General features: G+C 52.9%; 23 protein-coding genes across 23 annotated transcripts in view; 10 read left to right on the top strand and 13 right to left on the bottom strand.

The window, feature by feature from the left end:
• Positions 1-298: 298 nt before the first annotated feature.
• Positions 299-793, top strand: HRG_11283 (uncharacterized protein; the record flags this gene model as incomplete). Its single annotated transcript, XM_044869753.1, has 1 exon — positions 299-793. One exon carries the CDS (start codon positions 299-301, stop codon positions 791-793), a length of 495 nt encoding a protein of 164 aa, XP_044715306.1.
• A 10,484-nt stretch (positions 794-11,277) lies between these two features.
• On the top strand, positions 11,278-11,859 carry HRG_11282 (uncharacterized protein; the record flags this gene model as incomplete). The annotated part of the gene is made up of 1 exon (XM_044869752.1): positions 11,278-11,859. The coding sequence occupies one exon, from the start codon at positions 11,278-11,280 to the stop codon at positions 11,857-11,859; it is 582 nt and encodes a 193-aa protein (XP_044715305.1).
• Positions 11,860-21,459: 9,600 nt separating this feature from the next.
• Positions 21,460-22,026, top strand: HRG_11281 (uncharacterized protein; the record flags this gene model as incomplete). Its single annotated transcript, XM_044869751.1, has 2 exons — positions 21,460-21,529; positions 21,614-22,026. The coding sequence occupies 2 exons, from the start codon at positions 21,460-21,462 to the stop codon at positions 22,024-22,026; spliced, it is 483 nt and encodes a 160-aa protein (XP_044715304.1).
• Positions 22,027-23,170: 1,144 nt separating this feature from the next.
• On the bottom strand, positions 23,171-24,968 carry HRG_11280 (kinase; the record flags this gene model as incomplete). Its single annotated transcript, XM_044869750.1, has 7 exons — positions 23,171-23,276; positions 23,366-23,443; positions 23,500-23,915; positions 23,976-24,003; positions 24,070-24,112; positions 24,203-24,552; positions 24,625-24,968. 7 exons carry the CDS (start codon positions 24,966-24,968, stop codon positions 23,171-23,173), a joined length of 1,365 nt encoding a protein of 454 aa, XP_044715303.1.
• Positions 24,969-33,223: 8,255 nt separating this feature from the next.
• On the bottom strand, positions 33,224-34,436 carry HRG_11279 (uncharacterized protein; the record flags this gene model as incomplete). Its single annotated transcript, XM_044869749.1, has 3 exons — positions 33,224-33,621; positions 34,136-34,242; positions 34,288-34,436. The coding sequence occupies 3 exons, from the start codon at positions 34,434-34,436 to the stop codon at positions 33,224-33,226; spliced, it is 654 nt and encodes a 217-aa protein (XP_044715302.1).
• A 2,004-nt stretch (positions 34,437-36,440) lies between these two features.
• Positions 36,441-39,309, top strand: HRG_11278 (reverse transcriptase (RNA-dependent DNA polymerase) domain-containing protein; the record flags this gene model as incomplete). The annotated part of the gene is made up of 6 exons (XM_044869748.1): positions 36,441-36,616; positions 36,677-36,704; positions 36,771-38,177; positions 38,256-38,561; positions 38,610-39,153; positions 39,206-39,309. 6 exons carry the CDS (start codon positions 36,441-36,443, stop codon positions 39,307-39,309), a joined length of 2,565 nt encoding a protein of 854 aa, XP_044715301.1.
• Positions 39,310-47,864: 8,555 nt separating this feature from the next.
• On the bottom strand, positions 47,865-48,660 carry HRG_11277 (DDE superfamily endonuclease domain-containing protein; the record flags this gene model as incomplete). The annotated part of the gene is made up of 4 exons (XM_044869747.1): positions 47,865-47,906; positions 48,161-48,398; positions 48,474-48,565; positions 48,634-48,660. The coding sequence occupies 4 exons, from the start codon at positions 48,658-48,660 to the stop codon at positions 47,865-47,867; spliced, it is 399 nt and encodes a 132-aa protein (XP_044715300.1).
• A 2,472-nt stretch (positions 48,661-51,132) lies between these two features.
• HRG_11276 (tc5 transposase DNA-binding domain-containing protein) lies at positions 51,133-52,650 on the top strand (the record flags this gene model as incomplete). Its single annotated transcript, XM_044869746.1, has 1 exon — positions 51,133-52,650. The coding sequence occupies one exon, from the start codon at positions 51,133-51,135 to the stop codon at positions 52,648-52,650; it is 1,518 nt and encodes a 505-aa protein (XP_044715299.1).
• A 774-nt stretch (positions 52,651-53,424) lies between these two features.
• Positions 53,425-56,123, bottom strand: HRG_11275 (reverse transcriptase (RNA-dependent DNA polymerase) domain-containing protein; the record flags this gene model as incomplete). Its single annotated transcript, XM_044869745.1, has 8 exons — positions 53,425-53,693; positions 53,760-53,774; positions 53,841-54,251; positions 54,329-54,421; positions 54,466-54,777; positions 54,851-54,950; positions 55,635-55,778; positions 55,824-56,123. The coding sequence occupies 8 exons, from the start codon at positions 56,121-56,123 to the stop codon at positions 53,425-53,427; spliced, it is 1,644 nt and encodes a 547-aa protein (XP_044715298.1).
• A 785-nt stretch (positions 56,124-56,908) lies between these two features.
• HRG_11274 (uncharacterized protein) lies at positions 56,909-57,352 on the bottom strand (the record flags this gene model as incomplete). The annotated part of the gene is made up of 1 exon (XM_044869744.1): positions 56,909-57,352. The coding sequence occupies one exon, from the start codon at positions 57,350-57,352 to the stop codon at positions 56,909-56,911; it is 444 nt and encodes a 147-aa protein (XP_044715297.1).
• Positions 57,353-61,268: 3,916 nt separating this feature from the next.
• Positions 61,269-62,220, bottom strand: HRG_11273 (GAG-pre-integrase domain-containing protein; the record flags this gene model as incomplete). Its single annotated transcript, XM_044869743.1, has 2 exons — positions 61,269-61,343; positions 61,534-62,220. The coding sequence occupies 2 exons, from the start codon at positions 62,218-62,220 to the stop codon at positions 61,269-61,271; spliced, it is 762 nt and encodes a 253-aa protein (XP_044715296.1).
• Positions 62,221-62,602: 382 nt separating this feature from the next.
• On the top strand, positions 62,603-63,085 carry HRG_11272 (uncharacterized protein; the record flags this gene model as incomplete). The annotated part of the gene is made up of 1 exon (XM_044869742.1): positions 62,603-63,085. The coding sequence occupies one exon, from the start codon at positions 62,603-62,605 to the stop codon at positions 63,083-63,085; it is 483 nt and encodes a 160-aa protein (XP_044715295.1).
• A 434-nt stretch (positions 63,086-63,519) lies between these two features.
• On the bottom strand, positions 63,520-64,857 carry HRG_11271 (reverse transcriptase; the record flags this gene model as incomplete). Its single annotated transcript, XM_044869741.1, has 1 exon — positions 63,520-64,857. One exon carries the CDS (start codon positions 64,855-64,857, stop codon positions 63,520-63,522), a length of 1,338 nt encoding a protein of 445 aa, XP_044715294.1.
• A 2,168-nt stretch (positions 64,858-67,025) lies between these two features.
• On the bottom strand, positions 67,026-73,031 carry HRG_11270 (AMP-binding enzyme domain-containing protein; the record flags this gene model as incomplete). Its single annotated transcript, XM_044869740.1, has 7 exons — positions 67,026-67,092; positions 67,358-67,633; positions 67,931-68,297; positions 68,544-70,095; positions 70,159-72,244; positions 72,459-72,498; positions 72,917-73,031. 7 exons carry the CDS (start codon positions 73,029-73,031, stop codon positions 67,026-67,028), a joined length of 4,503 nt encoding a protein of 1,500 aa, XP_044715293.1.
• Positions 73,032-77,528: 4,497 nt separating this feature from the next.
• HRG_11269 (reverse transcriptase (RNA-dependent DNA polymerase) domain-containing protein) lies at positions 77,529-81,679 on the top strand (the record flags this gene model as incomplete). Its single annotated transcript, XM_044869739.1, has 10 exons — positions 77,529-77,565; positions 77,752-77,834; positions 78,001-78,506; positions 78,703-79,057; positions 79,168-79,397; positions 79,457-79,484; positions 79,551-80,925; positions 81,184-81,338; positions 81,387-81,450; positions 81,537-81,679. 10 exons carry the CDS (start codon positions 77,529-77,531, stop codon positions 81,677-81,679), a joined length of 2,976 nt encoding a protein of 991 aa, XP_044715292.1.
• Positions 81,680-87,404: 5,725 nt separating this feature from the next.
• HRG_11268 (tetratricopeptide repeat domain-containing protein) lies at positions 87,405-91,320 on the top strand (the record flags this gene model as incomplete). The annotated part of the gene is made up of 7 exons (XM_044869738.1): positions 87,405-87,814; positions 87,863-88,163; positions 88,213-88,497; positions 88,543-88,786; positions 88,832-88,976; positions 89,025-90,526; positions 90,668-91,320. The coding sequence occupies 7 exons, from the start codon at positions 87,405-87,407 to the stop codon at positions 91,318-91,320; spliced, it is 3,540 nt and encodes a 1,179-aa protein (XP_044715291.1).
• Positions 91,321-91,679: 359 nt separating this feature from the next.
• On the bottom strand, positions 91,680-91,952 carry HRG_11267 (uncharacterized protein; the record flags this gene model as incomplete). The annotated part of the gene is made up of 1 exon (XM_044869737.1): positions 91,680-91,952. One exon carries the CDS (start codon positions 91,950-91,952, stop codon positions 91,680-91,682), a length of 273 nt encoding a protein of 90 aa, XP_044715290.1.
• Positions 91,953-97,946: 5,994 nt separating this feature from the next.
• Positions 97,947-99,691, top strand: HRG_11266 (reverse transcriptase (RNA-dependent DNA polymerase) domain-containing protein; the record flags this gene model as incomplete). The annotated part of the gene is made up of 5 exons (XM_044869736.1): positions 97,947-98,015; positions 98,067-98,145; positions 98,206-98,510; positions 98,744-99,418; positions 99,485-99,691. 5 exons carry the CDS (start codon positions 97,947-97,949, stop codon positions 99,689-99,691), a joined length of 1,335 nt encoding a protein of 444 aa, XP_044715289.1.
• Positions 99,692-104,046: 4,355 nt separating this feature from the next.
• Positions 104,047-107,808, bottom strand: HRG_11265 (PIF1 protein; the record flags this gene model as incomplete). Its single annotated transcript, XM_044869735.1, has 4 exons — positions 104,047-104,878; positions 104,931-106,628; positions 106,983-107,182; positions 107,251-107,808. 4 exons carry the CDS (start codon positions 107,806-107,808, stop codon positions 104,047-104,049), a joined length of 3,288 nt encoding a protein of 1,095 aa, XP_044715288.1.
• Positions 107,809-108,545: 737 nt separating this feature from the next.
• On the bottom strand, positions 108,546-110,985 carry HRG_11264 (uncharacterized protein; the record flags this gene model as incomplete). Its single annotated transcript, XM_044869734.1, has 7 exons — positions 108,546-108,857; positions 108,927-109,308; positions 109,363-109,367; positions 109,557-109,920; positions 109,993-110,483; positions 110,553-110,794; positions 110,841-110,985. The coding sequence occupies 7 exons, from the start codon at positions 110,983-110,985 to the stop codon at positions 108,546-108,548; spliced, it is 1,941 nt and encodes a 646-aa protein (XP_044715287.1).
• A 12,257-nt stretch (positions 110,986-123,242) lies between these two features.
• Positions 123,243-124,943, bottom strand: HRG_11263 (fungal specific transcription factor domain-containing protein; the record flags this gene model as incomplete). Its single annotated transcript, XM_044869733.1, has 1 exon — positions 123,243-124,943. One exon carries the CDS (start codon positions 124,941-124,943, stop codon positions 123,243-123,245), a length of 1,701 nt encoding a protein of 566 aa, XP_044715286.1.
• Positions 124,944-125,720: 777 nt separating this feature from the next.
• On the bottom strand, positions 125,721-128,232 carry HRG_11262 (uncharacterized protein; the record flags this gene model as incomplete). Its single annotated transcript, XM_044869732.1, has 4 exons — positions 125,721-126,330; positions 127,010-127,236; positions 127,615-128,039; positions 128,070-128,232. The coding sequence occupies 4 exons, from the start codon at positions 128,230-128,232 to the stop codon at positions 125,721-125,723; spliced, it is 1,425 nt and encodes a 474-aa protein (XP_044715285.1).
• A 9,510-nt stretch (positions 128,233-137,742) lies between these two features.
• The window catches only part of HRG_11261 (tc5 transposase DNA-binding domain-containing protein), a gene marked incomplete at both ends in the record, with an annotated part of 950 nt that continues 162 nt past the window's right edge, over positions 137,743-138,530 (top strand). The window contains 2 exons of the mRNA XM_044869731.1: positions 137,743-138,285; positions 138,331-138,515. Coding sequence (XP_044715284.1) covers positions 137,743-138,285; positions 138,331-138,515 — 728 coding nt within the window. The remainder of the gene's footprint in view (positions 138,286-138,330; positions 138,516-138,530) is intronic.

Genomic DNA, 138,530 nt, shown 5'->3' with positions numbered 1-138,530 from the left:
CTTTTATGCCTGCTTGGAAACTGTATTGGTCATGCTCCATGTCCACAATGTGCGCACCGGTTGTAGAAAGCTGTAAAAGGGTGTCACAAGGGTCTGTGCACGCTTCGCGGTCAAATGATGCTCAATAGACTGTATTACGGGACAATATCACTTTTCATGAGAGAGCTGAATATGGCCTCGATATCGGCTCGTTTTCTTTCGCCAAAACAACGATTCCACATGCCTGCAGTTGCTTACGAGGTCGCTTATATGCTACGCGCACCTCGGTTCTAATGTTCCAGCTTTCTGAAACATCGATATGGCTTTCCTAGGAACGGTCATATTTGAAATTGGCCTGAATTTCTTTGCCTCGCCGCAGAGCTACGAAAACTTGAGCAGCGTGACAATCGTCGATATGGATACCCTACAGAACGCATTGTCTGTCTTAGGAATACAGGAGGAAGCCCTCCAGCATCTAATTGGGCGAATGGCTAAGGGCTCAGCCGAGCCTGTAGTTGAGGATATCAGAATTATAGAAAAGCTCGAGTCCCTCTTGCTCATAACAGAACTGGAGAAAGAGAAACGTCAAGCACTTGCGGACCTGGAGCTTAGTATCCGGAAGCTGTCGGCCTATGAGCAGTTCAGGAGACGCCATATCCAGTCTCTCGAACAGCAGGTGACTGAAGATCATCAGCCTCAAGAATGGAAGAACATGGCTCAATCGCAAAGCCAAATTGACCGGGAATGCGTTGAAAGAGCTGAGGCACAGCAGAGGATAGAAAGTGAGCAGCGGCTGTTCGAAGCAGAAGACTAGATACTCTTCGACGTTCATTGAGAAATTGTGGGATACATCGCTATCTAGCTTGCTCGCTCTCGGACCACTATTAATCTAGGCCGACTATATTTAACGAGGCGAGCAACAGGTGCGCAGGCCGAAGCTCCCCTAGCTTCTCCGTCTAATTATGGGAAGGTCTTGTAGACGGTGAATGAGGGTGTCATTAAGTGATTATCTCACGAAGAGAGCATGCAAGTGGGCATTGATTGTTTTAATAATAGGTGTGTTCTGTTGTATTCCGTTGCGTCTGTCCTCTTGCAATGCCCTCTTCTAGGCTCTCTATTTATATCCCTTGGTTCCCTATTGATATCCCTTTTCAGTTGTATAGGCACAATATCTAGGGGCTGGGATCCTTTCCCCAGCCTTCCCTTTGCATACTGACTTTCCCTAGTCGCCGAGGGCTCTTTCAGCTTCCCCCGTAAATGCAGTCTCTCTACAGCCTATGTGGCTGCCTAATGCGGTCTCCTAATAGTCTTCTGCAGCCTCAGAACTCTCTGCAGGCTGCCTTTCTGTCTAGCCTGTCGGGGCCCTTAGCTGTATACCTACCCCTTATGGTCACCCCGAGCTCAAGATCTCAGACGTGCTTCGCGACAGATTACGCACCTGATCATGGGGACCGACTTCGTACAAGCCGGTAGCTAGGTTCGCATGCAAAGGAAAAGGCCATATATAGATGGCTAGGAAGGTAAATTTAAAGGGCTGGTCCATTGCGCGGGTTTTATCATACATTAGGGCACATGCTTTGGTGATGAAATTGTCATGTCTTGTTGTCCCTTATTGAACAAACTTAACTTAAGTTGAACTGTTGTATAGGGTACAGCACGGTTGGATAGACAGAGGGAAAATAGGACCAGACGTAACAAATTATCGGGATAAGAAGACGAGTAAAGTAAAGTACAAGGCGGATACAGCCATCGCGGCCATGCCGCTTAGTATGAGATGGTTGATGCTTGTGCGCTTTAATGGAAGGATGGTTGTTAAAAGTAGAGATGGATCGTGTTCTAATCCCACCGTCCCTGCCTCAGCTTAGCAAGGGCTGCGTGATCTAAGGTTTCATATTGTCGTCCTTCACATTAACCTTGAGGACTAGAGGATTTGTGTTGGGTTTCGCAGCGTCGTCGCCGATAGATTGTCCCGAGTCAGTTTCTCTCAATCGGCATTAGCGGCAGTCTCGCTCGAGGGTTGAGGCTGACGAATGCCCCATAAAGATCGCTGTCTATTTCCTTTGTATCGTTATATTGATAGTTGTCAACCATCAGACGCTGTGCAGGAGACTGTCCTGAATGATTGCCCCACAAAGAGCACGGGCCTGGTTTAACGTGCTTTCCAACTCGTCATCTTTGTCTTGGAGCCTCGATTGTAGCTCGGCCAAGGTCTTTTGGCGGTCCCGACTTTGGTGGTTTGAAACTGCACAAAGCAAAACGTATCTGGTATCGCCCCATTCGCGCCGCAGATCACACACATTATCCCAAAAACGGCATTCCCTTTGTTTTGACTTCATTTCTTGCAAGCGCCGAGGGTTAAGTCGATAAAATCCGATCCGGTCTCCCATCTCCTGCTGCGTTTGGTCGCGCAATTCCCCCATCTTCTCACTGAATAACACTGCGTAGTATCTCTGGTAGAACGCGCTCTTGATCGAGCCTCTTTTTACGACTTGCCAAAGCGTGGCCAAGTCAATCGTCATTGTTGTTCGCACAGATCGATTCGTTAAGACAGCATCGCTCAGATGACGCAGTATCAGCCTGCGATCATCTAATGAAGCTAAGCCACGGAGCTCCTGCTGTTAAACCCTTGGGCAATTGGCTGGAAGAGCTTGGACCTGAACAGGCCGATGACTCGTGTGACTGTCGATTGGGCGAGACGGTGGGAGTTATCGACGCTCGCGTAGAATGACGAGACGCATATGTGGAAGGGCCAGCATCAGCCAAGACATCGGTTTCGTGTGAAGATTCATCGCGATTCTCAAGAGACCTCCTTCGCTCAAGAAGTTCTTCGAACTGTCCTTCGTCTGGGTCGATTCGCCGACAGCAAATCTCCACAAGCATTCGAACGCGAAACGTAGGCACTAGGGCATCGGCTTTTTCTTGGTCCACGTGGGGATACCCTTGCACAAGGCAACGGATACCGATTAACATAAAAACGCCCGAGTCTTCCGGGATAGATTGCTTTGGACCCGTCCAGCCTACGACGATGGGCCTGGAACTATTTAGTCGCGAGAGCGCGACCTCGCTATTCTCGCTGCTATCGTAGTAGTGAATGCAGTCGGCGTACACCGCAGCGAAAGCCCAATGATCTTCAAGATGCATCGGAATGACTGTAGGGAGATCCCCGCCCTCGTTGAGTATTATGCTGGTATCTTGTTGGAGTGCACGAGGATGATCGATATGTATAGAACCGTCCAAAGACCGCAGCATTTCTAAGTATTTAGAGATGATTGTCTCATCCAACTGCCCATCAAGCTCCGCGATCAAGGAGAAATTGGAAAGCGCACGATCCTCTGCGTAGCTCACCCAATAGGCTTGGACCGGCGTTATGGGACATCCAGGGCCCCATTTTGGATAACGTTTTGAATTGTTCTGAAGATTTGCTGCACCATAGCAAAGGTATTGCATGAAAGGGGCTGAAGGGAGATCTCCTCGAAATTGTTAAACTCGTTCATAGGACGGCTGGATATCCCAATATTCGTGCACAATATCCTCATGCAGAAAAGGGGGCATCCATTGACCTTTTGATATCGTCCGTGCGGAGAGCCATTTCTGGATTTAGCAACGCGTGGGTGCTGTTATGGCTTATTTCGCGTTTCATTGGTATGCACTGTACATTGCTTTATATATTCACGTCGATTACGTACCTTTGCCGACATTATACCACTGCATAGTCGTGTAGCAACGAGACTGCTTTCGTTAGCGTACGTTTCTTACTGCACCATTGCAGTACATTACAACAAGTCTTGCCGGAAAACCTCAACGGTATGGACTTTACGATCTGTACTCTCAAGTTACCGAGTTTTGTGTTCAATAACAGCTAGGAATGCTACGGGCTCACGACTCGTTGCGTGGTCTTCCACACCACAGCCAAAGCCATGTCGTCACCAATCAGAGACCTACATCAAGCTTTTATTCGCGATACACAGATTCGGGGCCCGTCTCGGAATCCTTCGAGCTAGAAAGCCTTCTTCGCCTAGTGTCTGACGAAGTCCGTAACCAACAGTCATCTACTGTCCAAGCATTAGAGGGTGAAAGGAGGCACTCAGACGAGAGCTTCGTGTCGTGCGTAGAATTTGGGGCACAATGTACGAGGCAATGTGTAAAATAAGCGAGGAGTCGATGCAGCTTGAAAAGATGGGAAGGTATGCTGAAGATCAAATCGAAGTGAGGCGAAGGGTATGGCTTGCCAATAGCACGGCAATATGATCTCAAAGAGCTTGTAAATACGAACTAGCATGATTTCTCTTAGTAGTCTTTGGCGTAGTTGAGGTCACAGTGGTATTAGGGTCTTAGGGTTTCGATCAACTCAGCCACACGGCCCCGTAACACGGCCTCCGTAGCAAAGTGGTTCGGCCCGCATGACTAGTCATTGCCTCAATATTAATATTAGATATATTACAAGTCGCTCGCCGACGCGAACAGGTTTAAGCCGTTGTCGGAGGTATTCTCGTCACTGTTCTTTTTGCCTGGTCGTGTGCCGAATGGACTACCTCATACCAACTGCACTTTTTAGCCCGGCGACACCTTTCCAATTGACCAAGCCTCGTGGGGCCGGCAATTTATTGACACTACCACGAAACAAGTACTCATGGCAAGTCAACTCAAGAACGTCAACATACATGTGTTACTATGCCTGAATACTTATTGCTTGTAGCGGAAACTGTCTCCGGAGCTATTGTTGGCGTCACAGAGCGGACAGTCCATTAAATAAGGGCTAGAATATCCAGGTTTGCATCACCCACTACATTATGGCAACATCCGTAACTGGCCCCTAGTCCTGTTCTGCTGCTGTTTATCGCATTCCGCGGTAGGATGAGGAACCCTTTCCCTGCTTAGAGAAATTGCTTAAATAGGCGCAACCTCCGCCATCCACCGACTTTTCAATCTTCAAACGAACCAGTATGACTGACAAGAATAATCCCGAAGCAGTGGATAGGACTACGCTTCCTACGCCAGAGTATACTCCCGAGCCTCAGGCGAATAAGAAGAACGGGGAGAGAGCAGGCGGGAAAAATAGGAGTTATCAGGCCCAACCAAAGCAATCTGAACAGAATGACGATAATGACGAGAACGACGAGAATCAAGGGCAAAACAAGACAAGTTCTGCAGAGGTTCAGATTAAGCGCATCATGAAATGCAAAGCCAGCGACCCTGAGAAAATCTTGGACGTAGGCACGAACTCTGACGAAATGGAAAGGACACGGGCCTGGCGCACTTTGGCTTGCTTGGTTCATCCCGTAGTGATGGGTGATGGCGCTGCTGAGCCTTACAAGAGTAAGTTATTTTACTCCTCGCAAATGATAGACACGTCTAACATGAAACAGAACTCCAAAAAGCAGCCGAGGACCTGGGAGTCGACAGTCGATGGATATGCGAAGTCGATCAATGGGATGGCCAAAAAAAGTTGGACGACCTGGACCATCTCAATGGTTCTGAGCGCGAGACAGACGAGGACGAGGACGTGGAAGATCCCCACTGGAAGAGTTCCGAGTTCCTCTGCCAACAGAACGTGTCCAAATTTTATACGACGAATCAACGCAATGGATTATGAAGCTGAAGAAAGATCCTCAAACGTCCAAGCAGTTGAGGAACTTCGAATTTGAACGCGAAGCTCGAGGAAGAGGCCGTGGTGAAGAACACAGAAGACATGATGGATGAAGGTGCGCCGACAGATTATTGGAATATTGAGGCTTCCTTCTTCTCGACACATTACCAAATGATCAACGAGGGATATCGACAATTGCTTGAGGACCGCCAAAACAGGACCTATTCTGAGGAGATTCTTGAACATAAGAGGCTCGTTGATTTGAAAATTGAAAGGAAGCATTTTCCGGCCAGCTGGACTATGGAGACACCCGAAGAGTTCCTCAGTCGAAGAGACATTGCCAGTAACATCGACTATCCATGGATCACGTTAAAGGCTTCTGGTGGGTTTACAATCATAGGTATTACCCGTCGGCCGGGGCACGCGGGCGCTCGTAGAGAGAGGAGGATGGCCGGCTCATTCGGAGCTACGAGACCGGTTCCGAGGCCGGCGTTACGGCCGATTTCAGGTCGAAAGGCTTAAATCTGTCCAAGGGGCAGTCTGGTTGGTCGAAGGAGCACCGAAAAGGGTTTAAAGAGGTTCTTTGGGTCCCGGAGACCGTCATTCTCAGGAAGAACATGGCGGCGGCCAGGCGTAGGAGCCCGGCCGCTCATTGCTGCGTGGCTTTCAAGGGTTCACTTGACGATGGAAAGCCAGATATTCACATGCTTACAGTGAGCAGCCTTAGAAAGGTTCTTGGAAGGGACCAGGCAAATCTGAAGATCAGAGAATGCTGCAGAAGAGACAGAATCCCAACTCCCTGGGAAGCTGGACCAGTCGCCGAGTTCAACGACCCAGCAGCTGTCGAGCCTGATCCGGATGTGAGGAGAAGGCTGAGACGAGATATGGCACGAAAGAATAGAGATGGAGGATATACTGACGGAGAACTGTCTACTGCAAGATCGCTGGGCAATGGCGGCAGCACCATCGGCCATGAATCGCTGGCAGACAAAGTTCAGAAGCTGGAAAGCCGACTCCAGTCGCAGGAAGAGAAGTTGGATAAACGTGTCGACTCAATTCTTAAGGAAGTCAGCCAGCATATGCAGAAACTGATGGTTCATTTTCAAGCGTCCCTGCAGACGACTATTGACGAAGGTCTAGCCAGGATCGCCGGGGGGAAACCTGGGGTGAAGGCTGAGGGAAATTATGATTCTGTTTAAAGGTGGCTTACACGAGTTCTGGAACGGGGTTGATACACTAAGTTAGATATTTGCTTCAGTTGCACCGTCAACAATTCCTTGTACTTAATAACAGTAACTTGGTAATACTAGAAATGTTCATGACCCCTTGAGCCAGTTCTAGCTTGCAGCTAGGTTCCTTGGTGTAACGGGGTAGCCTCGAGTATGCGCAGAGAGGGTCCGAAGGAGGGATATAATATTCTACGAAGGGGAGAAGGAAGAGTGTACGGGTGCCGCACCTGGAGGTGCGGACCCCGCCTAAGGGATTTTCCGATGATCTGCCGGATCTGGTGATCTGCCGGATTGCGGCGACTTCGCACGCTCAACATCAATCGACAATAGCTCAACAACAACGGTGCCAATTGACGTATCCTTTGATTTCCTGAATCATCAGAAGCAGTGAAAGTCTGGCATATATTTAGAACTTTTATCTAGGGGGCAATGCGCTGCGGTGCTGACATCAAACCAAGCAACGGCCAAAATAGGATGCCGACAGATTGTGTAAGTCATTTCAGCCAATACAGCAAAAACAGAACATTATTGGCTTTCATCGTAGGCTTTAATCATGTGGGATTCTCCCCATTCTATCCATAGTGCAGAACTTGGCTCAGGATACTGCAAAAAATGGGGGTTGGAAGGGCGAGCTGGATAACTTCATTCTACGCACCCGTAATGAGCCAGATTGAACGTGATTCGACGGTACAAGCATCTTCTGAAAAGAACCTATCTATGCATCTGAATGTAAGGTTTATTTTTAGCTTGAAATTCAGTGCGCGAGGCTCCGCTTTCACACCTGACAAGGAAAGACGTGCACGAAAATTGAGAAATTCGACACCCTACCCTAAAACACGTATAACATGGATGAAATGGGCTTTCTATTCCTTATGAGCATTTGAACGAACAGGGTATTCCTCTTATTATAAGAAAACAAGGCAAAATTGCTCGGCGTATTAAAAAATGGCAACCCATCCTCCCTTACGTTCAAGATGTGCGTCAGTCAAGAGATGGCATCGCTGCCCCATTTCTCATCCACCAAGACAAGCCAGCACAAACTCTGGACTTTTGGTTCGTGAAACGTGAATCAAGTCGTCAATAAATATTTTTAACACGTCAAAACGAGGTGGACGAATCACAATATTGGAAATGAGCAGCTCACCGGTACGTTCGACCGGTTTACCAGGGTGAAAGCTCGAAACGGTTGTGCTTATCGCCTTTTGGTTCCCGATGGCCACTTAACCATTTTAGTATCGAATTTATGGAGTGGTGTGACCGGCACCGAGTGATCGTTGTGGTGTTTCCCCCTCAATCCATTCATCGGCTGCAACCCTTGATGTATCGTTATTCAGCCTCTCTCAACAGCGTATACGCATGATCTTATCCAGTACACAGACAAATCAAAAGGTTCATTGGATTGCTGAAATCGAAGATCTAGACTGTGTTTTGGAACGCATTTCAGGAAGTAGTCGAGAAGTCCTCTGTTGATGCTGGCCGCAACAGCCGAAGGCTGAGCAGCACCCTCGGGAGCCCTCAATATGAGTTTTAAGTGCTTGATATGAGAGTTAAAGTATGCAGAGAACAAGTAGTCACAAGAACCAGCGCAGGCAGACCGGTAAGGCTTCAAAGATGATCTCTTCTGCTGTACAGATTCTAGTGCAGACGAGGTGTTTAGCTCTAAAATTGTGGCTCAAGCTCGCCAAAAAATGACAGTGAAAGGACTCCAAAAGAAAGAGGAGGCTCTGAAGAAGGAGGCCCGAAAGCTTCAGCGACAGCAGAAGGCAGCGGAGCAAAAGCTCTCGCTCTAGAGAAGAGGAAGCAATGAGAGGCGGAAATTGGGAGAAAACGACGGATGACGGAGGCCGTGAAGCAAAATAAGGAGATAAATTGGCATTATTAACAAGAGCTGAAGATTTTGAAAGTGGAAAAGCCACAGAAAATGCAGAATGAGCGACGGGTGGCTTCTGAGGGTCGCGAGAGGAGTCAGGATGTTCACGCTGCAAAAATTGTCACTCTTCCGTTCACACCAGAGCGGGCCATAGCATTGCAGGTACCAAACACACTATATAATAACGCAAATAATAAGGCAATGATAACTTCAAACGACATATCCTGTCCTCAAAGGCCCTCTTTAGCTGTTGATAGTGATCGGGAGGCAATGGGTGCATTTCGGGGACTTGCGCGATCGGAGAGTAACAGAAGACGACCTCGATGGCTGGATGACTTCAAAAAGATTGAGTGGCATCTTTGAGCATTATTAACTGCTCTTATAAGATTTTAGAACAATTCAAATAGTATTCGTGAAGTTATTCTCAGTTCTTTGCTGGAATGCAATGAGCCCAAAATCCGGCGAATCGCCAGATCCGGCAGATCACCGGAAAATCCCTTATATACAGGCCCTATTAGTCACGTAATCCACAGGTGACTAATACAATAAGGTGCCTAGCTCTGGTCAAAGGCCATTACACTTGGCTTCGGTTTACGACCTCGCCGCCCGGGGCTGGGGAAAATATTTGCCGCATGCTAGGCTTAGCCCCTTGTAAGATGCACAAGTACAACTAAACAGAGCGTGAAGACCGGGGGCGATTGATTCAATTGTTGATCTTTAAAGAGCCCCTCCAGCGGGCTGTGGTTATCCCCTCGTCCTTATATAGGTCGCGTCGCGATCCCCACTTCGGTTTCAGATGGGCCATGCCAGGTCTTTAAGCGCGTGACCCCTCTCTTGCTCTCTATAGAGATACTAGCTGTCGTTGTGCATATAGGCTTTCGCAATAGGAAACAAGGTCGTCAGTGATGCCCGAGCTAGTCATGGGCTTTACAAAAATGACACCAATCCCTGAGCGAAGCGCGCTCTCGAGGCATGATGTGGGCGTGATGAACTCCACTCTTGGCTGCCCGGAGGATGTATCGCACCCCATTAAGGTATAGCCGGCTGTCACCCTTTTCGTAGCCTCCTCCACGAGAAAGCATCCAACCGGATCCGCTTTCCACGTACCATCATCCATAAGCTGATGGAACTCCACCATCTCTGTCCGCATACGACTGCAATCTTGGGACTCTTCTTGGCGGCTTTTTCCCCCTTGACGCGGCTCTCCCCTCTGGTGAGGCGATGAGACGGCGACCTGAGTCTCACAAATAGACAAAGCCTCTGGGGTAGCACCTGTATGGATGAAGAACGCATATAACACCGATCTCAGAACGTGAAAAGTGTCCAGTTCTGGTCCTGCCTTATTAAGTCTCTCCAAGTTGAGGTGAGCTTTGTCGAACTTAAAGGAAGCTGTGTCTGGAAATCCACATCGGTGCAATGGCCGCTTAACAGATTCTTCTAAGCGATCGGAGCTCAACTCTTGCACGACATGCGAAGCTTGACCGGCAGTCCAGTGCCGAATCTTAGCAGACCAGAACCCTAGTTCTGCGGCATAATTGGCAAAATGAATAAGGTCTTCCCGTTTTGCTACCCGCGGTCGAATTTTCGCAAGCAGCTCCTTATCATTCCTTCGGGGTGCAAGAGGCATTTCAAGGTGTCTTTTCCTCGCGTACAGCCACATATTAACACGAGCGTCCTTGAACTGTGTTAAATCTCGCTTGAACGAAGCTCTTAGCTCTGTGGTGATCGACCCATTTTTTCTAGGTACGTCGATCAAGTGGCGCATACAATGCGCGCAATACTCGAGCACCTTCACATCGTTATGGAAGGTAAACAAGGAAGGGATTAAGAGCTCCATGTTGCAGAGTCTTAACAACAACTCCTGACGCCAATCTGGAGTCTTAGTGGCGAAGATTTTGCCCGATGTGAGCAGATTTTCAATCTCCTTCCTGTCTTCCGCGCCGTATCGTGGACACTTCTGCTCTAACGCCCGGACTGTAAACTCATCTAGGGATTGCAAGGCATCTATATCGCCTTGAGTTATTGTCTCGAAGAAGCAATGTTTAATCCAGGCGAAATAGCTAAGAATTTCCTGTGCTGCCCATCAGCCAACGCCTGCTTTGGGCTCTGGAGCTCGGATAAATACCTCTCTGCACTGCAAAGCGATAACTTTATGCATAGTCTTGAGTAGGAAGGCTGATCGGAGTCCTTCTACGTCGAGCAACTCGTCCAAGGCATCGGCCAGAGCTGGTTGATTCAGCAGCCTCTTTGCGCACCTCCGTGCGTGGTTAGAAGAGAGCTGTTCGAGACAAGCTGATACTCCTTCTTCGTCGTTTTCTGCCTGTAAAAGCGGATTTGACGATAAACTTCGTTGTCTCGCTTGCGGCATTCATCGACGTGTCTACCTGGATGAGGGACGATTTCGCGGCATGATGAAGCACCTTGGTGAATGCTGTTTCGGGTGGTGGGACAGCGCATAGATCTGGGCTATAAGCAGATTTTACGTTTTTTTTACTTATCTTGCCTCGAGTGGGCCTAAACGGAGCCAGAATTTGCTGCAACGCGAACACTTTTTAACACAGTCTTTGCTATCCCTCGACCCCGAACAAGGTGGTGCGAGCTTAGAAACAGCCATGAACTTGAATACGAACCGCCGTGGCCGATCTACTCACCTTTTCTCAAATCACGATACCCCCCAATCGCCTTCTATGACGGAAGGCGAGAGGGATAAGACCAAGGCCCCAAAACCTTCTCCATACTGGAATAGGCGCTCGCTGCTGAAGGGAGATGAGCCGAGCTCGACCGATAAGGAAGCTCCGACTGGGAGAAATATCCCTGGCGCCAAAACTGGGAAGCCATGGGATAGTTACAGAGAGATTTACAAGATCCTTGATTTTGAAGGGAATATCTCACTTGCCATCAGCGCTAAGTCACCTCGCCGAGTTGTTAACATTAGATCATTCCCATCGGTCGATACGGGGCAGCCCCCTCTTGCTTACTACCACTTCAATCACAAAAATATCGTGTCCATCTTAGAAGTCTTCAACGATTCCCCTAGTGGCTTCTACCTCGTGTTTGAGGAAATGGCCATCTCGCTACGTCAACTCGTCAACTGCCCAGCCTACCCGAGTGAGCTGCAAGCCGTTGCATTGCTTCGTCAGGTACGCCCGTTACGGACGAACCGTCGCGTAGCTTACTTCATCATCAGACACTAGATGGCCTGGCATATTTAGAGCGTCAAGGATTCGGCCATGGGCAGCTGAGCTACCAAAACGTTCTTCTCAACCAGAATGGCGTCGTCAAGCTAGGTGCGCAGGTCCGCTTCGTACCATGAACCTCAACCCGTTTTCTAACGGCGGCGCCCTGTGGCTAACGAGATCAATTAGCGAGCCCTGAGAAATTTGAGAAACTGAATAGAGACGTTGCCTCAAGGAACATGGAAGATCTTAGAACAGTCACGCTTTGGTTTCTGCAAAAAGATCCGGGACCGGGACTTAAGGATCGGCGCTGGCTCAGTCGCGACAAAGTGGCAGACTTCGTAGCTGCAACAACTTCGGTTAGCACTGCGTCGGAGCTTTGCCAGGTGCGTGTCTTCACTCATCCGGTAGAGCAAAACCTCAGGCTAAGTGATTAAGCATCCATTTCTTGGTGGGTTCAAAAATGACATCGCTTGCGAGGAGTCGCTTTTGGATCTGGTCAAGCTGGCCGAGGTCACGAATCAGAGACGTTTCGAGTTCAAGCTTATTTAAAAGATGTCTTCTCCATTCTGCCCAGCTTACCTGCCCCGTCCACGTAGAAAATGGACTTACCAGAAGCCTATGCCGCTTGCATCTCACTCATCCTTGTATTGCTCCTCGTCGTTTCTAACCGGCCGGCAGGAAAGCGTATCAGACGTCTCCGCGACTGTCGCGAACAAGGTTGCTTACAGTGTGATGGTGAAACGACATCGCATGCTGGGCCCATGGCTCTTGTCTTCAGCCTTGCTCAACACTACATATGTTGCTGTCAATGGTTTATGCGTTTTTGCAAGGTTTCGTTTGAGGCTACCACAAAGGGGTCAAGTATTATCACTCGCTTCACCGAGTGAAGCTGCATCTAGAGCGGGTCGTCTCTCAGTCGTCAACCTGATGCCGCTGTATCTTTCTTTGCACCACTCATTCATCGCAGATATGTTGGGTTTGTCACTCGCCAGTTACAAAAGGCTCACCGTGTCTCAGGTGCAGTTTCATTTGGCCTGTTCCTTTCCACGGCGTTACAATGGTGGGCAAAGGGACGCAATTCGACATCAACAGTTGGGTAGATATTAAGAAGCTTCTTGTCTGAACCCTAAACTCTCGTCGGGTCACTTCTCGCCTGAAAGAACAAGTGCTGATACTTTTTAGGCTGCATTTTCGTTCCTTCTGCTTGCTTTCGCGTCACTGCTTAAAGTCGCCCTTCCCTTCGAGCTCCATCTTCGACTTCACCAGTCTGTCGCTCTGATTCTTATAGTCGGCATCGTTGATCACACCTTTTCGGTTGCTAGGTTTGAACGTATGCCATTGTACGTTTACGGAGGAGCCATCTGCTCTATCAATATAGGCTATTATATTCGGATACTCTGGCGGAACACCAATCTACATATGCCCTCGCCGCGTGCGTTTCTGAAACGACTAGATGGCTCCATCTATATGGTAGTCCGTGTCTCACAGCCGCTAAGAGTTGCGGCAGGACAATACATCAACGTTTGGATCCCAAGTGTGCAGTTTTGGTCAAGTCATCCTTATACAGTATCACGATATTGGTGGAGCGAGGAACGTTCAAATCTCGAGATGCTCGTTGAGCCTCATCGTGGCCTAAGCCAGAAGCTCTGGCATAGTCTTGTGGCGAACGAGAGCGCATACGCTGAGCGACGAGTCTTTTTTACGGGGCCACATGGGGCCCGGATACCATGAGAAGTTCAACATAGTGGTTATGATTGCAGAAGGTTTCGGTGTTTTATCTATGTTTACCTGTCTCGAGGAAATGGCACGTGCCTTTGCAACAAGCCGCACTCGCCAGATACGGGTCGTTTGGATGAAACGAGCCTCAGGTATGCTTGAATCACTCCGGTTCGAACGAGACTGATTCTTTCAGATCCTTCTCACATACTGGATCTCTTCAACGAAGCCTTGGACAAAGACTTATCAGCAAAGGCAAGTAGTTATCACAGGACTGGGAGCAAAACTAACCATATCGCAGAGGATGAAGGTTCTAGTTCACGAAGATGGCCGGCGTTCGACAGAAAACGTCGGCCGCGTAGCCATTCTTCCAGGAGCTCCAGATTTTCAGAAAATATTGACGGATCCTGATGCTTTTCATGATCCTATGAAAAGCTATTTCACAGCCTCCGAGGACCATACTAGGAGCACGACGCTTGTCCTTGTCTCTTCTAGTAGACGGGTGAGAGACAAAGTAAAAGAGGTTGCAAGCGCTTCATCCCATCGAATTACTATTAGGGAAATGGATTTTCAACCACTACAAGGCAGAACGATCGGCTTGAATGCACTAGCAAGCGGGCGGCAGTTGAGAAGCCTCACAGTCGAGAGAGCAGCGACTTTAGATGAAAGAAGTCGATATTTTGGCTAGTATATTACTTGGCTACAATCGAATGCATTTTTGCCATCATCTCGTCCAATTCTGGAGGATATACGGGAGGGTATTGCCGGTTGGCAACAGATCTCTTTGGTCTAAGTGGGTCAAATCGCAAGAAACGAAGTAGAAAGTATACCTTCTCCTCACGAATCATACTGCCCTGCTTTGCAGACGTCCTCCTCCGTGGAATACCACGTAAGCGGTAAGCCTGGAGGCGTCATCACTCTTGCGTGTTACTCCGCTAAGCTACACCCGCAGCTACATCTGGCTCCCCGGTAGGAAAAAGCGGCTATAGAACCTGTGCTGCAACCTCCTCAACGGCCATTATGAGGCCTGCTACCCTATTCTCCTGGTCTCGTGCAGCTGGACTTGAAGCTTTAGTGTCAGGTGTTCAGTGCCGCGCAGAAGATCATGAGTTCTGTGCGCCATAGCAACGCTGAGCGCAGGCGGAAAGGGACCAGTGTCGAGAAAGACTGTCGGCACATATTCGTAAGCCCGCCAAGAAACCCTTTTCACAGAACGCTAACACTTTTTCAGTCGATAGGTTGGGCATCAGAACTGAGCCTTCAGAAGTTCGTCTTATCCCTAGAGAGAAGGATTTCTATTCTTGGAGCATCCTTCCCGATAAGCCGTATTTGTCCCGAATATTCTTGAAGAACTTGAGCGATCATTCTATAAGCACCTACCGCCTGCTCTCAAGGGAAGTCGGCCACACATTCGAAGCAATATTCTCGACCGCCCAAGGCTTCGAAGCTGAGTCCCAGGCTACAGTATGCTGCGTTTCCCTCCCGGTCTCCCCATACGTAACACTGGTATAGTCATCAAGTTCAGCTCCTAGCTTTCAGACGGCAATAGATCTACTGCAAGAGGAGAAAAATAGGCTTTGTCTTCAAACTCAAGTCCTCAGTCAAAAGGTCTCTGAAGAATGTCGGTGCAGAGAAATAGCGGAGGAGGAGAATCATCAACTAAGGGCAAGCCAGCGAACTCTTGAGATGCAGATTCAAGATCAAACGGATTTGATAGTTTCGCTCAAAACCGTCATCTCCACATATCTTTTGGAGCTGGATAAGTCCCTGCCGGCGTTGCAGGAGCTCAAACGCCACACACTAGAGTCTCCGTAGCACCACTGAGTGATCAAGACAATGAAGAGCTCAGCTGTGTTTGCAATGATAAGTGGACGCACAGAATTTCTCGACGCCCAATAAGGCATCTGTAACCCTTCTTTAAATCGCTCCTGCATGTAAACACTTTGTAGGCTTGTACCACCCTTACATACGGCGTCGACATGATAGCAACCCGTACGATTCAGACAATCTTCTCCGGGATCGACTTTGTTTTCGAAGGTTTATCGCAACCTCCCGACACGGAAATGCTGAGGGTATGGAAAGAAGGATACTGAGAGGGTTATATTACGTTGACAGTGACGATGATTAAGGAATATAGCACGTTTTCAGACGTATACTTTCCCGCAAAATAAGGTTACATGAAGAGTGGCGAAGTACCAGTCACATATCGCTCGCATTTTCCCCTTTTCTGTCGCTTAGGCATTTCCCTCGCCGCTTCCCAATCTCGTTTCCTTTTCGGACGATGATCGGCCGAGCCAAAGCAGGCATCAAGCCTTTGCGCCTGGTTGAGCCAGTCAATAGTAAAGGGGGAGCCGCTTATGTGATTGTCCCCCACATGCCCCTCCCTCAACATAATCTTAAAGGGAACCCGCCGCCCAGACACCCGAAACCTGATCTCTTGACGGAAATAGGCTCCTCGGTCAGTTAGATCGCGGCCCTGAGAACTGACGGCGAGGACCGCACCCGCAATTTTGAAAGTTGCTGAAGCGCGATCAAGTTGATCCAGAAAGGTGTTGAATGCTGGCGTTCCGGGGGGCAGGCGACAATGCAGATGACCCACGCATTCGTAGAACCCGTTCAGCAGCCGAGGCATATAGTCTAGCTCAAAGAAAAACAGCTCTGCACGAATGCAAAGGGACAGCCTCGTTAGCTCTGGCGACTTGCGGATAGATTCCTTCGCGCTTCGTCCAAGTTCCTCTAGCCCTGTGACGTTGTCCAATCTCGGCCCGCGACCTTCGAACTCAAGATTAAATCGAAATAGCTCTCCCTCATGATCCATATTTCGATGGCCAAGAAGCTCGCTTTGCTTCACAAATGCTCGGAAGAGTCTGGCGAAGCAGGAATCCTCCATCAAACGGCGAGATAGGACTTGAGGCCCCCTGTTGAGAACGAAGTCGAGCAATGAGCGCCGCGTAGTAGATGGTTGTGACTCCTTCGGCCTTGCAGAACCAGTCGAGAGGGAAACCACTATGCTGGTCCGAGAATCAGGAACAATCTTTTAGATTCTTCGTAAGCCATAGACGTGGGGTTGTTGTATGCCAACCCTCCATCTTGGACATTGCCAAAGCCTTCTATGAGCTGGGGCGAAAAATAGCTGGACCAATCAGCAGCAGAACATGGCTTCGCTGGAACTACTTACAAGGGAGCGGCTGTGCTGCCTCGAAGACTACTCAAAATGTTAGCATTCATCGTGCGGTAGAGGATGGCATTGTTTGTTACAATTTCCAAAGAGGAACGCCGCTGATACCGGCTGCCGGCTGAATATTCCGATACCCTATAGGCGATGAGATCAGCGCCAAGCGCGGATCGATCCGCGGCGCCGTACACTAGGAACGAACGTACCGGCCCTTTCATCACTGTTCCCAACACCGTTATAGTTGGTAACGATATATGTACTGGCATCGCCAGTTGCTGTTACTGGCATGCCAACAAACTGTCCCATCTCCGTTGCTGCTGATTGATCTAAAATGCCGCGCTTCGTGCCGAAAAGCTGTTGCAATGCTTTCTCTAGTCCTCGAGCAGGATACCTGCAGTCATATGCTAGGGATAGCAGAATCTGCCAAAAGACACGAATAGGAGGAAGCCATGCTAGAGGAAGTTGAGACACACCCGAGGCCTGAAGGCTAACTTCGCTATCGCTTCAGAAGAAGCTATGCAATCTTCTATTGGCCAACCGTTGATGAAAAGTCCGCAAACGCTGATGGCCCCTGGTTTGATAAGCTTCTGTTGCGCGAGCGGTAGAACGGCAGTACTGTACCTGAGCTAGTTCCGTAGGCAACCTCGAAGTGGTTTTGGACGGGTATGGCAGCCTGACGGAGTTATGTATTTCCTGGAGGAAGGTTAAAGGTATGCGCGCACGAGTCCCTCCCCCATCTATGCTCAGAACACGGACTGATGCTGTGTCTGGTTTGATCGTTATTCGAAAACCTAAGCTGTCCATCCCACACAAGAGACAAGAGTAAAGGTATAGCTTGCTGTCATCTTTATGGCCAAAGACCTTCAGGCAATTCAGGCACACGAGGTGACCACAAGGTAGCTTGTACATCGGACGCCGAAAGAGACAGCTGAAACATGTATCTTCGGAATAAAACCGTATCCAGTCTTGTCGAAACCGCGCCAGTTGCTCGCGATGGAAAGTTGCAGCAGGCTTGCCATAAGACAGGTACGATTCAAATTGAGAGAGTAGCTCTTTTTCCACAAGAGTGGCGAACGAAGAAGGTAAAACCAGATGCAAGGAATTTTGATGAGCAAGAACAGCCTCCCTGCATACACTGATGCATGTTTGCCTGTACAATGCGGCAAAGATCAATTGTGGCTTAAAGGCTAGGGGTATCGCTTAGCTCAGGCGCAAACCGTGAAACAGCCTTGGGGAGCGACATAATAAAGGCTTACCATGCATTCGCGGTACATACTGATCCAGTATGAAGCTGGAGGCCAGGACCGGTATGGCGAAATTCTTCAGATTCTCTAGAGAATCAAATCTCCCGAGGAAGTCTTTCAAATAGGTCGATAGTTTCTCGGGCACCGTGTTATTTGAGCGAGAGCTTCTTACGAAGTCGAATGGCTCTAGTTGACTTAATTGCTGTTTGGCGGCGCAGTGCACAAGGCGTGCGAGGTGCGTCGCAGAGAACAACATGTGATTGCAACCACGCGATTTCTGCATGTCAATGACAGAGCTATATAGCTCGTTCTTGAATTGATCCCAGCTAGTATGATGATAGGTTCGGCTTCTTCTTAGCCTTACCCATGTAGAAAGACCTACGAGGCGGATTTTCTTGCAACGGTTGTAGGGATCCATGGAGTTTTGAGACCGCAAAAGATCTTGGAACTCGGTATACTCGTGTACACCTAGTTCCTTCTCTGTAACCAGAAGGATATGGGGTAGAATATAAGGCGTAGAGGGCTGTCCTTTGTCGATCCAACGCGAGATCTGCTGAACTGCATCTGCGATGCCGCCAAGATCGTCGGTGAATAGACATACGACGTCTGAGAAAGGAAACAGTATGCGATAATGGACGCCAGCAGCCAGGCAAGCATATTTCAGAGAACCATTCTCGTCGTTCATCGGTAAGCTGTATTCGATGGTCTCATGACATCGTTGAGGCTGGCCAGAGCTTTGGAGTCGATTGTGGGACGGAATGTCCGTCTCCGCTAGCAGCAAGGGTCTTGGATTCCGCTTGCACGCTGTCGACAAGAAAAGGTGAACTTCCCCGTGGCCACGGTGTCCGCTCCCCTCCCAAGTGTCTAACCCCAATTGCTTCAGCGCCCTGGCCTTAGCTCGGTTGCCTACCAGGAGGATAAGACTCGGTGTCTCAACATCAGGGTCGCGCAGCGATTCGATGAGACAATCAGGTCGGTTCGTGGCTTGAAGCTTCACTTCGCCCTCTTTCCGCACGAGTCGTAACCAGGAGCTGTGCTTGCAGGACATATTCTGCAACGATTTACTAGATTTGTGAACTGAGGCTAAGCGTTCTTTTATATGACGAACAAAAAGCGAACACTCCGCTCCAATTCATGCTGCAGCCATTTCCCGCCACGATACAGTGAAGCAAAGCGTCCTCTCGCGGTATAAACACGAACGGTGTAGCCCGCTATGTAGCTGGTGGCGGGTCGTATTATCTCGTGCCCTGCCGTCGAGATCGAATTCGTCAAAATGCTGTCTCGACTGGAGCTTCTCTTTATTTGTAAGAACTGCCAAAGGGCTCGAGTTCGGACCTGCAAAACTCGAATCGGACTCGGGGCTTTTATACTGCTATTTTCGAGCTCGGTGTGGACGCCAGAGCCTGGTCATCGATGATCTGTGCTCACATTGCCGGCCGAGTCCAAAAAAAGGACCAATAGTCACTTACGAACATCACCACTTTCATCACGACTCTTGCGCCCATTCGCCACCCAACTACTGTGCCGAGCTTCCGTCAGCTCCTTGATTCAGCCACCAGAGATGCAAGCAGCGCTTACTGGCTACGAGAATGCACAGGAAGCTTGATCATGGCTTTGGACTGTTGGATCTGCCCCGTAAAGTCGGTCGTTGCAAATTCCCCGCCGCCCCCCACCGCCTTCCGCTTTAGGCAAACCCCATCTCCTTTCGGCCCATTGCTGCATGAGGGATTGCTATAAGAACACCCACACTCCCTCCCCCCTTCAACCCCGACGCTCCTTTTCTTTCCTCTCTCTCTCACCGCCATCCCCTGCCGGCCGGCCATGTTTGATGCAAAGCCCCCTCCTTTACTTGACCTAGGTATGCCCCGCTCACACTGCCCCCCCGGGCTCCTTATCTGTATGTTCAGCTGAGTTCCTGACGCCCCGGATTCTGCGTGTCCGCTTCCTTAGCCGCGCCTTTGGTCCCTTCGGTCTTTCGCCTTGACCAAGGGGGAGGGAAGGGGCTACTCTTGCTTCTTCAGCGCCCTGAAGCTAAGGGGCATTCACTCGCTGATGTGGACGAGTTTTCGCCTGGCCGTCGCCCTCAATACTTTTAACAACAGTTTGACGTGACCACGACTACCCTTTCGATCCTTAGATCCTGCGTGACCTGGCGGTCGTCATGCCCGCGATGATCCACAGGCTTCCGCTGCGATTGCTCGCTGTTCTGGAATCGGATGACGTGGCAAAGTCTGCCTTGCCTTCGCAAGGCATACTGCATATGAACATATGCAGAGATCAGGCCAGCTGACCTCCCACCGTCTCCGTTAGCTCCATAAAAAGTCCCTCGGCGCGCCCGAGACGACCACCGATGGAACACTGGCCTGCTTCGGGGTTGGCTGTTGAAGCCTCCTCGATTGGGCATCACAGCAACTGGCCGTCCTCCGATAAGAATGCCGCCGACATGGGCCCCGCAATCTGCGACCACAATCGCGGCGCACGCCATACCTCGATGTTGTGATTCGTGGCTCGATGCTATCTCTGTCTTCGTCCACCCTAGGTTATTCCTGTGGCCCCATGAAGGTCGGAGGATCCTTCCTCAATCTCGCAGGCTGCGCCGAATCGTACGAGTTTCGGGTGCGCAGCTTTCCGCGCCACGGCGCGTGCCTGAGCGCCCGACTATTGGTTGTCCCAAAATGACGTTCGTTGGTTAGGTGGTCCGGTGATCTTGCCTGAAGCCCTGGACCAGCGGCTTGTCCGGAGCGCTCTGAGATTGGGTGCTTGGCCCCCTCCTCCGCTGCAGCTTTGCGATCCCTCAACTCAAGGGGAACAGAGTAAGCGAGGTTTGTGAAGGAAGAGGGGGCCGGTGGCCAGTGAGAGTTGAGACCCGAAAGAGTGGAAAGTGGAAAAAGTACAGGGGGGGCCTGTTGGCCTTGCCGGCTTGTCACTTGCCGCCCACGACATCCAAGATGGGTGGGAAGGCTGTGCCTTGGAGAGGAGGGGGCACTGACACGTCACGGCCATGACTTCGGCAAAGTTGGGCCTGGTGTTCCCCTTCTTTCTCATCCAGCTACGGCCATGGATGGGTGGACTTGTCCATAAAAAGGCCATGGATCCGCCGAATTCCTCGCCATCTAACCATTCTCTTCCAAGCTTTTATTTCCTAGGACGACTGTGAAGATGGACCGTATGACTCTGAAGAAGACATACCGCTGGCCCTCTCCCGGTCGAGATCATTCATCGAATCAATCTGCTGTCACGTGGAACTTCCCTTGCTCGAATGTATCTCCTTCGCCAACCAGTTCGAGGAACAGCGACTCTGGCTCCAGCAGCGAAATGGGAAGTACTGACAAATCCAGCCAGACTATCTCGGAGCCTGGTTATGAGACCCCCGACGTTGAATCTGGCGTTCCTGTCACCAAGTCGACGAACCCAGAGACGGGGGGGGGGAGATCACCCCCATCCCTCATGCAATCCCCAACACCCGTCACGGGCCCAGCCATGGACGCCAATCGTCTTCAAATTCTTTTCTCCGAGTATGAAAGGGTCATCAGCGAGCAAATTGAGCCACGTAGACGCAGCATTTCGGCACGTCAAGGTAGCACGAGTTCCCATGCCTGAGACCTGCACTTGCACTACTCACAACTTTTTGCAGAGAACGGAACTCTTGAGTCTCTTTGCCCAGAGCCTCAGCACCAGGCGCTTTCCGAAGCGATCGCAATCTGTGAACAGTCCGGGGTAACCCAACCCCGCCGAAGCCAGCGGAAGAGGAACGTTACGCCACGCCCAGCTACCACTGCTTTAAACCGTATCCAAAAGAAGCGCATTGCGACGTGTAGCAGTCAGGAATATGAGTTCTTACGTTTGGGGGAGGTACGAAAGGCATGGAACGGATCCATCGAATACAAGGTCATTTGGAAGCCAACCTGGGTGTCTATTGACGATCTCCGGGGCAAGCGGGCATTGGAAGAGGCCGAAGAGCTCATAGTGGATGAGTTTGGTCAGGTATCGTGGGAAAAGGAGATGGGACGATCTGGCCATGTCGACATGGATACCGAATCTGAGTAGAAAGCGAGACTGGCAAAAGGACCCCAATAACCCCGACCCCCCTCCGCCACATTTATCAGGAATGAATGAGAGAATTCAACAGCAAGGGTTTCTTGAATAGAGTCAACGGGGCTGTTAGCCCAATAACAGGCTCGTGTAGTACTTTTCTTCTGCTCGCGCGGGCGCTTCGCGTACGGTCAGGAAAGCCATGCTGGAGCCACATTTCTCTCATCTGGGATCATGGTGTCACCGAATCGGTGACGCCTTCATGACCGAGCGCCTGATGCCCTGCGCGGACACCATGGCAACAAAACACGAACAGCTTGGCAAGTCCACGAGGAGCTTAATCCCTCTCTTAGCATTCGCTCTTGACCACTATTATATCGTCTAATCAGGCAAAAATTGGCTTGCTCAATTGCATGACCCCTCTTTGCCTCCCAGTGATGGCAACGAAGATCCGTCGCAAAGGGAATTGAGGGGATTCTGCGAGTGGTGCTTGGAGAGTATGCCAACTCGGGGACTAGCCGAGGCCAGAGATTGGGACCTTCCACTCAGTAGGCGCAGCTATGTTTGGGCACCTGAGTGCTATGTATTTGTCGGCCCAATAGCGCGTCGTAGGGTACCGGTAATCGCGCAACGCAAGAGACGGGACTTGCCGGTAACCGCCCAGGCACGAGTTTAAGGCCGGTGGCTAATGGCTCACATGTTACCAGTAACGGTGATCTGAAGAACGGCTCGTAACCAGTAACCAAGCATCTGGATTGCAAAGGTGCTGGTAACTGCCAGGCAGAGATTGCCGGCAGCCTATAGGCTCCGGTAACCTCTGGGCGCTTGCTGATGGTAGCTATGTGCTGTCGGTAACCGCCCAGCCATGATTGCCAGTAACCAATCAAGCGTCGTGGCAAAGTGGCCAGTAACCGCCCGGCTCAGATTGCCGGTCACTCGTAACGAAGGGCCAACGAGTGCCAGTAATCTGCCGATGTCAGGCAGGCTGACGCGCTGCAACAGAAGCTTGAAATTTTCCGTGATCGCTTGCGACGGTATAGTGACGCAGATGCGCAGAGTACCATTGCTTGATTACCTAGCGAAACTCCCCACCACCAACTGAGGAGCAGACATGTTTTAGCAGGTGTACCGCATTATATATATAATAGTAGACACTACCTTATCCTTCCATAGCCATGATATCATCAATAGCCTTGCCGAAGGCTTTGATAATCGGCTCGTAAAGAATCTCCGGGTCCTTGGGTGTCCCAACGAACAGACCCCCCCTGTAAGGAAACAAAATCCTCGCATTTCTCTGCAGAGTGACTTAACACAGTCGAAATGAGGTGAAAACTCTTCTAGAATATCTTCAAACCCATCAACACCCATGTCTCCTCGTTTAGCGTGCGCAATTTCTCTGTAGCTGCCAGTGTACCATTTGTTATCAGAGTTTCTTTCGGCCACTTGCTACCCCAGCCACGACGCGCGCACTGCCAGATAAGCACATACAAGAATGATTCGAGATCATGCCGATAGGTGTGAGAGATCCCTTGCAGGACCTCAATTGCCATGAACTCCATCGTGCCAGTGCGACAGCGCGCCCCGCTGCGCCCGCTGCCCAGTTCTCTGGCAAGGTCCAGGTCAATCAGCATGCCCATGTGACCAGTCGTTTTGCTGTCGGTGATGATGATGTTGTTCTCGGAAATGTCCCGGTGCAGGATGTTGCCTTTGAGGTACAGGGACCTGTGTGCTTTGATGGCGTCACGGAGCGCCCCGAGAAGCTCCGATATTTTCTTGTGCTTGTGAATCGCCCGGCCAGCTGGGGAGATCACCAGACATCGAAAAACTCGATTATCATAGGGTCCGTTGGTGGGAGCTAGCAGACTCGTCCCCTGCACTTCCTCCACATCGTACGTAACCTCATCCTGCCCTTGGCCAAACCTTTGACTGCTGGATATTGATCGCTTAGAGGGTTTTTGGCCGACATCAACCGACTTGCGCTTTCTCAGCGGCCTGTCAGCGACGCTCAAGCCAGGAAGCTCGCTGGTTGACCGAGAAAGGGCAGTGGGAGGCTGAGACCGGGAAAAAGACTGCGAAAAAGTCGACACAGTGCTTGGAAGGCCTCGAAAGGAGTAAGGCTTTGTAAATGTCAAGCCTGCTCGCATCTCATTGATGCTGGTTATGTGACGATGGCCGACCAACTTAGCAATACCCTCGACTCCTCTCTGTTGCGCCAGTCTGAGAAAGTCTGCCTCTGGCTTTCGCCTGTCGGACGTCCACGAAAGCTTGGCGACACAACTCCAATCCTCGGCGTCCGAAGGCTTCGTGAGGTAGCAAGAAGTCCCGCGGCAGACGATTGCTCGTTGATGGGTGAAAGGCTGCGAGTCCAATCGCATCCTCTTCCTGCCTGAAGCCCCATCCTGCTCAATGTGTATCAGACGACCGTCGCCATCCCGATCTGTAAATATATCCAATCCCAGTTCTTCGTCATTCATCATCGTGTAACCGGCGATCACCTGGATGAACCGTTCGGGCTTTTCATGGATATCGAACGCACCAGGGCTGTAACATCCTGAGCGGTCAAATACCCAGACCTCCATTTCGCGCCCGCAGATTGTAAACGCGTGAACGTACCGACGTGTCGGTTGGCAGGAGAAAACGTCTCGCACGTATCGGCCGAGCTGGAGAAGCGTCGCCTTTTTGTTGTTATTGGACGCCTTGAGCTCACCGATAACGTCAACATCTCTCCAGTCGTGCGCGGCGTCTGGCGGCTGCCCATTCTTTCGCTTGACAAAGAGATCAATTTGTCGCTGAGCTTCAGCACCGACAAGGTCCTTCGGGCTCGTGGTCGAATAGTAGCGGCGTCGTTCCTCTGAGCAGAAGTCTTCGTGGAATCGAAACCACCAGTCTAGAACTTCAGCCTGTACGGGCGGGTCAGGAATATCGGTCCACTTGCCATCGACGTGACGGTCCTTCATTTCCTCGTAGATGTCCAAAGCACGGCGTGTCCAGTCTTTCCCCTCGAAGTATTTCTCAAAAAATCCTTCCACATCGCGATATGTGCAGAGTCTTATCTCCTCGAATACTTTTTTTTCCACCACGTCACGTGTCTGTTCGACACCTTGCTGGGATGCGGAAGAATGGGAAATGGGCGTGCTGTCGAATACCGCAGGAACGCTTGCAGGAGGTGTTACTCGGGTGAGAGTGGTGATGAGATCAAGCACAGCGCTCCAGGTTTCAGAGTCGGACGCCTTTTGAATGACGAGTTTAGCCAGTGGAAAGAAGAGACCGTAGTCGAAATGCTCTTGACGAAGATGCCCTAAAATAGACGCGAGTTCGGATGCAACGTTTCGATTGCTCAGTGGTGAGTGGAGATCAAGAGCTGTCTCGTGCCCCATCAAGGCAGTCAGCAGTCGTGATATCGCCTTTTGCAGCCCTTTGGAGTCATTGGTAGTGTCACCATGGAGTGGGAAATTGATGCATAGGACTGCTCTGCATCCTGAAGTAGCTTCCTGAGGTGGCACAGAGAGCTGCCCAAGGGGCGCGCGATGATGTGGCGATCGTGTTCCGAGAGACTAGCCATTTAATCCGGCAATGCGTAGAAGGCGTAACGACGCGGCAAGAAACCTATGATTGACAGACTCAGCGGAAATCACCAGCGAGTATGATACAGCGCGAAGGCTTCGACAATGCGGAATCAGGAGCTCGGTGGAAGTTGTAATGCGTCGGGAAACGCGAAGGAATTTGCAATCTGGAACGGAAAGCGGTTTGGTGACTAACTACAGCACAGCCAGACTGTAAATCGGGCCGAGTTTTTCCGATACAGTGATGACATGCCTCGGTCCGTTCATCTTACCTCAGCAGAGCTCAGGCCATCCTGGTCGTGACTACGCCACCGGAGCGGACTAACGTAATCCACCCCCTTCCCGGTCAGACCCCCTACTCGGTCAGAAAAATTCCCCACCGCCGCGACCCACACTTATGGCAAGACAAACCGAGCACAATGACGGCGACGGGAGACCAATTGGTTCCACGCGAAGAACGGGTCCTGCTCGCCGTCAGGGCCTATCAGCAGGGCCAATTCGAAAGTACCCGCAAGGCAGCGGCCGCATACGACGTCCTCAATCGACAGTATCTGATCGGCTGCGCGGTGTCATTCGCCGACGCGACGCTCAGGTGAACAACCTAAAGTTGACGGCGACGGAAGAGACTGCCCTGGTACAATGGATCTTGTCGATGGACGAGCGAGGAATGCCGCCGACAGTGGCTTACACTCGTCGGATGGCCAACTTATTGCTTTCCGAGCGAGGCAAAGATCCTGTCGGGGAGAACTGGGTGCGGAAGTTTGTTGGCCGCCACGGCGAAATCAAGGCAAAGTACTCTCGCCGATACGATTATCAACGCGCCAAATGCGAAGACCCCCAAAAGATCCAAGGATGGTACGATCGAGTCGCGGCGACGAAACAGAAATGGGGGATTCTTGACGAGGATGTCTATAACTTTGATGAGACGGGGTTTCAAATGGGAGTCGCCACAACGGCGAGAGTCCTTACCCGGTCTGACCGGCGAGGTCGGGCAATACTCACGCAGCCTGGAAATCGCGAATGGGTTACTGTGATCGAGTCTATCAATTGCCAAGGTTGGGCTTTACCGGCGAAGGTTATCTTCCAGGGCAAGTTACACCAAGCAAGCTGGTACGAATCAGGAGTGCCCGATGACTGGCATATCGCCGTTAGTGAGAACGGCTGGACTTCCGACGACCTTGCTTTGAATTGGCTAAAGGAAGTCTTTGATCCGAATACACGGCGCCGTACGGTTGGTACGCATCGACTTCTTATTCTCGACGGGCACGGTAGCCACGTCACGCCGGAATTTGACAAGTACTGTACGGCCAATTCCATTGTGGTACTCCAAATGCCTGCACATTCCTCACATCTCTTGCAGCCCTTGATGTCGGGTGCTTTTCGCCGTTGAAAACAATATATGGCCGGAAGGTTCAAGAGAAAATGCTCGCTGGGATCCATCATATCGACAAGCAGGACTTCCTTCCTATATACTTAGAGGCTCGCCGACAAGCACTTTCGCCGTCGAATATCCGAAGCGGATTTATGGCAACAGGCCTCTTTCCGTTCGACCCAAACAAGGTATTATCGCGGTTACAAGTTCAGGTTGACAAAGTTGGTAACGATCACGGCGACAAGAATACCCCAAGCCCCAACAAGAGCCTGGAAGCAGCCAAGACTCCGTATAACGTCAACCAGCTTATCACTCACGCCGAAAGCCTTCTTCAACGCCGGCCACAAAATCCAGACTCGCCAGTCTCACAATCTATCAACCAGCTTATCAAAGGATGTCAAATGGCCATGCATGGCGCCGCCCTCCTTGCCGACGAAAACCGGCAACTTCGGTCAGAAAACCAGCGGCGAAAGCAGAGAAAAGAAAAGCGCCGTGAATACATTGGCGACGGCGGTACTCTATCGGTTGCAGAGGCACGGCTAGGATAAAGCGACGGAGAGAAGAAGAAGAAGAGCGGGTTAAGCGACGGAGAGTGGAGGAAGAGGAGAGGACCAAGCGCCGGCGAGAGAAGGACGAGGAGCGGGCCAAGCGACGACAAGAAGAAGAAGAGCGGGCCGAGCGACGGCGACAAGAGAACGAGGAATGGTTCAAGCTACGGCGAGAAAAGGAAGAGGAGCGGGTCAAGAAACAGAGAGCAAAGGAAGATGAGCGGGCCAAGCGACGGCGGGAAGAAGAGGAGCGGGTCCAACGACAGATAGAAGAGAAGCTAAGTGTCCCAAGACAGCGTGCACCACCACGGTGTAGTAAATGTAGGTCTTTTGAACACACTGCCCGTACGTGTAATAGATAGTCCTAAATCGAGTTACTTGTCTCTTGGAGTAAATATGTCGTGGTTATTGTGCTCGGTTTGTCTTGCCATAAGTGTGGGTCGCGGCGGTGGGGAATTTTTCTGACCGAGTAGGGGGTCTGACCGGGAAGGGGGTGGATTACGTTATACCTAATCGGTAAGTCACATGCGCTCCTCGACCAAATATACTTCGACCTAAAACGGTTAGACTCCTATTAAAATGGCCTGAGCACTGCTGAGGTAATAAAAAATCTTTGTGAGTAGTCTCACTGTCTGTCATGTATAGATGATCCGACAGCGTTCCCTTGCCGACGAATGTGTAGCCGTACGGCGCCAGCTCTAGCTTAAAGAGTATCCCTGTCGCCCCAACCTTGCCCCGGCCGTCCAGCGCCTTGCAGTCTTGATATGGATTCTGACGTAGTCCACCAGGCAGGTGAACTCGCCGGTGTCGATGGGGTGTCGGATACCGCCTTCGGTGGTGCGATGCGAGAGCGCGTTAGGGCAGTTGCCGTCGAGATCCAAGCCTCTCTTGAGGCTCAACAAGCTTGGTCTGTGGCGAGGTCGATTTCAATGCGCGAGTAGGTAATGTGGGCACATTTACGCAGTCACGCCTTTTCAAAGGAGAACCGTTACGGTCCGAATGTTGATCCGTCTTGCCCTTCCCAGTTTTGCTTGATGAGTCACGTCAGCCCCGCGAGTCTACATAAAATGTAGGTGCTACTCGTGTCCACCCCCACTTTATTGGGATTCGCTTCGATATTGGAATGGCTGATCTAGGGTCACCTGACCTGCCCCTACTCCCCGAATGCGCACAGTAAGTAGATGTATTTAAACAAGCGTCTCTCGCACTTCATCTCCACCAAAAACTCTTCGCCCGTCTCAGTGGAACCAAGCGAAGGAAAGGATCCACACCGCTGGCCTGGACGCGATGGCTCAATCTCAAGACCTGTCTCGTACACTGCCTTTATGGCTCGATCCTTCCCACGCCAAACACATTGTCCGAGGAAACTTGACGACTCTTAGTGCCCGCCCGAAGACTGTTGAGCCGGGAGAATGGGTCGCACATCAGGGTAACGTCTATACGATCGGATCAATGATATACTACAACATGTATCACCATCTGACTGTATCCTCCTTCCCTAGTGGTTGAGCATTACCAACTATTGTGGAGTTTCGTGCGCCTTGTTCATGATAAAGAGGGCCAGGAGCACCGTGGCGCCTCCATCTGCAAACCGGCTACTTGCCCCAAGATGTCGGCTGGACAGTAGGTCTACTTGTTGCCTATTTATCTGTCCTAAAGCTTACAACTATGGATGCAGGAATCACTCCTACACTTGGCTCGACGAGGAGCAGAAGCCTGTAGAGCTCCCGGCCCACGAATGCATAACACATTTGCAGCGATGGATATCTGCAAAGATCAACAACATCGCCATCTTTCCGACCGATCCGTCTGGCACATCATCTGCATTCGACCCTAGGTATTCGGTCAATCCCTGCCTGGGCGACGAGAGATGGTTAGGCATCCGAAGCGGGTTCCCAGAGCAGTTTGCTATTACCTGCAAGGTAGTTTTTCGTCAAATGTTCCGCATTTATGCTCATCTCTATTGGAGCCATTTTATTGATCCCTTCTTTCATTTGTGCCTTGAGAAGCAGCTAAATAGCTGTTTTAGCCACTTCCTTCTAACAGCAATCAGTCTTGAGATGCTAGAGCGCCATGAACTAGAACCTATGCAGGACCTCATTAATCTCTGGGTAGCTGATGGCACCTTTCCTGCCGAGTCAAAGGCCTATGTGTATGGAGACTTGGAGCGTGGTCAATTTCTTCTTAGGCTAGGCGCTGGTAGGTGAACAGACATAGTTCATCTTCGACCTTATGAATACATGTACGAAACTGCATGTACTCAAGTACTGCCTCCTGGAACTCAACTTGGCCTATTGCCGAGAGGGATAGCTCTTTCTTTGAGCAGAAACCTTGTCAAATTCTCCTACTTCCAACCAGCTACCCCCCGTCCAGTCCATCTCAATTCTTTAAAGCTGTACCGAAAATGCCGGCAGGGAAGCAACGTGGGCAGAGCATTAGCGACGGTGCGTGCTAGCAGTGCAAGTGACGTATGTCCAGACGTAGCCAGTTCCGTCACATTGAGCGTGGCGGACGACGCCGCTCATGTTACAACCACGGCAATCCTCAATTTGTCCTTGTCGTCGATCAAAGTGAATGCCTTCTCCATTGCAACGAGGGCATGTCATCATCCCGTTGGCGCATGTGCAAGCTGATCGAACCGGCATTTGCCTGGAAGACCGTCTCTCTTTCGTCCACAGTTGGGGCAGGGCGCCATGACGAAGTAACAGACGATTCGTTCGCGGTGACTAGTGAAAACTTGGATGTAAAGATGGAGTGAAGAGCAAGCTTTGGCTGCTTTGGAGTAAGATAGAAGAGATGAAGAAGCCCTTTTATACATCCATTCTATGAACCCTTTAAGCTGCAATTGCGCATCTAGTCGATGCAAAAAGCGGCTGCCAAAACATCATCCCCTACCCTGTCCGAGTTACGAGTGTGTGAGTGGCCGGGATTCAAATACTCCTGGCCAACCTCCTGACTCCATGAAGCTAACACATACAGCAAGCAGTTCCGAACTGCACTTTCAGGTGAGATATTAGCCGTTAAGTTATGTTCTCCGCAACGCCTTGCGTTGCAGGGCGATATGAGCCTCGTGACGGTTTAAAATTTCCAACGCGACTCGTGCTCCGCGAACTTACTCTGCTAACAAACTCTTGGGGGGGGGGGGGGTGGTGCATGCTTCCCACGGAAAGCCTGTGGTTAGTCGTATATCTCGTTCTCAAGTAATTTTTACGCGTTGTAAGAACAGTCCCAGGTCCCTCAAAACCTCAACCAGCCCCTACGCTGGTTTATGGCGCGGCAGGCGTTCTAGTCGCGCAAGCCCCTCATTGACAAGTTGTGATGCTTCTATCGTAAGTAAAGCGGCGGTGCACGTTTAGTGAGAGGCACCGCAACACTGCCGTCGCTTTTTACAGCGTACGCTAGGTGGACAACATCGAAAATAATGGCTGCGAGCTGCTTGTGGCGATCGACAGGCTTTCCTGAAGGCGATCATCCTCACTATTGGCGGCGACGTCCGCAAGACGTGTCCGCATCTCATAACCGCTTGATGCGGTGTATCTACGTGAAAATTCGACCTCAATGTCCACCTTAACTTCTGCACTGTGGACTCCCTGGCGTCCGGCGCTGGCTATATCTGGCAGGGCGACACCATTCTTTGCTTATACTCTTCTACAATATAGACTTCAAGGGCGTAGGGCTTCACGCCGCATGCTTAAGAGTGAAACGCTTCCTCGAAAATTGTAGCTAGTTAGCTGCTCGTCTGTACATCTACTGTGTCTGTAGCTTCCGCGTCGTAGGTAGCCAATACGTAATTAATTACTTAAGACGAGAGCGAGTCTGTAGATTAATGCTCTTGCTGCGGCTCTTGGATTACCGATACTGTATAATTAGGTGCGCCAATTCTCAGGGCCTATATACCTTACGCCCCATCAGCGCGTACTGTTGAACGGTGGTCGAGAGCACAGTGGAAGCACTACGTAGGCACAAACGGAAAGACCGATGTTGCATACTTCCTTACAGCTAAGGGGATAAGCCCCGTGTTAATGGGTATTGAGACATCCCTCGGACTGAGAGGGAGCCTGTTCTGCGCCCTCTGCTGTTTTGGAAGAAGTCCCTGTGCATGTGGGCACGGCGCCATCCGCCTTGCCGGTCGGAGGAAGAGAAATAGGGGGCTGTTGCATTGGCCATTCAGCGTAGCTCACTGTACAGGCTTCCTCTTTGGGCTGCACAGTCTGACACGTAACTTATCAAGTGAAGCTATTCGCATCGGGCATAGACAGGCGAAGGTTGTTAACGTCTGTCAAACAACAGATCAACCACTGGGCCACGCAAAATAGGGGCACCTCCCTTAAGGAGCATTCTTGGTACATCTTGTAAGCCTATTCTATCTGACAACGTCATTTCTACGCATTAAGCTCAAGTTTTGAAGATGCGTTATTTCGTTGAACTAAGCCCTGGCTGGCCCGGCTGCCCGGCTGATCGCGTACTTGTTTCCCTAAAGGAGTTGGCCGGCGTAAAAGTCAGACAGAAACATAGGTAAACAGGACCGCTTATTACTTTAATGAGAACGAAAAGCGGCGCGATTGATGCGAGGAGGTTCGAGCAGGAGCACCTTGTGCCATGTGGCTTGTGCGGAGGGCGGAGTGGAAAATCCCTCGATGCGAGGCATAAGCAGATTGCCTCCGCTATGGCGTCATGGCACGACGTGCTGCATGTTCGGACCGACGTAATCACGCGTGGGGCTGATTGGCCGTCAGCTATTTTCAGGCAGCCACCCCGCGGCCTAAAAATTATCCTGAAGATTGGCATTCGCCAAACCACGCATACATTTCATATTTCATAGCCGTGCCCCTTAAGACACCTTACTTGAACGTGCCCTTCTGATCGGTCACATGAGCGCCACGGAGGAAAACCATCCTCAGCATAGACCACTCCAGGCTGTGGAGCAGGCGAATGTCGACGAGCTTTGCCGTTGGCTGGAAGTGAATGATGCGCAATGGAGGAAAACTGACTATGAGGGGTTAGAACGTGGTACACACAAGGACTTGCGCAGCCTAATTATCAGCAAATTTAGCGAGAAGGTTAGTCCATCATATTATTTACTTTAATTTGGTCCTGACAACTTCAGAGTACGGCAGTTTCTATTTTCAGAATTGCTGGCCCGAGGCAGTATAGACTTACGAACACGCCGAGCGAGATCATTCCAATTCACACCAGTGAAGGGTGTTCGATTCAGTTTGGACATGGGAATATTCCACTGGATCGTAAACAGAAAGTGCAAATATCTCAGCCGGCTACAGTTCACGTTGAGAAAGACAAAGTATTGTGCCTGCTTTGGATCTGGGTAGTCAAGGAATAGTTAGCCAGTGGATGACACTGTCTAATTCTCACTGTTTAACGAGACCTTGTTGAAGGCAGTTAAGGACAGTTTTTAGAACTCACCGAAGTATGCTGTTGCGCGCCTAAAATTTTGGATTGTGGCAGGTGGCTGGCTGATTATTTGTGATGGCTGACCTTGCTATTGCGGCAGTTAAGGGCTAGGTGTGTCCTTGATGGCAGCTTCTTCGTCGCTATAGAAGCTCTTCAGAGATCAACAATTGAATCATTGGGCCCCTTCTTCATACCCCGTTTTCGTGTTTATGCTCCTTGCATATATCCCATCAGCTATTCCTGGAAAGTCGGTGTCCAAGGATCCGTCCCAGGAATTGAGGCCGAAGGCTGGGTCTATGAACTTTGTAGTTGGTCTAGCTCTAACATGCGGGGTTAAAGATCAGTTCTGGTGCAGCACCAGGTTCCGGGGAGTTATATTCTGCACTCAACGGCTGCATCAGAGCATCAGGATCAAGAATATTGAAATCCACGTCGATAAGAGGGGACTGAGCCATCACAGCATCGGGATCCAGAATATTGAAATCCACGTCGATAAGAGGGGACTGAGCCATCACAGCATCGGGATCCAGAATATTGAAATCCACGTCGATAAGAGGGGACTGAGCCATCACAGCATCGGGATCCAGAATATTGAAATCCACGTCGATAAGAGGGGACTGAGCCATCACAGCATCGGGATCCAATACGTTGAAATCAACATCGATAAGAGCAGACCGAGTCAAAACATCATCAGGATCCAGAGCATTGACATCCACCTCTATAGCGGGGGCGCCAGTAAAAACGCCGTCAGCACTGAGGGTATTGAAGTCAATATTAAAATTTTGTGGTATGCTAGATGTTGTTGGCCTCTCATTATGAGCGGAAAGAATTGTTTGATGAGATGCAGACTCTCCCGTGACATTGGTCTCGTTATCGAACGGGCGAAGTGTAAGCGGCGGAGTATCTGCGAGCGTAACCAGATCCGTTTGCTGGATTGTGAAGCAAATGGGTTGTATAGCAGTAGAAGGCCTTGGTTGAACTAGTCGGGCAGGACTCTCAACTCCAGACTTTCTTATCTTTTGCAGTTTATCTTGCGTCGGATTCGAGGTGACTGTTTGGGGCAATTTGCGTTTGAGGGATCTCCGTAGCGTGTCCTCTGAAAGCGGAGGTTTAGTGTATAAACAAATTATAACTCGCATGAATGTGTTACGTGGGACCTAACTTACTATGTCCCGAATTCTTTGTTTGACTATAGCACAATAAGAATTGAGAGTGTGTCCATACTCGTATACTCTCAGCAACTGGATCAATATCGTCCTTTTCTGTGATTTTGAGTGCCTTGAGTTTCTCGATGTACTCTTTACGTCGGTTTCCACATAATGGAACGTTTTTTTCATAGCTATCGTCAAGTTAGAATAAGTAGGTGATGGCGTTGAATACATACTCAGTCCGATTGTCAGGGCGGAGTCGCGCCACTGCTGCCGTTGAGAGTTCTGTCATGAACTGGTGGTAACGTCTCCCCCAGCTTAAGAAGTCTATGACTTCCTTTTTCACTTCATCCTCTGGCCGATTTGGCTGCCATGTTTGAGCCATGTTAGTTTGTCACGGGCTGTGCCCGGCATGGTGGACCCGGTTGTACCGGGTCCGGATGGTCATATTCCGCCACCGGCCCCGCTCTGCGGAGCCGGCCGCTACGAGAACATTCTACGATACGCGATATAAGTTCGCACTCGAGGCTTCGCCTCGAGTTCTCCTTTCTTTCCTCCTTAGCTTTAGATAGACAACACATAGGCACCTGCTAGTTGAACAAACTCCGGGCCAGCCTTTTACATATCTAAAGCTCACTACCGATGGATTCAACCTTTGCCGACGAGAGCTCCCCGGAGCGGACCTCCCGGCTCCTCATGCAGATGATGAGCCAGATGGCTGAGCAGATGCAAAGTTTGCGTGCCGACCGCGATGCCGATCGCGACGCCACGCGCGAGCAGATTCAACTGCTGCAAGACAGTCTGACGTCCTCGAGGCCAACGCCCTTAGGGACCGAGTCGGAGAGCAGAGCGGAACCTCTGCATGAACCGAATCGTTTGGTCGACACATCATTGCGGAAGACCAGGCCGACTCTCCCAGACCCACCGCGATTCGAGGGCGCTCGATCCAAGTTTCGCGCTTGGCTGAGCGAGATGAAGAACAAGCTTCGTGTAGACGGAAGGGTAATTGGGAGTAAGGCGGACCAGTTCGCCTACATTTACGCGCGGTTAGGGGGTGCCCCTCAGCAAATGACGATCGCGTATGTAGAAGCCGGAGGAAGGGGTGGAGACTCAGATCCGGACCAGTACCTCCAATATTTGGAAGAGTGCTATGGGGACCCGAACGCCAGGACTCGCGCGCTGGAAAAATTACGATCCTTGAGGCAAAGAGATAAGGAAAGCTTCGCGACACTGCTTCCTCGCTTCGAGAAAGAACTCGCTGATTCCGGCGGCGCTACCTGGCCGGAAGAAGTCAAAATCAGCTACCTGGAGGGCGCCCTGAGTCCGGAGTTGCGACTGGCAACTGTCTACGCGGCGCCCACTCGCTCCACGTACTCGGAATGGGTCCAATCTCTTCAGAGGCTGTCCTCAGGTCTAGAATGTGTGGAAAAGGAACGCCCTTCGAAGCGGGGTGCAACTCACGATAGTCGAGGCCGCGACGCAGACGGAGATACCAAGATGGCAGATGTCAACCGTACTAGTCATGAGCCGAAGAAACGTCGCAACGCAGATGCGGCGCCCAAGAACGAGCGCCGCTGTTATCGATGCGGCCGGAAGGGTCATCTCGTCGCGGAATGCCCAGCTCATTTGGTCTTCCCTGGCGAAGCGAAGAAAGATCGGCCTACGACCGCCTGCGTGAAGCGGCCGGATACTAGCGATGATTCAAAATCGGCTGCAACATCCAGTGGGGATGACGAGCCGATGGGAAAAGACTAGCCCCGGCGCGAAAGCGGGCGCCGGGGCCTTCGAAGGCAGATATCCATGACTGGAAGGCGTTCAAGTCGCGTATGAATAGTCGACCCGTGCTCGTTAATGCACGGCTCAACAGAGGTAATCCGATACGCGTTCTAGTCGACAGTGGATGTGACTGCTATACCGTGATTGACGAATCGATCGTCCAAAGTTTCGGATTCCTCTCGTCGATTCGAAGTCTCGAGAGATCGGGGGATTCTCGGAGTCCTCAGAAAGTGTCACGTCGCCGGGAGTTGTGGCTGTCGTTGTCGAGACCGCCGGTTTTGACGAACGCATCTTTGCGTACGTCGTCCCAAGCCTCGGCCAGGATATGTTCCTTGGCCGGCCTTGGATGGAGAGGAACCAGGTCGTGTACGACGCTGCTAAGCGGCAAGTGTACCACGGAAGAGCAGGCGTGACGGTACGCCTCGTAGGGCAGGAAGAGCCCGCCAAAGTACGCGCAATTCGGAGCGCAAGACTTGTGTCGGCAGCCGTGTTCACGGCGGAGTGCCGGCGTGCAAAGAGACGCCAGACGTGCGACGCGTTCTCGATACGAGCGATCAGCTTGGCAGACATAGAAAAGGCGCTTCAACCGAAGCCGCCAGTTGATCCGAGCAAGATGGTTCCAGCGGAAGTGTTGAACGAGTTCCGCCACCTGTTTTCACCAGAGGAGGCCATGAAGCTGCCGCCACACCGGCCAGGTGTGGACCACGAGGTAAACTTGCAGCCTGACAAGAATGGGAACGAGCCGCCCCTGCCCTGGGGACCGCTTTACAACATGTCACGCGAAGAGTTGTTGGTCTTGCGAAAGACCCTGAAGGACCTTTTGGACAGAGGGTTCATCCGAGCGAGTAGCTCAGCGGCTGCCGCGCCGGTGCTGTTCGTGCGAAAGCCGAATGGAGGGCTGCGATTTTGCTGCGACTATCGAGCGCTGAATGCAATCACCAAGCGCGACCGATATCCACTGCCCCTCATCGCGGAGACCCTACAGAATCTGGCCAAGGCTAAGTGGTTTACCAAGTTGGACGTGGTGGCCGCCTTCCATAAGATCCGCATGGCTCCGGGACATGAGGGAAAGACCGCATTTCGCACGAGGTTTGGGCTCTACGAGTGGCTCGTGTGCCCTTTCGGCCTGAGCGGCGCCCCGGCATCATTCCAACGATACATGAACAGTGTGTTGCGCGAGTGGCTGGACGACTTTGTCACAGCATACCTGGATGATGTGCTGATCTACTCGAGTGGTTCGAAGGCGGATCATGAGGCTAAGGTGCGACGAGTTCTCCAAGCACTCGCCGACGCTGGGCTGCATCTAGACCCAGCGAAGTGCGAGTTTTCGGTACAAGAGGTCAAATACCTTGGGTTCATCGTCAACGCAGGGAAAGGAATCGCCTGCGACCCCGAGAAGCAGCGTGCCATCCGCGAATGGGAGGCCCCGACCACGGTGAAGGGTGTCAGAAGCTTTCTGGGCTTCGCCAACTATTACCGGATCTTCATTCCCGACTATGCCAAGATCACGCAGTCTCTAGACGCCCTGCTTAAGAAAGGAACTGTCTTTCTTTGGGGACGGTCGGAGAGCGAGGCGTTTCAGGAACTGAAGCGACGATTTTGCGAGTCGCCTGTGCTCAAGCAGTGGGACCCGAGTCTCCCGACCTTCTTAGAGACGGATTGCTCGGGCTACGCATTGGGGGGCGTCCTGTCCCAGGAAGGCCCAGATGGGCGCCGACACGCATGCGCCTTCTTTTCGAAGCGACTTTCGCCAGCGGAGTACAACTACCCCATTCACGACAAGGAGATGCTTGCCATCATGAGATGCCTCGACAACTGGAGCGCTGAGCTCAGGAGCTGCGGCCCATTCACCATCCTGACAGATCACCGCAACTTGGAGTATTTTATGACGCGCCAAAAGCTCACGGAACGGCAAAGTCGATGGGCTGGTGAATTGTCTCAATTCGACTTCAAGCTCGAGTATCGACCCGGATGCCAGGCCGTTGTGCCAGATGCGCTGTCGCGCCGCGAGCAAGACAAGCCTCAAGGCATCGACGACGATCGCGAGCAAGGAAGGATCATTCAGCTGATACCAGACAGCGCGATCCCTACGTCGACAAGGACACGCATCAACGCAACCGGCCCAGACGGCTCGGAAGCAGCCGTGTTGCCGGAGATGAAGGTCTTCGAAGAAGCAAGCTTTCAACAGCTCTGGAACGAGACAGTAGAGAAGGATTCGATATTCCAGGCGGCTTACAAGGCGGTACAAGACCATGAACGTGTTTTCCCTCCTGCGCTGGGCTTGAAGGTCCAGATATCGGAGTGTGCCATCGACGCAGGTAAGAGGCTGACATTCAGAGACCGCATCTGGGTGCCGGGCGGATCCGGGGAGAAGGGCAACCAAGAAGAAGCCGAAAAGGACCGGTTGAGAATTCGTATTGTGCAGCAGTCGCATGACTCTGTTGCGACCGGTCATCCCGGTAGGGAAGGCACGCTGGCCATTGTGGCACGCCGCTTCTACTGGCCCGGGCAGTCCCAGATCGTTCGCCGGTTTGTGGCCAATTGCGACACCTGCGGCCGAGCACACATCTGGCGCCAGTCAAAAAGAGGATTTCTCAAACCTTTGTCAATTCCAGATCGACCACGGAGCCACTTGTCCATGGACTTCATCACAGACCTGCCGCCTACCGGACTAAGCAAGGCAAAGTACCTTTGGGTGATCGTGGACAGATTGACGAAAGCCGTGACTCTAGAGGTAATGGACACCATGGAAGCCGAGACGTGTGCGCAGCGCTTTCTCCAGTGTCATTATAGGTTCCACGGGATGCCACGGTCAATTGTCAGCGACCGCGGAAGCAACTGGTTGAGCCGATTTTGGAAGAGATTCTGCCAACTGGCGGGTATATCGCAGCGGCTCAGCACGGCGTATCATCCGCAGACCGATGGGGGACCAGAGAGGATGAACCAGGAGATCGAGGCCTACTTGAGAGCCTACGTGTCATACGTACAGGACGATTGGGGAGAGCTCCTACCCGCCGCACAACTGGCTCTCAACAACCGCGAGTCGGCGGCGACCAAGATCAGCCCCTTTTTCGCTGAGCATGGTTATCACGTCGATCCCATAAGCGTTCAAGAATCGGAAGAGGCACCTAGGGATCGAGAAGAGGGAAAGGCAGATAGCCTACTCAGTCGCCTGCAGGAGGTCAACGAGTACATGCAAGCAGTGATGGCCGCCTCGCAGCAACAGCAAGAGGAGGCTGCCAACAAAAAGCGACAGCCTGCGGAGCGTTTTGAAGTTGGCGACAAGGTGTGGCTCTCGATGGCAAACTACAGATCGCCACGGCCGTGTAAGAAACTCGACTGGCTGCATCACAAGTACACAGTCACGAAGGTAATTAGTTCGCACGTCGTCGAGCTTGACGTACCTGGCTCGATCCACCCCCGTTTCCACGTCGACCTCCTCCGGCGAGCCCACCAAGACCCTGCACCTGGCCAAAAGGTAGACGACGCACAGCCCCCGCCAATACACGACGAGACTGGTGAAGAACTCTGGGATGTCGATGAGGTACTTTGCGCAAGATGGAAGAAGCGAGGGCGAGGAGAGTTCAGGCAAGCGCTAGTGCGATGGACGGGCTACGCAGAGCCAACTTGGGAACCAGTCGAATGGTTGCAAGGAACGATTGCGATGAAGGCGTTCGAGGACAAGTACGGGCCAATCAAGACCAATGATGGCCCTAGGGAGAATTACGAGACGCTCACAAGAGCACGAGAGCCGCGCCGCGGACGGGCCGGTCGGAGGGGAGAAGGGGGGTAATGTCACGGGCTGTGCCCGGCATGGTGGACCCGGTTGTACCGGGTCCGGATGGTCATATTCCGCCACCGGCCCCGCTCTGCGGAGCCGGCCGCTACGAGAACATTCTACGATACGCGATATAAGTTCGCACTCGAGGCTTCGCCTCGAGTTCTCCTTTCTTTCCTCCTTAGCTTTAGATAGACAACACATAGGCACCTGCTAGTTGAACAAACTCCGGGCCAGCCTTTTACATAGTTAGCTCTCTTCTAACCCACCGATTAGGTTGTAACTTCTGGCAAGTCTCCCTAAGGTGTAGTTCTAGCTCATGAAAGCCAACTGTTAGGAATCTTAACTGGATATGTCCGATCCACGCAATGTTTTTGTTCTGGACAAGAGCCAGGTAAGCTCCACACTGAAAAGGGTTTGTCGGTGTCTCCCCATTATCAGACTGGTCAAAGAACTTTGCTGGATCTTGACAGGACTTGGCGAAGTGTAGCTTAACTACTTCAGGCAACGGGGTAAATGTCGGGGATTTGGCAATGGGATTGTGGGGAGGCACAGGCTCGGGAGGTGGAGCCCTAGTTCTCAGAGAGTGAAAGCCTTCGGGCAATGGTCTGCATGCTGAAGAGGAAGATGATGAGGGAGGGTTGGGTTCAAAGTTCTGAGGCTCTTTTGCCCTTAGTTGATGGAGAACAAGCATTTTGATATCTTCATCGAGTTTTGGCCAGACAGTATTGAAGAACTCAATTATCTAAGTTTTGTCAGCACACGAATAGGTTCTCCTTAGTTCAACTCACTATTCCAGTATTAAGCTCATGGGGATTTACGCTCGAATATTGGCCCATTTTGAACTCGTTACTTGGAGGATTTGGAGGGAGTAGCTTAAGGAGCCTCGAGGCTTGAGGTGAGAGGGAGGGAGCGACACTTGAGGCTGGGAAGTGCGGGGGCTCTCACATGAGGTAAGTTGCGGCATCTAACGCTAGTCCCGAAGTGGACTTTTCTCAGCTCTGAAAAAGTCCACTTTGGGACTGGCGCCCTTCCTCATCATCGCCTCAGTAACTGTAAATGCAGATTGCGTCGATGTCACATCGTTCTCAAGAAGGACGCCGACCAACCCACCCACGACGGATGTAAGCTGATTCAGTGGATTGGCCAACCACTGAAAAAAGCCAGTGGATTAGCAGTGGAATTCACTAGTGGATTGAGTGGAGTGGCTTTTAACCCTGCATCATCATCATGATATAAGGCATCGAATGGCGCATGCATAGACAAACCGGTAGTCATCACCGTTCACAGGTCTTCTATAATGGCATCTCATATTGTCACTCAAGGCTCGATGAGGTGCGGTCACCTCGACGATGTTGATCAAAAGAAGTGCAATCATGACCAGCCGTGCCGACTGGGAGTTCAACCCTTTCAGATCATCACCGAAAGTTGCAAGAGGTGTATGCAAGACCCTCACAAAGACTCCACCACAATTTCCACGACCTCAGAGATAAATCATCTCTACTACGTTACTGGTATTGTCGAAAGCTCAGTGAGGATAGATATTTTGGGGCCGTCCAGGTTGGGTGAGGAGTGGACATTCCGGTTTTCAGGAGCATCAGCGCCGAAATGGAAATAGGTATGCGCGAAGCATGGCAGGAAGAGTCCAGAAGATTTGTCAAATTGGCGAGTTGCGGTGCGAGCGCGGTTTTTATGGATGGTCAAGAACCGTGTTCTGTTGATGAGTTGGACAGCGATAAGGGTAGAGCACTTTTAGAAAGGGCGATGGAGATGATTCTTGAAGAGACGAAAAAGCCGAAGGAATTGCCCAGTAACTAATTACCTTTTCTAATCTCAGATATCTATTCTCTGATCCTTCCCTTCCCGCCTGAAATTCCTGCCTTTTCTTGACGCTCAGGACCAATGGCCTCGATAAGGCCGACCAGGAGAGAGCCAAGTTCTTGGCTCTGCTTGCAAGCACGAAGCTCATCTTGCGGAATTGTCACAACTGAGAGACACGCTTCCCGTTGCCCTAAGAATCTCAAGGTAAAATGGAGCAACGACACCTTTTGCCGTGCCTTTGACCATCCTTGTTTGGTCCATCTCCACCAGAGAGCTCATGGTATCGTCACGGCCCCTGGACACGTTGCCCTCCTGTGCCGGTCCATAGCGTTCCGACCCCTGTTCAAGTAGTGCTTAGACGCATGCAAGCTAGAGTGCATGAACCAGGTTGTATGCACTGCTGGTGATGCCGAGATACTGGATGGCCTCGTAACTGTGAGCCAACCGCATTGACCAGTTGAAGACGTGCCATTCCACCCACCCTACTCTGACCAGGCTGTTTTAATGTGGAGAAAGCTCATATGCTTCATATATGCAAGTCATCATACCAACTGTAGCGGAGTGTAGCCCAACCCCAAGGCGATGATGGCGTAACCTTATTATGCACAAAACACCCAATTACCATCTTACTCTAGGTATGTCGTCCTGTTTGTAAAAAGACAGGATAATGTACTGCGGCTCTTTTTACCTGAGCGTTACTTGCTATGTACTAATATTTGCTGCTATGACTTAAGAATCCGATGCTCATATGCCTTCTCATCACACCAGGTCCCAGTCCCACTCTCTCCACCATTAAAGGTTGTCAAATGTCGACATGCATGACGAGATTACCATCAAGGAGGTTATCGAGGCTGGTGTCATGTTTGCCGTGACGACGGTCTTTCTGGCGCCCTACCTGTACTGGATGATCAGAGTCAAGCCTCGAGAAGCTTCGCGTAGGCGAACTTGGGCGTTGATTTCTACGGCTTCTCTCTTCTTGGGATCCGGATTAATATTTGCCTCTTTGTTCGGCAGTGCGAGAAATGCACTCTTACCGAGCGTCCTTGCCTACCCTTTCTTCACGGCCTGGAAAGGAGTCACGATGTTATGCGTCGACACCATCGAGGTACTCCTATTCCAACCCGTCTAGTTATGTCCCCGATATACTCACTGTTTCCAGCTTATTCAAGTTGCCGATCCCTTGATTTACGCCTATTTTTGTAGCGCCGTTGAGCCTGACCCCTCCAAGGCGAGAATCATCATTTTTGGACTAGCATTAGTCTTTCACCTTCCCTTTATTGGGGCGACCGTCTGGCAATTCCCGCTATCCGGCGTCGAATACTGGTGGGCTGCTCCAATGGTGTCTCACTTTGTTACCGTTATTATGGTTATGGCAATATGGAGGAAGACACAGTCTTTCCGTCGTTTTGACCGGCACTCTAACCAGCTTCAGCCAGAGCAGCCGACGTCAAACCAGGGATGCCGTGGCTTGGGGCAGTGAGCGGATTGGTGTTCCTAGCATCATCTGTGCTCCTGATATGTTCTGTGACTGGTTGGGTGAGACACCAGTTTGGAAGTCAGTGTGGACTTTGTCTGGCGATTTTAATTGTGCCAGCAGTACCTCTGGACAGTATAATGAGAGAGCACCAGAGGAAACGGGTCGACAGAGAGGTGCAGCTGTCTGCGGTGACAGACCCCGGTACTGAACGGTCGACGGAGCACCTTGTGTTATCCTGAGGGCACTGAATCAAACAGACGGTGGTTCCATCACTGTACGCCCTCCGTCTACCGCCAATTCCTTAGATTTAAGCGTCTCAAGTTTGGGCCACATGCATATGCTGCATTCAGGTCGTGCAAATGCTCCAAGTAATTGTCACGCGCTTGGAAAAGGAATACCTCCGGGATGTCTCGGAGTAGGCCGTCAGGAAACGGAGGATGCTATGATATAAGAAGGGTGCCTATTCTCGGGATTTTATGGGATCTTCAGAGATCAATGAATTGAATGATTGACCCCCGTTCCTCACTCTCTGTCTAGTTGTGTGCGCCTTACAGTAATCCTTCCGAGTTGGATGCGCGACGAGCTCGCCGTGAACGACTACAGTTCTGATGGCAGTCAAAGCGGCGAGCCAAGCATGAAGTGGGGGCTGTTCCGGCCTACGACACCCTAACATAGGGAAAGGCAGCGGCAATCACTCATCACGCTTATGGTGGAGAGTAAGAAAGCAACAGTCAACCTCAGAAAAGGGATTTAGCGAGGAGCCTCGATTCAATTTTCAGCATGCTCAAGTCAACATGCGACTGCGGGAAGCCCGGGTAGTTATTTCGCCACAAACGACTCGCCGCAGTGTGCTCACGACCGAGTTGACCGACTCACTTAGACTTGGACTCGTGTTGAAAGGCGGCAAGGGCGCTCACAACCGACGCCGTCTTGAATCATCGACAAGAATCGCATGATTCGGTGACCCGAGGGCAGTATGAAGGCGAGCGAGGATGTAAATGCCAGCTTGTGGAGTAAACGTTTCTTAGAGGATGTATCTAGGGGCTACTACCATTCTAATAGCTGGTGAAGATAGGAGAACTCAAAACTCCTCTACGACTAGTCGCTTGCTCTTCCGAGATTTGTGAATCCGCTGTCGCTTGTGCCCCTGCCCATGGTTCTGCCATCTTCGTTCAGACGCTCGAAATTCTGTATCCACACTCCTCGAGTTCCCGTCATAGTCTCTCCGCTTGAATTGCCTGGTGTGTCGAGACGCGCCCGAAGGAGAAGACTTAGAAAGGCTGATGGTAATGCTGACAGGCTCGCAGAGAGGGAGGTCGAATTCCATTTCAACCTGTCTGTCTTGTCTGTTATCGACGGTACCGCTGGCTTCTACTCGATAACGGGTGTCGGATACAGCGACTCGAAAAGCAAGCCCAGCAGGAGGACGATTCTCCTTGCCATCGTCGTAAGAGGAACAGTGACCACCATCTTCAAGATCGCTAGGTGCGAACACAGGCTGTGTATTCGCCGTAGGTGACCCTGCAATCTCGTCTTGCGCATTTTTGTCTCGACGACTTACGTCGTTATATTGACCTTCAGTATCCGAAAATTCTGATGTAGGCGAAGCAGGACGAATAAGCATATCGAGAGCACGAAGATGGCCAGTTTGTCCACAGGCAGTCGATTCGGTGGAACTCATATTCCCTTGTATTGTCGAGGGAGAGTCAGTAGACATGGCGGGCAAAAGGGACTTGTTAGATCGTTTGGCGTCTGCTGGCTTTCAGAGAGTTGCAAGAAAAGGAGAAACATGGGAACCGAGACAAAGGGGGGGGGGTGCCTACGCTCCTTCACTTTCTACACGAGATTGGGACGGGCTGCCTTGGTCGGGACGCGAGCTCCAGCAAACCATTCCGAGAATCCCCAAGGCGCAGCTTTGACCACCTCATTGCACATATCGTCGGGTGGGATCATGCGCCTTCCTCCTCTTTCGGGCTGTGGTCCGCGGTTGCTTCGAAAGCACGAGAAGCATCGGACCAGACAGGGATAGACCAGGAAGACCAGTTGTTTGACCGATTCGCTGATTTTATTCCTACCCCTGTTGAAGACGGATGCCATGGAGCTTTCACAGCAGGCAGGCAATTCAGACCGACCCCGAAGAAGATGCACAAGAGAGATCTCCCGGATCCACCAATGAACCAGAAGCAGCTCCAAAGGCACCCATTCAAAGAGGAATTCATGCAAGCCCAAAGAGACCACCTAGCCTCACACGAAGAGATGGGGTCCTTTGAGGAAGTTCCTCGGAAGAAAGCCCGAGGACAACAGGTTCTTGGATGTCAATGGGTCTTTGTGTACAAGACTGACAAACACGGGATCCTTCGGAAGTGCAAAGCCCGCCTTGTGGTCTGTGGGAACCAGCAAGAAAAAGGAGACCTTCCGACTAGAGCCACAACGTTAGCAGGGATGTCATTCCGGACCCTGATGGCTCTAGCAGCTGAATACGACCTTGAGCTTGACCAGATGGACGCGATCAACGCATTTGTAAATTGCCCTCTTGAGGAAGAAGAAGTCGTTTTTATGAAGATGCCACCTGGCTTTGAGAGGAGGGGTAAAGTTCTACGGCTACGAAAAGCCCTCTATGGACTTCGCCGTCCCCCCCTTCTTTGGCAACAGCATCTCACGGCATCCCTCGAGAATCTAGGCTGCAAGACAGTCCCCCAGGAACCATGCGTCATGATGAAAGGAGCCGTCATCGTCTTCTTCTATGTCGACGACATCATCTGGGCCTATCGAAAAAAGGACCAGCAAGTCGCCACGGAAGCTATATCCGGCCTGCAGCAACGATACAAGATGAGCATACTAGGGGAACCAAAGTGGTTCTTGGGGATCCGTATCCTTAGGCACCGACCTAGTCGGACGATTTGGCTGACGCAAGATGCCTATATCGACAAGATCGCTCATAAGTATGTACCGGACAAACTAGGCATAAAGCTTCCTAGCACCCCGATGGCCACCAACGAAGAGCTCCTTTCAGAACAGATCCAAGCAAGAGACCAAGACAAGCATAGCTACCTTCAGAAGGTCGGATCCCTCTTATTCTCAGCAATTTCAACAAGACCAGATATCGCTTTTGCAGTCTCCCGACTAGCCCGCTTCAATCAGAATCCAGGCCCGACACATCAAAAGGCAGCAGACAGAGTGATCCTATACCTCTATGCCACACGATCATATGGTCTACGCCTCGGAAGTACCGGAAGCAGAAAAAGGGGTAGCAGAAAGCCGGCTGCAGCAGAGATTTTCCTCTGTTCAAGTGATTCCTCATTTGCAGACAATTCAGTCGATAGGAAGAGCTCCCAGGGATATGTCATGACCCTGTTTGGAGGATCTGTCGCATGGAGAGCATCAAAGCAAGCTACTGTGGCTACATCAAGCACAGAGGCAGAGCTGCTCGCTCTTTCAGAAGCATCAAAGGAAGCCATCTTCCTCAGCAGACTGCTCCGTTCTTTGCAACTACAAATCCCGTCGCCGTTGGTAGTCGAGTGCGATAACACGCAGACTATAAGGCTCCTAGAAGAAGGAAGTCCGAAGTTGTCAACCAGGCTACGGCATGTTGATATACACCAACACTGGCTACGTCAGGAAGTGCAAGGAAGCAGAATACGCCCTCGTTGGGTTCCAACAGCTGAAATGCGAGCCGATGGGTTGACAAAAGCTCTCCCAAAGCAGAAGCTAGCGGAATTCCTTCGGCTGATTGGGCTTGAAGAGATTGGTGAAAGGTTGAAACTGGAGGCTAGGCTGGAGGAGCTGAAGGACAAGATCAAGGACTGTAGGGAACACCGAATGAGGCCGTCTCACGACCTACACGAACACTAGCCCGGCTCAACTGAGGTTGCCCTTGCAAGTCTGGTTGTATCTGTTCCCTCTGCTAGGGATAGGCAACAGCTAAGGGGGTGTGTCGAGAAGAAGGGTCTAAGACTTGGTCCTGAAGCCTGATAGCTAGCTGAAGGTGTAGGGACGAGACAGGATGAAAGTGGGATGACGTGGCAAGCTGACGCGGAGAGAGGGTGCCTATGCATTAGTAAGTCAGCAAGGAAGGAGATGGAAGACTGAAGAAGAGAGAGCAAGAGGCATAAATGGGAGAATGGTACAGCAGACAGGGAGAAGAAAGGCGGAGAACACATGCACCCTAAAATAATTATGCCCTTTGAACTGCTACTCTCTTCGTGAGAATTTCCGTCATGGTGGTCGGCCTGTCTCGCCATGAGGTGCGGGTCGCTTGGGTGGAGAATTTTTGAGCAGGTAGGGGGTGTGACCAGGAAGGGGGTAGATTACGTTATGGTGTTGTTGCATAGCTTAAGGTTATCTAATGGAAGTGCGGAGATGATATTGAATAATCAAGGATATGCTGTTAAGAATGGAAACTTCAGTTTTGCGTGCACTAAGGTACATTTCTATGTACCTTGATTTCTTTTCCGTGTGAGCGTCCTTTTTCCCGGTCAGTGGCCCCCCCGTCCCTGAGGATCGGGGACGGGGATTTGGCCGACTTTTAGGCCCCCCTAGTACACCGCAATAGCCAGATTTTCGACTCCTCCAACTAAAATCGCTTCAGCCACCGCGTTCCGCGCTCAGAATCGCATATTTCCACCCTGGGCAGCCTTCCAGATGCCCTCCATTTACGAGCCTTTTTTGCTGCCTCTTCAAACCATCGCCTGCGTGCGCTGCGTGCCTTCAACTCCGCGGCCTCGATCACCTTTCTAGCCTTAGCGATTTGGTCTTCCTCCCTTTTCTGCACCATTTCACGCCCTTGGGCTACCGTCAAACCCCTCCCGATTGCAATTGCGTGTTTCTCATCGCCTTACGTTGTTGTTGGATGCGTTCGGCCATTTTAGTCCTTCCCAGATCTCTTTTGGTCTGCACAAGTTCGGTAGCCAGAGATAGCGATCCCCGAATAAAGCGACCCAAATCGCGAGAAAATTCGGGATTTAGGTCTTCGTCTTCTTGGAGTACGATCTCGAGTTTATCAGCTACTTTGTTTATTTGCCGAAGAGTCAGTGGCGTCTCGAATGGTGAAGAGTGGTTCTAAATTGGGGGGAGGAGTGGGCGTCTTTTTCGTCTGACGAGCCTCCAGCAGCTGGAGTACCGCTTGTGGATTCGGTGGCCAGATTCCCGTTTTTCGGAATGCAGAGCGAATAGTATTTTGTCTGAAGGCTTGTGATCGTACTTGCTGAATGCAGGAAAGAAATTCGAGTTTGGTTATATTGACAAGGCCGTCTCGAACCATAACTTCCAGCGCTTTGGCGTGGTAGTGCTTCAATGGCTGGAATACCACAACATCCAGAGGCTGGAGTAGATGCGTGAGATTCGGGGGCATACCGAATGGAATGATGCCGTGTTCGTCGCAATACTGAATGAATTGCCTTGTGTGGTGGGAGCCATGGCCATCGAGAATTAGCAGACGCTTCGAGCTTCTCGAGGTCTTTGCCGAATGCTTGTCAAAATGTTGAAGCCATTCCAGACTAATTTCGTCGTTTGAGTAGCCGGTCGATGTAGGTCGGATAGCTGTATCGGGATCTAGACCAGGTATCTGATACCATGAGGTCATGTGCATCTGTCCAGATAGGATTAAGAAAGCGGGAATGAAAGCTCCACCAGCCGAGATAGCCTCGATCGCAGTGGCAGACTCCTGTTCTCAGGGATAGCAAAATAATGGGCTCTCTTTCGTTTAGTGACGACCAATTGATCTTTGCCAACTCCGATCCGAAATCCGGTCTCGTCCATATTCCAGATATCTTCAGGGGTATACCTTCTCTTGGATGACCTTGTGGAGGCTCTGGAAATACTGATTGACGCGGGTGAGGTCTTCGGAGGCTTGACGTTCTGAGTGGAGCTTCTTTGAAGCTTCTTGAAGTAGCCGTGACGTTTGAGAAAGCGAGAAGTCCACCTGCTACCAATAACGAGATCGGCTTGACCAGATCGCTGATGCAAGATGTGATTTGCCGCATCGGTGACGAACTCTGGGCGTACCGCAAGGTTGATATTGTCAAGGCGATCGATGTAACACAAAGCCGCCTCTTCTGGTCGCGATAGCTTCAAATTCGTGGCTGGTCTGCCTGTTTTGGGAGGACGGCCTTCAAGGCGGTATCGCAATCGATTGCGTGGTACGCCGAATTCCCGAGCAACCGTGGCCACCTTCGCACCAGAAAAATGTTCAATATATCGAAGAGCTTCTTGGATACGTGCTTCCATCTCTGCAAGTCAAAGGATTGTGATCTGGTTGAAGTGTAGGTGATTGAAGTTAGACGGTGAAAATTCTGGCTATTGCGGTGTACTGGCTACTGTGGTGTCCAGCACCAGCTTTTTTTTTTTTTTTTTTTTGTATTGCGCCCGGAGGGTTCCCCCATAGAGCCACTACGCTAAGCTACTTACCTACTGTACATTGTTCCATCTCACCCCAAGCCCCACGCTTCTTTTCATCTGTTTCCAGCCTCGTTCGCTGTGACATGACAGGCCTACTTGAAGGTCAGTTTCTCCAAGTGTTCAGCGTCCTACCTTCAGCGACTGAAGCGCGGTCTGCCAAGTTGAAGGCTGTTGTGTTAGTATGGTTGTTCTTGATCAGTACATGGCCCGTTAACGGTCCATACTGAAGCGTTTTGTCGCCAATGCGAACTGTATCGTCGCACGCACAGCCCCAATATCAGGTTGCCACTTGTCGTCGTCTGACTCTGCCTTGCCTCCTAGGAAGAAAGACAGGTTTCCCATCTTTCCGCGAGCATATCGAAGCATGATTTCTCGTTGTACCGTCCATCTTCTGCATCGAAAGAGGAAATGTTCCACCGTTTCCGCCGACTGTCCGCAGGTGCAGTCATCCGATTCCTCTGCCCCGATTTTGCGAAGGTAGCCATTCAGTCGTGATTTGCCAGTTCGAAGTTGTACCAACACTTCAGATTCCTTTCTAGTTAGCTCGTCGTACATCTTGCGGGTGTGCTTGCCCGGCAATGCTTTATCGATGCGCTTTGAGTGCTTTCAACCCTTTCTGGGATCTGACGAACGCGAGTGTGTTCGTTGAGCAGCAGTCGTAACGTCGTTGCTCTTGCCTGAAACGTTGCCGGTTCAGCGATGCATTCATCTCGCGTCGCTCTTTTCGCCTGCATTTTGGCCAGTGGCCCAAGGGTGAACTCCTCATTCTTTGCAGGCACCCAACGAAGTCTGACTCTGCAGCCTCTTTTCGCAAGATACTCAACAGATCCGTATATCGCCCGTATCGTGCACTGACCAGACTGCTGCCGCGGTCGCCCGATGACTTGCAGGACAGCGCGGTTGCTTGTCACAACTGTGAGCTGTCGGTCATGAAGACCTAGAGGTACACACCTCAGGGCCATGGCGATTGCCTCGAGTCCTGCTGTGTAGGCATTCTGCTCATCACTGGAGCCAAGGGTGACGGAGTAGCTGGCCAGCACCTCGTCTGCGCTGTCACGGGAAGCATCCCGAACGACGCCTCCCAACCCGACCTTGCCTTTCCTTTGCGAGCTGGACGTCGCGATAGTGATGTCCTCCGGGTCATCCGACTTCAGCACCTCCGCTCGGTCTGCCTCGTACGTTGCCTGCACTCGTTCGTCCCACGGCGCCAGTGCGAACTCGTGGATGACTTCCAGGCGTTTGGTATCTAGTCTTCCCATCGCCGAGGCGAGCTTCTGCATTGGCGACGCATACCTCCTGTTCAGCTTGAGCCTCAACGATGTCAGAGGATGCGTCTTCGGGAGCGTCCGCATCCTTATCCAGAATTTCGCTGCCGCTTGAGCATGCCGTTCTCGGAACGATTGCACGCCGGCCTCGGCCTCGGCCACTGCCGTTGCCACTGTGCGAAAGCCTCCCGTGACAGCCTGGGCTCCGATTCGCTGGGCCCTGCCAATCCACGCCGCTTCTTTCACCCCGCACGCGTGCGACCACACGTTTGAGGCATACTAGGGGGGCCTAAAAGTCGGCCAAATCCCCGTCCCCGATCCTCAGGGACGGGGGGGCCACTGACCGGGAAAAAGGACGCTGACACGGAAAAGAAATCAAGGTACATAGAAATGTACCTTAGTGCACGCAAACCTGAAGTTTCCATTCTTAACAGCATATCCTTGATTATTCAATATCATCTCCGCACTTCCATTAGATAAGCTATGCAACAAAACCATATACGATGACGAAGATGATGAGAATGGCTAGCAAACGGATTGGAGCTGCAATTTCGACGAGATTTTCGCTATGGCCTCCTCAAGCTCTGAACCTACTGCTATGCAAAAATGGATTGATTCTGAGACGAATAAACCCAATTTCGCGCGGCATGGTCAAGAGAATCTCGAAGCTCGCACTGTTGCGGCATCGGAGCTCTTTGTCGAAGGTTTTTACCGTACGATGAAGGCAGCCTCTGATGCATTGGGCGTGCCGTACAAGCGCCTGAGATCACGCATTCAAGGGCATCATCCAGTTTCTGAGAATGGCGGGAATGCTACGCTACTGGGGTCGGAAGAAGAGCAAGAAGTGCTTTGCTGGGCACATCGCCGCATCGCTCAGGGGCACCATATCCAGGGGCGCGCCCTTCAACAACACGCCAACGCCATTCTGAAGGCAAAAGGCTGGGGAGGCACGGCATCACAGAAATGGGCCCAGCGTTTCATGAAGCGATGGGGACGGTATTTCCATCGCCGGAAAGCAGCTTCACGAGACGTTAAGCGAAAGGCGATGCAAGACCGAGCTTGTGTCGAGGCATTCTTCCAAGACTGGTCGAATTTCATCACGAGGCACGATATCCGGCGCGAAAATATCTGGAATTTTGACGAGACGGGCTTCATGGTTGGCTATCTAAATAAGGGCACCTTCCTCTGGACTTTTAACGACATTGAGAAGCCCGTTCTTTCGGATTCTCACGAGACTGTCTCTGTAACCGCGATTGAAGCTATATCTGTTGCAGGGACGAGTATTCCCTCGTTCCTGGTCCTCCCAGGAGTTCAGATTCCTGTTAGATGGGTTGAGAATGCACTGGACGGCGATACAGTCATTGCAATGAGCCCAAAGGGGTATACTAATGATATCATCGCCATCGAATGGGCAGAACATTTCGAGCGACTGACACGGCCTTCAAACCCGGGGGAAACACGCGTTCTTTTGGTGGATGGCTGCGATAACCACCATACTAGTGAAATCGTGCATTTTTGTCACGATCACGATATCGAGCTCTTCCCGTACCATCTTCAAGAGATTCGCAATCGAACGTTCAAGAAGCATACGATCCTCTCGGCGTGGGAGAAGTGCGGTCTTTTCCCACACAAGCCGTCGATGGTTCTCGATAACCTCCAAGATGCGTTATCATCGCTTACGAAAGAAGTAGATAAGCGAGATCTTCCCGGCTTCATCCAGGAAGGCAACTTCGACCAAGTAATCGAACCCTCCACGCCTCAACGATCGCCGCAAGGCTTGACGAGCGGAACGCCCCCGACGATCCGCCAAATCGATTGGAATAGCGTCACTACACCAAAACTCGATCTCTCCGTCATTCGACGATATAATGACTACGTGAACCTGCGATTGGAAGTCTCTATTCTTTCCGAGGTGCCGCTGACGCCGTCAGTCTCGCACGTACATTTAAAGGCACGCAAGGCTGCGAATACCCTCGCTCTCAATGGCATTATAGCTACAGATGAGATGCGCCGTGTTAAGGAAAAGCAGCTTAGCCGCGCGGCCCTCAAGGAGAAGACACGAGTTATAGGGAAATACGGCCCTTGAGTGTCTACGACGCGAGAGTCCGGGTCGCACGAGACGAATATAACAGACTGGGTGCCAAGGCAGAGGAACAACGCCGGATGAAGAAGAAGGAGGCACGAGATGAAGCTGCCTACTTACGACGATGGCTTCGTGACGTCAGAGGGACCGTTCGGAATAGCATCAAAGAGACGAGGACCTCGCAAATGCGGCTCCAAGGAGGCTGGACTAAGGGCGACCGGCGGGTGCATCTCAATAGCACCGAGTGGCTTTGTTATCGTTGGCGCACCTTCCGGGAATTATCGTACAAACGCAAGTTCTACGACAGCCTCACTTATCATCATGAGTACGATCACGCCGCTGTACACGAGGCGGCAGACTTGGTGATATTAGAGCACAAAGAGCGCACAAGGAGCCGTAAGGTGCTATCTCTGGAAGCTGACGGCGTTGACATACCATTGAACGACATTGATGAATCTTCTAGCAATGATTCTAAGGCTGTCGATGAGGATAAAGGTCCAGAGATCGATGAAAGTACAATTGTATGCAGAATATAGCTTCAAAATACTAAGGTGTCGCTCTCTTATGCATCTGCCGATATTTCGGACAATTAAATGCTGCCGCTTGGTGAGGGAAATGTATGCATCAAACAAGGGGGAGTAGAGAACCTTAGTTTCTTAGTAAAACAGTGTGGGATGAAGGTACCGAGGTTTTCCGTGTCAGCGTCCTTTTTCCCGGTCAGTGGCCCCCCCGTCCCTGAGGATCGGGGACGGGGATTTGGCCGACTTTTAGGCCCCCCTAGTAGTCCATGGCTGGCGCCACCGTCGCTACGAACAGTTGCCTCGCCATCCGTGGCGAGGCCATCTTCAGTCGTTTCAAGCACATGGCCGCGGCCAGCCCCTTGGCGGCTGCTCTGGCGATGTGCTCTTTGAAGCGAAGCGCTTTGTCCATGATGACTCCCAACAGCTTCACGTTGCTCTTCGGCTTGACATCGTTTCCTTTGATGATGAGAGGCAGGTCGCTGTCGCGCTCCGCGATGCGTGTGAAGTGGATGACGGATGTCTTCTCTGCTTCAAATGTGGCGCCGCTGCGCTTCTCCCAATCAAGCGCCTCATCGATAATCGATTGAATACCATCTCTGTTTGACTCTGCCGTTGGCCCCGTGACCCAGGCAGAGTAATCGTCCACGAAGGCGATGGAGCCGCCATTGTTACTGATCCGTCTTTGCACCAGGTCTGCGTTGAAGAAAAGAAAAGCCACTGGCGACAGAGGGGATCCCTGGGGTAGGCCGGCCTGCGGCAGGGTTTGTTGCTCGGATGTGTGCCCGTTGACAACCACCGACGCGGTCCGTTCCGAGCAGAATGCGTCCATCCAGACGACCAATCTGTCCGGGATGCCCCTTGCTCTCATCCTGTCAAGCAGCCGCTCTTTGCACACTCCATTGTATGCCCCTTTAACGTCAAAGCTGATGAGGCTTAGCACTCTGCCCATTCTCCACGCCTTGTAGATCCGCTCCTGCAGAAGCACTAGTGCTTGGTCTGCCGATCTGCGTTTCCTAGCGCCGAAGTGGTTCGCGGGCAAAAGCCCATGGGCCTCAACTGCGTAGCTGATGCGTTCTGCTACGACTGCTTCCAGAATCTTGCCAAGGGTCGACAGAGAGAGATCGGTCGCCACGCCTTGGCCAAGGTATAATCTCCTTTACCAGGTTTCCTCAAGGGAATGATCTTGGCCGTTCGCCATTGATGAGGCACCACGCCCTCTCGGAGCGATGAGTCGAAAAGCGTCCACACCGGACCTTGACCACGTGCCAGAGCTTCTTCCAAACCATCGCAGGAAGACCGTCCTCCCCAGGCGCTTTCCAAGGCTTCGCCGCCATCACCTTATCCTCAATCTCTTGCAAGGTGAGGTCCGGCATGGCTATCTCTTCTCTTTGCGAACGTTCACCCTCCGGCTCGATCCTCGTTGGCAGAGGCGGGAAGAAGGTGCTTAGGAGCTCCTCTGCTTGCTCGCCCTTGCCTTCGGTGATCGAGCCGTCGGCTCTCTTCAACGGCGGCACCTTGTCATCTGTCATCTCCGTACCAGACTTCACATACTTGACTGCCTTCCAGATGTTGCTCTCGTCCGTGACGAAGTCATCCCAATGGGCCTTTTCTGTCTCCGCAAGTTGTCGTGGTACTCTTGGCAGCCTCCTTGGCGCGTTGCTCCAGATCCGGCCGTGACTGGCCGGCTCGTCGCTGTGCCCTCGCTTGATTGCGCCAGTACGTGTATGTCCGCCGCAGTCGTGTAAGGTCCTTCGTCCACCATCGTTTCGCGTAAGGCGGCGGCTGTGCCCGGGGTGTCAGATCGTGCAGCACCTTGGTGACCACCCGCATGAGCTGATTATGTATGTATGTGTATTTCACCCGGAGGATTTCTCCTATAGGGCCTTAGACGTAAAAGCTACTGACATTTCAATACATTAATGCGTAACACCTTAAGCCCCACGGGTTAGCATACGCTACACCAACCTCGCCGCTACTCGCTCCGTGACAGGCCTGCTTGAAGGCCAATTTCTCCAAGTGTTCAGCGTCCTACCTTCAGCAGCTGAAGCGCGGTCTGTCGAAATCGAAGTCGAATACCTGTGTGTTAGTATTGTTGAAGGTTAGTGCCATAATCGATCCTAAGTGGATTCTCACTTCCGCTGCTTATCCCGAAGGGCCAGACGCTGCCTGCGTCTCATCCCCAGGGTTCCGCGCCCGACAGTTCCGGCTGTACGATTCGTGTGGTCCACCGCAGGGCACGCACTTTGGCACTGTCTCCTTGCATTCTCTGTGGTGATGTTCTGCTTTCGCGCATCTGCCACATCTTTGCGGCTTCTTGCATGAAAACGCCTTGTGTCCCATCTCTTGACAGTTGAAGCACTGAATCGGTCCTACGCGGCGTTCAAAAACATTGGTGCAGGCGGACTCTCCCGCAACATCGAACCACACGCCGTCCAGAAGTCTTTGCGCGTCACTCTCTTTAGTGACATAGATCACCATTGACCCGTACGCTTTGGCTTTCTCTCTGTTGCTAAGCCAGGTGATCTTGGCAATCGTGACGTAATTCTCGGCTCCGAGCGCCTCAGCTGCGCCCGGCAGAACGTTGCCTTCGGCGTCCAGCACTGCGGTACGCTTGGTGTTGTCGACTTTGACAGGGTAAAGCTGATCTCTCAGTACCCTGGCTCCCGAAGTTACCGTCTTCTGCGCTGCTTCCTTGACCTGCTTCAACTCGGTTTGGTCTCTGCATAAAATTTTGATCCGGTCGGGGTTTCGAGCGTCTGTCACGACCGCTGCGCATTTCCAAGTCTCCTGCCTCTGACTCTTTCTCATGTCGCTCTCTATGGCCTTTCGGATGTTGCCGATCTGCGTCTGGCACCTGTTCGCTTCTTCGACTCGTGATGTGTCCACCGTACAGTAGAGACTATCGCTGACGGCTGTTCGTGCCGATTTAGCTGCTGGTACGGTGCCCCGGTTCATTGTCTGGATCGTCGGCGATGACCCTGCAGCGCTCGCATACGACATCTGCGGACTGCTCTGCAGAGAAGATGCGGGCGCCAGGGTCTCTAACTGCGCTCGGATGTGACGAAGCTCATCTCTCATCTCTTTCCCTTGTTGATCCATTTCCTGGATCATCTGCTGTTGCTTGATATGATCTCGTTTTGCGCATCTATCGCTCGGCTGAGCTTTGCGTTTCTTGACGTGACTCGCTCAAGAGTTCGAGAACTTTCTGGAGCATGGCTCGGCCTTCGTTCGCGCCACCGCTGCTGCTGGCAACTTTGCGCCGCTCAGTCGCGTCACTGATGGCGACATCGTCCGAGGCAATGCGCGTTGCAAGCCTAGTTGCGCGTGTTGTCTTCTCCGCCAGATCGTCGGGCTGTCGCGCGGCTTCTCGAATTTTGGTGCTTGGCCTCACGACGCGTGTCGATCTTTTCGCGGGTGTCGACGCAGGCGACGCGCTTCGCCCCACCATATTCACGGCCTCAGCCGGCGTCTCCATGATGAGGCCCCTCAATGCCTAGCTGGCGTTCGCTTCAGGCTTCTTGTCGAGTTCGTCGGATCCCCGGTTTCCGCGTCACCTGGGTTTCTGAGCTGATTATGGAGCTGGTGAGGAACGAACGCGAAATAAGTGGGGCGTGGCACGGGTAGCCTGCCGTAGTCTCACTCCCCAACGCCGAGCCCCGCCGCCGCCGGGGTTGTTACCCGTGGGCCAAGCCTACGGGTACTTCCATCGTTCCTGCGTCACTGCTCTGGTGCCTCCGTGCCTAGACAATATTTACCTGCTTCCGTGGAAACCACTCAATCAAGCCTCGAGCGTCGTCCTTGCTGTCAAAATAGCCGGATACCAGTCCCAGCCTTTGAAACTTGTTTTTCTCCACACATCTGAGCGCAAGACCAGAGTTCCACCACCTTCCCATACCCGCCGCCCTGGCTTTCACCCATATGACGAGGGCTTCGTCCACGACATCGTTCCGAGTATCGAATCTAGCTGTCATGTCGGGCATGCCGTCATATTTCTTGACGCGATATGGATCGTCAGGGCTTCGAAATTCTTCAATGGCCTTGTCCCTTTTGACGAATTGTGACTTTTGACCGACCTGTACTCTTGCACATGGACCGACCAAGGTCAGGACGCCACTCTCGACCTCACCGGTATTGTCGTTCCCGACATGACCCATTTCGACCGACACCATGGACGCAAAGACCATGACGTGCTCGCCTGCGGAGCTGCCAGTGGCAAGCAGGCTTAGTGGGCCATCGAGGCATGCCCAGGCCCACGATGGTGCCCGGTACTCCAAGGGTCTCGTAGCGAAATCCATCATACTCCAATCGATTGAGTCCATGAGGGTTTCTTCCCAAAGACCAGCTAGATAGCGATGCGGACCTGGCTTCAACTGTTGGAGCCTGGCTTTCATGTCTTTGGCCAGTCCAGAAATGGCAACAAGTTTGTCGCTAGCTATAGTGAGTGCCCGGCTCGCATAATAGTTGACGAGAAAATTCCAGTCGACAAAGAGCTGCTCATACGCATCGCGGACATATCGCCGACCTGGCGTGTCGAGTAACTGCTTCCAAAGATGGGCATGGTGCTGTGGCTTCTGGCTCGTTTTTATTCCCTCTTCTTTTTCTTCTCCGGTGTAGTTGTTTCTCAGGCAATAAACGCCCTCAGGGTGCGACTCACAGCAGCTTGCTTCCCTACATTCCCAAAACACCTGCTTGCGTCCAAAGTGTAAGGTTCGAGGAGAGAGAAGTCGCTCTTGAACCACCCACGATCGTTGGACTAGAGGCTCCCTCTCGAAAGATAGACGCCACGCCCAACCTTGCTCGAGGTCGAATCTGAAAGCCTTCTCGACGCCATCTGCCTGGAGTTTGAGGCGAACAACAGCCGGCGCTACATGCGATGGATCGCGCTCAAAGAAGCAGCCTCCGTTGGAATCTTTTGCACCGAGCGCAGAAATACCAAAATATGCGTTCCTGTACACGTCGTGCATCAATGAAGCTTCCACCCGCCAGTCTTCGGCCGAGTCTTGAAAGATACAGAGCCGATCGATCCAGATGTAGTTTACCTTGAAATGTTGAGTGACAGTCATGGCATCTCTGAAGGTTTTGGGCAAAATGTCGATTGGCTGCTCCTGGCTCAGTTCCTGGATGGTGGATGCGACAAGAAGCAGCTCCCCGTCAGGGTGCCTTGGGCCCCAACAGTAGCTCAAGCCAACATACCGAGACCCCGGGGGGCACTCGCGACCTCGCACCAAGCGGAAAGTATGCGGAGTGTGCGTCAAGTCCAGCTTTAGCAGGCGAGTAGGTTTATACAAGTCGGATGCGTTTGGCTTCCCGCATTGACTGTGGGACTCAAGACAGGTAGTCATCCAAGTCTCAATTAGAGACCAAGTTTTTGGGCCATGATTGGATGGGCCCAGCTCATAGTTAAGCTTTCCATCGTATCTAGGATCTGTATCACCTTGTCAGAATTACTGGGGAGGATTCAAGTTTGACAATATTGTGTGTCTGGACATACCTCCAACGGGGACCAATTCAAATCCTACACATGATGATCTATAGATAACTACCATATGTAGCTTCTCCGGAGTCCCATGACCCTCCTCCCAGTCCACGGTGAAGACTGAAAAGTAGCCCAGCTCCTGGGTCTTCAGATTTCGGTACTCACCCCTATGCGGGGAAAATCGATTACACGTGAGGCATCCTTCTTGCTGCGACGCAAAGAAAGACGCGGCAGTTTTGTGATGACCGTAAACGTACTCGTTGGCACGCCGACTGACGAATGCATCGATGCCTACTATCTCAGCGGCTTCCATGATGCATAATGAACTTGAAACGGACATACCCGAGACGTCTTCCGGCCCCGGGCCTTGATCCGGGAGTTTTTGTGGCTCGGAAATCCGATTTGAGAGTTCTCCCCACTTGGTACCTGGGTCATCAAAACATTCGCTGGGAAAATCGTTTTTGAGTGCAAGCCAATTGCTGCGGTTTGGGTCCATCATGCCCTCGAGGCCATCTTTGCATACTTTGCAGAGCATGGCCAAGGCACTGAGAGATTGGTATCAGGCGGTTAAAATCTGTTTCTTGGAGAATGGCAGTAGCGGGGCAAGAAAGACTTGACAGTACGGTAAAAACCCCAGACGCTTGAAGCAGGGAAATACATACAGGGAGCGCTTGAACATTATTTAGCCCTTTAGCTTGGGCGACATAAGCCCCTCACCGTCTGACACGTAGCAGCGAGCCTAAATATATAGTTGTGAGGTGTGCAAATGTGTCTGACACCTTGCAGCGAGCTGAAATCGGGCAACGGTGTGAGGTTGACGGGCTGCAAGCGCGGGATGGGATGGAGTGGCGGTCGGTTGGTTTGGCCCTGCAGGGCTGATTCGAGGCGGGTATTTCTAACTGCTACCAGCTGCTTTTTCAAGTCTTTGACGCTCAAGTGCTGATCTGCATGCGGCACAAGCATGTATTACCGGAGACCGAACTGAACCAGCAGCCGTTGATTCATTTCTCATCAGAGACCCGCGGGTTGTCGAGCAACGGCGATGTGCCGGGGAATCGGCCCCACACAGCCCGCCTGACCTCCCGGTGCCGATGTTACTTACTGCACTGCATGACTGGGGGCGGGAAGGCGGTGCCGCACTGCTGATTTCTCACGCGTGTTTGCCGGCGAGTTGCCTTGCGTATGTGTGTGTGTGTGTGTGTGTGTGTGTGTGTGTGTGTGTGTGTGTGTGTGTGCCCAACCACTTTCCGTCTTGGCTACATGCAAGCTTGTGGAATAGTTGCTTCGCCTCGAAAGCCGGGACGTGGTCAAACTGGACATTGAACCAGCATCATATATTCTGAAAAGTATTTAACGGGTCCTCTATTGAACGTAAGCATTCCCCTAGTCTATACACGCTTTATGCCGACTCCTCACGGCCAACTCGCCAACTGGTTGCACAGGGGCGAATGAGGCTTTGGCTGAACCACTGAAGGGGTTCGAGTCCCAAGCACACTACCTGGACCGGTTCCCATTACGTATGACCAACGGCAGGACGCTGGGGGCTCAGCTGCGGCGCAGCCGCTGCGACCAGTGCCAACCCCCTGGCACGGGGTATATTTACCGCCCGTCTTCCAGTGGGTGTCGTAACTCGGAGCAATGGGCATCATCGCTCGCTCCCGTACGTACGCACCATGAGAGGCGAATACTGGCAGTGTGTATGCTCGCTTGTTAGGAATACCTTGAAATTGGATAACTGACCCCATGTCCCATAGTGTCACTGCAGCTCGGGGTGGTTTTCCGCCGCCCTCGATACGCCATGTCCGAATTGTCAGACCTGGAGATGTTCTCTCTGCAACTATTCTTCGACCTTCTCCCGTGATACCATTCCTGAGAGCTGTTCCACGGCTCTCCCAAGAGTGGCTAGTGGTGCCCATTCCAATGCACCAGACCATATCGAACATTCAGCAGCTGAGCGACGGGCGGCTCCTCATCATGGACAAGAAAGCGACATATCGGAAAGGAGCGCGACATAGGATTCCATGGCTATCACTGGTGCGCTCCGTGGGGGTTGCGCTGGGGCACGAGTGTTGACTTGGTCTGAGATATGGACCAAGACATGTTTAGGCAGCACTTACAAGTGGTGAGTCACTGGATAGTGGCACGGACGTGCCACTATGTATATATATGTTGAGAGCTGTCAGACAGAATTGAATAGAAGTAAGTTCAATCGCAACAATTTGGACCCTCGGCTTGTCGCGAAGCAAGTCTGAGATCTTGAGCTCGAGGTGACCATAAGGGGTATACAGCTAAGGGCCCCGACAGGCTAGATCGAAAGGCAGCCTGTAGAGAGTTCTGAGGCTGCAGAAGGCTATTAGGAGACCGCATTAGGCAGCCACATAGGCTGTAGAGAGACTGCATATACGGGGGAAGCTGAAAGAACCCTCGGCGACTAGGGAAAGTCAGTATGCAAAGGGGGCTGGGAAAGGAGCCCAGCCTCCTAGATATTGTACCTATACAACTGAAAAGGGGATATCAATAGGGAACCAAGGGATATAAATAGGGAGCCTAGAAGAGGGCATTGCAAGAGGGACAGACACGACGGAACACAAAAAAAAACCACCTATTATTAAAACAATCAATGCTCACTTGCATGCTCTCTTCGTGAGACGGCTCTCTTGGAGTTCGATTTCGAAGATAACATGCGGCTTCCACGATCTCTTTCCAGAGGTTATGCGGGAGCCTTGAAGCGATTCTCATTACCCTGCCTCTTTCTATAGAAAGGCCTCCCGATCTTTCGGCCCCTCCATTCTGGGATTGGGTGTTTGAAGCCGATCTTTCCGCTGAAATGCCCTTCTGTCGTAACCAGGCTGTGATCTTCTTCGTAAAGAGCTCCCCATCTGAGCGTACGATCTTCACTTCGAAGCCGTATCGGTCTTTCATCCAATGGACAAAATCCCTCAACACAGCCCAATTATGCTTCTCTTGGTAGGTCCGCATAAAATAGGGGAAAACCATTCCTGTAAAGGCGTCTGTGATAAACATCACACGGACGAAGTCTTCGTGGTCTGCGGAAAGGTCGGTCCAGTCGATCCAAATCTCGTGACAAGGGCTATTTCTTTCCCGGTCAGGGGGTCTGCGGGAAATTTGTTTCCTGGCCTTCCCCTGAGCACAGAATTCGCACTCCACAGTCTTTGGCCCCTTGATTCGAACCCCGTTCCGAAGGCCTAGCTTGTGGAGGGCCAGTGGGCCCGGGTGACCGAGGCGGGCGTGCCAGAGGTTGCCGTCTCCTTGGCTGGCCGGGCGAGGGTCTTTGGTCCCGGCCCTTCGAGATTTTGTTGCTTGGAAGACTGTGTCGAAATTGACGGTCTCCGCTTCTGCTGTTGGCCTGAATTCCAGGACGAATTGACGGTATTTCCTTTGAAGAATCCCTATCGTTTGGTTCCGCCGTACTAGCCTTGTAGGCTCCGAGAAGGTGTCCCAATAGATTCCTTCATCTCGTAGGGTTTGGAAGGAAATCAAGCTCGTTGAAAAGCTTGGGCCGTAAGCTCCCTTTTTCAGCCGAAGTATTTGGAATGATCCGTCCGGTAAGGTCATCGTGAAATTAACCCTGCCGTACCCCTCAATCCGGACTTCTGATTCCCCTGTGATTAGGTAGTCTTTCTGGGCCTTTCTGAATGACCGGAATCGGCTGAGTGTGTTACACACGTGAAGGGAAGCTCCTGAGTCAAGGATCGCAGATAGGCGGAGCGGGTATTCCGATGCTGCGGCCGATGACCCGGCTGGGTAGACGAAAGCCGGATTGGCCGTCCCAACTATCCTTCCTCGAACCCGGGCCGTTGGTTGCTATTTCCAATCTTTCTGGCTTGCCCGGATCTCTTCAACCTTCTTCCGTAGGTCGGGGCTATCCTCGACAGCTTTCTGGGCTTTCTTGCATAGCCAGGAGATAAGGATGCATCTTAAACGAGTTCGTGGAGAGATGCAGAAGATCCGAGAAGACTATAAAGTCGGGAAGAAGCAGTTAGTCAATGGCAGAGTCAAGACATTGAACTTCAAGCCCTGGCTAGCGTTTACGGGACGAGACGTTGAGTTCTACACCCTGGAGCAAAGTTGCGATACCCTCATGCGGGAGCTCAAAGAACCATCCAAGGATTCCTTTTTCTACGATACCACGAAGAGAAATAACTCCGCCAGAGATATCAGGGCGCGCGCAACGACCCGACCTCGCCCACTTACAGATATGTCGTCGTTGCCCGGCAGTGACGATACCGTCTATTTCACAGGCCTCGATCTTGACAAACACAGTGAGGATGGCGCCGATGATGAGGACGAGGACAGTTTCCTCGATACGCAAGAGAATATACCTTCCTCGCCGCCGTTAGCAGCGGTTGAAGCGGTAGTCGGTACACCATGCCCTCGACCGCGCACCCGATCGTACAACAAGATACAGCAGACGCTCTAGGAACACAGATATGGATAAAATAGCTTTCAGAGACGCACAAAAGGCGAAATTACTACATAATACGTCTATTTGGACTCACAAACACGGTCTTCTTATCTCTTCGACTGGACGGCGGCAGCTCCTAAATAGGCCCAAAGACGTGCTTTTTTTCTTTTTTCGTTGTCATTTGCGTCTTTACGTGATCCGCAGCTATTAATCACATGTAAAATTTAGCTATTTGAAGTCGCATTGACGGCACCATGAAGCGAAGCGTAGAAATTCCCTTGATTTTACACCCCAAATTGAGGGGGCTGCTGTGCCGGATTTTTTGGGCTGTGCCGGATTTTTTGGGCCAACTAAGTGGCGAAGACACTTAGTTGGGCTGCTGTGGGCCCCACACCTTGACCAACGGGTAGTGCCATAATCGATCCTAAGTGGATTCTCGCTTCCGCTGCTTAGCCCGAAGGGCCAGACGCTGCCTGCGTCTCATCCCCAGGGTTCCGCGCCCGACAGTTCCGGCTGTACGATTCGTGTGGTCCACCGCAGGGCACGCACTTTGGCACTGTCTCCTTGCATTCTCTGTGGTGATGTTCTGCTTTCGCGCATCTGCCACATCTTTGCGGCTTCTTGCATGAAAACGCCTTGTGTCCCATCTCTTGACAGTTGAAGCACTGAATCGGTCCTACGCGGCGTTCAAAAACATTGGTGCAGGCGGACTCTCCCGCAACATCGAACCACACGCCGTCCAGAAGTCTTTGCGCGTCACTCTCTTTAGTGACATAGATCACCATTGACCCGTACGCTTTGGCTTTCTCTCTGTTGCTAAGCCAGGTGATCTTGGCAATCGTGACGTAATTCTCGGCTCCGAGCGCCTCAGCTGCGCCCGGCAGAACGTTGCCTTCGGCGTCCAGCACTGCGGTACGCTTGGTGTTGTCGACTTTGACAGGGTAAAGCTGATCTCTCAGTACCCTGGCTCCCGAAGTTACCGTCTTCTGCGCTGCTTCCTTGACCTGCTTCAACTCGGTTTGGTCTCTGCATAAAATTTTGATCCGGTCGGGGTTTCGAGCGTCTGTCACGACCGCTGCGCATTTCCAAGTCTCCTGCCTCTGACTCTTTCTCATGTCGCTCTCTATGGCCTTTCGGATGTTGCCGATCTGCGTCTGGCACCTGTTCGCTTCTTCGACTCGTGATGTGTCCACCGTACAGTAGAGACTATCGCTGACGGCTGTTCGTGCCGATTTAGCTGCTGGTACGGTGCCCCGGTTCATTGTCTGGATCGTCGGCGATGACCCTGCAGCGCTCGCATACGACATCTGCGGACTGCTCTGCAGAGAAGATGCGGGCGTAGCCAGGGTCTCTAACTGCGCTCGGATGTGACGAAGCTCATCTCTCATCTCTTTCCCTTGTTGATCCATTTCCTGGATCATCTGCTGTTGCTTGGATATGATCTCGTTTTGCGCAACTATCGCTCGCCTGAGCTTTTGCGTTTCTTGACGTGACTCGCTCAAGAGTTCGAGAACTTTCTGGAGCATGGTTCGGCCTTCGTTCGCGCCACTGCTGCTGCTGGCAACTTTGCGCCGCTCAGTCGCGTCACTGATGGCGACATCGTCCGAGGCAATGCGCGTTGCAAGCCTAGTTGCGCGTGTTGTCTCCTCCGCCAGATCGTCGGGCTGTCGCGCGGCTTCTCGAATTTTGGTGCTTGGCCTCACGACGCGTGTCGATCTTTTCGCGGGTGTCGACGCAGGCGACGCGCTTCGCCCCACCATGATCACGGCCTCAGCCGGCGTCTCCATGATGAGGCCCCTCAATGCCTAGCTGGCGTTCGCTTCAGGCTTCTTGTCGAGTTCGTCGGATCCCCCGTCTCCTTTCCTCAGCCAATGTCGGTGTATGTATGTCTGTAATATTGGTTCCCTTTTTCTGGTCTATCTTTGGTTCAGCGGTAGACCATTCTCACCATGCTGTAGCGGTAGACCATTCTCACCATGCTGTCACTTCCGCAACATGTGGGGAAAACAACACTTCCTTAGTCCCACAGCGACTGACGTTTGCTAGATCTTGCAAGAGGCATTGGTGGGACCGTCGGAGTTACCGCTGCCTCGGCAGTGTACCAGAATGTCCTGACAACGCAACTATGGCGACGATTTGGCGAAGAATCAGACGCTGCTGAAGAGATCCGGCGCATCCGGAACTCTTTGGAGGCGCTTAAGTCGCTTCCCATGGGTTGGTACGATGGCGTTATGGACTCATTCATGGAAGCATTCCGTGCGGTTTGGCTTACGCTGCTCGGCGTGGCGGTGCTGGCTCTGGCATGCATCTCGCTAGTGCGGCGACACACCCTTCATGAGTCTCTAGGGCGATGTTGAGCTACTATGGATAAAGGTCAAAGGGCTTCCACCCTAATCTGTATATTGCACACGATGCGAAGCATGCAGAGGCACCTTCGGCCTTCTAAGTTTGGTGATGGCTGTCCATGACTCCATGTCGTGTGAGCAATGCTTAGCCATTTTGAGCGCCAGTAGGAAGTCCAAGGGAGACTGAATGAGGGCCCTGCTTGCAGTGTCATTGCCGGCACTGTTAAAACCGCGCTTTCGATTTGTCGGGACCTGGGAGAACAGGGTTAAACAGGTGCCGGGGACCATGGCTGTGGAAACTGTCGTCGACAAAGATTCGCGTCTGCCGGAATTCCCAATATGATTCGTCCATTCCTCGATTGCATTGCGGTTCCGCAAGACTGGTGAAATGGGCCTCTGGCCAGGTCGCAGATGTAGTCGCCGTGGTAAAGCTTCGGATCGACGAGGGCGTGAGAATAGACTAGCTTGGTCTTCGCGATGATGCAAACTAACAATGGTCGCGCCGCTACGCTTGGTACCGTTATATGGGTTGAATGAAGACAGTGAGCTATGCTTCGGGCTCGGCGAGAAGCATCTTACTGCTAATGACTGGAAATCTGCGGGCTACTTTAGAGATGGGGTGAAATATGAGATATCATTGACAAATGTCGGTTGTTCCTGCAAGAATACGCGGCTAATGAACCGAAATAAGAACGAGACCCCTGCCAGCAGGTGGATATGCTTCCTAACCAATCTGTCAGATTGTGTCGAGAAGAAGGTCCGAACGAGTTGAGGTCTCTAGGTCTCTCTAGGTAATACAGCTTGAAACCAGGTAAGAAGGGAAGTCTGCAGACTGTTCTTTCTTCTTCCTGGACCACTGAGGGGTCCGGAGGATCTCCTATTCGAACGGGGACCCTTTAAGGAGTCCGGCATAGCTATTACTGGCTCGGGGACCTCGAGAGACTGAACTATCGATCTCATAGCTAGAAGAGCTATTCGATCGGGGAGATGGAGCTGATGCTGCTGACGTAGATGACTTACGTGGCCTTCAGTAAGTGGCAAGAAGTGCCCTCTTCCTGATAGAATGTATACTATACCTGAAAACGGGATATCAACTTGGGAGAAGCTTGGAGGGATATAAAAGGGGCTGTGTAGACGGGAAAGGAGGCAACCGGGGGGGAGAGGTATTAACACAATATCTGATCGTACGATACTCGACCTTCAAAAAGTCCCTTTATCCCCGTTTATGCCCACTTTTGCTCTCTCCTTCGCGAGAGATTGGGACACACAAGCCACACGGCGCCAATACGAGGAGTATATAGCGAAGTGGTTCGGCTTGCGCGAATGTATTGCTTAGAATATACTCCCGTACAAGCAACGGACTCTTTGCTCTCACATGATTTCGAAGCAAGGTCCTTGGTACAGTACCCGCCGCACAATTGAAGCCACCTCTTCAATTGCCGTTTTCTCAATCATTAGATTATAATGGTGAGCCTTCACGGCATATACCACGACATCATTTGCAATCCTACCCCAGCCGTTATCCGGCTCATCCGAACGATAATGGCCCAAAGGCTCGAGGCACTTGACCAACAGTAACTTATGGCGGCAACGCTCGACCTGCATGGCGCTCAAATGGTCGAAAAGGCAATCCACATAATGGTAATAACGGCGTCGCGAATCGCCAGCCATCGCGAACTGACGATAGGTGATGTTATCTGGGTGATATGGGCTCCATACGTCGGTGGTGTTTTCCCTAACTTCACGCTCTGCGGGACTGTAACCCGGGAGAGAGTCGAAGATGATAAGCTGCGAGCGGATTTGCGGACATCCCGCTAGTCTCTCGGCTACCGCCACTGCGATGTTGCCGCCCATGGACCAGCCGCCAAGCCAGACTGGAGCCTCTGGCGCCTGCTGCACGACATCTTCTGTCTGCCGACAATAGAAATCAAGTGCCACAGACCAATCTGCGGTCACCTTCTCGGGGTAGTTGATGAAGAAATTGTTGATACCAATCACGTTGACGTCGTTAGCCAATGCCTGGGCCAGCGCATAATAGGCTTCTGCGCCGCTGTCCGATGGCGAGAAAAGTACTAGCCGCTTGGAATGCTTCGCCTCATTCAGCTCGATGTGATCAAGTGCCGGTTGGAGCACGCACTGGACAATTGCTTTGGCCTGCTGCGCGATGGTGCGGTGTTTGTAGACAAATGCGGTTGCCACCTTGCGCACAAAACGTTTGCTGATTCTCATAGCAAGCAAGATCGCATCGAACGAATTGCCACCGTGAACAAAAAAATCGGCATGAACATTACCTCTAGGTCCAGCCTGCAGTACCTCGGTCCACAATGCCTGCAGGGATTCCTCATACTGGTCTCCTGGAGGGCAACTTTCATCGTTGCCGTTCAACAGCGACGGTGGGTGCGGCAACGCCTTCACATCTACCTTGCCGTTGGCCGTTAATGGCAAAGTCGGCACGCATATAATCTCATCAGGTACCATGTAGGTAGGGAGCTGCCGCTGTAAATGGGCCCGCAACTCATCAGACAATGTCCTCGTGACGTTGATGTTTTCTATGTCGCCGTTGGCCATGTCGTCGGTTGGTATCTTGCCGATAGCTAGCGCTGCGGGGAAGTTGCGGCCCCTTGTATAGGCAAGTAGTTGATCCTCCAGCTTGACTTGACCCAATACACAACTGCCCAATGAAGACGTCAGCAGATTCTCGCTAATGCGCTGCACGAGACGCCCCTGTTCCAGTGTCGGTATTGTCGGCGGTAGCAGCAGTAGCGCCGAGGCCTGATTGATGATGGCGTCATTGTCCTCATCCTGGCCAAATTTGAAGTTGAGTGGGATATCGCCGCAGCGTTGGAACTGCCTTTCCTGGAAGCAGTAGCCACCCCAGCCGGCTGTAGTTTTGAGTAAGAGCAGCGTATGATCGGGCAGCTGTAAGGGCATGTCTATGCCCCCTTCTTCATCCAACCAATAGCTTGCCAAGCATAATTCATCTTCAGAGCAGATTGCAACGGGCAGCGGCGCTACAGGACTCAGGCGGCCAAAATCTGCCAGCAGCGCCAGCATCCCTCCTGCTTCGAGACTGCTGTAGACCAGCGCATATTCATGATACTCCGGCTCAATTGCTGGCAGAAACGTACTGAGATGCAGGTAAATTCCCGTTTCCGGCAGCAGTTCGGGGCCGCTTACAAGCTGCATCAGTGCGTGGTTCTCCGGGTGGTAATAGTAATGGCCCCCGCACCCGCTCCAAGCGCGGGAGACCGTCACGTAAGCTCTCACAGGATAAAGTCCTCCTGCAGAAGGATAGATGTACTTGTTCAAGCCTTCTATCCGATGCTTGAAAGCACGCAGAGGCGTCAGCAATACCGCAAGCTCCGCCCACAGCGTTGCCGGAGACATGCGCAGACGATGTTTGCTATTTGCAGTCTGCACCGTAGTATGGATCAACGGCTGCAGGACTTCCAGCGTTAGTTGGTGGTTCGCCTGGTAGTGGCGATAGCTCTTGCGGACCAGCGCTCGTTGGGCAGCGTCAGACAGGATCGTCTGTGGCGTGAGCGGCTTCAAGTCCATGACAGTTCCCGAGGCATTTAATCCATTTCTTATCCCACGCTTCTCCAGCTTAAATGCCAGGCGATCAAACACCAGCGGCACGACGTAAGACACTAGGTACTTCTGGGCTGACGCTTCGCCGTGGGCGATGACTCGTGAAAGCGAGGTTTGCACTGCAGAGTGACTCTGAAGCACGCTGTCAATTTCGCCCAGTTCGATGCGGAAGCCATTAATTTTCACCTGGTTGTCCAGGCGCCCGAGGATCTCAACGTAGCCTGCTCGGTGCATTATGCCCTGGTCCCCGGTGCGGTAATAGCGCTGCCCGTCAGGCAACTGTCCGAAAAACGCTGCCGTCTTCTCGGCATCGGCTTCATAACCCAGCGCCACACCGCAGCCGGCCAGATAGATCTCGCCGGCAACGCCGACAGGACAGGGATTGCGGGCTGCGTCTAGGATCCAAACCTGCTGATTGAGCAGTGGCTTGCCATAGGGGATGCTGGTCCAGTGCTTCTCGACCAGGGTCAATGAGTAACAGATAGACCAAATACTTCCCTCCGTTGCCCCGCCTAAGCTGAGCAGTTTCGCCGCTGGAAATATCTTCCTGATACGCTCGGGCAAGTCGAGCGGGATGAAGTCGCCGCTCAGCAAGACGTGACGCACTCTGCCATGTCGGCCTCCACCAGCGGACTGTACGAGAAGCGCCATCACGGCCGGAGCACTGTTGTAAACAGAGACGTCACAATCATCCAGCACTTGTATCAGGGCGTCTGGTCGATCTAGTGCGCGCTCCGCCGGCATGACGACCGCTCCACCCAGCATTAAGGGCCCGAAGACGTCGTAAATCGCCAGATCGAAGCTGATATTGGACAGGCAAAGCGTGCGGTCATCCGACGTCAGCGCCAGACGCATATTGATATCTCGCAGAGTGTTCAATACACCGCCGTGCGAAATGCACACCCCCTTTGGTCTGCCTGTAGAGCCGGATGTGAAAATGACGTACGCAGGGTCATTCATTGCTACGCTGACGGCAGGCGGCACGGTGTCGAATTCGGCCAGCGCGTTGCAGTTTGACACGTCGTGGAACGTAATGGTAATGCCAACCTCAACGGCAATTTCTTTATGCTGTGACAGGCGACGTAATTGCTGCTTGGTAATAACAAGATGGCGGATCCCCGCCTGCAAAATGATGGCGCGGAGGCGTCCGACCGGCAACTGCACATTGACGGGGACAAACACCGCGCCCGCCATCAGGATGCCAAGAGCGCCGAACACCAGCCAGGGTCCCTTTTCTGCACAAATCATGACCCGTTCTCCTCGGGAGACGCCGGATGATTGAAGTCGATGTGCCAGCTGCGCAGCTCTTGCCCCGATCTGTCGATAAGTAGTCGTCTGGCCACCACTCGCCGCAACCACAGCAGGAGCGTCCGGAAACCTCTCGGCAGATACTAAAAACTGTTCATGCAACGTGGCCGGCATCATGCAGTCCGAACAGGCCGTGTCATTGTACTGGCGCAGCAGCAGCTCATCAGCGGCAGGGAGAGGAATGTGCAGCGGCTTGTCCCAATCGCCGTTGGCAAGTGAGACGATGGCCAGTTGGTAAGCTTCCAACATATCGCTTATCTGTTGCTCGTCGAAAAGTTGGCAGACGTAGTCCCACTCAACCACCAAAGAGCCGTCTCTTTCGTAGAGGTTATTATCCAGCCACACCTGCGAAGTTTGCGTCCTAGCATAGTCACAGCCCCGATACTCATCCGTGAGAAAGCCGACGTCGCTGTGCGGGAAGCCCAACATGCTGGTAAAAACCACTGGGGCAATGAGCTTGCCACCTTGGTGTTGGTTATGCCGTGCCAGAGCCGACTGAACCTCCACGCCGGTGAATAGCGTATGCGACAAGTCGTCCCAAAGCCTTTCCTGGATGTCTCGCAGCAACTGCCGAACCGGTTCTTGGCGCTGGCGGTACTCGAACAAGGAAAGTACGGTGAAGTCGCCCACCAGATTCTGCGTGTCTGGGTGCACGTCTTCGCGCTGGAACAAGGTGAGATTGATAAGGAAATGCTCCTCGGAGCTCCAACGCGCCAGTACCTGTCCGTAAAGAGCCAGGAAGGGCACTGTCATGGATATTTTTTCCCGGCGAGTTCGCTCCTGCAAACATTTCCAGACTTTTGGGTCTAGACGGAAGCTCTGACGTTTGAAGTCCTGGGAGCCTCCACGACCTGGGCGCCAGGCTGTGGCTAACGATGGCCCGTACGGGAGTTCCGGCAGGCGGTCATACCAGTATCGTCGATCGTCTCGGTAGCGTGGCGTTGTTTTCAGCTGTTCGTGGGCCAGTTGATAGTCCCGAAAGGTGATGCTCAACGGCGGCAAAGCTTGCTCCGGACAGCGGTATAGCTCGTTCAGCTCACTCATGAAGATGCGCATGCTTCGTGCGTCCATAATCAGCACGTCGTAACTGAAGTGCAGCACGCAGTGGTTTTGATATTGCGTCACTCGCCATTCAAATAACGGGAAGGTTGTGGTATCGAACATCTGCCGCTCTAGTTCTCGACGCCAGAGCAATAGGGCATCCCTCTGACGTTCTGGTGAATCAAGACTCACGTCCTGAACGGCGATCTGTATCAACGGCGTCTCCGCCAGCACGCGTTGAAAGCGTTCCAGTGAGTAAACGGTACGCAGGGCTGAGTGTCGACGCACCAGCTGGTTGACGCACCGAGTCAGTAGCGCAACATCCAGCCAGGCAAAGCGATCTTCGCGATAGTTGTGTGTGCTCACACCACCCAGCTCAAAGGCAGAATCCCGGCCGATCAGGTACGCGAGTTGAACATCTGTCAGGCCAAATGGGTGATGGGCGCTAGCTTCGTCGTGGCTGATGACACCATTTTCCGAGGGCATGCTGCGACATTCGATACCGTCCACGTAGTGGCAGAAGTCTTCTAACCGACTAAACTGGAAGAGACCCTTCAGCGGGACTTGTTTACCAGTCCGTCGGTTCAGCTCCGCACCCATGATGATGGCGGAAATGGAGTTGCCGCCAAGCAAGAAGAAATCGTCGTCGCGCGCAACGACCGCCTCCAATTCCAGATGCTTCTGCCATAGTTGCGCCATGAGTGTTTCCGTCTTGCCACGGGGGCCCATGTCAGACCGCACAATGGCTGACTGCTTTGATAAGCTTTTCAGCGCCAGGCGGTCGACCTTGCCGTTGGCATTTGTAGGAAGTCGGTGTGTTATGATGATGATGATGATGTTTATTTCGCCATTGACGATAGTCAGAGGCACTGCGTCAGACTCGCTAAGCCTAATCTAGAGTTGTCCAATACTCGGTTCCGAGCCCAAGGAATTCGTCCCGATCTAATGCCTAAATTTCTCTTACATCCTTCAATCCGTCTCTTGCTCATTTGACCTGTCCCTTTCCAATTCTGGAGCCTGTCTGATGAGGTACAGACCACTCTCCTCCGCCGCATTTGACGAAGAGTCCACCTGCCTTTAGCCGTCCGGTGTAGCTAACCTACCAGCTGTGGGGCAACCACAGGTATAGGTAGAGGGTTTGTGCTGAAAAGAAAGGTTAAGACAGAGGATGTATGTTAGTAAGGTGTCGGTCGTAACTTGGCGAGTTCCCGGCGATACACCGGGCACCCAGGATCTGTAGCTTTGTGTGCTCCTTTTCCACCGCACGCTGCACACTTAAAAACGTCGGAGGTGCAGGTCGACGCAGAATGGCCCGGTTGGCCGCACTGTCCACAGATCGGAGTTGGCGCCTTGCAGCGATAATGCAAGTGTCGGTGTGTTATTATCACCCGTGGCCGCATAACGGCGGGAAAGGTTCGGCTGAGCTGTCGGTTGACCTCATGGACGGACAAGGATTCGGGCGCGGCCAGATAAGCAACCAGACCATCGTGATGGCAGACTGCCGCCGCCTCGACCTGCGGTAAGCGATGCAGAAAAGTTTCTAGCTCTCCAGGTTCCATACGCACTCCGTTGATCTTAATCTGGTCGTCCAAGCGGCCATGCAAATACAGTAGCCCGTGTTCGTCGTAGTGCCCCAAATCGCCTGTAAAGTACAATTGGTCGTTTGAATGCTGCATATTTGGCGTGGACCGGAACATGTTGTTTGCCACGAGCCCCGGGGCAGATAGATAGCCCAATGAGCGATACGGGGTGCGGATAACCACCTCACCGTGTTCGCCGGGTGCACAGCGGCGTTGACCATCCATGACCCAAACTTCAGTATTCGGCAATGGTCCGCCAACGGGCATGACGCCGCGTACGGCATCCGCTGGGTTGCAGCGGTAGAAACATTTTGCCAGTGTGGTTTCACTGGGTCCGTAAAGGTTAACGAGCTGGCCAGAGAAGCCCCATTGCCGACAAATATCCTGCAGCACCTTGCCGTGTAACGTCTCGCCAGCGCTGAAGATCCATCGCAGATTGGGCAGGGCCATTGTCGTACACAAAGACAGCCAGGCTTTGATGATGCAAGGCACTATGTGCAGCGCGTTGATTCGATGGTGACACAGCCACTTCAGCACCAGTTCCCCATCGCTGACAGTATATGGCGGGATCCAGAGTTGTGCGCCGGAAAACAACGGAGTGAACACCGAACGATAGATGACATCAAAGCCGAGAGCCGCTAACTGAGCGAAACGGTCATGCCTCCCGATGGCGAATTCCCGGCTCTGCCAGCAAATGAAGTGTGCTAGTGCCTGATGTGAACCCAAGATCGGCTTAGGGTCGCCAGTGCTGCCAGATGTGAATACGATATATGCTGCATCAACCGCCACCGCGCTTCGAATAGGCTCTGACACGCCAGTCATTCCATGATATGTGCGGTGTTGGGCGTTAGGGAGACCTTCGGCACCTTCATCATGGCCGATTACGAGGCTCGGTGCAACAATGTCTAGCAGCCTTCGTCGGCGAACCTCTGGGAGGTTCTCGTCAAGCAGGGCCACTATCAGCCCTCTTAGCCAGCAGGCTACAACTGTGGCAATCATATCCACGCACATGTCACCTCTCAATGTGACTACATCCCCCGCTTGGAGGTTGTCTTTGCTGAGCGCGGTGTATTTGCGTTCTACATCCCACGCTAGCCGGCTGTAGCTGATGTGCTCACCGTTGCTAGAAATGACAGCAGTCGCCTTGTCATAGATCTTCCAGCGTCGGTAAAGCTCCCAAGGCAAATGTGGCAATGTGTTATCGTGCATTGCCGCGTAGTCGGCGTAAGTGGGGCGGTGGTGACTCTGGTGAACAGATGTCGCTCCAAGCTCATCCATGAAAGCCATTTTCACTAAGGGAGTAAGCGAGAACGAAGTTGGCGAGAAAGGAGGAGAGAAAGTGCACGTCTAAATGACAATAGACATCGGATTAGTGGTAGGGACAGAAAGTGAGCTGAACATATCACGATATATAGACATAGCAACTGCCTGCAACCCCATCCCCACATGAAAGCGTTAATGGGTGGTTGCGTGCGTCATGTACTGAGACTGCGTGCTCAGTTCGTGACGTGTCAAGGGGCCGGGCTTGCAGACCCCGGCGAACATGTTTTGCACACACCTGCAACCTTGCCGAGTCTTGATGCGACATCAGGAACGCCGGGACATATAGCCCAGCGACCACTGCGTTGCAAGACGAAGCGATCATGTGCATGAACAGAGACTTCCTAGATCGTAAACCAGTCTATACTGTGCCTCGTTCACCTGCAGACCCGAGGAGGCATGGAAACCCCGTTGCCACGAGGTCATTAGGCCGGCGATGCCTTACGACTGACAAGTTCGAAGCAGGATTGCCGTAAGTGCATGTGCAACTGGCGGCCTGACATGGTGTCGGATATCAATCTATGGAAACGGTGTTATATCTTCCCTGCGCAGACGCCATGGCCCTTCTGCGTTAGAGCATGTGTCGTCATAATGGGAGGAGAAAGAGCCGGCGTCAATCGACTCGGGCATCACGATCCTGTTGTGCCACTGCAGTGATACCCAGTTCATGAAACGCACATGCCGGGCAGTCGCTGTGACCAGCTAATAATTGTCTCATACAAAACTACTGTGACGAATGGGAAGCAATCCATGTCTCGCAATGGGCCGTTGTCTTGTTCTCTTCCCTCCCAGCGATCGTACCCCGCGCATCTCTGTCGGTAGCCTGTGGCAGGTCAGCCAACCCCGCTACTGTGGCCGCTGCCTGATTGGCAGCTGGCACTGTCTCACAATGGACATCTGAGCTGAGGTCCGTGGGAGTTTGGCTTATGGCCGTGTTGAACTTTGTGAACTTCAACATCAACGGCAAATCGCGGTTTCGCCGCTGCCACTACCAACCATGGCCGCTGCAACAATGCAAATAGGTTGTTCATACATAACCTATAACCTATAACCTATAATTATTGAGCGTCCGGGAGCTTAAAGCTGAAGCCCCTGACGGGGCAAAGGACGTGCTAAGCTGATGAATCTAGTAGTAGTAGTAGTAGTAGTTTATTACACTAGCCGGCCGTAGCCCTAGAGCCTCTATTCGTTACCAATACAGGAAAAACCCTATAGCCGAAGCCCGGGATGAAAACCCGTATTCTACCATCTTGTCTCCGCGTATGTCTTTCAACGTTGAGCATCTTGTCGCCTATCGTGGTTGGTGTATATCGTAGGGGTTGGACTCGGTGACGTTGAGAGTTTGCGGCGTTGTTGAGGTGTTGGTTGCGTGGCTGACGCGCTGCGCAGGCGGCCCAAGGATTTTCGACCGTCGGGCGAGGTCGTCCGCATGCGTGTGATGTCGCCCACACGGGTGCTTCGAGGCGGCGGTAAAATGACGGGAGCGCCCCCGCTAGGGATGACCCAGGTCCCTAGAGACTGTGTTCCCCATTTGGTAAGGCAGGATGGGCTAGTCTGCCGGTCTCGACCTCCCCCCAAAGGTCGTGCCCCCGGCCGGATTCGAACCGACTCCGCCACGAGGGCGGCCTCCAAAGCGTATGACCACTACGCCACGAGGGGAGGTCATGTGGATGAACCCTGGCCAGTTGCGTCTCAGCTGAATGGGCATGCAGGTGCGCCCCAGGCAAGTACACTGTACTTAGCGGGCTGTGCCCGCCCCCACTGTCGAGCCCACCGAAGGCGACGGCACGTCCCGGCCGATTTGGTGGGCCCGACAGCGGTTTATATCATTAATCAATAACGCCGTTGCTTTTGCTGACATGTCATTACTGATAAGTACTGTAGATGTAGTTCAGCAGTAAGCGGAAGAAGATCATTAGCCGCCGGACGAATATACTGTATAAAGTCGCGAAAAGCCGAATGCTCAACATGGGTGAATGGGAGACTGCAAGCTACTACGTAACGACAATAAAGCTCGCGGAATGTGGTTTGGTCGAGAGCATCTTCCTCCGCCGTCGCCTTGCGTTTCTTGGAGACCAGAGATTCATTGGCCAAAAAGGCAGTGATGTCTCCAAGGCGACTTTGCGTCATGTCCAGTGTGTCCAACAACCAAGTAAAGCAAAATTTGACCCCTCTACTTGACTTGGTTGACCGGACCCCTTTGCTTGACTTGGTTTACTTGACGAAGAGCGTTACCTTTCTTGGTTGGTTGATATTACTCGACGGTATGTACCCCGCCTAATATATTTGGTGTGGGTGTACTTCACCTTCTGATAACCTAACTAATGGCCTCCGACCGAGTGATTTTGACATTCAATCGCTACCGTATCATCTGAACAGAGGCGATTCCGTTCGATTGTGATGGCGCATCTGTTTGCAAGCCGAGTTGAACATGCCCGGGGGTAAGGGTGAGATATCATGGACGGCAATCACCAGGCTGAGGGTGGTCGGCCATAACGATAACTACCAATGGCAGATACCTGTCTGAGCTATGCTAACATTCCGGATCGAAGCAAATGCTTTTGGCATTCAATAGCCGCCACCGTATCTGAACTGAGGCGATTGCGTTCATCCGTAATAACCTTCTTCGTCTGTGAAAAAACGCGTTCGCACTCAGCGCTCATAGCGGGACAACTAAATAAGTCGAAGGCCATTTTGGACAGGACTGGGTAGTCTGGTGCATGGCATACCCACCATTCCAGAGGATCCTCGACTTTTAGATCAGCCTTAGTGGTCCTAGCCATAAACTCGTCAAGCTCAGAGGTCAGTCTTGCCCGTTTCTTTCTGCGCGTGCCTGATGCTGCGACGGCAGCAAGCCTCTGACGACGTTTCCGGGCTTGCTGGAGCAGGTCTAGGCCTACTGCATCGTCTGAAGCGCTCTCCTCATTTTCCTCCTCTCGTGTCCGCGGTGATCTCTCTGTTGCTGTCACGGGCTGTGCCCGGCTTGGTGGACCCGGTTGTACCGGGTCCGGTGGGTCGTGCTCGGGTGGCAGCACCGGCCCCGCTCCGCGGACCCGGAAGCTGCGAGAACATTCTGTGAAGGGTAATATAAGCTCGCACTCGAGGCTACGCCTCGAGTTCAGCTTCCTTTCCTCCTCAGCTCTAGATAGACAACACATAGGCACCTGCTTGTTGAACAAACTCCGGGCCAGCCTCTTACATATCTAGAGCTCACTACCGATGGACTCAACCCTTGCAGACGGGAGCTCCCCGGAGCGGACCTCCCAGCTCCTCATGCAGATGATGAGCCAGATGGCTGAACAGTTGCAAAGTTTGCGTGCCGACCGCGATGCCGATCGCGACGCCACGCGCGAGCAGATTCAACTGCTGCAAGACAGTCTGACGACCTCGAGACCAACGCCCTTGGGGACCGAGTCGGAGAGCAGAGCGGAACCTCTGCATGAACCGAATCGTTTGGTCGACACATCATTGCGGAAGACTAGGCCGACTCTCCCAGACCCACCGCGATTCGAGGGCGTTCGATCCAAGTTTCGCGCTTGGCTGAGCGAGATGAAGAACAAGCTTCGCGTAGACGGAAGGGTAATTGGGAATAAGGCGGACCAGTTCGCCTACATTTACGCGCGACTAGGGGGTGCCCCTCAGCAAATGACGATCGCGTATGTAGAAGCCGGAGGAAGGGTGGAGACTCAGATCCGGACCAGTACCTCCAATATTTGGAAGAGTGCTACGGGGACCCGAACGCCAGGACTCGCGCGCTGGACAAATTGCGATCCTTGAGGCAAAGAGACAAGGAAAGCTTTGCGACACTGCTCCTCGCTTCGAGAAAGAACTCGCTGATTCCGGCGGCGCCACCTGGCCGGAAGAAGTCAAAATCAGCTACCTGGAGGGCGCCCTGAGTCCGGACTTGCGACTGGCAACTGTCTACGCGGCGCCCACTCGCTCCACGTACTCGGAATGGGTCCGATCTCTTCAAAGGCTGTCCTCAGGTCTAGAAGGTGTAGAGAAAGGAACGCCCTTCGAAGCGGTGGTGCAACCCATGATAGTCGAGGCCGCGACGCAGACGGAGATACCAAAATGGCAGATGTCAACCGTACAGGTCACGAGCCGAAGAAACGTCGCAACGCAGATGTGGCGCCCAAGAACGAGCGCCGCTGTTACCGATGCGGCCGGAAGGGTCATCTCGTCGCGGAATGCCCAGCTCATTTGGTCTTTCCTGGCGAAGCGAAGAAAAAACGGTCAGGAGCCGCCCGGGTGAAGCAGCCGGATGCGAGCGATGACGATTCGGAGTCGGCCGCAACATCCAGTGGGGATGACGAGCCGATGGGAAAAGACTAGCCCCGGTGCGAAAGCGGGCGCCGGGGCATTCGAAGGCAGATGTCCAAGACTGGGAGGCGTTCAAGCCGCGTATGAATAGTCGACCCGTGCTCGTTAACGCACGGCTCAACAGAGGCAATCCTATACGCGTCCTAGTCGATAGTGGATGTGACTGCTATGCCGTGATTGACGAAGCGGTCGTCCGGAAGTTTCGGATCCTCTCGTTGATTCGAAGCCTCGAGAGATCGGGGATTCTCGAGTCCTCAGAAAGTGTCACGTCGCCGGGAGTTGTGGCTGTCGTTGTGGAGACCGCCGGTTTCGACGAACGCATCTTTGCGTACGTCGTCCCAAGCCTCGGCCAGGATATGTTCCTTGGCCGGCCTTGGATGGAGAGGAACCAGGTCGTGTACGACGCTGCTAAGCGGCAAGTGTTCCACGGAAGAGCAGGCGTGACGATACGCCTCATGGGGCAGGAAGAGCCCGCCAAAGTACGCGCAATTCGAAGCGCAAGACTTGTGTCGGCAGCCGTGTTCACGGCAGAGTGCCGGCGTGCAAAGAGACGCCAGACGTGCGATGCGTTCTCGATACAAGCGATCAGCTTGGCAGACATAGAAAAGCGCTTCAACCGAAGCCGCCAGTTGATCCGAGCAAGATGGTTCCAGCGGAAGTGTTGAAAGAGTTCCGCAACCTGTTTTCACCAGAGGAGGCCATGAAGCTGCCGCCACACCGGCCAGGTGTGGACCACGAGGTAAACTTGCAGCCTGACAAGAATGGCAACGAGCCGCCCCTGCCATGGGGACCGCTCTACAACATGTCACGCGAAGAGTTGTTGGTCTTGCGAAAGACCCTGAAAGACCTTTGGATAGAGGGTTCATCCGAGCGAGTAGCTCGGCGGCCGCAGCGCCGGTGCTGTTCGTGAGGAAGCCAAGTGGAGGGCTGCGATTCTGCTGTGACTATCGGGCGCTGAACGCAATCACCAAGCGCGACCGATACCCGCTGCCACTCATCGCCGAGACGTTGCAGAACTTGGCCAAGGCCAAGTGGTTTACCAAGTTGGACGTCGTGGCCGCCTTCCACAAAATCCGCATGGCCCCCGGGCACGAATGGAAGACGGCATTCCGCACGAGGTTCGGGCTCTACGAGTGGCTCGTGTGCCCCTTCGGCCTAAGTGGCGCCCCGGCATCGTTCCAACGATACATGAACAGTGTGTTGCGCGAGTGGCTGGATGATTTCGTCACGGCGTACCTAGACGATGTATTGATTTACTCAAGTGGTTCAAAGGCCGATCACGAGGCCAAGGTGCGAAAGGTTCTCCAAGCACTCGCTGACGCTGGCCTACATCTAGACCCAGCGAAGTGCGAGTTTTCAGTACAAGAGGTCAAGTACCTTGGGTTCATTGTCAATGCAGGGAAGGGAATCGCGTGCGACCCCGAGAAGCAGCACGCCATCCGCGAATGGGAAGCCCCTACCACGGTGAAGGGTGTCAGAAGCTTCCTGGGCTTCGCCAACTACTACAGGATCTTCATTCCCGACTACGCTAAGATCACTCAGCCGTTAGACGCCCTGCTGAAGAAAGGAACTGCCTTTTGTTGGGGGCGGGCGGAGAACGAGGCGTTTCATGAACTGAAGCGACGATTTTGTGAGTCGCCCGTGCTCAAGCAGTGGGACCCGAGTCTGCAGACATTCTTGGAGACGGACTGCTCAGGCTATGCATTGGGAGGCGTCCTGGCGCAAGAGGACCAAGATGGACGTCGACACGCGTGCGCCTTCTTCTCGAAACGACTTTCACCAGCAGAGTACAACTATCCAATCCACGACAAGGAGATGCTCGCCATCATGAGATGCCTCGATAATTGGAGTGCCGAGCTCAGAAGCTGCGGCTCATTCACAATCCTCACCGATCACCGCAACCTGGAGTATTTCATGACACGCCAGAAGCTCACGGAACGGCAGAGCCGTTGGGCAGCCGAATTGTCCCAGTTCGACTTCAAGCTCGAGTATCGACCGGGAAGTGAGGCCGTCGTGCCCGATGCGTTGTCCCGCCGTGAACAAGACAAGCCACAGGGCATCGACGACGAGCGAGAACAGGGAAGGATGATACAGCTGATACCGGATGATGCGATCCCGGCGACTACAAGAGCACGCATCAATGCGGCGAGTTCTAATTTCTCAGAGCCGTTCGTTCTGCCGGAGATGAAGATCTTCGAGGAGGCGGACCTACAACAGCTCTGGGATGAGACGGCCGAGAAGGACCCGATTTTTAAGGAAGCGTACAGAGCTGTGCAGAATTGTGAGCGTACCTTTCCGCCCGCCCTAGGGTTGAAAGTTCAAATCTCGGAGTGCGCCATCGATGCCGGTAAGAGGCTGACATTTAGGACCGCATCTGGGTGCCAGGAGGATCTGGGGAGAGGGCAGTCGGGAAGAGGCCGAGAAGGACCAGTTGAGAACCCGCATCGTGCAACAGTCGCATGACTCCGTTTCGACGGGTCACCCCGGCAGAGAAGGTACGCTGGCTATTGTGGCTCGGCGATTCTACTGGCCTGGACAGTCCCAGCTGGTTCGCCGGTTCGTAGCCAATTGCGACACCTGCGGCAGAGCACACATCTGGCGCCAGTCGAAAAGGGATTTCTCAAGCCTCTCCCGATTCCAGATCGACCCCGAAGCCATTTGTCCATGGACTTCATCACAGATCTGCCGCCTACTGGACCGAGCAAGGCAAGGTACCTGTGGGTGATTGTAGACAGACTGACAAAGGCTGTGACCCTCGAAGTGATGGACAACATGGAAGCTGAGCCGTGTGCAAAACGTTTTCTCCAGTGTCATTACCGATTTCACGGAATGCCACGGTCCATCGTCAGCGACCGCGGGAGCAACTGGCTAAGTAGGTTCTGGAAGAGGTTCTGCCGTCTTGCAGGTGTCACGCAGAAATTGAGCACGGCCTATCATCCTCAGACGGACGGAGGCCAGAGAGAATGAACCAGGAGATCGAGGCCTACCTGAGAGCCTACGTGTCGTACGTGCAGGACGACTGGGAGAACTGCTCCTGCCGCGCAGCTGGCACTCAACAATCGCGAATCCGCAACGACCAAGATCAGCCCCTTCTTCGCTGAGCATGGTTACCACGTCGATCCCATCAGCGTCGAAGAATCGGAAGAGCCACCAAGGGATAGAGAGGAAAGCAGAGCTGATGGCCTACTCAGTCGCCTGCAGGAGGTCAATGGGTACATGCAAGCAGTGATGGCCGCCTCACAGCAACAACAAGAAGAGGCAGCCAACGCAAAGCGACAGCCTGCGGAGCGGTTTGAAGTTGGTGACAAGGTGTGGCTCTCGATGGCAAACTACAGATCACCACGACCGTGCAAGAAGCTCGACTGGCTGCATCACAAGTACACAGTCACGAAGGTAATTAGTTCGCACGTCGTTGAGCTCGATGTTCGTGGTTCAATTTACCCGCGATTCCATGTTGACCTTTGCGGAGGGCGCATCAAGATCCGGCTCCTGGCCAAAGGTGGATGACGCACAGCCACCACCGGTACAAGATGAGACCGGCGCGGATCTGTGGGATGTCGACGAGATTCTCTGCGCGAGATGGAAGAAGCGCGGACGAGGGGAATTCAGGCAAGCACTAGTGCGATGGACGGGCTACGCAGAGCCGACTTGGGAGCCAGTTGAGTGGTTGCAAGGAACAATTGCGATGAAGGCATTCGAGGACAAGTACGGGCCAATCAAGACTAATGATGGCCCTAGGGAGAGGTACGAGACGCTGGCAGGAAAGCAAGAACCCCGCAGACGCCGACCTGGTCGGAGGGACAGTTGCGTCCGCTTCCATAGCCGCCTCCTCGTATTTCGCATAGGCCTCCTGTACCACTCTCTTTGCTTCGCTGACCCATTGCTTGTTGTGGCTCCACTCAAGTTCGAAGTAAGCGAACTTGTTTGCCGGATGCAGCGCAACTGCGCACCGGTATGCGGGCGTGGCATCCGTGAGTCCAAAATATTCTTCAAGCTTGAGACGGGCAGCATCAATGGCATGGGAGTAGTATGTCGAAACCGCGTCAGGGTGGTCATCAGCAAACTTGCCCGCCTCCTGCAGCTTCTTGAACAGGACATCAAGCGATTCAATTGTCTCGTGGTGGGAACCATGGGACCCTTCACCGCACTACGATGAAGCACTGGAGATGCTCCTCCAGTGGACCACACCAGGAAGGTGCCTAGTAGCAGGCGACTTCAACGCCAAACACAGTAGCTGGCAAACCGGCCGGCTCGATGGCCGAGGTGACGACATCGCCTTTTGGCCTCTGAGAACGGCCTTAGCTTGCTCAACCCTGCCGATGTGCCAACGAACCCACATGGCAACACAATAGACCTCGCCTTCTCCAACATACCACTATCCGAAGCTGTCGTGGAGGAACACCTGGCCACCAGCTCTGACCACTTCACGCTCAGCGTGACACTCGCTGACCTGGCTCCGGCCTCGGTGCCGCTAGGAAAGGTCCGCCTCACCTCTGACGACGAGCTCGCTCGTTTCGCCGAAATGGTCGATTCCGGAGCAACAGCTATCCCGGCCGCGGCCTCGTCTCCCCAAGAGCTTGATTCCCTGGCGTTGGCGCTCGTGGAACTTCTCCAACTGGCAGCCAAGGCCGCCGGTCGCCCCGTCCGCAAAGGGGCACGCAGCGCGCCCTGGTGGACAGAAGAATGCGCCTCGCCGCGGCGGAATACCGCGCGATTAGGAGAGTCTACCCTCTCGGCTTCAATCGGGAAGTCCAGCTTGCAAAGAGAGACTTCCAGAAAGTCGTGCGGCGAGCCAAAAGACATTACTGGCGCAATCTGATCGACAGCTTCACTGACAGCGCCTCCGTATTCAAAGCGGTCCGATGGCTGAGATCACCGGGCGCTTTCCAGCCTCCGCCCCTACAAGTAGGCGATGTAGTTTACGAGACGCAGCTTGACAAAGCCAATGCCCTACGGCGGGCGACGCTCGAGCGGCGCACGGCGGACGACGACATCCTGTTGCGAAGCCGCTCGTAGGACCTCTAGAGGTTCCCTGCTTGCTGATGCTCCTGCTGAGACAGTCAGCCAGGACGTCAGGCCTGCTTTCTGATGCGTCGGCTGAGACAGTCAGCCCGGCCGTCAGGGACGGTGTCATAGGAAAAAGTGGGGCGCAGCCACCCCGACGATTGACGGAGGTGTGAGGCAGACGGAGAAGATCGAGATTGTGGCCAGGAATAAAAGGGCGAGGAAGGAAGGAACAGACACAGAGGACAGAAGGAAAAATGGAGGAGCACCGGAAGATTCTGAAATACTAACTTTATGCCTATTTGGCCCTACTTTTCGTGACACATCCCAGATCCGTGGATCCCAGTCGACACAACGAAAACCGTTCCCTTCACGCAACAGGTGTCACTTGAGGAAGTGCGCGACGCAACCCTACGGACAGGAAACACGTCTCCCGGCCCCGACAGCATCACGGTACAAATGCTCAAGGCGGTATGGCATATTATCGGAAGCCACGTCCAGCGGCTGTACGAAGGCTGCCTCACCATCGGCCATCACCCGAAGCCGTTCAGAGAGGCCGAAGTAGTCATGATAACAAAACCAGGCCGAAGGAACCTCTCGACCCCTCGTGCCTGGCGACCCATCTCCTACTGTCCTGCCTAGGCAAAGGTCTCGAGCGGCTCATCGCACGGCGCCTGGCATGGGCCTCCGTCCACTACGGAGTCCTCCATTCACAACAAGCTGGCGCTCTCCCGAAGAGATCTGCCGTTGACCTTGTTGCCGCTCTGCTGCATGACATTGAAGAGGCGTTTGCCCGCGGACAAGTTGCCACGTTGGTGACTATGGACATCCAGGAGCCTTCGACACTGTCCTCCGCAACAGGCTGATCCTTCGCCTCCGTGAGCAGGGGTGGCCAGAACATCTCGCTCGATGGGCTGGTTCTTTCATGCATGACCGCTCGGCGCGCGTCAGATACCAGGACACTACCACGCCCAGCTCGCCTCTCCAATGCGGCCTCCCCCAGGGATCACCAGTCTCGCCCATCCTTTTTCTGTTGTACACGGAACCAATTTACCGCCTAGGGAAGCCGAAGGGGCGCTTCGGCTACGCAGACGACACGGGTATCCTATGCATAGGTAACTCCCTGGAGAAGACAGCCGAGAGAGCGTCGCGCTATGTAAACGAACTTGTGGCCTGGGGCGCCGCCAACGGCATCGCCTTCGACCCGATGAAGACTGAGGTCATGCATTTCTGTCGAAGCAAACCTAAAGTTGCCCGCCTATATTTCACGGCGACTCAGAGAAGCGCCCTGACCGAGCACTGCGATGGCTAGGCATCTGGCTCGACAGCACCCTGTCGTTCAAGACACACGTGGAAAAGTGGACAGCCAAGGCACAGGTCGTGGCCTATCACTTGAAAAGTCTGGCAAACACCAAACATGGTCCTCTTCCCGGTGCCGTTCGCAGAGCCGTAAGAGCATGTATCGAACCGGTGCTGCTCCACGGCACCGAGGCATGGTACCCGGATTAACCAGCCCGCGATGGACCCAGCCAGCAAAAGAAGGACCATCCGGGATACAGCAACTCATCCGAAAGATGAACAAGTCGCTTCACACATCCATCCGAGCCATCCTGCCTGTTTGGAGGACGACGCCGATCAATGCCCTCCATCGAGAGAGCGGCATTCCACCGGTGATACAACTGCTCGAGGGGCGTCGCATGCGCTTCGCGGCCCGCCTCAAGTCTCTCGATGAAGCCCATCCGCTTGCGAAACGTACAGTCCGGCCCAAGCCCTGTCATCCACAGGTCGATCAAACTGAAGTACCAGGTGCCGCGAGAAGGCTTCCGGACCCGACTTCGACGCAGTGACCAGCTGCTGCCTTGCAGCAGGCGGCCAATTCTCCTCCTCGCCGCTTCGGCGACGATCAGGCGCTGCCTCTGCAAACCGCCCCGAAAGACCAGTCAGCAGCGGATTTCCGCATTTGGCTCCGGTCAGTGCCACCACACACTCTGGTCGTCTACTCAGACGGATCGCTCTCCTCGGATGCAGCGGTCGGTTATGGCTATGCCATCCATCTGGATGGGCAAACCGTCCTAAGTGGCTGCGGCCGACTTGGGCCCGCTGAGGTTTTTGATGCAGAAGCGAAAGGCGCGCTCGAGGGCCTGCGCGCTGCCCTAAGCCTCCCACGATCGCAGAGGGTAGTCGTTTGTCTCGACAACATCGCGGCGGCAACATGCCTCAGAGGCATGCCGGCAGACTCCTCCCAGGATGTCTTCCTCGAGTTCCAGGCCCTGGCCACAGCACACGGTGCCACGGAGGTCCGCTGGATCCCCGGCCACACCAGCATCCCAGGCAACGAGCAGGCCGATGCCTTAGCGAAAGCAGGAACCTCTCAACCCGAGCCCGCAGGCGCTGTCCCGACACTGGCATATCTGCGCAGGGCTGCTAGGCAGCAGCCTAAAAGTGCAGTTAAAGCCTGGTGGGAAGCCTCTGCACCCGAACAGTACAAGCCACTGCACCTAAGCCGACGACCGGCTGCCCCCCGGAGCTCAAACTCCCCCGACCGCTACTCCACCACTTGCTTGCAGCCCGAACCCGTCACGGGGACTTTGCCGACTACCACGAGAGGTTCAACCACGACGATGCGCGACTGACGTGCTCATGTGGCCGACGAAAAGAGCCAAACCATGTCTTTTATTGCCGAAAGATCGAGCCGCGGCATCGGATGAGGCTGACACCCTCACCGACTGCAGCAGTCAATCGCGCAATAGGCAGAGACTTCGACAGATTCGTCAAGCTGGCGAAGGCGACCTCCTTCTTTGAATGGGCTTGCCCTCGCCACTAGGCGGCTGTATCATCTTTCCCTCACCTCTTTCCTTTGTTCAACTTCCCCCCGGATTCGGCCAGGCAGAGGGTGCTGCAACACCCTTTGCCCGGCCGGGTCAACTGAGGCTGCGCTCTGCAGTCTCCGACAACGGTCCCTTGAGACCAAAACTGAATGGCAATCTCACTGCCGCGCCTGTACGACCCGCTGACGGGCACCAGGTTCAACACGGAGCGCCTCAGAGCCGATGAAATGCTGGATGGTGGTTTGTTTACGTTTGCGAGGGGAAACTGTAGACAGCCCTAGCTCAGCACGTCCTGTGCCCCACCGGGACCTGAGCGGCCTCACGGCCGCTGGACGAAAAATACACATACATACATATATATTTGTAAAGGCGCACGCTTCAACGCCGCGCGACGCCGCACAACACGTATTTTCTATGTTCCTAAGGACCTCGATTAAATAAGGCAATTGGCTCTATATTGTATGTCTTAAAAACTCGATGCGACACTAGTAGAATGCTATGGCTAAGCTTTGCCCGCAATTGACCACCAAGATTGTGTCCGGACCTTTTTGGGCTGTCCGGGACTTTTCCGCCCAACTTAGGGGAAGGGGCCCCAAGTTGGCTTACTGAGGTACGAAGTAACCTGCCAACGGGTAAAAGATGTCCACACATCCCCACCCCCCGCTGCAACGTGGACAGTAAAAGGGGGGACGGAAGGGAAATGGATGAGGGAGGGAGGATGAGGCTGGCAGGGGCTTGTATGCTGGTGAATCCATCAGCGAGGCTGCGCCCCAGGGGCTGCTGCCCTCACGCAGCTGACGACCAACTCCGACGAATGGAAACTAACCACCCACGTTGCTTCCTTAACCTTACCGTACCCCGCGTAAGCCTGTCACGACGGCCACGTTATTCTTCAATCTTCGCGTCGGATCAATAACAGAACAGACTGGAGCTTTACCTGCACGCATGTTCTTCTAGTGTGGCCCACTCCCCCACTCATGTCCGCGCGCCTATTATGGGCCTCGTCGACGCTAGCCATGTCTTTCTCCTCTTGCTAGTCGCCACCTTATCCATCTTCTTGGTGCGCAATCGTTTGCTACCAGGTCCAGCGCGCAACGAGGGGAAGCCAGCGAAATATGACAAGACGTTCCGTGTCCGCGGTGTTCCTCGCGAGTGGGATCTCGCCCGTTTGCGGTCCTTCCTCGAGGAACGCGATTCACACCTGACTGTCAAATCACTCGCACGAGAGATCCATGGCCGTTCGTCGTCGGGCACCGTTACCTGCCGAGATACCCCTACCGTACTTTTGATACCCCTGGATCTGACCAACTCTTCGGGGGCGCGCCTCCAAGTCCTCACGCTGGACGACGACTTTGTCGGCATGACGACACTCTTCGCACCGCCCGACAAGGACCACAGAATCGAGTAAGGAGGGACCCAGCTCCTTGCAACGGCGCGTGCTAATCATCCTAGTGTCGTTGCTATATCGGGCCTCGGGGGCCACGCGTTTGGCTCTTTCAAAGAGAGAGGTGGGGAGCATATGTGGCTGCGAGACGCCCTGCCGTACGATCTCAAGAGCGAGGCTACCGAGGGGCATATGGCGCGCGTGATGACGTATGGGTATGGGTCGGCGGTTGCAGAGAGCCAAAACACCGATAACCTGGAAGACTTGGCAACGGCATTCCACAACAGCCTCCTTCCGTTGGCCTCTTCTGCGCAAAGAAAGCCTATTATCTTCATTGCCCACAGCCTGGGAGGACTGATCTTGAAGCAGGTAATACCACCGCTTCTATTGTCTTGTCATTGGCTGATATGTTCTGTAGATGCTCATTACTCTGGCAAAGTCGGAGCAAGAGGACGATAAGAAGCTCTTAGAGGCTGTGTATGGCATCGTCTTCTTCGGCGTTCCACACGACGGCATGGATATCAGCTTTCTTATCCCCATGGTCGGAGACGGGCCGAATCGGTTCCTTGTTGAATCGATTAGTCGCATCAATTCGCAGATTCTAAGCATCCAGCAGCGCGATTTCCACAAAGCACTCAGGGCCGAGGGTGAATCCGAAATTGTCTGTTTCTACGAGACGATGCAATCACCAACGGCTAAACAGGTCTGTCATGGCTCTTCTATCATAGTGCCCAACTGATTCGTCCAGGATGAGAGTGGCAACTGGGCCATGTCAGGACCGCTGAAGGTGCTCGTCACCAAATCCTCAGCGACGCATTGCCGTCCGTGGGAGGACGGACCGGAGCACAACTGTGCCGTCGCGCGGTCACATTCGGGCATGGTTAAGTTTAGGCCCAATGACCCCGAGTATGATAAGGCCTGCGAGAGGCTGAGGGGCCTTGCTCGACGGGCAGTGACGGGGCGTCATCGACGGCAGGCACTTAACGCGAAGTGTAAGTAAGCTGTAAGAACTTGCTGGCTTAAACTAAAAGCATCAGTCCTTGTGCCATACAATAAGAATCAAGACTTCGTCGGACGATCCAATATCTTGGACGACCTGAAGCAGTTGCTGGGTTTCGGTCAGCGCCCTGGAGCCGCAGGGTCGCGACCCAGGGTGGCGCTGCACGGCCTGGGCGGAGTTGGGTGCGTCATGTTATTTCCGTTCCATGGTAGGCATGCTGACAAGCGTAGAAAAACGCAAATTGCATTGGCATACGTCTATTGGCTTCAAGAAGCTTGTCCTGAGGTGTCCGTGTTCTGGGTTCACGCAAGCAACGCCGAGCGATTTCGTCAGTCATTTGCTTCTATCGCAGAAGAATGCCAGATTCCCGGCCACGATAATCCTCAAACGGATGTTCTTCTGCTAGTAAAACAATGGCTAGGGAGAAAGGAGAATGGGCAGTGGCTCATGGTTCTCGACAACGCTGACGACGAGCCGCTCTTCTTTAGCGCTGCCGGTAGCAGCTCCATTGGGGTAAACAAGCTCGGACAGTACATTCAAGAGTGTAACCATGGAGCAGTGCTCGTGACGACCAGGAACAAGAAAGTAGCCGTGAGGCTGACCAAGTCCGCTGCAACCTATACAGTGGAGATTCGGCAATTGGGTGAGGAGGAATCCAAGCAGCTGCTCAAAACAATGCTCAAGGAAGACGACGAAGTTACACACGTGCTATCAGCGCTGTCCTCTCGCCTGGAGCATCTGCCGCTCGCGCTCGTCCAGGCGGCCGCCTTTATTCAGGCAAATTGCATTTCCATCGAAGAATATCTCGACCTACTCGACGAGAGCGACCATACTGTCGTCGACCTGCTGAGCGAGGACTTCGAGACGATCGGGCGGGACTCAGAGGCTCCACAGGCGGTGGCGCAGACGTGGATGCTCTCGTTCCGACAGATCAAGGAACAGGATGCGTTGGCGGGCGATTTGCTTTCGTTGATGAGCCTGTTCGACCGGCAGGGCATTCCAATACCGTTTCTATCGCACTATAGTACACAGGAATGCAACGGAGGCCCGAAGAGCAATATGGAGCTGACCAAATCTATTGGGCTTCTAAAAGCCTTTAGCCTCATCTCAGAGGAGAAGAGTGGCGGCCTGGACATGCATCGGCTGGTGCAGTTAGTAATGCGTAAGTGGCTCGCCAACGATGGCAAGATGAGTGAGTTTGGGAGGGAAGCGCTGTCGACGGTATCCCAGATGTATCCAATTGGGGGGTTTGAGAACCGGACGATATGTAGTACGTATCTACCGCACGCAAACGCTGTGCTGGAGATCGATTTTGGCGGGCTAGGGGATGATGGGGAGCAGGCGAAGGCAGAACTGCTCCATTGCGTGGCTAGCTACTTGGATTTCGAGGGCAAATGGAGCGACGCAGAGAAGCTCAGCATGGCTGCTGTAGAGATTCGGAGGAGGGTCCTGGGCAAGAAGCATCCCGACGCGCTAACTAGCATGGCAATCCTGGCATCGACGTACCGGACTCAGGGGCGGTGGAAGGAGGCGGAGGAGCTGGGGTTGCAGTTAATAGATCTCAGTAACAGGGTGCTAGGGGAGGAGAATCCCAATACGCTCGCTAGCATGGCCAACCTAGCGTCGACGTACCGGAAACAGGGGCGGTGCAAGGAGGCGAAGGAGCTACAGATGCAGGAACTACGTATCCGCAGGAGAGTTCTAGGCGAGGAGCATCCCGATACGCTCACCAGTATGTCGAATTTGGCGGCGACGTACCGGACTCAAGGACGGTGGAAGGAGGCGGAGGAGCTTGGGGTGCAAGTGATGGAGACCCGGAAGAGGGTACCGGGGGAGGAGCATCCTGACACACTGACCAGCATGGCAAACCTAGCATTGACGTATAGGAAGCAGGGGCGGTTGAAGGAGGCGGAGGAACTGGGGGTACGGGTGATGGAGACCCGGAGGAGCGTGCTAGGCGAGGAGCATCCCGATGCGCTTACCAGCATTGGAAACCTGGCGTCAACATTCCGGACTCAGGGGCGGTGGAGGGAGGCGGAGGAGCTAGGGGTGCAGGTGATGGAAACCCAGGAGAGGGTGTTGGGCGAGGAGCATCCCCGCACGCTAGCCAGCATGGCGAACCTCGCGGCGACGTACCAGAATCAGGGCCGGTGGAAGGAGGCGAAGGAGCTAGGGGTGCAGGTAATGGAGGCCCGGAAGAGGGTGCTAGGTGAGGGGCATCCCAAGACGCTGACCAGCATGGCAAACCTCGCGGCGATGTACCAGAATCAGGGGCGGTGGAAGGAGGCCGAGGAGCTCGGGGTGCGGGTGATGGAGACCCGCAAGAAGGTGCTGGGCGAGGAGCATCCCGACACGCTGACCAGCAAGAATAGCCTGGCCTGGACTTGGTATGAGATTGGCCGAGCCGTGGAAGCAAAGGCGTTGATGCAGGATTGCATTCATCACCGGCAGAAGATACTTGGCCAGGATCATCCTCACACCCAGTCTTCCATATCGGCCCTGGGTAGATGGAAGAGTACAAGGTAGAGGTCTAATGTCAGATTCATGACGGTCTGCATCGAATCAATCCAACCCCTTCAGCACCCCGAGAGGGAGAACGGTTCGTTTTTAGTAAAGGTAGGAGGCGTAAGAGAGCGATGGGTCTATAGTGCGTAGCTTATTTCTGCATGCGATAGCGGAGAGGGCGTGCGGGCGGGTCGGAGGTGCTCGCGACGATAGAGTTGAGAGGGGAATCCAGGCTGGCCGTCGGAGCGGGAACGGGGGGGACGCCGCCCGGTCGAGACGGAGAAGCGGCCGGCGGAGGAGAGGAGGAGGGGCGGCGGAGCCGACGGTGTTCGAAGACGAGGAAAGCGGCGAATGCTGCTACTGCAGGAAGCGCGCCCTCTTCATGGCGTATCGGCAAGGGCCGGGTGGGAGCGCTTAGGCGGCGGCGTGACGAGGTCGAGGGTGGGCGGGGCCGAGGCCGGCGCGGCAACGGAGTACAAGGCGGCACGGATGGAATCGAAGGTAGAGGAGGCGGACAGGGTCTGACGCATAAAGGGCGTAGCGAGAGGGGAAGCCGAGGCGGTGGCGGCCGCCGGGGGCCTATCGACAAAGGTCCAGCTGTCCGGGACGACGATAAAAGCGTAATCGCGCTCTGAGCCCGGGGGGCAGAGCATAACGCGGTGGTCGGGAAGGCCGACGACCTTTCCGGTGCAGGTAAAGGGACGCCGGGCAGGAAGGAAGAGCTAGGCTTTTCAGCGATTTTCTTGCATAGCACGGCCAAAGGGTTAACGTAGACAGGAAAGATAACAAAGACCTCGAAGGGGTGGTAGCCCTTAAAGGGAATCTTGTGAGTACCGCCGTCGCCAATGTATTCACGGCGCTTTTCTTTTCTCTGCTTTCGCCGCTGGTTTTCTGACCGAAGTTGCCGTTTTCGTCGGCAAGGAGGGCGGCGCTATGCATGGCCATTTGACATCCTTTGATAAGCTGGTTGATAGCTTGTGAGACTGGCGAGTCTGCATTTTGTGGCCGGCGTTGAAGAAGCCTTTCGGCGTGAGTGGTAAGCTGGTTGACGTTATACGGAGTCTTGGCTGCTTCCAGGCTCTTGTTGGGGCTTGGAGTATTCTTGTCGCCGTGATCGTTACCAACTTTGTCAACCTGAACTTGTTGGATAAACTGCGCAATAATGTCGCTGCCACATTACTAAGGATTAAAGCGATGGTGTCGAACGTTCTAGATAACAACGTCACCTAAGCAGCTTAGGTGGCAAGTGGCAACATCGCCACCTAAGGTAAAACAAAGCACTATAAGAAGCAAACTTCTTACCATAATTTAGACAATCAATCAATCATCTTTTTTCATCCACTGTAACCTGTCAGTTTTAACTGACAGAACTTGTAACCGCGATAATACCCCGTTTGGGTCGAACGGAAAGAGGCCTGTTGCCATAAATCCGCTTCGGATATTCGACGGCGAAAGTGCTTGTCGGCGAGCCTCTAAGTATATAGGAAGGAAGTCCTGTTTGTCGATATGATGGATCCCAGCGAGCATTTTCTCTTGAACCTTCCGGCCGTATATTGTTTTCGACGGCGAAAAGCACCCGACACCAAGAGGCTGCAAGAGATGCGAGGAATGTGCAGGCATTTGCAGTACCACGATGGAATTGGCCGTACAGTACTTGTCGAATTCCGGCCTGACGTGGCTGCCGTGCCCGTCGAGAATAAGAAGTCGATGCGTTCCCCACGTAGTCCCTCCTGATCCCATACGGGCGCCAAGATTTCCCGCACGGGAACTTCAACTGCGATCTTCTCGAAGTACTCGACGGCGTTTTCGTTGCCAGCCGGATCGTAAGAGATAGTACCATCCCCCACCCCTCTTTCGGTAACACCCCTCTTTCGGTAAGGGATTTACCGGTGATCTGCCGGATCCCGTGACCCGCCGGACTTACCACTCTTCCCACGCGCCTCCATGGCGTAGTGGTGACACGTCTGGAGCCTCTGCGTCGCAGAGGGGTCGGTTCGAAGCCGGCTGGAGGCACCCCTGGTGAAACAGGGCACACCCGGGTTCCCGCCCGTCAACAGGGAACAGCGTCATGAGAAAACACAATCGGCGTACCAACCACCATCAATGACTAACACAACCACGCTTCAACTTCGACACATCGCGCTTCAGTTGCTGGGAATAGGATGCTGAACACTTGGAGAAATTGACCTTCAAGCAGGTCTGTCATGGAGCGAACAGTGGAATGGTTGGTGCAGCGTAAGATGATATGTGGGGCTTGGGGTGTCATGCATCAGTGTATCGAACCGTCAATAGCCAGAGCGTCTAGGCCCTATAGGGACCTCCCTCCGGGCGAAATAAATCCATACACTCTTCCCACGCCTCCATGGCGTAGTGGTGACACGTCTGGAGCCTCTGCGTCGCAGAGGGGTCGGTTCGAAGCCGGCTGGAGGCACCCCTGGGCGAACAGGGCACACCCGGGTTCCCGCCCGTCAACAGCGAACAGCGTCATGAGAAAACACAATCGGCGTACCAACCACCATCAATGACTAACACAACCACGCTTCAACTTCGACACATCGCGCTTCAGTTGCTGGGAATAGGATGCTGAACACTTGGAGAAATTGACCTTCAAGCAGGTCTGTCATGAAGCGAAAACAGTGGTACGGTTGGCGCAGCGTAAGATGATCTGTGGGGCTTGGGGAGTCAAGGAACAAACGTGTTGAACTGTACTCTAGACAGTGTAAAGGCCTTATAGGGACCTCCCTCCGGGCGAAATAAATCCTACTACTACTACTCTTCCCACGCGTCGCTGGCCCTCTGGAGTCCGCCACTCCAAGTGCACCTCATCAGCAACAGCACCAGCACCTGCCACCTTCGCCACCACCCTCTCCAGTCCCGGGGCCACTGCCAGGCGTTGGGCTGGACGTGAGTCGGGTCCTAGACAGCGATATAAGGGAAGGCAATGCCGGCACTATTCGTCGGCGCGTGAACGCTGCCCTTGAGAATTTGGGTGTGACCTGTCTTGGCGTCAATTCTAAAGGAAACGGACGTTTTCGGCTTCTCTTTCGAGAGACGGACGTCGATAAAGTACGGCAGAACGACACCTGGATAAGGACACATTTCGACAAGGGAACACTATATGGGGAGCAGTGGTGCCCTCTACGGGTTGACAGAGCCCATCGTGGGGTTGCGACGGATGATATCGGATGCGCCGTGTTTGGGCGGATGAACGGGGTGAAAGTGCACAAGATGCGATGGCTCGGGACAGCGTCTGTCGACAAGGAATACCGCTCTCTGGTGGTACACCTGGATAAAAAAGAGGAGGTGGACAGGTTGCTTGCAAACCGAACGGTTGAGATGGCGAATGGCGAGTGTGCATACACGCGACCATTCGTTCAGGGACTTCAACCAGCGAGATGCTACCGTTGCCACCTCTACGGACATTTGCATTATCGCTGCAAGGCCCCAGCTCCGATCTGTGGACAGTGCGCCCAACCGGGCCATTCTGCGTCGACTTGCACCTCGAACGTTTTTAAGTGTGCAGCGTGCGGCGGAAAAGGAGCACACAAGGCTACAGATCCTGGGTGCCCGGTATATCGCCGGGAACTCGCCAAGTTACGACCGTCGCCCTACTAACATACATCCTCTGTCTTAACCTTTTCTTTTCAGCACAAACCCTCTACCTATACCTGTGGTTGCCCCACAGCTGGTAGGTTAGCTACACCGGACGGCTAAAGGCAGGTGGACTCTTCGTCAAATGCGGCGGAGGAGAGTGGTCTGTACCTCATCAGACAGGCTCCAGAATTGGAAAGGGACAGGTCAAATGAACAAGAGACGGATTGAAGGATGTAAGAGAAATTTAGGCATTAGATCGGGACGAATTCCTTGGGCTCGGAACCGAGTATTGGACAACTCTAGAATAGGCTTAGCGAGTCTGACGCAGTGCCTCTGACTATCGTCAATGGCGAAATAAACATCATCATCATCACCGACACTCTGGCCTCCATGGCGTAGTGGTGACACGTCTGGAGCCTCTGCGTCGCAGAGGGGTCGGTTCGAAGCCGGCTGGAGGCACCCCTGGGCGAACAGGGTACACCCGGGTTCCCGCCCGTCAACAGGGAACAGCGTCATGAGAGAACACAATCGGCGTACCAACCACCATCAATGACTAACACAACCACGCTTCAACCTCGACACATCGCGCTTCAGTTGCTGGGAATAGGATGCTGAACACTTGGAGAAATTGACCTTCAAGCAGGTCTGTCATGGAGCAAGAACAGTGGTACGGTTGGCGCGGCGTAAGATGATCTGTGGGGCTTGGGGAGTCAAGGAACAAACGTGCTGAACTGTACTCTAGACTGTGTAAAGGCCTTATAGGGACCTCCCTCCGGGCGAAATAAATCCTACCTACCTACCTACCGACACTCTGACCGAGTATTGGACAACTCTAGATTAGGCTTAGCGAGTCTGACGCAGTGCCTCTGACTATCGTCAATGGCGAAATAAACATCATCATCATCACCGACACTCTGGGACGAGGGACACTCTGTGAAATCCTACCTGCCTACCTTGAATTATTATCTCTCTATTGAATCGGAAAAGCTGTGTGGTGGTCGAGTCGGCAGCATGAGCATGCTGGTGAATGCGGGGCCTAGGGTGGGGCCGCGCGGCCCCTCGTCGTCGCCGACCGAAGGCAGAATCGTGAAACGCAAGCTACTCGATGGGACAGCAAAAGAGTTGAATAAAAGCAGCCGATATGCGACAAGAGCGACAAGAAAGGAAACAGGTGAAATTGAATGCGCGAGACTACCGGGAAATGAAAATGTCAACAGCAGTCAGGAAGAAGTGGCGATGATTGAGAAGGTTTGGGAGCTGCTGGACGAGTATCGTGCGGAATTCCGAGGATTGAAAGAGACACTCAGAGAGCAAAATGAGATCATCCGTGAGCAGCAAGAGATAATCCGAAAACAGAAAGAAGAAATAGAAAAGCAAGGAACTATCAGCCGAGAGCTCAGCATTCATCTGGAAGACATGAAGCAGCAGATGAACGACCAACTTGAGCAGGTCCGAAAGCAACTCGAAGCCATCGTCGCCGGCGCAGCGGTTACCCCGCCCAAAACGTTCGCTGAGGTCGCGCGATCATCGCCGTCGCCACAACAGAGCATTGCCCTGTCGCTCTCGCCTGGTAATACTGCAGAACCTACCGCGAACGAGTTTTTCTGCATGATTGATACATCCCGAGTAGAGGAACAGGACAGAGGCCGAGCACAGATAGGCTCGATTCGGCAAGCCATTGAAAATGAGGTCAGAACAAAGGAAGGTCAGGTGAACTGGAAGTGCGCAGCAGTTGTGAGGAACTCTCGAAACACAAAGCAAGTCAAGGTCATTTGCAGAGATGAAATCGAGCTGCAACGAATCAAGGAAGCTGCGCAGAAAACGGCGGTGACTGGAGCTCGAGTGATGAGAGATCAGCTTTACCCAGTCAAAGTCGACAATGTCAATCGTACCGCGATCCTCGACGGAGAAGGCAACATCCTACAAGGTGCGGCTGAGGCTCTCGGTGTCGAAAATAATGTCTCAATCGGTAAGATCACCTGGCTGAGCAACAAAGAAACGAGCAAAGCATACGGGTCTATGGTAGTCTACGTGACGAAAAAGAACGATGCAAAGAAGCTTTTGGATGGCAAGTACTTCGATCTGGCCGGAGAGTCGGCGTGCACCAATCCTTCGAACCCCGCAAGGGACCGATGCAGTGCTTCAACTGTCAAGACATGGGCCATAAAGCCTTCAGGTGCAGCAAGCCTCAGGTGTGCGGAAGGTGTGCCGGTGCGGGTCATCACCACAGGGAGTGCCATGCAATGGACCCTAGATGCGTCTTGTGCGGCGGACCGCACGAGTCGTTCAGCCGGAACTGCCGCGTGCGAAACATCCACTCCAATGCATAAGACACTAAGCATTCTACAGCTCAATGTGCGAAAACGGGAACCAGTACAGCAGAGTTTGATGAACGACGAGGACCTCAAGGATTACGGAGTGCTGGCGGTCTCCGAACCGTACGCCAGGATGATCGACGGCAAGGTGGTGACAAGCCCCAGGATGCACAGCAACTGGACGAGAATATTGCCAACGCACGCGAGCGACGGCCCTGGCCGATCCGTAGTATGCTTTGGGTGCGAGACGACGTCGAAGTGATGCAGATGCCGATACCATCAGCGGATCTCACGGCAGCGGTGCTTCGACTGCCGGAGAGGAGCGTCCTGGTGGTATCGGTCTACGTGGAAGGGCAAAGCACAGAAGCGCTGAAAAGCACTACTGGGCTATTGCATGACTTGATCCAAAGATTCCGTCAAGGCTCTGGTGCACGCACAGATGTGGTGTTGGCTGGAGACTTCAACTCTCATGACCTACTCTGGGGAGGAGACGATGTTTCGGTTCAGAGACAAGGAGAAGCGGGGCCGATCATTGATCTGATGAACGAGATGAACGAGCATGGCCTCAGGAGCTTGCTCCCGAGGGGCACGAAAACGTGGCAACGCAAGGATCAGGAGAGCACCATCGATTTGGTGTTGACGACGTCAGAGTTGGCAGACGAAGTGGCAACATGCACCATCCATCCGACCGATCATGGCTCAGACCATAGAGCTATTCAGACGACGTTTGACATCACGATGCCCGAGGGAAGGGCGAGGCCAAGACTCCTGTTTAAGAATGCCCCTTGGAATCTCATACGAGCCCGGGTGAAAGACAATCTGCGACTCTTGCCTTGGGCTGTCGACGTTCAAACCCAGACGGATCAACTGATGCGGATCGTCCTGGAGGCTATCCACGAACTGACGCCTCGGGCACGGCCGTCACCGTATGCAAAACGTTGGTGGACCAAGGATCTCACACAACTTCGGCGGACACACACGTTCTGGCGAAACCAAGCGAGAACGCAACGACGAGGAGGCCAACCGCGACCGGAACTCGAACGGCGGGCCAAAGAAGCGGCGAAAGAGTTCCACGATGCCATTCGATACCAGAGGAAGACGCATTGGGATGACTTCCTCTCCGACGATGCCAACATCTGGAAGGCGACTAAATATCTTAAAGCCGGCAAGAGCACTACGGGCGACAAGGTGCCACCTTTGAGGAAAGAGGATGGATCGACGACCGAGGATAAAGCAGACCAGGCAGACGAACTGCTCATTGCCTTCTTTCCACCCTTGCCTGCGAGAATCGAGGATGAGGGGGTGCGACCACAGCGGAAAGCGGTGCCCATGCCCGGACTGACATTGGGAGAGATCGAGGAAAGGTCATGACAGCGAAACCGTGGAAAGCACCTGGAGAAGATGAGCTTCCGACAGCGGTGTGGAGACAACTCTGGCCGGTGACAAAGGATCGGATATTTGCTCTCTTCGATACATCTCTCCGAGACGGCGTTGTACCTCGCCAATGGAAAAGCGCGAAAATTGTCCCACTGAAGAAGCCACACAAAGACGACTACACGATAGCCAAGGCGTGGCGACCAATCTCGCTGTTGTCGACGCTTGGCAAGATACTCGAAGCGGTCGTGGCCGAGCGCATCTCGTATGCAGTAGAGACCTACGGTCTTCTACCCGCGAATCACTTCGGAGCAAGAAAACGACGATCTGAGCAGGCGCTGCTGCTGCTACAGGAACAGGTTTACAAGGCTTGGCGCAACCACAAGGTGCTCAGCCTGATCAGTTTTGACGTCAAGGGCGCCTACAATGGAGTGTGCAAGGAAAGACTGCTCGAGAGGATGAAGGCGAGAGGGATACCAGCCGAACTGATAAGATGGATAGATGCGTTTTGTTCCGGGCGAACAGCCTCATTGGTGGTCAATGGGTTCGCGTCGGAACAACGGGAGCTGCCTCAGGCAGGCCTTCCTCAAGGGTCACCGCTGTCACCGATCTTGTTCCTCTTCTTCAACGCGGACCTGGTCCAGAGAAGGATCAAGGCGGAAAGCGGGTCGATTGCATTCGTGGACGATTACTCGGCCTGGGTAACCGGGCCTACCGCGGAAGCGAACCGAGAAGGGATTCAAGCGATCATCGACGATGCACTTGAGTGGGAGGCGCGCAGCGGTGCAACTTTTGAAACAGAGAAGACGACCATCGTCCACTTCACGCGAGCCACGGTGCGTAACAGCGATAGGCCGTTTCTGATCAGAGGCCAAGAGGTCCAACCCAGGGAAAGCGCAAAGATTCTGGGAGTGATCATGGATAACGAGCTGCGATTCCAGCAGCACATGGTGAAAGCGGCCGCCAAAGGACTCAGCGCCGCCATGGGCCTGAGAAGGCTGAAGATGCTGTCGCCAAGAGTGTCGAGACAACTTTTGAGGCAACAGTCGCGCCAGCCATGGACTATGCCTCTAATGTCTGGACACATGCCCTCCGTGCGAAACACGTGAGTTGGATGAACAAAGCACAGATGATCGGGGCGCAAGCCATCACAGGCGCGTTTCGTACGGTCGCAACGACCGTGGCCATGGCCGAGGCCAACATTCAAACGGTAGAGGAACGACACAGACAGGCTACGACAAGACTTTGCATCAATCTCCAAACCCTGCCGGTGACACATCCGCTGGCAGCCTTGAGAAATTGTGCGACCAGGAGGTTCGTGTCGCCGATGCAGAAGATTGTCACAGCGGTGCAAACGGTGCAGATGGACCGAATAGAAGACATACACGAGTATGCGTTGCCACCATGGACACCACGTGTCCAAGCGGTGTTGGAGAGCGACACAGCGAAAGCCATCAAGACAGCAAATGATGCCAAGGGGATTGTGATAGCGACATCCGGCTCGCAAAGGGACGGCATGGTGGGAATGGGAGGCGTAGTGTGCAACGTGAATCACGACGGCCCGGGCGTGGTTCTTGCCAGCTACTCCGTGTGTCTCGGGACTGCGGATGAGCAAAACCCGTACACGGCGGAACTGGCAGCGATAGCAATGGCGCTGATGTGCACGCCGACCGGCCCGCCTTGTCGAGAGGTGACGGTCGTGGCAAGCAGTCGCTCAGCCCTGGAAGTGATCAGGCGTCCTCGTAGGCAATCCGGCCAATGCACCATTCGCCAAATTTACGACCACGTCAATCGACTGGTCAGGCGAGGCTGGTCTGTGAAACTCATCTGGGCACCAGCCAAGCAAGCACGGTTCGCGTGGGCATCGGTCGCCAAGACGGCAGCGAAGAAAGCAACCCAGGCAGGAGCGGTGGCAGAAAAGCCGTCGTACCGAGCAAGATCGACTACGCTCCGTCTGGCACTCGCTCGAAGACAGGGTGAACAGCTTCCGGAAAATGTGGGAAAGCACTCAAAACGCATCGACAAAGCATTGCCAGGGAAGCACACCCGCACACTTTACGATTCTCTGACAAGGAAGGAAGCCGACATTCCCGTCCAGCTTCGCACCGGCATGTCACGACTAAACGGGTACCTGCATACGATAGGGGCCACAGACTCGGATTTGTGTGATTGCGGCCAGGCAGCAGAAACAGTTGATCACTTTCTCTTTCGATGCACAAAGTGGATTGCGCAACGGGGTGTCCTATTCGAATGCGCAAGAGCCAAGATTGGGAATTTGTCTTTCTTCTTGGGAGGAAAAGCTGCATCGGATGGCGATAAGTGGAAGCCAGACATGCAGGCGGTTCATGCGGCGATCAAATTCGCGATTGAGACGGAACGGCTCGACAGAAAGCCGCAACCATCAGAAGACAACTGAGCTCTAACAAGCAACTGCACTAAGTTACTAACACATCTCAGCTTCGAACTGGCAGACCGCGCTTCAGCTGCTGTGAATAGGATGCTGAACACTTGGAGAATTCGGCCTTCAAGTAGGCCTGTCATGGGACCAATGATAACGAGGTTGACCAGCAAACGATAAGACGACAATCTGTTGGGCTTGGGGAGTCAAGGAAAAAAGGTGCTGAACTGTACTCTAGACTGTGTAAAGGCCTTATAGGGACCTCCCTCCGGGCGAAATAAATCCTACCTACCGACACTCTGTGGGACCGACACTTTAGGACGCGACTGCAAGAGAGAGATTGACGCTTGAATTCTTATCATTTTCCGAATCGAAAAGGTTGTGTTGTGATTTAGTCGGCAGCATGAGCTTGCTGGTGAGTGCGGGGTCGGGGGTGGGGCCGCGCGGCCTCTCGTCATCCCCGACAGGAGGCAGAATCGTGAAGCGCAAGTTACTCGATGGGACGGCAAAAGAGCTAAATAAAAGCAGCCGATATGCGACGAGGGCGACAAGGAAAGAGACAGGTGAAATTAAATGCGTGAGGGTATCGAGAAATGAAAAAGTCAACAGCGGCCATGAGGAAATGGAGACGCTTGAGAAGGTCTGGGAGCTGCTGGACGAGTATCGTGCGGAATTCCAAGGATTGAGGGAAACACTCAAGGAGCAGAATGAGATCATCCGCAATCAGCAGGAGATAATCCGAAAACAAAAAGGAGAAGCCGAGAAGCAAGAAACGACCAATCGAGAGCTGAGCCTTCATTTAGAAGATATCAAGCAGCAGATGAGCGACCAACTCAAGCAAGCCCAAAAGCAGCTCGAAGCCATCGTCGTGAGCGCAGTGGCTACCCCGCCTAGCACTTTCGCTGAGGTCGCGCGTTCATCGCCGTCGCCACGACAGAGCACTGTCCAATCGCGCTCGTCCAGTAGCACCGCGGAATCCAATGCGAATGAGCTTTTCTGCATGATCGACACATCGCGAGTAGAGGAACAGGACAGAGGCCGAACACAGATAGGCTCGATCCGGCAAGCAATTGAAGGTGAGGTCAGAGAAAAGGAAGGCCAGGCGACCTGGAGATGCGCGGCAGTAGTGAGGAACTCTCGAAACACAGAGCAAGTGAAGATTATTTGCAGGGATGAAGCCGAGCTGCAACGAGTCAAGGAAGCGGCACAAAAGACGGCAGTGACTGGAGCCCGAGTGATGAGGGATCAGCTTTACCCGGTCAAAGTCGACAACGTCAATCGTACCGCAGTTCTTGACGGAGAAGGCAACGTCCTGCAAGGTGCAGCTGAGGCCCTTGGTGCCGAGAACAATGTCACCATCGGTAAGATCACTTGGTTGAGCAACAAAGAGGTAGGTAAAGCATACGGGTCTATGGTTGTCTACGTGACGAAAAAGAACGACGCAAAGAAGCTTTTGGATGGCAAGTACTTCGATCTGGCCGGGGAGTCGGCGTGCACCAATCCGTTCGAACCCCGTAAGGGCCCGATGCAATGCTTCAACTGCCAAGAAATGGGTCACAAAGCCTTCAGGTGCAAGAAGCCTCAGGTGTGCGGAAGGTGTGCCGGTGCAGATCATCACCACAGGGAGTGCCGTGCAATGGAGCCGAGATGCGTCTTGTGCAGCGGACCGCACGAGTCGTTCAACCGGAACTGCCGTGTGCGAAACACCCACTCCAATGCATAAGACATTAAGCATTCTACAGCTCAATGTGCAAAAACGGGAACCAGTACAACAGAGTCTGATGAATGACGAGGACCTCAAAGACTACGGAGTGCTGGCGGTCTCCGAACCGTATGCAAGGATGATCGATGGCAAGGTGGTGACAAGCCCCATGATGCACAGTAACTGGACGAGAATATTGCCAACGCACGCGAGCAATGGCCCCTGGCCGATCCGCAGTATGCTTTGGGTGCGAGACGACGTGGAAGTGGTGCAGATGCCGATACCGTCAGCGGATCTCACGGCAGCGGTGCTTCGACTGCCGGAGAGGAGCGTTCTGTTGGTTTCGGTCTACGTGGAAAGAAAAGGCACAGAAGCGCTGAAAAGCGCGACTGAGCTATTGCGTGACTTGGTACAGAGATTCCGTCAAGGCTCTGGTACACGCACAGATGTGGTGTTGGCTGGGGACTTCAACTCTCATGACCTACTCTGGGGAGGAGACGATGTTTCGGTTCAGAGACAAGGAGAAGCGGGGCCGATCATTGATCTGATGAACGATCATGGCCTCAGGAGCCTGCTCCCGAGGGGCACGAAAACGTGGCAACGCAGGGATCAGGAGAGCACCATCGATTTGGTGTTGACGACGTCAGAGTTGGCCGACGAAGTGGCAACATGCGCCATTCATCCGACCGATCATGGGTCAGACCATAGGGCCATTCAGACGACTTTTGACGTCACGATGCCGGAGAGAAGCGTGACGCCCAGGCTTCTGTTTAAGAACGCCCCTTGGAATCTCATACGAAGCCGGGTGAAAGACAATCTGCGACTCCTACCTTGGGCTGTCGACGTTCAAGCCCAGACAGATCAGCTGATGCGGATCGTCCTGGGGGCTATCCACGAACTGACGCCTCGGGCACGGCCATCACCGTATGCAAAACGTTGGTGGACCCAGGATCTTACACAACTTAGGCGAGCACACACGTTCTGGCGGAACCAAGCACGGATGCAACGACGAGCAGGCCAGGCGCGACCAGACCTCGAACAGCGGGCCAAAGAAGCAGCGAAGGAGTTCCACGATGCCGTTCGATACCAAAGGAAAGCGCATTGGGATGACTTCCTCTCCGACGATGCCAACATCTGGAAGGCGACCAAATATCTCAAAGCCGGCAAGTGCACTACGGGCGACAGGGTGCCACCTTTGAAGAAAGGGGATGGGTCAACGACCAAGGATAAAGCAGACCAGGCAGACGAACTGCTCAGTGCCTTTTTTCCACCCTTGCCCGCAAGAATCGAGGATGAGGGGGTACGGCCACAGCGGAAAGCGGTGCCCATGCCCGGATTGACTTTGGGAGAGATCGAGGAAAAGGTCATGACAGCGAAACCGTGGAAAGCACCTGGAGAAGATGAGCTTCAAGTTGAAGGGCCACGGTTTGTAGATAGTTCAGTGTGAAGGTAGCTGCAGCGGTGTGTCTCGTCTCCGCGAAGCTAGTCACCGGACTGACGTCGACAAGCATTCGAGGCCCTTGTTGATTGAGGTCACTTCCCGGGTGCGCAATGGTGGGCTCCGTATCGCCGTAGCGAGCTAGGGCATCATCGATGTCGGCGCCATCCGCGGAAAGCATGGTCCCCTGAGAACCACCCTCAATGTCGTCTAGCATCCGAAGATGCAATAGTTGTTGGGCCTTGGCCGCTGCTTGGACATCGTCTCGAGATATTGGGAATTGGCACAAGGCGTCACCTTGATCGTGAGCCAGGTTCCGGTACAAATCCTCTTGACGTTGGACGAAAGGTCGCTCTTCTTCAGTCGGGTTCTCCTCGCACAGATCATGTATTAGACCTCCAAGGACGGGTGAGTCTTTTGTGGCGTCCGTGTCCTGCACGGCATTTCGCAAAATCTGGAGTAGAGCTCTGTAGGCCTGACGATGAGCCAGCGCTAGAGGCTCTTCTTCATAGCGGCCATCGTCAAGTGGGTACTCGACGTCAATTGTGTCGTCGCCCTCCGATCGACTGGCCCAGAGCTTCGCGTCTTTACGCGCATCCTCGGCAGACTTTCTCAAAAGACAAATGTTGGAGACGTAGAAACGGAGGCGGGGACAAAGACCCGCTCGATGCGTCGTCCATATGTCGGTTATATCGCCTAGGCTCTCAGAAATGAAGTTTTCCCAAGGAACGAATAGCGCCAAATGTAGGACAGAATTTCTGGACAAGATGTCAGACGGAGCCAAAACGGTGCCCGGGGGGTAGAGCGTACCGCTTAATATACACTGGGTGATCGTCCTCATAGTCGTCGCTGATGTATCCTTGGAAGATCGGGACGGCGTACTGGTCGGGCCGTCGAAGCTTTTGCATCCAGCCGTCGCAGTCGGAATCATGCCCATCGAGAAAAATGTGAGACTCATCTCCACTCCGACCATTTCGACGCACCAAGTGAATCATTGACATGTAGTCATACAGGCATAAGTCTTGTAGAACATGACCGCGGTAGGAGTACGCTTCTAGGCATAGAAGGGTTCGCCCTCCTTGCCTCAGAGGGATTGTCTCCCGGGGCTGTTCGGCGTCCGTCAGCTCGCCGGCCTGACGGCGGAGATGTGCCCATAGCCGAAAGATTGCCCAATAGAGCGCCGTCAGGTTCAGGAAAGACCAATGCGGCACGTTGGTAAAGTCGGTGTCATATCCAAGGAGATGGTAACAGACCTCTACGGCCGAGAGTTGTCGCTCGGAGAAGATCCGATTTGCCGTTCTTATCAGGAATTGACGGCTTTCATTCAATACTGCCTGCTGCCTGTCATCGGGCAGGGTGGGATCTGGTGCACGAGATGTCGGACGACCGGCTTCGCGAAGTTGGCGGGCAACCTCGGTGGCGAGAGCAATGCGCTTCCACATCGGCGTATCCAGTTTGGTGGCGTAGTTCGTGATGTAGTACACCATGGCCAGGCCCTTGGTTTTGGTCAAGATCATCGAGACGTCATGGTTATGACGAAGGCCGACCGCCAATGACTTGTTATACCGATTGACGAGTGGATGGTTGCGCCGGATCTGAAGCAAGCCGTCCTCTGTGAACCCTGTCTCCTCGACGATCTTCCACGGTGCCTTGAAGCGGCAGGCTGTCCTTCTCTGTGGATCTGCACCCTGTTCAACGATCCCCTTCAGAGAATACTTGAGGCAGGTGTACGTGTGGGAGTGCACTTGGCAACAGTACGCGATGAAGTTGGATTCGTCTTCGAAGGCCGCAGTGAGAGCCGAGGTGCTGGTCATGACCTCCTCCACGGGATCGATGGGCTTCCTCTGTTGTCGCACGGTTTTTCCAGCATCTTCATCTAAACACTCGTGAAAGACAGAGTCTACGTACCGGATCACTTGGGCACGGTATCCTTCTTCCGCAGGATTGGCCATATCGTATATCAGGTTCGGTAACCGCATGTTGCCGTCCAGCCAGAGGAGTCCATGTAAGTGGAGGCTGCCTCGCTCGTTCGTTTCCACCGTGGCGTAGTAGTGGCTAATCTCCCCAAAGATCGATTCCTGGCCCGTGTTCACGTACTTGTCAAAGAATAAGGATATTTCTCGGTGGAAGAAGATGGCCGAGCTAACCGGATCCATGGTGCTGAGGGCGATTCTGTCGTACCTTTCACGGAGATCGACTAAAAGCTCCTTTGCAGACTCATAATCGTGCAGCCTATGGATGGCAAGCTTCATCTTTACTGGATTATTAATGTCGTTAGGACTAATGGTAATCCAAATTGCAGGCATAGCAGCCCGGATGTTCAGAGCTTGGATCTTCCTCCGCATAAGCAAACGGGATTCGTTCGAGAGCGGCTGTGCATGACCGAAAATCGACAGCTCGCGAAGCAGGACCGATATGTCGGGGTCCGACGTAGTCCTTGTCTCCCGCATCTCTGCCTCGGCCCTCTTCAGTCGGTCCTCTGTCAAGTTCGCATAGGCTTGCTCGAGCCTGTGGAAGGAATCTTTAGCGACACGAACCATGCTGATGCGGCGGTTGGAGGAGCGAAGGACGGTGTTGAATACTAAGAAACAAAAGACAGGATGGGTGGCAAATCGGCCTCCATACCGTTGCAATACGTATCTGGCCCAGTGATTAAGCGAGTGATTCGGGACGACTGTCGGCAACAACGCTTTGTCGGCTGTGACTCGAGTCGCCCTTCGATTTCGGGCCACCCCTCCCCACGGAAAAAGCTTGGGAAATGTTCGAGGGAAGAAATCTTCGTGCAAGTTGTCTGCAAAATCCGCACCACGCTCTACTCGGACAAACGGCTGGTCTCCCGTAGTTTGGACCTGCATAACGCACGGCACAGAGGTGCCATGTCGGTCAGGATTGGCGTTGACGATGTCGGCCAGAAACGACAGTTTATCGGTCTCCGCGAAGGCAGCCGGTCCATTGAGGGGAAACATGCCGGACGTAGACGTCTCACAGACGGCGTCAACATCCAGGCCGATGGCAGCCGAGTCGGGGACAAGAGTCGCCGGTTCACCAGGGGATGGTCGAGTCTGGTCAGTGGACCGAGTAAGTCTAAATCGCAGGATTCAGCCGCAAAAGTGGGATTGATCGAGTTCACCAGTTCATCGATGCTTCTAAAGCTGTTTTCCTCCAAGCCTCGATCAGTGTCCGGGACAATGTGGTCCGTTTGTGTCTTCTCAACGGTCGACGGTTCCTCCCTTCGCATGCGGTCCATGATGACGGTCGGAACAGTGGAGCCGTCGGCATACTGCCAGCCATCTATCTCTGCTTGGTTAATTGCGATATCCTCGTAAAGCGGGTTGTTCCTTTGCAGCCATGCCAGGGCAGCTGCCACTCGAGATTTGCGCACTTGAAGCAGGTGTCTGACATCTGCGGAGCCAGGCTTGCCCGAACCGCTCCAAGAGACGTGGATGTTCTCAATGGCCTGCAATAAGGGATGAGGAAGAACCGTGGCCACAAGATCGTCCACCTTGTTCGGAAAGACGACGATATGTCCTTTCACGTGCTTGCGGTAGCTGATTCCCGAACGGGTCTTGTTGTCGACCGTGAACTTGGTGATATAGCCAAAAGGCGCATGCAGGGCAATGAGTCTCTCTTCAACGGGGGAGAGGTCATCAAGCGCTTCGGGGTACTGATGTTCGCAACCGATGTCCATGTTGTTGACCGAGCAGGCTTTAAGGCAGCCGTCCACTGTCGAAGCCGGCGCGACACTCGCGGCACACGTCAACTCTGGCGCCCTCGTGTGACGGAAGGCACGCGCCACACTCTTGGACAGTCCTGGTCGCCTGCAGCATGGAGGGCGACAAGCGATCCCTCCACTGCATGGTGGCGAGTTCGCAAGGCGGTGTCTTCCTATAGCAGAAGACGCAGTGGGAAACCGGCAACGTCCGTTCCTCGGTAAACGCTTGGTAGAAAGATTTAGCACCATCTACCTGGAGGGCAACTGGAACTTCGTTGCACCAGGATCTTGTCGATGATGCCTGCTCCTTGACGCGGAAAGTGGCGTTGTAGTGATGCAGTATGGATTCGACAGAGTCTCGTTGAAGTTGAACGGTTTCTTGCATCGGCCGGGGTCTTTTGGGGGAGCGCCTTGGCTGCGTCGGCGGTGGAGTGGGAGGCGCTTGCTCTTGTCTAGGTCGTTTCGGTGATGGAGTGGCAGGCGGCGGCGTCTGTGCAGCAAATCGGGATTGAGCTTCACGGCGGCGGGCTCGGTCTTCGGCGCGCTGGCGGTCCATAAGGGCGCGGGAGGGGGCGGAAGAAGGACCCTTTCGTCTCTTCGTTCCTCAAGGCAAAGATCCTTTCGCCACGTCGTTCCTCGTTCCTCAAGGCATTGAGGAGCCGACAATGTTTTAGCAGGTGTACCGCATTATATATAGAATAGTAGACACTGCCTTATCCTTCCATAGCCATGATATCATCAATAGCCTTGCCGAAGGCTTTGATAATCGGCTCGTAAAGAATCTCCGGGTCCTTGGGTGTCCCAACGAACAGACCCCCCCGGTAAGGAAACAAAATCCCTCGCATTTCTCTGCAGAGTGACTTAAAACAGTCGAAATGAGGCGGAAACTCTTCCAGAATATCTTCAAACCCATCAACACCCATGTCTCCTCGTTTAGCGTGCGCAATTTCTCGGTAGCTGCCAGTGTACCATTTTGTTATCAGAGCGTCTTTCGGCCACTCGCTACCCCAGCCACGACGCGCGCACTGCCAGATAAGCACATACAAGAATGATTCAAGATCATGCCGATAGGTGTGAGAGACCCCTTGCAGGACCTCAATTGCCATGAACTCCATCGTGCCAGTTCGACAGCGCGCCCCGCTGCGCCCGCTGCCCAGCTCTCTGGCAAGGTCCAGGTCAATCAGCATGCCCATGTGGCCAGTCGTTTTGCTGTCGGTTATGATGATGTTGTTCTCGGAAATATCCCGGTGCAGGATGTTGCCTTTGAGGTACAGGGACCTATGTGCTTTGATGGCGTCGCGGAGCGCCCCGAGAAGCTCCGATTTCTTCTTGTGCTTGTGAATCGCCCGGCCGGCTGGGGAGATCACTAGACATCGAAAAACTCGATTATCATAGGGTCCGTTGGTGGGAGCCAGCAAACTCGTCCCCTGCACGTCCTCCACATCGTACGTAACCTCATTCTGCCCTTGGCTAGACCTTTGACTGTTAGATCTTGATCGCTTAGAGGGTTTCTGGCCGACATCAACCGACTTGCGCTTTCTCACAGCGATGCTTAAGCTAGGAAGTTCGCTGATTGACCGAGCAAGGGCGCTGGGAGGCTGAGACCGGGAGAAAGACTGCGAAAAAGTCGACACAGTGCTTGGAAGACCTCGAAACGAGTAAGGCTTTGTAAATGTCAAGCCTGCTCGCATCTCATTGATGCTGGTTATGCGACGATGGCCGACCAACTTAGCAATGCCCTCGACGCCTCTCTGATGCGCCAGTCTGAGAAGGTCTTCCTCTGGCTTTCGCCTGTCGGACGTCCACGAAAGCTTGGAGACACAACTCCAATCCTCGGCGTCCGAAGGCTTCGTGAGGTAGCAACAAGTCCCGCGGCAGACGATTGCTCGTTGATGGGTGAAAGGCTGCGAGTCCAACCGCAGCCTCTTCCTGCCTGAAGCCCCATCCTGCTCAATGTATATCAGACGACCGTCGCCATCCCGATCTGTAAATATGTCCAAGCCCAGCTCTTCGTCATTCATCATTGTGTAACCGGCGATCACCTGAATGAACCGTTCGGGCTTTTTGTGGATATCGAACGCACCAGGACTGTAACATCCCGAGCGATCAAATACCCAGACCTCCATTTCGCGCCCGCAGATTGTAAACGCGTGAACGTACCGACGTGTCGGTTGGCAGGAGAAAACGTCTCGCACGTATCGGCCGAGCTGGAGAAGCGTCGCCTTTTTGTTGTTATTGGACGCCTTGAGCTCACCAATCACGTCAACATCTCTCCAGTCGTGCGCGGCGTCTGGCGGCTGCCCATGCTTTCGCTTGACAAAGAGATCAATTTGTCGCTGAGCTTCAGCACCGACAAGGTCCTTCGGGCGCGTGGTCGAATAGTAGCGGCGTCGTTCCTCCGAGCAGAAGACTTCCTGGAATCGAAACCACCAGTCTAGAACTTCGGCCTGTACGGGCGGGTCAGGAATGTCGGTCCACTCGCCATCGACGTGATGGTCCTTCATTTCCTCATAGGTGTCCAAAGCACGGCGTGTCCAGTCTTTCCCCTCGAAGTATTTCTCAAAAAATCCTTCCACATCGCGATATGTGCAGAGTCTTATCTCCTCGAAGACTTTTTTTTCCACCACGTCACGTGTCTGTTCGACACCTTGCTGGGATGCGGAAGAATGGGAAATGGGCGTGCTGTCGAATGTGGTCGGGACGCTTGGAGGGGGCGTTACTCGGGTGAACGTGGTGAGATCAAACACAGCGCTCCAGATCTCAGAGTCGGACGCCCTCTGGATGAGAACTGCGTTCAAAAGTGGTTTGACGCGGTCGAGATAGAAATCGTCGGAATTGACGGCGAATATAAGTCTTGAGAGGTCGCCGAGCAGGTTCTTACCACTGCTGGCGGAGCGAAGGAGACGCGGCGTTCGAAGTGATTGAAGTGTCGAAAGGAGATCAAGGGTGAGGGTTTGAAGATCTTCCAAAAGATTAGAGGAGCGCAAGTGACAGGTAGTGACTTGTACCTTCTTGACCCAGTTGATTTAGGCCATCTAGTGACCAAGGGATGCTCTTGCCCTCACAGATCGAGCTGAAGGAATTGCGGAGGGCGTCAAGGCTATATCCAATAGGATTGTCCTTGATCACCTTTGATCTGGATTGGTCAGCCATGGCGAGTTGGTATATCCTTTTGAGTGCTGGTTGCCTCGTGTGATGGAAAGAGGAAGAGGCGGTCAAACGTTCTGATGCACCGCTACGGACAACGGAGAAACTCGACCGGATCCAACGGGAGATAATAAATCCGCTTTTATCCCTGCAGCACGCAATTTGGCGCAACTTACCACGCTTACTCATATCATTTCACATTTGGCAGTATTTCCGGTTTTGCACCTTACCGCATACGACCCCAACCGAATGTCGTGCACTGTCCAAACCAGGATGATGTCACTGATTGGGTTCCCATTAACGATAAGCACCATACCAGTATCAGGCATACCGAGAACTCCTGTCGTCGTGAACCAAAATACTCATCAAGGCCTGAAGCACGTCAATGGTGTCAGTTACGGTGGTGAAGTCACCCTTGACAAGTCCTTCGGGCCGCCGGCAGTGCTAAGATTGGAATGAGTAGCGAGGGTTGTCATTCGCATGTGTCACACCCTGTACTCCGTCATACGGCATTAGTCACATGTCAAAGGAGGGGCTTCATATAGCGGGGTAGGCTTGATGATCACATGATGTCGCCCAGTCTCTTGATTAATAGCGCATCGTAGCCTTATTTTATTTGCGAGAAGACCACACTTCATCGTCACCGCGTCCCACGCGCAACCCACGGGGTAATCACTCGCAATTTGTTCTTAACCGAAGGCATCTATATCAACGTCACATCTACTTGTCGTCGTTAATGTCTAGAAGCTGCCTGAGCAGCGCGCTCAAATCCGACAGACCCAAAAGATGAGCATGGTCGGTGCATCGCCTGCTTTGATAGACATATTTCTAACGTTCTTCAAGAAAAGCAACGAAGTTCCACGAGGAGAGCCCTACAGTCGAACGGCGAATATCGAAGTGACAACTCCGATCTTCCTAGAGATTCTTAGCCCGCCGGCTCAGGTATTCATTGGGGACACGAGGTTATGGGGATGGTGGCTTGGAAAGGATGCGGACCAGAAGACCGGAAATGTCAATCCAGGGTCTCGTATTGAGATGTTTACTCCCGGATCTATTAAAATAATAGACGCATGATAAGGACACAGCGAATCAGCAGTCCTCTGTCGCGAGCGTCTCTTTCTTGAAGAACGAATTATGCGTCTGTCTGTCTACTTGAGATAGCGGAGATGAGTCAGTATTCCCCAATCTGCGCGCAATTTCATGGCCTCCTCTCTTCCCACCTTAACGCTCACCACAAAGTCTCCATACTCATCCACATCCATGAACATGCAAGTTGAACGAGGCAGTTGCAGTTTCTCCTCCAATAAGTAGGTTTGACTGGTTGGTAAACAGTGCCAGAGATGGTTCCAGACGTTTTGCAACTGATCACGGCGGAGCCCGACTGGACCATAATCGTCCTCAAAAATAATTCTGTGCAGGTCTTCGATATTTTGCGGGGTTAGTCCTTGGAAAAGTTTCTCTAGGGTCTCAACTCTTTCTGGATGCTCGGCGAGAATGACACTCGAGATGTGCTGCTTTAGTGTCGTCGTCTTCCCTTCCGCCGTAAATGGATAAGAAGCTATTGCAGCGTTACATACGCGACGTATCAGGTCATCGTCCTGCTTCTGGTCGGCCGACGTCACTTGCGAAGCGTAGACATCCTGAGACAAATCGGTTGAGCCTGTACTGCCCTCCCGCACGGGGTTGACTGGCGGATGCTCCGGGCATTGCCTGCTCACCACGTTCCCATTGGCATGAGGAAGAGGTACCTGATCAGTCAATTGTCTGAGCTGCTGTCTCGCGTCGGACGAGTGTGGTTTCCCCAAAGACGTATTCGCACTCCAGGTGTCCCCGGCGGCAGCCAAAAAAACTGTCGCCGAGGAAGCCATTGGCGAATGCTCTCGACGTTCTTCGTTATGTCGGACAGCCTCTCCGCCTCCCTCGGATGGAGATAGCTGGTCTGAGTGCGATCGCTCAGGATCATCAAGACGTTTCCGCTTTCCGGAAATCCCTAAGTCGCTCCTCAAGAAATGTTTAGGGCCGCCGAAGTGCCTGGCGTTGGACACGACTGGTAAGTCCCTGCACATAGAAATGGGCACCCCCCTGTTTTGGGCACCCAAGATGGGTGCCCAACCTAAACGGCTGCGTCAACTTCAACAGCAAATTTCACCGCGGAAACGCATCCAATCTGCTAAAAAAATTGACGCATGTGTCTTCAAGCCACTACTGATGAAATATACAGAGTCTGACATTCACAGCGCCCTTGAGGCAATCGCCAATGGCGGATCCGCCAAGAAGGCTGCTCGCGATTGGGGCGTCCCGAGGGCAACTCTTTACAATCGCATGCATGGTCACGAATGCAGAAAGGATGCATTTTCTGCTCTTCAGAGGCTTTCTCAGACACAGGAAAAGCAACTTACCGAATGGATTCTCATTCAGGACGCCTTGGGCCTTCCTCCCACTCACTCGCAGATCAGGCAGTTCGCGCAGCGCATGCTCGCCGTCAAAGGAGACCACACACCGCTCGGAAAACACTGGATGCAAGCATTTTTAAGACGAAATCCTGCAGTTCGGACCCAGAAGTGCCATCACAGAGACTCTGCGCGTGTCAACGGCGCTTCTACCGAGGTAATTCGGCCTTGGTTCAACAATTTCTTCCTTCCCGAGATTCTGGCTATTAAGCCGGAGAACAGGTACAACATGGATGAAGCAGGCATCATGGAAGGACTTGGGGAGAATGGCCTGGTCGTTGGCAGTGCTGAAAAACGATCTGTACAAAAGAAGACGCCTGGTTCTCGGGTCTGGACGTCGTTCATCGAGTGCGTGTCCGCTGCCGGCACCTTCCTCCCTCCACCCGTCATTTTCAAGGGCAAATCGGTCCAGCAACAGTGGTTCCCAGAAGATCTCAGTACTTTTAGTGACTGGCAATTCACTGCGACAAAGAACGGCTGGACTTCGGACCAAACTGCGGTGGAGTGGCTCGAAAAGGTGTTCATTCCAAGAACCCAGCCACCCGACCCTTCGGAGCGAAGACTGCTAGTATTGGACGGCCACGGAAGTCACGAGACGGTTGACTTCATGTATCTATGCTACCAGCATCAGATTCACCTTCTTTTCTTACCTCCCCATACCTCTCATGTGCTGCAACCGCTCGATTTGTCTGTCTTCTCCGCTCTTAAGCACTACTACCGCAAACAGGTCGGATTTCTCAGCCTCCTGACCGATTCAAGCCCAGTCGGCAAGCAAAACTTTCTTTCCTGCTACCAGAAAGCACGCGAGCAAGCGCTCACTGTGTCAAACATCAAGGGTGGCTGGAAAGCGACGGGTTTGTGGCCGGTGTCGATGGCGAAGCCACTTTTGAGCCCTCTTCTGCTGGAGAACAGCAACAGACGCAAAAGAACGCGAAAAATGTGGCCAATGCATTCAATAGCCACTTACCCACCAGTGACTGGCAATCAGACACATCCCAGATTGCGTGGTCGACCCGAGGCGCTCGCAAGATCTGAAGGTTCAGGTAGTTCAATTCAACCAGCTAGACGACGACGTGCCCACGAAGAGATTGCTGTTCAGGAAGATCACAAAGGGTTTGACGAGAAGGATGGCCTTTAGCAAAAGCTCAATTGCAGATTCAGGCACTGGAAACACAATTGGCGGCCGTCAAGCCGAAAAAGGAAGAGGGTGGTCACGAGCCCGAATTCGAGGTTCGCCAATATTGAGGCAATACGACGGGCGCAGGAGGAGGTGAACGCAGCTGAGAATGAAGAATCTGATGAAACCGAAGCTGAGGTTTCAGAAATAGGTGACGATTGTATCGTAGTGCACGGTGGTGGGCAGTGAGAAGGGATTGAATTAATGGTGTTGAAAATGGTCGTGATTTTTTTGGGGTGCCCAAAACAGGGGGGTGCCCATTTCTATGTGCAGGGACTTACGCTTGATACATCCTTCAGTGCTTTGTTCTTGCAAGCTTTTTGCAACGCCTCATTGAGCTGGGCGTCCGACTTTTGACGCAGCTCTTCGACAATCTTCTGAGTGTACGCCTTCTTCGTCTTGTCAGCCTCCTTGGAATGTATTCGTTGGTGATGGATATACGCGCTCGGCCTCCGGAAAACCTCGTGGCAGTATACGCATACTTCCGCCTTTTTGCAGGTCGCGTCTTGGCCGGATGGGTCAACGTGAGAACTGCTCAAGAGATGCTGATGTACTAACGCGTATGTATGAAATGCCTTCTCAGGCCCTGACCTTTGCTGAATGGTTCTTGGTGCGCGCAATCATCATAAGGGCATTTGGAGTTTTGCTTTATCTCCAAGTCTGATGCTTGGCTTTCATTCTCTTCGAGTTCAATATTGGCGTGCTCCAGACATTCCTGAAGGGCAATAGCCAGCATCTGAATCTGGTTAGACTTGGCTATTAGGAATGCCAGAGACACACCAACCCGATACTCTGCCAAGTGATTCTGCAGTGAATCACGCGTCGAGAAACAAGCCGAACAGTAATCACAAATCCACTGTTTGTTGTTCTCCGGAGTCATGTTTCTGGAAAAAAAAAAATTGCGGCGGTCTGGTAGCTAGATTGAGTTAGCGCTTGACGATAATAGAATGGAGAGAGGGGGAGAGCGCTTGGCGGTTATGTATAACAGGAGAGGAGATTATTCACGTGCCAGGATTGCGTCGGACTTTAGAATCTCCGGGTGCCTTCAATATCCAGTGGTTGGTCGGCCCAGGCTTACGAGCCTGTACTCGGACGGCTTGTCGGAGCTAAGCCGAATGCGGCAAGGTCTTATATCTCTCCCTGCGCTGTGTATGTGCTTCTATGCCAGTAACTCAAATAGGAGGTACCCGTACTACGTAAATCTCGCTTAGCCTATTCTAGTAATGTCCAATACCTGGCTCCGAGCCCAAAAAAAAGCTCCAATTAGTCAGCTGCCACACCTATTTAGTGGCACACCTGAGGAGAGGGTCCCAGCTAGCATCATCTAATCATGCATCTACCGCATGCCTCCTTTTCCCTCGTGCCTGCTTTCCACATGATCTAATGCCTGAATTCTTCTTATAGTTATCCTTCAATCCATATTTGTCCGTTTCCAATTCTGGAGCCTGCCTGATGAGGTACAGACACTCTCTTTCTCCGCAATTGACGAAGAGCCCATCTGCCTGAAGACGTCAGGTGTAGCTAACCTACCAACTGTGGGTCTGGCCACCCTAGGTATAGGTAGAGGTTAATTCGAGTTGTGCTCGAGGTAAGTTGCTGATGCATTAGCGTTGCAGCCAATGCGCTCGCTGACTGCGCCATAGCCGCCATAAATCACCCTTCCAACATCGACCGTCGAAATCGGTAACCTAAAGCAAAACTTTCGCCTCGACACTACTTCACACAATGCAGGACGCACTTCGACCTAACGACGAAACCATCCAACATTTCTATGAGATAGGGTACCGGAAGTGGCATGAACTTCATCTAGCGGCAGTCACGTCGCCCTTAGACGTGATGAGATTGGACATCGAGCACGCCTTCCCTCAACATCCCTTTCTTTTGTCACAGTTGGAGCTAAACTACAATTCCTCCAGCGTTCTATATGCAACCGGAGAATCTACTTGGGAGACAACTACAGGCGATTGCGACTTATCTCCTCTCCAGATGAGGTTTGCCTTCGCAGTAACGTCACCCGATCCCATCATTGTTTCTCTACGATCGAACCATTCGGTCGGCCGCCAGGCGCTGTTTGGTTCAGAACTGAGAAGACAATCACATCTCAGTTCTTACTCTCGCTTGGGCATATGTCCTTTCTGCGCGATGGACAGACATCATTCCCGGCGTATCCACCATAGGATATACCGACAACTCTGCCACGTCGAAAAATTATGGCGACATACCCGAAGGAAGTGCCGATCCAATTATAGATCTCGGCGACAGTACAGACGAAGCATTACGGTGGTGGGCAGCGGTTTTAGCACCTGGAGAGGGTTGGAACGCTTGCATTTAGCACAACGGCCGAGACCTGAAGTCCCCGTGGTCTGTCAAACTCCAGTCCTCCATCGCGTTAGTTCTATCTTATGGCGCTATTTCTTCCGGCCCAGAACAACGTGCTCCCGCGTCTTTCTCCTCTGCGGTGCGGTACGTTCTTGACTACACAAGATACCATGGAGTCCACGACCAGAGCCGTGCGGCTTTTGCGGCTGCATTGCTTCTGCCAACACGCCGCAGAATCTCTAAGCAAGTTTGCTGGCCTCTTCCACGACACTTTCGCAACCTAAGATCAAAGTCTCACGCCAATCAGACTAATCCGCCCTGGGGAAAGGACATGCGTCAGCTGGATAAGCTTCTCACCATGAGTTGCAATACCACAGGAATGTCCTCGCTTTTAAGCAGCAGCTTTATTGAATCGGATCTTCCATGCAACGTTTGTGGTGCCTGGATCCAAGGAGCCTTTGCCGTCCTTAATACCACGGATGCCCGAGAGCCTCATATTCTGGCACAAATTCTCATGCGAAGGTCCCCTACTCTAGGTTTTTTGTGGTTAGGAGCCATAATCGTTTGTGTTGAGCATCATATCATGAAATGGGATCGCCCTGTCGCGTTTAAGATTGATCTACACTCGGCGGCATGGACAGGAAGCTTTATTTCCTTTATTCAGAGGCCCGTCTCCACCCCTTCTTCAAAATTGAAGGCAATACAACGTTCGGACGAAGCGCGATTGATGTTCTTGTCACAGACTGAGAATCATCGCGATCCACCCCTTGTTCCATTCGCGCCGTTTGGAACCGTCGCCATCAAAGACTGCATCCTCGAGGTTCAGCTACACGCACATAGCTCCGGAAATCACGGGCTGAGATATGCAGGTTGGACCTGGGACTGCAAAAACAACGTCAAGGTCCCCCACAACCCGGTTCGAGGCTCTTCACCTACCGTTTTCGCGGATGATGTTTACGCCAGCAACATTGTCGTTCACTACGACAATCTCAACTGTGAAAGAGACTGTTCGGAGGCTATGACGCGGAACATTTTCGGATGGCTTCGCAAAGCGGATGGTTTCCCCGTTGCCGAGCGAGCAATTCGCACACATGAATGGATTGATGACGGATGGAGCTCAGAGGATGAAAGTGTCGCGCCGGAAGGCGATGGGAAATCCACCACTAGCCGACGTGTTGGTCCATGGATCTGTCAAGGAACAACGACGCGATGCAACACAATTTGACCATTATAGTCACTGCTAGTGATCTTCCACAGCGCATAGATAGGTCTGCCCTGAACACCAGAATTTGGGCACACTCGCACACAACCCAAAGCGTGACTGCATGACGTGAGCCAATCAAGGCATGGTATATGTAACGTGACCAGCCGGAGCAAAAGGAGTGCCTTTGTCAGAGGGCATGACAGGCTGTGCATCATATATCGCAAGCTCAATGATTATCCCGGTGATTCTGAGTGAAAAGGATCGATTCCAGGCCCCGCAGCGTCAATCACGGCTCGAGGATTTCGGCCCCCACAGAATTGCCACGCCGCATTCGCAAGCTCTCGCGAAGAAAGAATGCAAGTGATGAATTGATTGAGTTCCTTGTCCTGAGATTCTTCCTCCTCTCTAACAAAAAGTGACTTCTTATAGTTCCGTCACCTGTGGCTGCCTTGTGGTGGCGATGTCGCCACCCAGGCCGCCTAGATGACGTTGTCATCTAGAAGGTTCGATACCACCGCTTAACAACCACATTATTCATCCTTCTCAGTCACCTTTGCTAGAGTCAGCCCGACTAGGTAACCTTCGGACCGAGATCGTTAACCCGTTTTCACGACACAAGCTGCGACGTCACTAATTCCAACTAGCATATATGTCAAGGTGAACAAAGGCACTCGCCAAGGCCCACAATACGATCATGTCGCATATCAAGCCTGCCTGGGACGATTACTCATGAAGTGGCGATATTACTACGCAACCGCTGTTGCCTGCCAGGCAACAGCTACCATCTGACACCCCCCTTTCGCTCACACACCCCTTATGCTCAAACAAATTACGCTTGCCTCACCAAAAATCTGATCTTTGAACCGCATGGATTCTAATTACAAAATAAAGATACACTCATAAAAATTATATCATGTGATAGACAATTGAATTCTTCATCCGATTCTTGGTCTTTTGACCACGCGACCTGATCGGGTAGTGCGCGGAGGAGGTTCAGGTACTCTCACTTCAATCCCTGAAGCTGCCTCCGACTCCGACTCCGACCCCGTCTCCAACAGGTCACAATCCACCACAACAGGCTTTTTTGGACTCCAAAATTCGGGAATGGCTTCTCCGACCGCCAAAGCTTCAGCGAGATCCATGAAACGTCTGTTGGGGTTCGGAATTGCCCTTCTCTTCCTTCCCCTCTTTAACCTGTCCACTTCTTCCTCGAGCTTGGCTATTTTGCTGTTATGCTCTGCTAGTGTCTGTTCCTGCGTTTCCCAGCCTTTAGCTATCTTAGTATACCGTCTCCGGGTCGCAGGCGTTTTGTTCTTGCCAAGGTCACGAATATGGCGGCTTGTTTTCGGCGTATCGTCTGACCCCAAATATGGCTTATATTCTGGAGAAGCCTTGACCCTGTCCTGTTGGATTTCAGGGTGCCGCAGCGCCTTCACTCGTGAGATTGGCCAATTCCCGGTCACTCTCCAGCCAGACAATATGTTCTTCTGAGTCATTCCCATCTCACGGGCTCTCGCGTACGCACGTATAAAGTTGACCTTATCAACTGGCGCAGAATCCGTCAAAGAAGCCAGTCTGTCAAGCTCCTTCCGATAGGCTGCCTTTATGGCATTGAAAACACCGTTGTCTAGCGGCTGGAGGCCATGAGAACAGTGAGATGGAAGGTAACAACAATAGATATTGTTCAAGAAGCACGTAGCCATCCAATTGTTCTGTCGTCAAATTAATGGGACTCCATTGCAATATACGGAAACGACGCACCGTTGCATGACTTCCATGTCCATCCAAAATGATAAGCCTAGCCTCAGACTCGTCAGAAGGTCGTGTTTGGGGCAAATAGACCTCCTCAAGCCATTCAACAGCGATGTGGTTGTCCGTCCACCCGTTGGGCGAAGTTATGTAGTGCCAGTCCGCAAACTTGCGAAATTCTTGCTTAAACCACTGTTTCTGAAGCTCTTTGCCCTTAAATATAATGCCGGGAGTCAAGGCGCGCCCATCGGCGGTGATAGCCTCTATAAAAGAGGTCCAGCCGCGGGACTGGGGCCCCTTGAGAAGAGCCTTCCGTTTAGGGTCTGAACTTCCAACTCCCAGACTGTCCAGACCTCGAAAAAGAAGCGCGATTAGCTGGATTCGTGTAAAGAAAGTCAAATGCATACCAAATCCCGACATAATTCCCCCTTCATCAACATTTACGGTGTTCTCTGGCTTGATCCACCCGTACTCTTTCTCCCTGATGTCAAAGTACCAATGCACCGCTTTAGGGGTAAATGAGTTGAATCTGTTGGCTTCTTGACGTCTTCCAATCTTATTCTTGAGCTCTGGATGGCGTCTAATGAACTTGACCACCTAGTGAACTCCCAAATATGACTCACGGCCTTGTTGTTTCAAAACAGCTGTGACGCAAGCGCGAATCTGACTCTGAGACGGAGCATAACCCACAGACTCTTGACGAAGTATCCAGGCGACTAATTTGGCCTCCTGATCTCTGGATAAGTGTTGTTGAGGCTGGCTCTGCTCAGCCAACGCCGACTGACCTCGCATTCTGCTGGAAATAGTCCTCTGGGGTATTCCCCATTTCTGAGCGGCCTGGTGCTGCGAAAGACGGTTATCCGTAATATCGAAAATTGCCTCAACCATCAAATCTTCCGTGTATGTTGAACGGCGCCGTTTTGAAGCCATTTGTGAGAGGTGGTGGAGGATGAGCAAGTGAGGAAAGGAAAGGAGGCTGGAGAAGATTAGGGGTCAAAATTGCCATTTTGCGATGCTAGGGTGTCACGGACCATGAGGACCGGGGTAACCAAATGACCTTCGAAAATGAATCTCTAGCCATTTTAATTTGCTTGAGAGGTTGCCGCTTGTGAATTGCTTCTCAATTGAGCAGATCCTTTGTAAGTGAAGTTGGTCAATTTTGTATGGGGCGGTGGCATTTTTGCTGAGCATAAGGTGGGTGTGAGCGAAAGAGGGGTGTCAGATGGTAGCTTCCAGGCTTGTCTATAGACTCTTCTCGGCCAGTGAAGGAGGAAAGCAAAATAAAATTAAAAATCAGGTGAATAGTCCCGTAAGTAGAGTATCGGCCCAGTGCTGGGTGTCCGGAAAGAATGGGGGTTGGCAAAAGGAAAAACGAGGAAATGGACAAAACTTGTTAGATCTCTGGCAAGGGAAGTATAAGGGGAAAGAACAAGTAAGATAGCTACAGCAACTTCTTCACGCCTTCTTTGCCTGGCCGCGTGCTGGTCATGGCGTAGCCCTTGCGGTCTTCCCAGGGGCTTGGACGAAGGACAGTCAGATTTGCGTTCTACGGGTCCCATTTGCCCCGTGTTGGTGGGAACTGGAACACTCGCCCCTGAGTAAACGTGATGAGTCGGTTGGTTAGCTGGACCGAGTCTTGGGAGCCGCTCGCTTTAGAACCACTGCCTGTTTGCCAATATTTCATAACTGATATATCCAACCAGTATTGCAAAACATCCGTACCTCGGTAGCCACGGACGCAGGTCTCACAGAGGCTACCTTCTTCTTCCGAAGTGGATGCCGACGTGGGCAGCCCTTCCCTTGTCACGAGGCTTCCTTCCCTGCGAGCTTCGTCACCCCCCAGTACTTCCCACGCCAGGATGAGGGAAGAGAAATTAACAGGCAGAATCCTGCGTCACGCTCAACCCCTGACTCCCACTGCAGGGGAGCTGCGAGCCAGTCTTCATGATTCGGGAGAGCCGGTCCGCCCAGTCGCTCTAGAGATTCGTCCCGGTGCCTATTTGGAAGTTGGCTGCTGGTGGATTTGGGATGTGATCGACGCGTAGATGCAGAAGATGGAGGTGTCCTGGTCGGGGTACACGAACCATCTGATGCAAGGGATGGTTAAAGACTTAGGCTGACTGGTAGACGTCCCCACTAAGGGGTGCTCACAGGCATCAGCCAAGTAACAGCGGACCACAACCCCGAAACAGGAGGAAGGTGCATGAGCCAACCCGGCTGAAAGTTGGCACGAAGTGGTCAAGGTCACATTGTGGAAAACTTGCGGGATAATTTGCTGGAGCTCACATCAGGGGTTACAGACAAGCTCGACCCGGGAAGCCCGTTCCACACTCGTGCGGAAAGCAGAGGACCATAGACATCAATCCACCTATTCTTTTTCTTCCCTATCACTCTCCTTGTTCTTGCAGCTCTCCGAGAGCCAACGAGCGGCGGACGATCTAACAAAGGCCCTTTTGCCCGCCATGTCGACTGACTCTACCTCGACGACTCAGGAAGATGCGAGTCCCTTTCACACTGAGTCGGTTGCCTGATGACAAACTGGTCATCTCCGTGCCATCCATAGGATTCTACGTCCTGCCTCGCCAACCTCGGAGGTTTGGGACACCGAAACTCAATATAACGGCGTAGGCCGTCGCGACGAACAGGCGCAAGGCGAGATTGCAGAGTCACCTACAGCAGAGGCACATCCGGTGCTCGCACCCAGCCATCTTCATGACTCTTCCTCTTGCAGCGACGGGAAGGAGAATCGTCCTCCTGGACTTGCATTTCAGGTCGCCGTATCCGACACCTGCCATCGAGTAGAGGCCAACGGTTCCATCGATAGCGGACAAGACGAACAAATTGAACTGGAGTTTGGCTTCCCTCTTCGCAAGCCTGTTCAAATCACCTTGAGGTTCTCCTCGTGTTCTCCTCCAGGCTCGTCACGATGCACCAGACAGCGCGAGCGGAGGAGCCATGATGAAATCACCGGGAGGAATGATGCATGGCTTCGATCGCCTGAGCAAAGATGGCAAGCTCCTAGGCAAAGGCACAAGATGCAGCGTGCTCAGAAATTTCGGAGGAGCAAGCGACCGGCCGTGGAAGAGTGTTGAATTTGAGTATCTTTACCAACCTTAGAATGGGGGTGGTCCCTTGATGCCTCCTCTATGAAACATTGATTCCACAAGCTAGCATTAACATCCTCGGTCTTCATACGAGACTTGTCGGGGAACTGCCTCGTATTGGCGATTCATGCGATGTGTGCTGATAGTTCAATCCGTTGTAGCCTGTAAATGCCCCCTGCTGCCTTTATTTACAGTTACCGTGCATTCAAGGAACAAGATTTGATGACAGCATCGCCTCAAGCTCCGCATAACTTGCCCCATCACTCCACGAATACTGTAGTGCCTGTAGGACACGGCTTACATACTGGACATTCGGTAAGCAAAGGCCACAGTGTAAGGTAAATCGTCCTTACCATTAATCCGAAGCATTCCATTCCAACCAGCCGCTGACGCAAGGCAATTTGCTGGTATGGGTCGACGGTAGCAATGCCTACAGTGAGGAGTGGCCACAACGTTGCCAGTTGGTCGATACCCGTCGTAAAGCGGCCCATCAATGTGATAATCCGATCGGCAGCAGTCTTTACTTCAGTGTTAAAAGCCGCGCTTCCAATCCTTCTTGTGGTAATTCTTTCGAGATAGATGATGCATGCTAGACCATAACACTGTACGCATGCTGCTGCCGTTCGAGCTTCGATGGCCTCATCGTTTTCATCAGTCTCATATCCCGGCATGTGGTTCAGCTTTTCCAGACTGAGGCATATAGGAGGCATGACTTGATGCCAATTTGCAATCTCATACTTAAGGTCCCCGTACGTGATTGCCTTTCGCTGGTCGTCAAGTCCAGAGCGGACTGATGTCGCAAAAAGACTGATCTTTGCGAGGATAGACATGACCTTAGACCGTGAGCTGCGAAGTTGGGCCATGATGCGATCTGTCGATTCGGAAGCTGTAGCAAAGCTTGGGACGCCTAGGTTGTATTCCCATCCACCAGCCCACTTCTCCCAGTAGTCGCCGTTGATGAGTGGTCGATTGCCCCTTGCGCAGGAGGCCGCAACGTCGAGATAGGACATCATTGAAACCAGGAACCGCCGTAATGGAACCGAATCGCCTTCACGGAGTCCATACACGTTGTGGCTTCTTGGAGAGGAGGTATGGGGACAAAATATGGCTTGCAAGTTGAGACCGGCCCCAAAAAGGTATGTGGTCCACGACGAATCGTTGGTGGATATCATGGCGAACATGCATAGCAGCAAATTTGTAGCCAGTAGCTCCAAGCTAGCCCCTTGAGTTGAAGAAAGAGCTCGGAGTTGCGAAACCGCTTTGCCATAGTATTCCATTGCTGCAACGTGGTGAATACTCTTATGCCCCTTGCCTGCAATGGTAGAGAAATGCATGGCGCCGAGCGCTTGTATTGTGACCTGCAGCAAACCAAAATTGTGGAAAATGCTGAGCAGCTTCCGAAAGGGAGTGTGGTTGAAAGGTGTGTCGAAGACGATCAGGTAAGAGGATACAGTATTGTGAAAATGCTGTTGATAGAGCCCGTCGCGTGACACCACTGCGGCCGGTATGGTACGGCTGAACGGCGACTCGACGACTTCACCAGGTCCTTCGGATTCTCGGATATTCGCTGCTGACGCGGTTTTCCCCAACGTAACTCTCTCAGATGGCCGCTTATTTGGTGGGAGGACTCCCTCGACATTGTGCTCCCTGATGAAAGCCGGACTGAAGGTGTTGGTGGCAAGCAATATGACAGGTGCTTGGGACTCTTCAAAGGTGTAGAGGCCTTTTCCCGGCCCAGCGGCCTTGACGTGAAAACTGCGTTGAACATAGCGGCAATCCCGATCGAATCCTATGCAAACTTTGCACCGAGGTTTGCCTGCGTCGCACTTTGTGTGCTTTTGGCGACAAGATTCACACGATGCAAATGGCTTCTTTGTCCGCAACACTTGAGGCGGCACCCCAGTTAAGGAAGTGTCGAAACGAAACTTAACCGGTATAAATGCTCCCTCTTTATGAGCCATTTTGCATAAAGACCAGCGATCAATTCTGCCTGCAGTTAGAAATGCCAGCATTATTGCGTGGAGCGTGCACTCACCTGCCGACCTTTATGAGCCGCTTTGGTAGGACTTGACGCCGCGTTATACTTAGAGGGGGGACGCCTTTACGTAGGAGAGGAGTTTAGTGGAAGTGGAAGCCGGATGAAACAATGAGCTTGGAGAAAATAACAACATCCATGCCAGGTCTTAGGCAAGGGAAGTGTCTGGGAAAAGAGCTACTGATGATTGCTATGGCAGCTTCAGGCCTTTTATACCCTGGCTACACGCTGAAAAGGGTACCACCCATGCAGCCTTGTCGGGACTTGGACAGGGGACGGTCGGTTTGCAACTTGTACGATTATATCTGTTCCGTGTTGGCGATATATCGATACACGTCACCGCGTAGCGTTCTTCAACCATCTAGACCAAGCTGCCATGTAATTTATTGCTTCGCACATCTTTGATCTACAGGTAATCAATTTCACTTTATCGACGCCAGTCTGGCATCAACGCAATTGCGTTGCGCTTCTAGAGAGGAGACATCTCTGCCAAGCCGGTTCTCAACGAAGTCGCCGGCTGCTGGGAAGCACAGGATGTCTCTACGAGGTTCAGTGGCCATTTCTACCTCTTTCAACTACATCCATGTAAGGCCTAGTCATTCACTCCTTTCTATAAGTAGAGACAGCGACAAGATCATTCGTCCTTTATTGAGAGCACCCTTGCGCGGACAGCATTGGCTTTGGCCACAAGAAGACAGCCGTTTCAAACCGTGCGAAGCTTTGCCATAGCTCTCGCATGAATTGGATCGGAACCAGACCATGCTTCCAGCCTCAACTTCATATAATCCGACAAAGTTTCATCGACTGGCTGTGATAGTTGGTGATGTCCTGTCTGCGTGGACGCTTGGGTGATTTTCATGACTTCTGGATCGCCGGGATTGCCCATGACTACCAGCCGGAGAGTGGCACGCACTGCTTGATCAACTACATCGAGTCCGTTGGTCGGGTAGCCTTGGGTGAGAAATATATGAAAGTCTTCGAGATAGTCGTTTTGGATAGGCCCGTCGAGGATTACATCGTGAGCGCGTTGAGGGTATCTCGTCATCCGTCCCATGGCAGTAATAAGTTGAATCAACTCGGCTTTGCATAGTGGCTTTAGAAACTCCCTCCTGGCGAAGGACAAGAATGGTTCGGGAGCTAAGTCCCTGTTGGGCATATTGAACATGGTTCGATCTTTGCCCGGGCTCATTGGAACGTCACGGGATCTAACGTTTGCCGGTTCTGGCCCAAACCTGAAGTGATATTCGGAGAACTGGTTTGGCTGGACTCGGGCGTCGGGGCTATCATCAACATCGTTCTTGCCTTCCAATCTACTATTTCTTCCTTTGGTTAGTGGAGTTGCTTAGAAGATTGAATGCGACTGTTTTTGATGATGTACAAGTAGAAGTAACCGCTTAAATCTGCGTCGGAATTTACAGTCTTTCCGTGGACACGGCTCAGATGGGTACGGAAATTGTCGTTTCTTGTCCAAATTTTCGGTGGACAACTTTTCTCTTTTGGACCATAGTAGGGACAGGTATACCATTTTCCGGGTGAAGGGAGCTCAGCATGAACGGTCGTGAGGTGCCGCCGAAGATCAGCGTTGGAACCGAACCCGTCCTCTGACCTGGCACAGCCAGAATAGGGGCATTTGAAAGGCTTTTCGTGGATCCTGTTATGTTTTCTGGCTCGTGTTAACTGCATCATCTGAATGATTGTGAGGATTAAGCGCACTTACTTGAATATAGAAAGAGTCTTGCACACGCAATGACATGTCTCGCATCGGAGAACCCCTCGGCTTGATGGGTATGGGTGCAGGACCATTGAAAGCAAATCGTCGGACGAAAGAGCAGATCGCCTTGTCTCAATGCAATGACGGAGAGAAAGTGCCTGCTTGGTAGCAAAGTTGAAACGTTGCTTCTTTAGATAGAAAAGTGGTAAACCCTACAGTCAGTCTTTTCCCGAGGAAAGCATTTCATTAACAGGTGAAAAAGGAGAAAGCCGGACTGTTACTTGTAAAAGCCAAAGTAAGCAAAATGCAGATACGGTGGAAAACAAGGGCCGACAATGATTCGTTTCACGGCTCCCGCCTTCATCGAGTGGACATCCTGTATGTTTGATAAACCCTGCAGCCGGACAACGCATGGCGTGCAGCTAGAGGCTAGGAAGCGCTCCCAGTCAGCTAGGGTGTCTAGGACCTCGTAGCCCCGGATGGCCATTCTCTTGGTAAGGGCTGAGACCTGCAGTGAAATCCAAATTTAGTGTAATCCCCTCGGCTGGGACACCGACATGGACCGCACGATCTCAGTAGGCAACATCGACAAATGCCACAAATCGAAAAACACGCCATTCGTCTTCTCAATTATCCTCCCTAGCTGACTGAGATGCAACGATTTATGAAGTACAAGAAAGAGTGTCGCAAATTTGAAAAGACGCCTTCACGGCCTTACATGGTTCGTTCTTGCCGTGGCATCTTCGTCTATATCCCTCAAGTGTTCATTCGCACATCTCTCCAGTTTTTCAAGGCCCATCTTCTTCGCTGTCTCTTTAGCAGATTGAAAAAGTCGCCGCTGCGTGGGTTAGTTCCCAATCGATGCTACTTGTGAGCGAGAACTTACAAATGCGCCCTCCGTCTCAATGGGATCAAAACAGCCGTTCTCGTAAAGGCGGTACCTGTAAGAAATCTCTATGTACTCGGCCACCAGGTATGGGGGGTCTCCTCCGAGTGTACTTGGGGATCCAAGCTGTCCCATAAATTGTGCAATCGCCTGGAGATCCAGGTGTGATTGTTCTGACGAGCACTTTTGTGCAAACTCGCCTGCTGCTTCGGTATTCCCTTCAATCTCCTTGCCTAGTCCTCGCATGATTCCAAAGACAATAGTCTGGAAAACGACGGTAGGGATCTCGAGTTGTACTTCAGAAGAAGGTCTAAATGACCCACAGAGGTCCTTAGACTGGGGTCTGATGGTCTCTTCGATACTCTCCGTCTTAGGATTGCGCCCACTGTCAATGTTTGACTCCCCTGCAGTACTGAATGAGACCCCTATGTCGTTCTTTTCAGCCAACCGCCAACTGTCGGCATGATAAATCACGAAGTCGTTCTCACCATCGTCCTGAAAATGGGGCTGTTGAGCGGCTGTGGTGGCATCGGCGTGGAGACTCGCCTGTTCCTGGGTAACCGAAGAACCTTTCGAACATGCGGAGGAGCCGAAAGGAGGAAATTCGGGTTGCGACATCGTCTCCCAGAAAGTCGAGTGTCCTGCGAATAGGTCATGTAGTTGGTAGAAGCGCTTGGATAGCTGGATAGGCAAACATCCACGCCAGCGGTCTAGTTTTTGATGGCGCCTCACAAGCGGAAGGATGGAATGGGGCCAAGCGCAAGCAATGTCACAAATAGCGGCCCCGAACCATATTTATGCCCCTGATCGCACACTGACCACAAACCACGGTCAGGGTGCCTGGCTACCCCTGTGCTGACGAGAAACGAGACTGCGCCTGATAATGCATACGTTATGAATCGAGATACTTAGACAGAGCTTGGAAGTTTTGTGATGTCTCGCTTTTCCCACCCTATGGGGCGAACCTGTAGGCTCTCCTTGAACCCTTGCTATGTATAGAAGCATCAACAACACCCCATGTAATGGGTCCCAGCCTGAAGAGCAAATAGACCCCAGGCTACCTCACCAAGCTTTGCCTAGAAGAGGATTGTTGAATCGGTTGGTTGGTTGGACCACGTCCTGGGAACCGCTCATTTCAATGCAGGTCTTACATAGGTTACCTTCTTCTTCCGAAGCTGATGCCGACGTGGGCAGCCGTCCCCTTGTCATGAGGCTTCGTATGCTGCAAGCTTCGCCACCTCCCGACCTTCCCATGCGTATGCATACATATTGTCACTTGGGGCCAAGACGAGGGAAGAGAAATCAACAGGCAGAATCCTGCGTCACGCTCAACCCCTGACTCCACTGCAGGAGAGCTGCGGGCCGGTCTGCATGATGCAGAAGAGGCGGTCCGCCTAGTCACTCTTCGTCCCGGCGCCTATTCAGAATGTGGCTGCTGGTGGATTTGGAGAAATAGTCGATGTGATTGGCGCGTAGATTCAGAAGCCGGAGATGTCCTGGTCAAGGATACACGAACCATCTGGTGCAATGAATGGTTGGATACTCAGGCTGACTTCCAGGGGGTGACTCACAGGCATCAGCCAAGCAACAGCGGACTACTGCCCTGAAAGAGGAATAAGGTGCACAAGGTATCTGGCCGAAGGATGCCATGGGATGGCCAAATTTGCACTACAGAGAACTTACGAGATGATTTGCTGGAGCCCACATTAGGAGTCACGGAAAAGCTCGACCAGGACAGCTCGTTCACAGTCGCGGGGGGGATAGAGAAACTTAAGCACCGGTCCACCCCATTTCCTCCGTCCCCCATCACTCTCGTATTCTTGTAGCTCTCAGAAGGCCAAGGAACGGCAATAATCCCACCAAGAACCTCTTGCCTGCCATGTCGACTGACTCCCTCTCAACGATCCAGGAGCATACGAGATCATCAGGTACGGGGTCGATTGCATGTGAACAAACTGGCCAACTGCGTGCTCTCGGCAGGATTCTACCGGTATGTCCTGAGTCGCCAACACCGGAGGTTTGGGACGCCGTGACCCAATATAACGACGCCAGCCAAGGCGACAAACGTGCGCAAGATGAGATTGCAGAGTCACCTACAGCCGACACGCAGCCAACACTCGCACCTAGCGAGCTTCGAGAGACTGATCACTATTCCTCTTGCAGCGACGGGAAGGAGAACTGTTCTCCTGGACTTGCATTCCAGGTCACTGTGTCGAGTGCCTGCCATCGAGTAGAGGCCCACGGTTCTATCGATAGCGGACAGGGCGAAGAAGTTGAACTGGATTTCACTCTCCCTCATCGCAAGCCGGTTAATATCACCATGAGATTCTGTCAGTATTCTCTTCGAGGGTCTTCACGACACACCAGGCAACGCGAGCAAAAGTTCCATGATCAAGTCTCCCGGAGGATGGGTGCGGAATTTCAAGCGCCTGAGCGAAGATGGCAATCTCCTGGACAGGGGCGCAAAAGGCAACGAGTCTATAGGTCTCGAAGGAGCAATTCAGGGGCCTTGCAAGTCTTGCAGACTAGATGAACCTATTGCTTTCTAATTATGAGTCTTCACCAGCCCCTGGAATGGTAATCGTCCCTAGATGCCTCCTCCAATAGATATTTGTTCCACGAGCTAGTGTTAACTTCGCTTGCCTTCATGTAAGACTTTTTTGGAAATTGTCTTGAATTCAGCGAATCTTGCGATACGTACTGATGATTGATCGCGGTGTCGGTTGCGAATGTTCCTTGCTGCCTTCCCCGGACGAGCCCAATTCGGAGAGAGTTACTCAACTCGGCCGTGAGCATGCCACGACGAATCGCTCGTGGCGATAGAGCTGTTGTGGCTTTCCCGCGGTCGCATGTAGCTAGAATGTTTTGAATGTTGGATTGAGGCGCCTCGCTGCTGCGCTTGTCAGAGGTTGACTGTTGCTTTCTTTCACTCTGCAGCATAAGTGTGATGAGTGATTGTCGCTGCCTTGTCCCAGGATGGGGTGCAGTACGCTGGAACAGCTGCCAATCCATGGTCGGCTCGCCACTATCATCAGAACTGTAGTCATCGGCAGTCCACTCGTCGTCCCCCCCATTTTCAGATAGAATTGATGCTTCATTCGGGAATGTGGGCAGGGCACAGCTGGACGCCTGAACATTTTCTATAACGTGGAGTCCCGAGCCAGGCGAGCCGCTTGTCTTGAGCAAACCCTTCTTCGAGTCCATGGAAGTCCTTCTTTGGGACATGTTGTTTCTCAGACGACAGGTGGAAATTTGCGTGAACTAATGTGGGCGCGTCGTTCAAGGAGATTGTCGCTGAACTGAAGGTCATATACACGAGATAATATACGCGGAGGACAAGGCTTCCTTTAATACTTTGGGAGGCACCTTTGCGTCGCACTTTCAAACATGGAAGGATTACTTAGAGCGTTCGTTCGCGTCGACCTGAACGCGGCATCTGCGCGCTGCCCAAACTTGGGACGCTCGAATTAAAGGAAGTAGCTGTAGGCAGAGGGTGACAGTGGTGTAGATTACCGTCGCTCTGATTGAGTGCCCTCAGAATGATACCAGGTGCTCTGTCGACCGTTCCGTGCCGGATTTTACCACTACAGACAGTTGCATCTCCATCTCTCTATCTACCCGTTTCCTTTGGTGATCTCTTATCATACTGTCTAGAGGTACTGCTGGCATAAATAAAATCGCCAGACAAAGCCCACACTGACCTCCAAACTGGTGTCTCACCCAACCAGTCACAGAACATGCTAGGAGCACAGATGACGCTAGGAACACCAATCCGCTTACCGCTCCAAGCCACGGCATCCCCTGGTTTGCCGTCGGCTGCTCTGGCTGAGGCTGGTTAGAGCGTCGGTCAAAACGACGGAAACACTGTGTCTTCCTCCATATCGCCATAACCATAATAACGGTAGTCAAGTGAGACACCATTGGAGCAGCCCACCAGTATTCGACGCCAGGTCGCCTGAATTGCCAGACGGTCGCCCCAATAAAGGGAAGGTGAAAGACCAATACCAGTCCAAAAATGATGATTCTCGCCCGATTGACGGCGTGAGAAAAATAGGCATCAATTAAGGGATCGACAACTTGAATATTCTGTAAACCATGAGTATATCGAGGAGGTAATCAGACGGGCCTGAATGGCGAGTACCTCAATGATGTCGACGCATAACATGGTGACCCCTTTCCAGGCTGTGAAGAAGGGGTAGGCAAGGACGCCTGGTAGGAGAGCATTTCTCGCACTGCCGAACAAAGCGGCGAACATTGTTCCTGTACCCAAGAAGACACATGCTGCGGGAATTAACGCCCAAGTTCGCCTACGCGAAGCTTCTCGCGGCTTGACTCTGATCATCCAGTACAGGTAAGGCGCCAGAAAGACCGTGGTCACGGCAAACACGACACCGGCCTCGGTGACCTCCCTGATGGTAATCTCGTCCTGCATGTCGAAATGCGGAAACCTTGAACGATGGAGAGAGCGGGATTCGGACTTAGAGTTATGAGAATATGAGCACCACAGGCAGAACAAGACGTGCTTTATATAATGTTAAGTCATCATAGCGAATTTTGGTACTTGGAAAGAAACGCTCAGATGAGGAGAGCCACAGGACGTTGTCTGGTCGCTTTGCAAACGGGCAGACATACCTAAAGTGTGGTGGTGATGGGGTTCTTTGCGCATAGTAAGGTTACACCATCATTGCCTTGAGACTTGGCTATAGTTGATATGATGCTTTACATATATGAGGCGGGTGAGCTTCCTCCACATTGAAGCGGCCTGGTCAGAGTAGGATGGGCGGAACGGCACGTCTTCACCAGGTCAATGCAGTTGGCCCCTGGTTATGAGGGCGAGGCCACCCAGTAGATCGGCATCACCAGCAGTGCATACAACCTGGTTCATGCACTCTAGCCTGCATGCGTCTAAGCTCTCTTTGACTAGGGGTCGGAACGCCATGGACCGGAAACAGAGGGCAACTTGCCCAGGGGCCCTGACGACACCATGAGCTCTCTGGTGGAGATGGACCAAACAAGGATGGTCATAGACACGAGCAAAAGGTGTCGTTGCTCCATTCCACATTGGGATTTGTGGGGCAACAGCGCGGCTGCAGGAAGCGTGACTCTCAGCTGTGACAATTCCGCAAGATGGGTTTCGTACTGGCACGCAGAGCCAAGAACTTGGCTCTCTCCGGTCGGCCTTATCGGGGCCATTGGTCGTGAGCATCAAGAAAAGGCAGGATTGTCAGGCGGGAAGGGAAGAAACAGAGAATAGATCTCTGAGACGGGAAAAGATAATTAATTACTGGGCAATTCCTTCGGCTTTTTCGTCTCTTCAAGAATCATCTCCATCGCCCTTTCTAAAAGTGCTCTACCCTTATCGCTGTCCAACTCATCAACAGAACACGGTTCTAGACCATCCATAAAAACCGCGCTCGCACCGCAACTCGCCAATTTGACAAATCTTCTGGACTCTTCTCGCCATGCTTCGCGCATACTTATTTCCATTTCGGCGCTGATGCTCTTGAAAACCGGAATGCCCACTCCCACACCCAACCTGGACGGCCCCCAAAAATATCTATCCTCACCGAGCTTTCGACAATACCAGTAACGGAGTAGAGATGATTTATCTTTGAGGTCGTGGAAATTGTGGTGGAGTCTTTTGTGAGGGTCCTGCATACACCTCTTGCAATTTTCGGTGATGATCTGAAAGGGTTGAACTCCAAGTCGGCATGGCTGGTCATGGCTGCACTTCTTTTGATCAACATCGTCGAGGTGACCGCACCTAATCGAGCCTTGAGTGACAATATGCGATGCCATTATTTTATTGCAGGTAGCTTGACAGCGCTTGCTCGAGTAGCAGAAGTCTTGTGAAGGGTGATGACTACCGGTTTGTCTATGCATGCGCCATTCGATGCCTTATATGTCAGAAATCCAGCTCCGCAGCTGCCAGCACCCCCGCTGCGCCTAGAATGTGAGGAAGAGCTGAAACTTCACCCAGACGCTGTCGTAGGATTTGATGTCTTTATGGCCATGTCCTTGGCCGTGTCACCTGCGGCGTGCATGCAGGGCGCAAGCTCAGTACAAGATCATTCAGACAAGAGGTACGGCTCCCGCAGAGAACTACTGCATCCACATCGAATGGCTATAATAACTCAGACCCAGCCTTCGTTTCAACCAGACAAGGCCGCTCGGCGCGTAGGCGGAACATAGCATGCTAAACAGGCATTTATTACAGCGGTTTTGCTCGATGTGGGGTTGGTGCACTTGCTGTCGGCTCTTAGCATCAGCCACATCTAAACAAGGCATCTTGGGCCAGCTCAGTGCACTCACTCACTCTCATCAAAGCCCAATTCTCCAGAAGCTAGTACTCCTATTCCAGCGTCACCAAAATAATTCCGGCTTTACCCCTGAGTTAGGGCCCGTCCAGCAGGATGTGTCCAAAATGTCTAATGTCATCAAGCATCTCGCTACAAGAAATGTACCTAGTATTTTCTCAGCCCGTCCGGCCGGCGGCAAATCACGTTAATAACTACTGGACAGAGGTTCATGAGTACGATGGAAGGAAGATGAAGGGCAGGCACACATAAAGCAGTGGAGTAACGGTACTGGCGACAGGAGTTGCTTGGGGTCTACGCATATGGCCATTTGCCAAACCCTCCTGTCATGCCGTTGGCTGGACCCCCTGCGGCGTAGAGGCAGGGTGCAAGGCTTGTGCGGGAAATCCGACAGGCGTACCGTGCGGTTGCCGCTGAACCTCTTTCGGCATAAAACGACGCGTGGTGGGGCAGCTCAGGCTCGTCGCATCAGCTGCATGCGGGGAGCCAATAGAGGCGCGGACCCCCGCGCCTTTAAAGTCGGCGCGGACGTCCGCGCCTGTTATGTAAGCCTGGCAGGCCATTTGGGCCGCCGCCAACTGCGCTCGCAGTCGGCCTCACCGATACAGCATGCTTGCTGCATACATATAGCTTCAATTAATTGCAAAGGAGGATATCCCTTAGGGTTCGAACCCATAGCCTTCCCTATTTGGTAGATTGACGTGACGCAAAGGGCGCCGCTGTTGCGTGGCAAGGAGGGTGCGCGGGAAGTTCACCGCCTTAAAATTGGCCAGCTACAGTGCTACACGCCGGTGCATGTCGGTGATCTCACGATCTGCCTCACATTTTCGCATCGCCGGCATCATCACCACTTATATATGTGAATAAAATGCCTGCTGTTCCTCTGAGTCTCTCTCGCAGTCAGCCCATATACCTGCAGTACCTCTTTCTCGTGAGAAAGGCTGCACCTGAATTTCCTCGGCCACCCGGGCATCTAATCGCTCTTCTTCTGCCTTATCCCAATCAAGGTATGCCATCATCTCTACCTTGGTCCATTGCCTCGAGCCGCAGCTCCTTGACATTTGCTTCCAGTCGAGGCACCAGTCATATTCAGTCTTGCTGTAGCGCAATGGCAAGCCCATTGCCTTTCGGTATGCCTGGTTGGTCTTGAGACTGCCGCGAGGCTGTGCTCTATACCAAGAGTCTCTTTCCTGACATACCTCTGATAGATGGCTCGTGGGTCATCATATAATAGATTCTCTGTAGTCTCTGTAGTCTCTGCAATTGCTGTAGAGACTGTAGAGACCGTAGTGACTGCAACTGTCATTTTCTCCATGACTGCTGCAGTCTGCGCAGTCTCTGGAACTGCTACCGTCTGTACAGTCTGTGCAGTCTGTGCAGTCCCTGCAATTGCTGCAGTCTCTGCAGTCTGTGCCGCCCGTGCCTCTGCCCGCTGCAGTATGTCGCTATAGCGTAAAGGACAATTGCGAGATGTCATGATGTGCCCTTGCTGGTGGCATTTGCTGCATGTAGGCGGCGCCTTTGGCCGTAGATCTGACTCTATGGCTTCAAATGCACTTGGCTCGCGCTGTGTGGATGACTGTGATATCCTTGATGCGGCGACAAGTTGGTCTAGTCGCCGACGAGGCTCTATGAGGACCTGACCAATCTCTTTGTTATCCCGTCGAAGGCGCCAATGTGTATGAAAATGTTGTAGCCGGAGGGCAGATCTTCCACTATGAGAGACTGTAATGCGTGCGCACAAGGAGACCGCGAGACTTGGTGAAGCTGCCTGTGCAAGATGGGGTGTTTTTCTCGTTGAGGCGCTTGTGTTGCTTTGCAACCTGTCGCAAGGCTTCGTGTGATACCCAGCCACGTACCGTGCTATATACGGTTCCAGAGAGCTCAATTGGCATCCGTATATGCTGCCTGGCTTGGTTGGCTTGTAGCTCGGCCAGTTGGTTGAGGAGAGCTTGCTTGATTGCCCTCGTTGCCTCGAAGAGGTCTAATGTTGACTTCTTAAGGTGACTCTTCAATAATGCGTGGATGCCTTCCACCCGGGAAGTAGCCACATTGCCGAAGTGAGCATATTGATCGACCCAGGCCTTGACGAGCTTTTCCTTATACGGGTCCAACCAGGTTTCCCGTATGTAGCTAACCTCCTTGACGTATCGTGGCACAAAGCGCTTCTCGAGCTCTTCAACTTGTTGATCAAATGTCTCCTCATCTTTCGAGCCCACGATTGAGTGCCAATACCCAAAGAACTCAGCCCACCTCTCATCACTATTAGAGTCCTCATCGTCACGGTCGAAAGCTGGTTTGCAATAGCTAAGCACCGCCTTATTCGCATGCCAGATGCAAAGCAGAGACTTGGACGCAGGAAAGCACCGGGAAATTGCGTTTATGCAGGCGAGGCAGCGATCTGTCAGGATAACCGATGGCTGGCGAATGTCATATAACTCGTATATCGATTGGAGTTGGTCCAGTGCCCAGATATAGTCATTTTCGTCTTCACCACTGAGGAAGGCAAAGGCAATACAGAATGACCGCTGACAGGCATCAACGCCGATCATATCGAGCAGTGGCATCTTATATTTGTTCGTCTTGTATGTGCAGTCTAGCAGTAGTAATTCTGGGTATGCGTTGAGGTATCCTAGAGACGCTGGGTGTGCGAATAAGACTGCTGTGACTCGGCCATCATGATCAAGCTGTATGCGGCTCTGGAACCCCTCGTTGTCAAGCTCATTGGCAAGGGCATGCATTGTGCTCTGGCCAGCAAGGAGCTCTCGTCTGCGCTGTGCGATACAGTTATATATGTCTTGCTGTGTCGCTCCTTGGGCAGTCTGAGAGCTCTGGCGCATATATGTCCGGATATCCTTTGGTGCTATGCCAGCGCTTGAGAGGTTCCCAATAGCTGACTGGTCAGTTGAGGAGAGGGCACGATGAGCTGGATGTGCTGTAATATGCAGACTGGGCTCATGGTTGTGGACCGACTTCTCCTCGCCTGGGCGATGCCTGACATACCAGTACGACTTATCAAGGCTCTCTTTCGCATTGATGGAAAACTGGCATCCAGTGATACGGGAGCTTGTAGACCGTTGCCGATCAGCTGGCTTCTGGTCCTGCTTGTATGAGCCCCAAGTCTACCTCCACGATCGCAGGCAAATATGACTGTGCGTCTTCCGGACCGCGGGTCTCTCGTGGACTTGCCTGTGGTGAAGGCATAGCCTCTGGAGCCGCCCACGCATTAATTGAGGCAAGAAGAGACTCTCGCGAGTCGAACTGGCCCTCAGGAGGAAGGCAATCGTCAGGGAATTCAGTAAGCCCCATATTGGAATTATCTTGAAGAGCTAGCTGTAGTGCACGACAGTGAGCAGCTCTTTATACACAAAGGAAAGGAAACTCCTGCTTTGTGGACGTGGTGCAGAACCCTTGTAACCGAGGCCGCCTGCGAGGTTTAATGCAGCCTGCGTTTGAGCTTTGGCCTCAATGGGGTCCAAGCACCACGCATGCAGGCGCTCGACCTTAATATGCGGATTATAGCATCGCTTCCGCGGACAACTACTCTGAGCGCAGATGGTATGCTATATGAGGCTGGCTCTCTGTGCGACAGTTTGCCACATGCAATAGAAAAGGAGAGTACAGGTCAGGGGGCGGCCCGACTATCTTCCGCCTGGGCTTACATAACAGGCGCGGACGTCCGCGCCGACTTTAAAGGCGCGGGGGTCCGCGCCTCTAACGTAATCCACCCCCTTCCCGGTCAGACCCCCTACTCGGTCAGAAAAAGTCTCCACGCGGCGACCCACACTTATGGCAAGACAAACCGAGCACTATGACGGCAACGGGAGACCAATCGGTTCCACGCGAAGAACGGGTCCTGCTCGCCGTCAGGGCCTATCAGCAGGGCCAATTCAAAAGTACCCGCAAGGCTGCGGCCGCATACGACGTCCCTCAATCGACAGTATCTGATCGACTGCGCGGTGTCATTCGCCGACGCGACGCTCAGATGAACAACCTGAAGTTGACGGCGACGGAAGAGACTGCCCTGGTACAATGGATCTTGTCGATGGACGAGCGAGGGATGCCGCCGACAGTGGCTTACACTCGTCGGATGGCCAACTTATTGCTTTCCGAGCGAGGCAAAGATCCTGTCGGGGAAAACTGGGTGCGGAAGTTTGTTGGCCGCCACGGCGAAATCAAGGCAAAGTACTCTCGCCGATACGACTACCAACGAGCCAAATGCGAAGACCCCCAAAAGATCCAAGGATGGTACGATCGAGTCGCGGCGACGAAACAGAAATGGGGGATTCTTGACGAGGATGTCTATAACTTTGATGAGACGGGGTTTCAAATGGGAGTCGCTGCAACGGCGAGAGTCCTTACCCGGTCTGACCGGCGAGGTCGGGCAGTACTCACGCAGCCTGGAAATCGAGAATGGGTTACTGTGATCGAGTCTATCAACTGCCAAGGTTGGGCTTTACCGGCGAAGGTTATCTTCCAGGGCAAGTTACACCAAGCAAGCTGGTACGAATCAGGAGTGCCCGATGACTGGCATATCGCCGTTAGTGAGAATGGCTGGACTTCCGACGACCTTGCTTTGAATTGGTTAAAGGAAGTCTT

Source organism: Hirsutella rhossiliensis (assembly GCF_020360975.1).
Source record: "Hirsutella rhossiliensis strain HR02 chromosome Unknown scaffold00019, whole genome shotgun sequence".
Classification (NCBI taxonomy): Eukaryota; Fungi; Ascomycota; class Sordariomycetes; order Hypocreales; family Ophiocordycipitaceae; genus Hirsutella; species Hirsutella rhossiliensis.
This window is presented reverse-complemented; position numbering and strand designations above follow the sequence as displayed.